The 144,179-nt window shown below is 42.4% G+C and overlaps 1 protein-coding gene across 1 annotated transcript; it reads right to left on the bottom strand.

Moving 5' to 3' along the window:
• Positions 1-10,641: 10,641 nt before the first annotated feature.
• LOC146693381 (uncharacterized) lies at positions 10,642-12,281 on the bottom strand. The gene has a single exon (XM_085478651.1). It carries the CDS (start codon positions 12,193-12,195, stop codon positions 10,642-10,644), a length of 1,554 nt encoding a protein of 517 aa, XP_085334777.1. The 5' UTR covers positions 12,196-12,281.
• Positions 12,282-144,179: the final 131,898 nt, after the last annotated feature.

Below are 144,179 nucleotides of genomic sequence, written 5' to 3'. Positions count from 1 at the left end.
CCCCCCCCCCCCCCCCCCCCATACTTTTCCTGACCTATCTGCTCAGCAGCTGCTGGACCGAACCAAAATACAGAAAGAAGAGGGAGAGCAGGAAGGCATACACATTATCAAAAAATGTATTATTCAATTCATTTCATTAGAAAGTTTAGTAAGTTTGACTTGGCTAGTGTTAATACTTCAGCAATCATCTGCAAAGGTATTGCAGAATGAAACGTGCTAATCACTCCAGTTTCTCTACTGCAACTCTTAGCACAAATGGTGCAAACAAAACAGGAAGTGCCAAAATATGCGTAACTTGGTTAAAAAAAGACCATTAAGGCAAATCAGCTGAGCACAGGAGTTTTACTTTACAAACTCAGCTCGTGTTAAAAGAAAAAACATTTAAAAAAGCAGATGGATCACTTTTTTCTTTTCCGTTAAGAGCGGATTCTCCGTTCCTTATTGCACATTTCTATTCTGAGCTTGTACACACTTGACAGTATTTACCTCCTGTGACCAATCTCTCTGCCGGCATTTTTCTATTTTTGTGTCTCTTGTGGGAAACGCTGAATTCGATGGTTTCTTCTTTATGATTGGTTGGCTGAGGGAAAAGCGCATTGACCTTTCTCTTACGCTTTTCTCGTAAGTCGAACACTTTTGGAAGCACTCCACTCTGCCAAGAAAGCTGCTGGGTCCGGCGTCTTTTAAAGAGCACCTTGCGGCCACTAGCCTTTGCCTCGTGTGTCGAACAAGCAGCAGGAGTGTGAAAAATGCTGCAGCTTGGCGTTAGGATGAATGAAGAGCTGGATGATTCACTGGTGCCTTTTTACGGGTGCTTATTAACCGAAAAAATAACTCAGTTGATGGTATGGTGATTGTTTAAATGAAGTTTTTGTGTAAGTTCAATAAGGAAGATCTGTAATCACCAATGTGCCTGCCTTCCTGGGTGTTAGGCTGCTTTTCTGTTGTCTACATCACTGTCATATTTCCACGCTATCAATCTCAAACTCGTCTTCTTGCCTGCCTTCTTCAGGCAAATCAGTGCGTGGTTTAATTCTGTGCTTTCCATTCTCAATCTTTGCAACCCACCCCCTCCCCAACTCCACCTCAGACACCTTAGTCAGAGCTCCAGCCAAGCTTCAGTCTTCATCTTCACCACCACCACTCTTATCACTGCTGGGATTGCGTTCTGCCATGATGGGTGATTGGAGTCTAATCGCTAAATACATTTATCTCAATCTCAGGAAATCATATTCAGTTCTTCCAAGTGATCTCTCCTTACTGAACTGCTTTAAATTGGACATTTTAAAGGTCTTCGAGATGAAGAGAAATTTTTGTGAATTAAAGCACAACTGGAATGGAGAAGTTATCTCATTGCACGAACACCTGCTTCGATCGTGGGTGAGACCTCTCCATAAATGCCACGTCTCTTGGGTGTATCAGTGATGTGTAGAGAGGCTATTAATTACGCCATTGCTGTTTGGTGTGTGTGCATTTGTGTGTGGTAATCTCCATATGGGTAGGGAGATTGTATGGGACACTTATACACGTATCACCATATCACCCAGGCACCATTCTCCTGTGACCTGGAGAAGAAGCAGTCACGCACATTAACCCGGCTCCCGGCAGATGAAAGGGAACCGCCACACACACACACACCACACACACACACACACACACCACACACACAAACTTTCTTTGTATTCACACACAGCTCATTTCTAAATCAGGAATGCAACGAGTGGCTACCTCCAGGGCAGATTTTGAAAGCTAAAACAACAGTGCCAAACACTGCAGTTCCTCTAGTGGCCATTTGGCTCTGGCTCCAAAAGAGAGTCAGCTACGTTGAAGATTCAGTGTTACAGAAATAAACATGTTTACAGCCTGTTATCATAAACAGCTTTGACTCTATAGCAACTGCATAGGGATGTGCAATTTTATTACCACTTGCTTCTTTAAATTGTATTCTTCAAGTTCGTAGTGTCGGAGTAGAGCCGCCACTTCTAGAGTCAGGTGAGCAGCAGTCAATTTGAAACACTGACTTCCGGAGCATTTTTAATGCAGAATATAACTAATAGGATGTTTTACCGTATAGCACATCAAACAAGACTACAATAATTGTTATTTACTTGTATGTTAGCAGATAGCTGTGTCTGTGAGCTAGCATAAACTGAAACCTGCCCACAATACCAAACCTGAACCTTTGAAAGTATAGACCCATGTGCTGAACATAGTATATAGCATATTTATATTTTAATATTCTTAGTTTTATAAATATGTAAAACTACAAATATATGAAATACTCACTGAAAGCATGATTTGATACACCAACAAATTTGTGCAATGTGCATACAACTGCATAGACACAAAACAAGTGCACTGCTAACACAGCAGGGGGAGGACATTAGTCAGTATGGCTGGGCATCCCTCTACCTGTGTACATGTTAATAAAGAAGAAACACATTAGATATTAAACATTAGTTGTCTGTCTGCTGCAGAGAAGGGCTGTAAATGTGTGAGATTAATTTGATTATGTATATTTGAGTTTGTTTTATGCATAAGTCTTTGTTTTTTAAATTGTATTCCGTTTGAGTCTGTGAGTGTGCCGTATCGAATTATGTGTGAGTCTGCGGGTCTCGATGTGTGTGCATTTGAGCAGGGACACCTGTCTGGGAATAACAGGGAGCAGAGCAGGGATGTGATCAGGAGATGAGTGTTTCCAAACGGCGTTCTGTCAGCGGGCTGGAGGGGCGGCATACAAATGACATGTGTTCTGACTGCAGAGGACAAGGAATCTGGGGGGAAATCATATGTGTATGTGAGAGAGGAGGCGCGTGTGTCCACGACATCCCCTGTGCCAATCTGCAGTCATGATTGTGTTTGTGTACCACAAATCCATGCCAAAGCTCTTTCCGTAGCATATGCATTTGGGCCAATGTATTCCTCGCTTCTACGCAATTGTTCTTCTGCCAGAAAATACCTTTTAGCAGCCTGCTGCTCTGCATATGGAGCTTTTGTACAGCACAAACAATCCAAATAAACTCCGATGTTAATAAGCAAGAGAGAAATAAGGTTAAAGAGCCACAGGTGGCTGAAGAATGAGACATTGCAATGCTACAAAATTGTTGCTTGATGAGAAAACACACTTTGATGACAGCACTTTCGTTGCTCTAAAGAATAATGATAGAGAGAGCGGAAACTGCAATATGATAAGCCTATCAAACAGAGTCCTGTGCTAGTTGAAAGACTAACTACCACAATGTATGACTAAAAATATATCATATGGGACACAATCTGGCGATTTTGATTGCCCATTCACCCTTTCATCAGTCCACGAAGTCTGACCTTGCTTTCATAGAAGATCCATGTTTGGATCTTCTGACCGATTGATTAATGTCCGTCATTTTACGTGACAAATATTCAGTAAGTTTTATATTTTATATTGTGGCAAATTTTAACCCCCTTTGTTGACCCTGTGATCTTGACTACTTCCGATTACCATAAGGTTACAGTTAGGCTTGGTGCTAAATTTGGGGTCATCGCCAGTGATGACTTGCATCACAGCAGAAATACATGTTTCCAACATGGTCAAACAATTGGTTTTGTCCTTATAGCTAATTTAGTCCTTTTTAAAGACGGTGTGGAATGTGAATTTTCACATAGCACATCTGTTTAACAGTAGAACTGCCAATTGCTTGCAATCTGTGTTTGATGACCCAAACTTCCATTTTGCTTTTAACTGTACAAGGATTTTGCAAAAGGTCGAGAAAATGACCTCAACCTGACAGCCTTGCGAAACCTTTAAAATCCATTAAACGAACTGGATTCGGGCTAAAAGGTCGACAGTTTAGAGGATGCAAACTTCTTTCCTGACAGCGACAATTAGCAAAACTGCCCTCCATTTGCATTCACGATGCCCTCCATTAAAGGCGAATAATTCTATGATCCACTCGAGGAGCGTTTATTGCTTCAGCGTGGCAGGTAATCACCTGGTTTCATGTTCTGTTTAATAGAAGTAATAAGAGGCTGGTGGTTGAACAACCTTTTACACGGATTCATCTCCCGTCATCATCATGTGCTGGCAGCTGCTGAGAGATGAGCCTGTGTTTTGGTCCGTGTCTTGACGTGTCACGTGGAGTGGATTTACTGTATGAATGTCCGGGCTCAGTAGATAAGGTTACTGTTAATGATGGCTATTGATTCACACTATATTTAGTTATGCTTGACATGGGATCAGTGTGAGGAATGGCATGTGATAAGCAGCCCCTCTGAAGTCATCAGAGATGCTTGTTGTTCTTGGCTTCATCTCTGAGAAATGAGTTTGCACTGACAGAAGTGTCTTAGCTTGTGTGTACATGTCTTAAAAATCTGACAAACTGACAGTTGGTAGTTTGATAAACTGTTCTGGCCTTCAAAGCCTTGGCTAGTCCATTGGGCTTGATTTTATTTATTGAATTCATATGTAATGTTCCATTTATTTGCTTCAGTTTGTGACATCTAACATATCCTTGATATATTCCAAGAGTCAGTGTTTTCACATCATGCAATAGAGTTAAAACGTTGGGTTACTTAACGTAATCCCTGGTTCTTTGATAACAGAGTGAGGTGTTTCACTATGGGAATCGCCTCGGCGTGACCAACTACGGAAGCTCCAATGACACCACGTCTGTCTATGACAGACCTGTCGAGCTGTGCTCAGGGCTCCGCCCCCTCGTACTAACACGGCCGACCAGCTCCTCCTAACTCATTCCAAGCAGATTTCTTTTTTTTTTTTTTTTTGGCCTGTCCCGTTTGGCTCTTTTGCCATCAGAATTGTTGTCTAAAGGCAAAGAAAGATGCCCAACGGATTTACTTTACCAAACTGACCATCCCAGCCTTGCCGTAATGGTCCATTTGATTCACCTTTTATTGTTTATTTTATTTTCACTTACTGAATACGGGACAGACTTGACTGGGGGAAAGAAGGGGAGAAAGAAAGAGGGAAAGAGAAACAGCTGAGAAGAGGGACGGGGGAGAAGGGCAAAAGACAAAAACCAACAGAACGGGCAGAGAAAAAAAAATGCATATATCAATCACCTGGATCACCTGCTGAGAAAGAAAAAAGAAAGCAAGCAGAAGAGAACAAGAGTAATAGAATAAACAACATCACAATGATATATGGGAATATGACAGTAAATACTAAATGTTAAACATTATTGTGCAGCACATAAGATCAACAGAACACAGTGTGCTTTGAGGTAGGAGCCAAAAAGGGTGTAGTTTGTGGGTGTGATCACCCGTGTGTACACCTGTGAGCATGGACGCGCTTGTTTTTTGTTTTTTAAAAGGTTCCTTCATGTAATAATCTGCTAGAGGGTGTGGGGGGGCCACAGCCCCGTCCTCCAGGGCGTGAAGCAGGTGTGGAGGAGATCAAAACTCCAGACATCCAGAGGCCCCCAGAACACAAGAGACCAAGGAAGACCAACAGAGGGGCAGCTGCGCCACTGTCCCGGAAAGAGCTGAGGAGAGTCCCAGATGAGGGCTCACTCAGCAGCCGCGGAGCAGAAGCCAGGGGGAGTTGCAGTGACGCGCCCGTGAGCTCCGCCGGCAGCCAGCTGCGCCTGAGTGACCGAGCCCCAGGCCGAGAGGCCGGGGGCACCCCACCTCCGAAGTGGCCCGAGCGAGCCCCAGGCTCCAGGCCCCGATAAGCGGCCGCCAAGGAGTGAGCCGGTGTGTACCTGGACGCCCATCCCCGGACACAAAGAACCACCAACGCACCGATGTCTGAGGGGGTCCGCCACTGGCAGGGGAAGTGGTGGTAGGGGGAGATAGGCCTCCAAACCTTGGAGGGCCTGAGATGTCCCCAGAGAGGTGGCGCCTGACACCCAACCTGACATATAGACACAGACATACAGGCACACACAGATACAAACATCCATTCCCACCCTCATGCTCTCATATGCACTTACTCCACACTCAACCAACGTGGAGACAGACATAAAGAGACGTTGTACACACGATCACACTCCCCAAGCGTACTCTACAAACCGGGTCTAGGTGCCCCCGCCCCTGGAGGGGGGAACTGCACCCAGACCCAGGTGGTGTTTCCCTTTTCCCTGCGGTGGGGGGAGGCAGACCGCCCCGACTCCGCAGCAGCAGGAAGGCTCCACACTCCAGACCGCAGTCGGACGGCCAACTCCTCCTCCTAGTCTTAGCCCCCCTGCTCCAGCAGGTCGCAGAGAATGGGGGTGAGAGAAGACTCCAAACCTCCCTCCACCCGCTCATTGTAATGTTGATGCATGTGTGTTCTAAGGTGCATTTAAAACCCAGGAGGGCTTGGAGCTACCTGCCAGAGAGCAGCAGGTAAGCGCATGGTCCCTCCTGCTAGCCCTCAATGTCTACGTGTATTTAAAATTGAGAGGTGGGCAACGATGCCAGGGGTGGGGTGTACACCCTGATGGTACTTTGCACTCCGTGTATCGTGCCCACCCCCAAGATCCTATATGTATGTGTAATGAGAGTGTGAGTAATGTGAATGTCTAAGTTGTGGGATAAAATTGAGGCAGAGGCAGCCAGAAGGGGACAGGGGGGGGGGGGGGGGGGTAGCCTCCTCTGCACCCTGGTGACATACCCCTAGTCCAAGGCCCTGCATGTGTGGGTGGTTGTGGTGGAGCGGGAAGAGGGAGGCAGCTGGAGATGGGGAGGGAAGGGAGGGAGGGGCAAGTGACCCCTCCCTGGGGCCAGCTCCCCCGCTGACCCCAGTAGGCACCCCCATACTCCGCGACCCGCCAGGGAAAGGGGGCCCAGGCCCATCCAGACCGGGCCCAGTGCAGCAGCGCCGCCCGGCCCCACAGAGCCCGGGACAGTCCACCCAACCCCACCACAGAGAAAACTGCACCCACCCCACCATCCACTCATCTTCCAGACTACATAAGACAATAAACACCCAGGCTGAGATCTTCCTCCACCTCTCCTGTATCTCCCCCTCCTGCAGAGGGAGCTCCTGAGGAGAGGAAAGCTCCTGCAAGATGTGACAATCTCCCCCACCAGTTGAAGAGCCCCCCAGGTGGCTCGACGCACCGGCGGCACCCTGCTCCAGGGCTGGGCCCCCATGCAGATTTCTTTCCGTGCCTAAGCAAGGGGGGAAGTGTTGGTGAAACACCTCACTCTGTTATCAAAGAACCAGGGATTACGTTAAGTAACCCAACGTTCTTTTTCTAACTTCGCTCGGTGTTTCACTATGGGAGATATGGCCCACTCCCGGATTGCGCCAGCTCCCGAAGCTACTCTCCAGTGCTACTCCAGGATCTCAGGTCGAACCTGAGGCACCAGAATCCAGCACCGTCTGAGCCAGGGATGACTGTGCAACATCCAGCCGATAAAACCGGACAAACGTGTGCGGCGTAGCCCAGCTTGCTGCCGCACAAATATCCTGGACTGATACACCTCTGAACAACGCCCAGGATGTGGCCACACCCCTAGTGGAGTGTGCTCGGAGTCCCGGGGGGGCCTGCAAGCCCTTACAGCTATAAGCCAGAGCTAAGGCCTCTACAATCCAATGAGCTAGTCTCTGGCGTGATACGGGCCTGCCCTTGTGAGGGGAGGCCCAGGAAACAAACAGCTGATCCGACTTCCTGAATCCAGCTGTTCTGTCAACATAAGTCCCCAAGGCCCGGACAGGGCACAAAGTGTTCAGCCTCTGCTCCCTCTCGGAAGAGAATGGAGGGGGGTGAAAAGCTAGGAGCTCTACTGTAGGGCACCTGTATGATGTTTCCAACACTTTAGGGACAAAGGCTGGGTTAGGCCTCAGGAGTGCTTTAGTGAGTCCCGGGGCCAACTCTAGACAAGAGGGGTGAATAGACAGAGCCTGTAATTCACTAACTCGCTTGGCTGTGGTTAGAGCCAACAGCAGAGTGGTTTTAAGAGAGAGAAACTTCAACCCCACTGCCCCAATAGGCTCAAAGGGGTGGTGGGAGAGGGCGTCTAAAACGACTGACAGATCCCATAAAGGGACCAGTGGTCTAGAAACTGGGAGCGTTCGACGCGCTCCTCTCATGAAGCGACCTACAAGGGGGTGCTGCCCAGCAGGTTTATCACCAAACCCCACGTGGCAGGCTGAAATAGCTGCTAAATAGACCTTTATAGTGGAAAAAGCTTTCCTTTTGTCCAGCAAGTCTTGAAGAAAACACAACAGCTCCACCACTGAACACTGAAAAGGGATAATCTGCTTTTCATGGCACCACTCCTCAAAAACACGCCATTTACTGCTGTAAATGGAACGGGTGGAGGAGGCTCTGGCATTCTGAATGGTTTCAATAACCTTCGGAGGCATGCCTGCTGCCTTCAAATTCCACCTTTCACGGGCCAGGCCCAGAGAGCAACCTGGTCTGGATGGGGATGGTATATCTCCCCCCGCGCCTGAGACAGAAGGTCCCTGCGGATGGGGAGTGGCCATGGCTCGTCCACCAGAAGCTGGATGATTTCTGCTATCCAGTGTTTGGATGGCCACCGTGGAGCTATTAAAATCAGAGATAGCCCCTGATCCCTCACTCTGATCAGTGTTGGGGAGATCAGGCTGAGGGGAGGGAAAGCATACAGCAGAGTTTTTGGCCAAGGATGGGCCAGCGCATCCACGCCCAGTGGCGCGTGTGCGTCTGACAGGGAGAAAAACAGGGGGCACTGTGTGTTTTCTCGCGAGGCGAAGAGATCTACGGCAGCCCGGCCGTATCTCTGCCAAATCTGCTCCACCACCTGTGGGTGAAGCCTCCATTCTCCGAACAGTGGATTTCCTCTGGACAGGAGGTCCGCCCCCCTGTTCAGAATTCCTGGCACGTGAGTTGCCCGAAGGGAGAGGAGCCGAGTGCTGCTCCACATAATTATTTCCCTGGCTAACCTGTGTAGCTGCCGGGAACGGGTGCCGCCCTGGCGGTTGATATAAGCAACTACAGTGGAGTTGTCTGTTTTCACTAAAACATGTTGACCCCGGAGATACGGCAGAAAATGCCGTAAGGCTAGGAGCACCGCGCGGAGCTCCAGCACATTTATGTGATTCAGAGTGAGTCTCTGTGACCAAACGCCATTCACTGCTCTGCCCATCATAGTTGCACCCCAACCTGACAGGGATGCATCTGTGGTCAGCGTCACCCTGGATGATACTGCCCCGAGCGGTACCCCCGCCGCGAGAGCTGTCGGGCTCCTCCAGGGCCGGAGAGCCGCAATACACGGCTGCGTTATTTTTACACCACGACTGAGATGTCGGCGAGGGCACAGCTGCAGAGAAGCGACCCACCGCTGAAAATCTCTCATCATAAGCAGCCCCAAGTGTACCAACAATATCACCGAGGCCATGAGGCCGAGGAGGCGGAGACAGAGTCGGAACCGCACGACTTTCCCCAGCTGAAAACGGGAAAGACAGTGAGTGAAGGATGCGATCCTCCGCTCAGAAAGTGCGATACGATAAGAGATGGAGTCTATTCTGAGCCCCAGATACTCTGTAAACTGTGCGGGTTCCAAGTGGCTCTTTTCCAGGTTGATAGTGAACCCAAGCTCCGTGAGGTGATTCACCACCACCTCGGAGTCTTTGATCGCCTGCTCGCGCGATCGTGAGCATATTAGATAATCGTCTATGTAAGAAAATATTCTGATGCCGCTGTTCCTTAACGGAGACAGCGCTGCCTCCACACATTTGCTGAACACCCTCGGAGCTAAGGATAGCCCGAATGGGATAGTTTGAAACTCGTACGCTACGCTCTGATAAGCGAACCTGAGATATTTCCTGTGTGGAGGATAAATGGCGATGTGAAAATATGCGTCTGATAGGTCGATTGTAACAAACCAATCGCCTGTGTGAATTGAGCGACAAAGCGTCTTGTGTGTGAGCATTCTGAACGTGTACTTTCTCAAATGCTTGTTTAACACACGCAGATCCAGAATAGGACGGAGCGACGTTCCGTCCTTTTTCGGGATGAGGAAATAGCGGGAGTAAAAGCCCTGCTGAGCTTCTTCGCTCGGAACCGCTCCGATCGCCTGTTTGTGTAACAGGGAGGATATTTCCTCCTCCAGCACATTCGCTGAATCGCGACTGGCCACAGAAGCTAACACTCCGCCGAATCTCGGTGGTTTTGCCGCAAACTGTAGTCTGTAACCATGGGAAATGGTTGACAAGACCCAGGGATGAACTGCGCATGCGCGCCACCGCTCCAGCCGCGCTGCGAGCGGGCCTCTGAAGAAGCGGTAGCGTGACGTCACCCCTGTCTCCCGGAAGGAGTTGGGGCTCTCCCCCTCGGGAAGAGCGTGAGCTCCCCCCGCTGGGAACAAAGACAAATTGCAGTGATTTTCTTTTGTTTTTATTTTGAAACTGGGGGGACATTCTGCCCTTGGCAAACTGCCTGGCTGCAGAGATGCACGTTTTATTTCTTTTGTTACCCCCAAACCACAGTGAAGTGTCTGGTGACTCTGGGCAGTGCTTGGTGACACAGACAGTGTTTAGAAGTGTTTGGTGACACTGCGCCATTTGTCCACAAGTCTGTCCTCCCTGAACTGGAGGAGGAGACTGAGAGGGTGCTCCTGGTGAACTGGAAACTTCCGGAGACCCTGAACTTTGGAGTGATTTGGTTACCCCTTCTAACACCTTCCTTCTCTTTGGGGAAGAAAAGAGGGGTGACACAGAATGCTGCAGGTGTGCTAGGCTGACCGCTTCTTTTTCCCCTCTCCGGGGTGTGACGGCTTGTTCTTTGCAGCAACTGCTGCAAAGGAATGCTTGCCCCAAGGTCTTCGGTTCTCTACCTTGGCCTGGTGGGCACCCTGCTGGCCTCCTGCTCCTCTCTGCATTCTGACCCCACTCTGTCTCCCTCTCGCAGCTGCTGCTGTTGCTGCAAAGCCAGCTCTTGGCACCTGCTGGGGCTGAGAGTTAGGTTTTCTGGGTAAGCAGAGATTGAATGCTTCACCCTCCTGCTTTCTGCGGGTGCTTGTTTCTCTCATTCTCTCCAGGGCTGGGCCAAAGAGACCCTTGGTTGGGTCATAGGCTGCATCCATGACCTCAGCCTTCTGAGCATCACCCAGGCCTGACAGGTTTAGCCACAAGGCTCTCTCACCCGAGACTGCAAGGCCCATAACGCGACCACACCCTTGGACTGCTCCCCTGGAGGAGCGAAGAATGAGATCATTAACCACGCAGATTTCATCCCAGAGGGCTGGGTTCGGGGAACCCGAGTCAAGCTGACGGCCCATGTCTTCCAGAATTTCTGCCTGATATGCTGATAGCAGTGTGACTGCATTAAGCGAGCACACTGACTGTGCAGCATATTTGTATGTCCTTTGATAAATAGATGCCGTGAGGCGATCTATCTTGTTGGGCAAAGAAATGCTAGAAGAAGCTGAGATTGCCCTGCGGTTAGGGTGAAGGTGATACGCCACTGAAGGCTCCACTGCTGGGGGTTCAGTCAGCCCCAGTTCACCCATCCCCTGGATCTCAAGCTTAGAGCAGCCCTTGGTCGGAAGCTTGCTTTTAAAAGGGCTTGACCAATAGCGACTCATTTCTTTCATGCAGGCTGGGACTGCTGGCAGAAGCTGCTTTGATGGCGGCAAGGCTGGTGGGAGCCTCTTGCCGTCATACAAGTCACGTTCTGCCCCTTCGGCATCCTGGGCGGCTGGCCATGGGATGCCTAGCTTGGCAGCAGCCCGTTTACAGACCTCGTACAAATTGCTGTCCACCAGGGGTGCAACTTCAGCCCCACTCGGTGGCCTGGACTGCTGGGGAGGAAAGGTAGAGTCATCCTCCTGTTCCTCATCCATGTCCTCCAGGTTGAGGAGGTCGGAGTCGGCATCGCCCTCCGCGTCCTCGCCACCCGGCTTGCCCACGTTTTGATCGAGGAGGTCCTCGAACGATGGGGGCATGAGCGGGGACTCTTCTTCCATCATGTCCGCCCAGCTTGTGGAGGCTCGCGGATGACGGATATCGCTCGTAGCAGTAGCAGCCGACAGGCAGGGGTCCTGACTGTTCGTTACTGCTACTCTCAGCCTCCTTTCCAGGACTTTCTCTGGCATCAAAGCACAGTGTGGGCATCCCTGAGGGTCCGCCAGTGAAGCCTGAGCATGCTTGGCACCCATACAGACGATGCACATTGGATGAGGGTCCCTGCCCGAGATGGTGGCACCGCATGATGCGGGGCACGGGCGGGATGCAGCCTCTTTAGCCTTCGGCTCCGACCTTTTGGCGGGAGTAGGAGCCGTAGACATGGTTAGCGGAAAGGGGTGAGACTAGGCTACACCAGGCTCGTCTCGACACGTTAGCCCGTAAGTAGCTAGGACTAGCAGCGGGTGTTAAATCCGATCTAGTCGCGGCGGGAGTCAGCTCGTCATGACACGTTAGCTGCACTCCGCTAGCCAATATCGTTAGCAACTTAATGCTAACCGAACCCTACGTAGACCAACAAGTTAATGCTAGTGAGACGCTAATGTGGTTCGTGGCCTGCTAACAAGTTAATGCTAGCCGGACACTGAACGAACAGCTCGCCGTAACGCGTTAGCCCGAGTCACACAACGTCGGCTACCTCGCTAACTAAAACCAGGAACCGCTGGGACAGCTCGCCTGACGCGGTTGCTGTTCCACAGTGCAACTCTAAGTACGCTTCTTTCGAAGGACTTACTCAGCACGATCCAAACTGGAACCGGAAAAACTGCGTTCGGCGACGTACTCCTACACGGGACGCCTGAGAACTGTTAAGCAGCTAATCAAGTTAGCCTGGATGCGCTGAGGGAGCTCAAAGTAGTTTCTCACGGGAAGAAAGCGAGAATGAGTTAGGAGGAGCTGGTCGGCCGTGTTAGTACGAGGGGGCGGAGCCCTGAGCACGGCTCGACAGGTCTGTCATAGACAGACGTGGTGTCATTGGAGCTTCCGTAGTTGGTCACGCCGAGGCGATTCCCATAGTGAAACACCGAGCGAAGTTAGAAAAAGAACTCTAACTTTCAGCTCTTTCTATGGACTGCTACGTTCAAAAACAATGCTCTGGAAAAGTGTTAAACTCAGAATTTAAACTACATATCTTTACATTCATGGATGTGTATTCCACATTTGCATGTATGCATATATGAATTCTGCTACTGTAAATCATCTTGTTGTAAGCTACTACTTTGTTTATAAAACTTTTATTCTTCCTGCACCTTTGTCTTTTTGGGTGTGTGTGACAGACATGTAGCTCATGAAAAATTCTATTTTTGCTATATTTTGAATTATATATGGAACGAAGATACTGCTACATATACATATATAATGTTTTTCCTGCTTTCAAAACAACAAACCAAAACTAACAACCAGTTTCATCTGAAAGAAGACAAGCCCTGGATCTAAAAAGTGGTAAGATGGTTTGTTAGAGTGTTTGGAATTACCTGATAATGTGATGTGAGCAACATATAGCCTAACAAAAGGTATAGTAAATACATACAAATGTAACACTAGATGGGTTAAACCTGACGACACCTGAATAATAAATAGATAAATAAAAATAGATGTGTTGTCCTTTGGTGTACCCGTGTTGTACAGTGAAAAGCACTGGCTTGTGCAGTTTTAAACCTTGAACATGTCTTTTACAACGTAACTGTTTGCCTTTGTGAAAAGGAATAACTGCTCTCCTTTAAACTGCAAAATGCAGTTTGGTAGGCGGAGAAGAGACCTGACGTTAAAGATTCTTTAAACGAAAGAAAAAGAAAACAAAACAAGAAAACCGGCACATAGATTCTTCAAATGATCATGAGTTCATCTTTTCTGAATCAAAGTGTAAAACCTAATGGTCTGGTAAAAAAACAAAACAAAACATAGTTTTGTCGCCTTTATAGTAAAAACGTCTCTTAAAAACATGAATTTAAATCCATTAAACATCCGTGACGGAAAAATGATGGATTGCTTCTGTTTGGATTCCCACAGCTGTAAAACATGGTTAAATGTGAATTCTCATACGCTTTAAAGCTGGGATTGGTGTCGACAGTACTTTTTACGCAGCGTTACAAGGAAGTAAAGCCAATGTAAACATAACAAAGGGTAACAATCCCTTTCTGAGATTGGAAACTTGTCCACCTCTGTATATTTACTTGAGTTAATCTACATTTTGCCTCTTGTATCACATCCCCTTGAGTCATATCAAATTTAAAATACACCTTAGCAGATCACTTTTCCCTCCCACTCTATATATGTATCTATTATCGTTGAGGAAAGCTAAGAATAACATTCATGTCTCTGCTTTTTTCCCTCAAGTGTTAAATCAACAAGCCCTTACTGTTAGCACTACTGTATACATCTAGGGGCCTGCTCTGAACATTTGTTAAGGGAAGTCGGTGTGGGGAGAGTGTGTGTGCGTCGTGAATATGTGTCAGCAGGGCAGGAAATACCACACTTCATTGGCAATGAGTGCTGCTGATGGTTTGTTTGCCTGTTGCGAGTGTGCTTTTAAGGTTTGGGTATGTGAATGGTATAAAATTGGCCAGTGTGAATGTGCCTTTTCTAATGCACGTGTGAGTGCACGTCTGCGTTTGTGTGTGTGTGTGTTCTCCTCCAACAGCTGGCTGATCTTGCTTGTCACACACGCTGTTTCCTTGTAAATAAAAGTTTGAAGATGATTGATTATGGCGGCCTATTTCTCATGAATCCAGTTTTGTTTGTGTGTGGTACACAAGGCAGCGAGCAGCACGACGCTCCCATATTCTCTGCCACATATGGTGAAACCCCATGGCACATTACAACTATTCACATCCCATAAAAATCACTGCTGGGTAATTATACTTACATTTAAATCACTGCTCTTGACAAGTTGCTTGCCTAATCACTTTTTCTTTCATTCTTTTTTACATTTCCCGTCACTTGATTAAATTATTAATAATTAAATAATTTAACACCATGCATGTGGAACTTGTTCATTGATACACATGAACCTACCCATGATCTATTTATAATAGGTAACACTGGCAGGCTGTGTATCTGCTTAAAAGTCAACTTAAAGTGTACAAACCATGCTTCATCAACTAAATATGAGATTCAAAACATTTATTTATCCATAGTTTTTCCACATCATTTGTTCAATTTCCCATGAGTTACATTTTACAAAAATAATTACCATACATAACAAAATAGACAATGTTTGCAGGTGAGCAGAGAAAAAAAACTCTCTCAGAGAGGACTGTTTCTGTACATAATAAACAAAAACCTGAACATGTTAATATGCAGCCGCTACATGTTCGCTCAACGTATCCTGCAGCTATTCGAAAAAGATGTAAATAAGCAAAACCCCAAGTTTGTTTTATGGAAGCTCATTTCTGACACACAAAAAACAAAAAAATATTTTTAAAATAATAATAACCAAGCCAAACATTGGGGTTACAATCTCAAACTTTTAACTTTATAACTGGAAACAACAAATTATTTTCTCATCTTTGCGTTTTAAGTTAGCAATCCAAATTCAAAATCATATGACCCCCTATGAGCAAGCACTTTGGTGACAGTGGGAAGGAAAAACTCCCTTGAGACAGAGGTTAATAGCATGTACAATTCAATGCAGAGAGGTCTGTTAATACATAGTTAAGACAGGATAAAAGACATGCCGTGGAAGACATATGAATATAAATGTCCATCGTTGGATTAAATGTGGTAGCTGCTAATCTTTGAAGAGGTGAGCAAGACACCTGTTTGCTGAGCCGAGCCCATTCATGCAGTAGTAGATACAGCTATTTCACCGAGACTTGATATTGAGCTCATGTACGTCAAGATCTTATGGAAAATATTGTTAGTTAAAGGCTGTACAAATTTACATTTACACATCATTAAAAATGTCTCAAGGCTGCAGCTTAGAACTGAACAATTCATCAGATTCCAAAAGATGTTCACATGTTTTCCAAACGTTATCAACCCTAATGCATTTTTATAGCCTACTACAGTATGAGCATACTACTGTGCTACTACCATAGTATGCTTCAATTCAGTGGTAAATTATTACTCCAAACTACTCTGGACTGAGGTTCCACTGCACCAATGTTCTACTATCTCAACCACTACAGTAACTACAAACCATAAAATGCTCTGTAAAATTGGGATTTTCATTTATTGGCATGGCACAAATTTCAGAGGTTTTTTTGAATGACTGACTCCGAGAGTACAGGGTGACAGGTAACTGGCCAACAAAGCCGTCATATGTCGTGATGGTTTTGAGTTGGTGGAAGTGTCTGTGAATTGCACATGCACATACAAATCACTAAATCACTTAAAACTTTTATTATTAAGAGTAACTGCTAATGCTAACAACTAATTTCTCTGTTGTGATCACCACAAGGTGTTAACCTGCTGAAAAACAAACTGTAAATCCATTCAGTGTTGTATCACCTACCCTTTATTTTCCACACTATATTCCTTTATTTAAAGTCAAGTCTCCCCCAATTGCTGTCTTGCCTTTTATGTTTTTTTTCTGCCGGCATCAGAGCCCTCCATCAATCTCTCTTGTCTCCTTTCATCTGCTTCACTCTCCATCTGTGTTTGTCCTTCCATCTCACCGACAGCATCACTCTATAACTTCCTGACTGAACCTTGACCTCTGCCCATTTTGTAGCTGACAGAAGCCAGGCCTTGCTGTCATCGGCATCAGTCAGTATCTGTGCAAACATGCAAGTAATAAGTAGACTCCCATGTACGTCCGCAGCATCTTTGTGTTTTTATCCAATCTGATAAGAAGAAGAATCAACCTTTCCTCTCGTTGTTAACTGACACGTGCATGTTACAGAAAAGAATCAATATGTAATGCAAAATTCTCGGATACTTTCTCACTGATTAAAAATATATTTTTAAACATCATATACACATTTTTTTAAACAAACCTATTCTTTTTTTTCCCTACAACCCCAAAAGTGAGCAAGTTATTCCAGTCAAAGGAAAGCAAATTCATTCCACTTATTTAAAACACACCATGTCTTGTTGAAATATGTAATAGTGTCTTGTCAACACTGGCTTTTCCTCTGAGGTTGTTGAACCTCTGCTGAAAATGGCTCCTCTACAAGGAAGCCTTTATTTCTTGACCCAGAAGCTGACTTTTACTGCAGCAATGATAGATAGCTTAAAAAAAATTACATTGCTTTTAACCTTTGTTGTCTTTAAAAAACATCTAGACAGTGTAATTATCATTGTTTGTGACCAAGCCCACATGAATGAGAAAAATAGCAGCACAGCACAGATATGCCTTTCTGTCCTCACTGCAGTGGGTGGTCCTGCTGAGATCTTCACACTGCTTGGATTCACAGATTAGTGAAGCTTAATAGGAAATCTCCAGCCATGTATCCAAATCCTCTGACTAATTTTCTGAACTGTATTAAGAAATGGTCAGCTTACTTTTATAAGTCAGAGGAACTCTGTGATCATCCTGCATAGATTAGTAAGGGGTTGTCTACTCTGCTCCCTTAGATCTGTGTTGAGTCACAGAGACAACAGATCCTCTGTATACTTCAAAATGCAAAGTAATAACCCTCTCTACAACTGAACAGCAATCATGACAACAAATATTTAACTGTTCATATTTATGTATCTACTTTGTTAAACTTATGAAAAAGATTTAAAATTATGGAGTTAAAATCATGAAAAGTGCTTTGTGTGCCTAAAGTGAATGTGACGTGAATATATGAGTTCATTCATATATCTCTAACAGAAAGATTTAGATGTAACCAGAAATCCCTCCTAACCTCTTGCCACGACCTTCGAAACCATCAGAGTCGTTGTTGTCTGCATGGACCTGAGGTGTAGTTACATTTCTTGGGAGGTGCATGTCACGTTACCTTGAAGGATGGCATAGGCTTAAGAGGGTTTTCCATCTAGGTAGTAAATTACCACATAGATTTCCCCCTGAAGCTGACTGAAAATTATTATGGGTGCAAAGTTCTGCAGTTCCTTCTGTGGCCACATGGGGCTGGTTCCAAAAGTGAATCAATCCCCATAGGCTGATTTTACATTGTGGGCCACATACACCCCATTTTGATCTTAAGTGGACCAGAAAAAACTGCTCTTTCTGTGAGGTTCCCGTCATACCCTGAAAAGAACAAGTTTTATAATATAAGAAAAATATATAATATAAGAAAAAGACATGTAATTTCAATTGTGTTTTTCTACATGATAGCCTATATAGTTTATTAATACACAAGAATAATCAGTAAATGAATGATGTCCAGGGTTGCTGCTTTTCCAGGTGAACCCCAGACAAAAGGGTTTGTTGTTAAAGTAGTTATGTTTGGACAGTGAGCAACCTAACAGCAGCTAAAACTGTAGTGTCTAACTCAGCACCTCGCTGCAAGGATGTAGAAATGTACATCAGGGTGTAACGGTGCTATGTGCTGTTTTTGTGTGTGAGCTCCTACGTAGAGGAATCGACTCAACACTACTTTCCTCCTAGCATCAAGTTACATTTAAACTTTGGGTAAATGGTAAAAAAAAAACCAAAAAAACAACCCTATCGTGTTTGCAGTTTGCAGATCTATAAACATTACTTTACTTTGTTGACCTTTCTGGCATGTTTTCCTACAAGAACATCTGTTTTCAGAAAAATATAGCAGATGTTCTTGTGCAAAAGAAAAACACACAGTCCTGGGTCTGGGTCCTGTATGTAAAATGTATACACACTTTTGTCTAGTAGTATAGGCGATGTCCACTTGTTCCAACAACCCAAATAAGATGCCTAACCTAACAAGAATATGTATTATCTCTGACAAGAAAACAGATCCCAGTTCTTCCAAAAACGTCATCCCGTAAAATACTAAAAGACTCTAAATGTCCTTAGCACGCACTAAGCCTGATTTATTCCTTATGTTAAGGAGGAATACTCACTTTTAGCAGGCTTTCTCTTGTTAAAACTACAGCAAACCTCAGAGGTGCTTAATCTTTGCACCAGTTGTTTGGACAGGCCTCAGCCCCACACTGTGTGCTCCTTTTGTGCCGTCCTACTGGACACCGGAATACATTAAAGCAAGACACGAGAAAACTCAGAGGAAATGTCAAGAATAGGCCACACGATCGGGCTGCAGGAAGCTGGGTATGTGTGTAATTACATACACATTAATGGGCAGGAATGGAAAACCAAAATCTCAAGACAAAGTAAAACAGTTAGTGTGATCAATTGTTAAAGATAGATTGCATCAGGAAATATGCCTCCTAAAATCAAGCCTTCTTGATTGCACTGAGGAAGGACAATCAGACCCAGACAATGTACCCCCCTGTCACAAGCAGCAACACGCATCCTGAAGCACTCGTCACATCCCAGTAAGAGCAGACTGGCAGAGGAAGACCAAGCATGCTCACTTTCCAAGTACAGTCAGATAATAATCTAAATTGGCAGACTGGCGGCATGAAAAATAAGCCAACGTTCTGGAGTCAAGTGTTCCAGCTTGGAGAGACATAAAGTGACTCCTGAGTGCACCACGCTTCTCTGCGCTCTCATTTTCCTTTAACGCTCTCTTTCCCTTTCTAACTCTGAACATGACAAGTATGTGCACGCACAGTTCGGGTCATGCGCAGTGACACATGCAAATAGGAACGTTCTCGAGTCGTGGTTTTCAGCACCTAATGGCAGAAATAGGGAGTGTCTGAAAGGAAACAAGACTGATCTGCTGCCATGTATGTATGAGCGAGACAGGAAACTGCCAAAGGCTCCAATTTGGAGAGACATAAAGTATAAACTTCTCCATAGAAGAATCCCAAATACCCCCCCTTTTCTTCCTCGCTCCATCGCCATCTGCTTCACTAAACAGACGTCCTTGCCCACACACACACAGGGATACAAGCACACAGTTACATAAAAGTAACTGTGTGCTTGTATTTGGGATCATATGAGGACTAAATATGGCTAAAAATGATGCTCTTGCTAATACAGCAATACGCTGTAGAAACACGTGTATGTGTCTGTGCATACGCCTCTTATAGGCTGACATGTATAGCTATAAACCCCGCTTATGCGCTTTAAATAGAGTGTTTTATGTTTCAGCCTGTCAGGGTCAGAGCACACAGAATTACGGGCTGTCGCTACAACATGTCATCTGTATGTGTGTTTGTGCGCACAGACGGATGTGGATTGCATTAAAATTAGCCGTAGCGATGATGCTGTTCATGATGATGGATTGTGGAGATGCACTAAGGGAAAGTCTGGCAGGGAGAGTGAACTGAGAGCGAGAGAGAAATGGAGACAAAGAGAAAGTGAGAAGCTTTCTCTTTGGACTCAGGAACGTCTCCTGTCTGCACCTCACTGTCTGATTGTCCATCTGTCGGTGCTTCGTCCAATCAACAGCCCGGCCCTGCATTCATCCAAAGGGCTGGTCATCAACCCCTTCTGGACATGTAGTTATTACTCTGGGTGTAAAAGAGAAAAAAAAAGACTGGAAAGCCGGGTTGTAATCATATAGGTGTTTTGGGGGTTGGCCTCCACTCACATGGGCTCACAAATACACACAGACACACACACACAGGCTGCTACACACACACTTAACATTAAAGAGTGAGCAAAGCCTGGAAGAGCTGCCTGTGATTGCCCATCAGGAAATAGTGCTGTGGTGGAGTTTTTACATTTCAGACTGAGCTCTTTCTCCTTTGGTTTTCTCTCTCTGCAGCCTATTTAGGGGTTTATGGCAAAATTGCCCCATGTTACTGGGAAGCTTTTGTTGTGGGACACTGCTTTACAGAGTCGTAACAGACGAGCTGAATAGAATTTGTTTCATCTTCATGTCTGTCTTCAAGATTTGAAGGGTTGTTTAATTGATGAAACAATATAGTAAATACTTTATATCCTTGTCATAAATTTTAAAAGTCCTGTTGAAAGGTCTCCCTTTAGCTTTTGGCCAGACTGAAATTGCTGCGCCATGTGGATGGTTTTGAAAGCATTTCTTTCTCTTTGTGTCTTTATGGAACATTTATGTCTCCAACTGGGAGAATATTTTATTTTAAGTGGCTACTATATATCTGAAAAACATTTTTAATTTAGCAATAACTGGGGGTAAAAACTCCAACAAAATTTCATGCTTTAAAAAAAATTATTCTTCAGAAGAGTAAGTTAATTAAACCTGGAACAACTTTCACCTGGCTTAGTAATTACTGTAAGGCAGCTGGGAATGAAAAAATCAGAAGCACACATGAAACAATAACAGGAGTATTTCTTAAATTCTGAAACACAACCACATGGTTAAAGGCAACAACAAAAATCCCCTCGTCAGTTTAGGAATTATTAAAAGTATTTTAGCTACTTACTTACTAAAATGAATGATTTCTGATATTTAGATAAACACGGAATTTACGACTAGCTTTTCAGTGAGTTAACTATAGCTATATTTAGCATTCACTGATATATAATTTAAATAATGTTTTTCTTTTCCCTTATAATTAATTTTAAGTAAAGGTTAGCGTAATTTAATGTCAGATCCCAGTTAAAGAGCTAAAAAAAAGGGTTTACTTTTTATGATATATCACGTTTAGCATAACATACCAGCTGTAAAATATTATTCTCTTGTTTGGTCCATGCAAAGTCTGCGATATAAACAGAAAGGTTAATCCCTGAGTGGCAGCAAATGTTAAATCTGTTAAATCCAGAATTGTATTCAAAATCCTGCTCCTCACATACAAGGTCTTAAATAATCAGGCCCCATCTTATCTTAATGACCTTATAGTAACGTATCACCCCATTAGAGCACTTCGCTCTCGCACTGCAGGCTTACTTGTTGTTCCTAGAGTAATAAAAGTAGAATGGGAGGCAGAGCCTTCAGCTTTCAGGCCCCTCTTCTGTGGAACCAGCTTCCAGTTTGGATTCGGGAGACAGACAAGGTTCAAGGTTCAAGGTTCTCTATTATTTGTCACATGCATAGTTATACAAGTATAACACACAGTGAAATGTAGCCTGACACGCTCCTCGACATGTGCAAAAATGGGGGGGGGGTGTAGAGGAAGAACATTATTTATATATATATATATATATATATATATATATATACACATATAGTATATACACTGGGTGAATGTGCAGTAGTAGCGGCAAGCAGGTGAATTCTGTTCATTAATATGAATAGATATCTGACTATTTTACAGGATAGACAATATAAACATATTTAAAATTAAAGGAATTGAAATGTACATTGTGCCTTGGTTTAGTGTCTGGAAGAGTCCTGTCTCAGTCAATTATAGATGATGTGAGAGGGCGGGTGTGTGTGTTTAGGGCACGGATGGCTTGGGGATAGAAGCTCCTCTTGAGTCTCTCTGTCCTTGCCCGGAAGATGCGGAACCTTCTACCAGATTGCAGAAGTTGGAACAGTTTGTTGCCAGGATGGGACGGGTCCTTCAGTATCTGCGCTGCTCTAGTCCGGCATCTCCTGGTGTAGGTGTCCTGAAGCGGGGGGAGAGCAATCCTGCAGCAGCGTTCTGCTGTACGGATCACTCTCTGGAGAGCTTTTTGGTCCTTCACACTATCCCTACTTTTATGATTAGGCTTAAAACTTCCCTTTTTGCAAAAGCTTATAGTTAGGGCTGGACCAGGTGACCCTGAATCCTCCCTTAGTTATGCTGCAATAGGTGTAGCTGCTGGGGGATTCCCGTCATACCCTAAATATTTCTTTTTCATCGCCTTTCTCACTCAACATGTGTTAATAGACCTCTCTGCATTGAATCATATCTGTTATTAACCTCTGTCTCTCTTCCACAGCATGTCTTTTATCCTGTCTTCCTTCTCTCACCCCAACCGGTCGCAGCAGATGGCCGCCCCTCCTTGAGCCTGGTTCTGCCGGAGGTTTCTTCCTGTTAAAAGGGAGTTTTTCCTTCCCACTGTCGCCAAAGTGCTGATCATAGAGGGTCATATGATTGTTGGGTTTTTTCTCTGTATGTGTTATTGTAGGGTCTACCTTACAATATAAAGCACCTTGAGGCGACTGTTGTATATGTACAAAATATATCACCTTAGTTTTGGCATGGTCTACGTTCCCAGGTACACGTAATCAGGAATTTAATATTTTCAATGTCATTCCTAGTATTTAAGAACCCAAGGAGAATTCTATAAGTCCATAAGTTATCTCTTATCTGTTTTTTACACTCTCGTTGTTCTTACTTCTAATCATAAATACTTGACAAATACTACATGTTTTCCTCAATAGTTGACAGAGAATTAGGAGAAGATATTAGTCTTTATAAGAAAGAGTAAAAAAGCACACCATATTAAGGGTGGCTATTGAGTGACTAAAATTCAAACAATGTAGGCCTGATTGCAATAACAATTAACACTATGGCTCATTTAATTACTGACATACGTCAAATTTGATTATTCACATTTTGAACTAAACTTCTTGCGACACAATTACCGGATCATACTCTTCCATTACTGAGCTGCTCCGCCCATTAAAAGAAAGTTAAAACTCAGTTTAAAATGGAATATAGAAACAAAGTGAGACACAGTTAAAGAAAAAGAAAAACAAACCACTGTAGAGGAAGCATGATGACAGGGTAAACGAGTGGGGAAAAAGAAGGGGAGTGTGATAGATTAATAATGTGGCTGATGGCCCTCAGGCTGAGAGAGCGCGGAGGGGAAAAAAGAGACAAACACGGATGGAGAGAAAACCACCGAAAGAACTGATGAGAAGAGAAAATGAGCAAGGGGAGGAAAACAGAAATAGAAGACACGAATAGTATTTCCATCATTTCCTTCCCATTCACGCTCCAGCGCAGACCTGGGCCTCTGACAGGGTGACTCGACGGCACTGCTGAAAACACCCACTCCCACAATCAGCGGCAAAGGAAAACAGCTCTGCCAATTTGTTACCTGACTCGCCGCGGCAACTCGTAGCCCTGCTTTACTGCATGCTGCAAACTGCTTTTTAACAAGCCCGCAGGGTGATGAAGTGAGAAGTGTGTGTGTGGTGGTTAGTCTGTGTGTTTTGTTGAGGACAGGGGAACGCATCTGGTTTTGCTTGCCATTTTTTATCAGATACAAGTGTAACGCACACACTGTAATAGTGAGTCGCTCATGCATGCGTGTGTGTATGTCTTGTTTCTCTCTAATTGCCCGGGCTTGTCTTAAGGGAATCTGATAGTTGACCCTGTTGGCCATTTAATGTCACTGATCCTTTTACACTTCCTGGAGCTGCCACAATAACCGTTTGAACTCCTTCACGAACACACACATACACACACACATAGGTTCCCACTCATTTAAAAAATAAAGCTCCACAGCACTTGTAAGATCTTTATCTCCACTTTGAATGAAGGATGGTGCAGGAGGGCAATTTGAGGGATGAACAGATAAACGAGGGGTGGAACAAAAACCAAAAGGAGGAGGAGGAGAAGGAGGGTGAAATCTCTATCTTCTGCATTACTCACGAGTGAAATATGCGCGTCGGCTGGCGTGAGAGACCGAGGGAGCTAACGAGGCGAATCGCTGACCAGTGCCAACGCTCGGGCCTTTTAGTTCAGATGAAATTAAATTACTCCCCTGTCTTTTTTTCTTTTGTTGTTTAATACCCTTGTATAGTCAGTGTGTATAAATTTTGTCGGTGACGTGACACACTCGGCCCGTATCTTGTATTTCGATCCGCCTCGCTCCAAGGCCGTAAACCTGAGATGATAGTCTGTTCTCCCTTTCTTCTTTCCTCTTTGTCCTTTTCTGATACAAGTTGTTGCTGCTGGCAGCTCTGATTTGAGTCGTGTCTGCCAAGAAGTAGACAGTGTGTTGAAATCTTTTGAGGACAGCTATGACAGTTTCTTTTTCCATGTACAAAATTAGCACGTCAGCAGTAACTGTGAAGTTTTATGGAATTTTTTGCGAGTTTTTTTTTTACCAGCTATGAAGTGTTTATAATAAGTGAATATATTTTAAAAAAGGGTCAATATTATGGGGAAGAAGTTGGCCTAGGGCAGAAGAAAATGGAGAGCAGAATCAGAAAGGCACCTTTGCCAGAGATGGAGCCTGAAGCAGACATTAACCTTGACTCAAGCATTATCAATGTGTGGTCTTTCTTACAGTTTGCGACCATTGTCAAGTCATATGTTTCAGCAGAATGAATGCGGTGCTACTCAAACAGCTGTTAAAGGTCTAGTCTATTGCTCCAAGAGATTAAATACTACAGTAAATAGCCTAGAGGGTTACAGAAAGAAAAGTAGTATACTACTTTTCTTTCTGTCAATCAGTGGATCACAGACTCCCACTCGAAGGGCTGGGGAATGTGGACCTCCCACATCTAATGAATAGGTTACCAGGTCTGTGTGATAAAACCAGCCTAATATTTTTGGGGGGAGGGGTTTTATTTGTTTTGTTTTTTTTAATTTATACTCATTCTTGTCCATTCGTTTCTTTTTCTTATCCAATTCAGGGTCTCAGGTAGCAGCAATAGCGAGAGGCAGGGTAAACCCCGGACAGGTTGCCAGCGTGTTACAGGGCTAACACAGAGAGACAGAAAACCATTCACACCCACACCTATGGGCAATTAAGAATAATCAGTTAACCTAACCCCACTAACTTCATGTCTTTGGGAGGAAGTGTGAGTGCTACAGAATGGCCTCTGATGGATTCAAACCCAAGACTGTCTTGCAACAGTTCGAGTCGCTGTGCCATCGTGCTGCCCGTCATGTCATCTTCATTCAAAGCCAGGCAGGAGCCTTCAGGTTGAGCACAGACTGCCAAAAGCTGGAGTTTCCTTAATGGCCACTGGATTCAAAATTGATTAAGGCCCCATGAGCTTCCATGTTAATTTTCCCAACTGCATTAAAAAGGATGTGTACAAGCTTTTACATCCTTTTTCTGTTCTATAATGAATTACTCCCTTCATAAAAACTAAAAAGTACGTTTTTTAAAAAAAATAAATAAATAAATAATTGTTTGCAGAGTTTATGAATGCAACAGGCTAACCAAGCTTGGTAGCTAGATGATAAATTAGGACTCCACCCTCTTCTCCAAGTATAGTAACATAGTCTGACATAAAATCGATGGGATTATAATAGGTTAAAACAGTAGGTCATAAATATTTCCAACTATCATTTACCTAATAGATTTATTAATAATAGAATAATAATACATTTTAGCTTCCATCCTGTAACTATGCTACAGCTGGATAGGTTAGCTTATAAACAGGAAGAAACAGTTAGCCAGGCTGTGTTCCAAACTAACAATGCCAGTATATTTGGATAGAGCTAGACTAAGTGGTATATTAAGCTAAACTTTGGATATTTTGTCTTCACAACAGAACAAAGGTATTTCCAAAATAAAGTCAAAGTTAATTTACTGATATTAGTTGGCCGAGGTGGAACTGACAGCTCTGACTGCGCTCTAGTTTCAGAGTCAAACACATGCACAACAATTTACATTCCCACATCCTTCCAAATATATGCAGTATAATTACCATTGTTCCAGCCAGATGCTGATAACCACATGAACTTTATTTCTGGAGAACATTGGGAAACACTTTTGCATCAAGCCTATAGATTCCCTGTAGATTGAACTGCAATTAACGCAATAAAAACAAACAGTTCCCTGTTGAGCACGAGGGCTGTTTTCATTTTTCTGACCACTTCTTTCTTCTTCAGGTTTTTCCTTTTTCACTGAACCCCTATAAAATGTTATATATGTCTCCTCATGTCTGCGTGGTCACATCCTGTTGGCGTAGACATTTTACCAATGGCTGACGGAGAAACTGCTCCGAACCAGCTGAACGAGCGAGGTGAAGGGTCAGCTCTAATAACAGCTGCAGGGGAAAGAAATGAATAAAGCAGCAGGCCTGTGAGGAAAACCAGCAGGCTGTTATTGGGCTTTGTGGTTTTTAGCTGTCCACCATTTTTTTGAGAGGGGACAATTGCTTTTCAAAATGTCGGCTTCAAATTCTCTCAACAATTGGTTGCAAAATCCTGAGAACTCGGCGCTGGCAAGTAGACATCTGCTCGTCGGTGCTGCCAATTCATGTAAACGAGCTAACGTTCTTTTATGTAACATGTCAGGCCTCTGAGAGAATTTTTAGTATCAGCCTCATTTCTAAGTGGATTTGATTGGCAGGGGCTGAGTGAGCAGGCCCTGTGTGCAGGTCCTGGAGCCCTTTTTTTTCTGTTAGCTTGCTTGTGGCTGAGAGTGGCTGGTAAGTAGTGATTACTGGACTTGGCCTGAGCAGCGGCTGTAGTAGAGTGAAATGTGGCAATGTGGCCCTGGAGAGCCCACACTTAATGACATAAGGAAACACCGCCCAGGTTCACCCACAGCGCAGTGTCTGGAGCGTGTGTGGGTGTAACACAGAGAAAGGGAAAGAGAGGAAAGTGGCTGAAAATAGGGTACAAAGAGGCAACCGTGTGTTTACACATGTTATGACTACAACAAATACATTCTAGTCTACGGACACTGCTTATGGTACATGTTGTACATGTTTAGCAGCTGCACAAAGCAGTAGGTGTGTGCTAGAATTTGTTTATTCTAGTTGTATCAGTTTCCTCGCCTACGTAATTGCTTTGGTCTGATGTAACACAGTACAATAATAATACATTCTCTTGTTGCATGGGGAGTAAGTGCATGGGCATGGTTAAAGTCAATATTATCACAGACATACTTGCTAATAAACTTCTTCTGCTGGACCCACAAACATCAAGGTCTTGTGGAAAAAGGTGTTCACTGACATAAATGTAAGAAAAAGGAGTAATGTGAGGTTGTTTTAATTCTTCTAGCACATGAAGCAAGACAAACAGCATCCTCTATTCCAAGTTAGTTATTAACTTGGGTTTGAAAAGTGGAGGGTTATGTGCCTTTAAGTCTGCATAACCCTCTAAGCCTAACCCAGCAGCATTCCTGATAGCCAGCAGGGGGTTACTACAGTGGATGCAGTACAATTTCTGATCTATCAAATGCTATTGTCAAAATTAGCCTCAGTTTCATTGGTCTCGTCACTCAATAAACAATTTTCTGATGAGTTTATGGACACAGTCACCAGTTTGAAGACATTGACTCAGTGACTGCAAAGTGCCTAAAAAAGATCATCAGTCCTTTGCAGTTCTTATGAAGTGTGTTTGACTTTCCCCAACCATGGTGCTGTGAATTATGGACAAACATCTCCACTCATCTGATCAAAGGACATTGTTCCAGAAGTGTAGCCCTTTGTTCAGATCCCATCTAAGCCATGCTGACACATTCCTTTTAGAGAGAAGAGGCTTTTTTTTCTGGCAACCCTTCAAAATAAGGCATACTTCCTTTTGTTTTTTTTATGTACTCTCATGAACTTTAGTATTTGTTAACTGAGGCATGTGGAGTCTGAGATATAGCTATGAAAGCAGTAATGGTCATTTTTCACTAACATTTCTTTGTTTATATAGTTTAATACGTCATTTTTTTATTATTATTATGTCCTGCTACCTCAACTCTTAGTATTTAAAGAGAGTTTACTTTCCCTTTACCATAACTGTACACAACTAACATGCTGTTAACTGTGCTGATAACCACAGCTTTAGTGTGGAGAATAATACAGTTCGCCATACACTCTGAAACCCGTGTGTGTTACAGATGTGGGCTGTGATTGACTTTGCATGTCTGGAGCTGTCGTTCCCTCTTAACCACGTTGTTCCTTTAAGCCTGCCTGGCTTTTTTAATGATCGGAAAGAAGCACTTAAAAAGCAATGTGAGCGAGCAATTAACATTAACAAAATATAATCCTAATGGTTTTTGGCTTCATTAAACTTTGCAGAAAGTTAGCCATGTCACAAGTGTTTTATTGTACTTATTTCTTACCTTTTTTAAAAAAAAAAATATGTATATATAAAATTAAGTCTTTTTTTCCATCCCTGTTCTACATTTTATCCAGTGTCTCCATGCCAGGGTTTTCTTCTGATGGTCCAGAGCAAGAGAATGCCCTTGGGTAAGCATTATCAGTATTGCTGTAAAGCAGATGCACCGACAGCAAAAAAAAAACAAGAGTGAAAGAGAAAAGGAATGAGAGGTACAGAGCATGATTCCACTATCCCCTCCCCAACCTGCTCCCTCTTGCCACCACCTGTCTCCCAGCATGTACGGGAGGCCTCGGGGACTGTTGAGGCAGAGGAGGAGGAGGAGTGTTTTCTTTTCGGGGAAGGAAAGAGGATCGATATCTCTCGTAATCGTCCTCGCCACGTTGACATTTCTCTGCCTCTCCTCAGAGGCCGTTTAAGCGTCAGATGAATAAAGCTGTCACAGCCCATTCCACCCTTTCGTCCTCTAAAACCCCTGCATCCCTGGCAGTCTGCCCTCACCTACCTCCATCAGACAGTTGCGCCATTGGCTTGGGCGGCCACAGACGGTGACTAATGGAGCTTCGCTATTGGTCGAGTCTGACGTGAGGGCTGATAGATTGCATCCGTTGATTGGTCCCTGCTAATTAGAGACCTTTTGAGACAGGGTGATGGATGGGTTAGCGCCGCCCGGTTCCCTCCCTTCCGCCCTCCGTTACGAGCTGCTCAAAGCGATTTGTCTCAGGATGCTTTCTGGTTGTGTTTGCCACTAATTAAAAGTACCTAATCAAATGATCAACATTGACATGTCTATAGGGAGGTAGTTCCACAGTATCTTTGCTTTCCAGGCTCTTCTAAACAGGCGTGCAACATTAATTGGATTTAGCCTGACGCAATGTTTTGCAATGACCGCCATCTGCCCTCTCAGAAGTTCCAGAGGTTGTATCTCACATATCTTCATGTCCAATATAATGTTGTTGAATATGTATCTAGCATAAAAACACAACTATATACCCAACAACACTGAGAAACCTTTGAAGCTTCCCACCATAAAGCTTTTTTTTAAATCCAAAGGTAAGACAGGATTGACCTGGTTTAGCATTTTGTTTCCATAGTTTGAGATGTTGTGTTTGTATTTTTGCCTCTGTACACCACCGCACTGGATTATAATTCAGACAGTCAGTCTATGAAGTGATAGTCCAACATTTTCAGAGGCTCAAAAGTAATGCACTCATTAAATGACCTTAGCGCTGACTGTGCCTGTGTAGACGATAAATTGACTCATGCTCTAGCTGAGCACTCAAGATGCTTTGAACAACATGTGAACATCTCATTTTTCAGCGGCTTTTTTCTTGTCCAGCATATTTTATCAAACACATGCTTTCCAGGCTCTATGCTTTTAGTTTCAAAGTTCCCAATTTAAGACGCCTTAATTGTATCCCCTTTGCACAAAACTGGTAACATTTAAACTCTTTTGCAGCAGGGTAGTTACACCCTATATAGCATTATTAGGGATCTTGCATTTCTTTCTTTTTTTCTTTTGGGACATGTGCCCTCATTTGTCTTCATTTCTGGATTAAGCGTTAGCCCGTCTGACTTTTTAACGTCCACATGCTTCGACTGTTAGTCCTAGTTAGCGTTCCCAGATATGCACCCTATATCTAAGAGTTAAATGGCGTTTGCGGAGCCTTAATTGAAACCAGACTGTTTTTCTTCAATACGATTTGGTTATTAGTGGATCACAGAGCTCAGATGACATAATGTGGTTATCCTGGTCACACTCTGGTTTACCGATCTCTCTCTCTCTTTCTTTTCCTCTCTCCCTGCTCCTCGCGCTTTGGTCGCAGCAGTCAGCGGCCGCATTCCTGAGCCGCCCGTTGCAATAACAGCTCAGCGCTTTAAGCAAACTCTCCTAACCGCAAAGCTCCCTCCTCCTCCCCCTGCTCCTCACCCTCAAAGTGCCTCCTCCTCCTCCTCTTCCTTCATCTCTAATGTTCATTCTATCGTCTCATCTGATCTGAGGGCAGTTTTTTTTTTATTATAGCCCAATCATAAAGCACCAGCGCTGGCTGCAATCCAGAGGCTAATGCCTTGTTTCCGACACACAGATAGGAACGACAGGCAGAAGTTAGGGACTGTAATTCTTTCTTTCTTTCTTACTTTCCATACCAGCCTCAGTCACAAGAGCTCCACCGAAGCTTCCTCATCAGAAAAACAGAATGAAGGAAAAGTGAAGGGGGGTGGGGGGGGCCTTAATGTCTGCACTATAAAGAGAGCCTGTGGAGTGTTACAGAAGGGAAAAAAGGAAGATAGAGGAGCATGGTTCACACACACACACAGACCCATACACACACATGCTTGGTGTACTAGAAATGAGAGGGCCCCCACTGTCTAGCGTGCAGAGTGGTGGAGAGCTGGGTATCTCTTCAAAGACCCCTGCAGCTTTCCCAGAAGACATCATCCGCGTGTCTAACTCCCTCCAGACCCTGCAAATGCTGCTGCTTCTGCAGTGTGTGTCAGTATCAGTGTGCACACACTTCAATACTATGATTAAGCTCCCAAAATTGGGGACAAATTGCTCTCAGGTGCAGATACTTTGGGATAAGAAGATTTTTCTTCGCAGACTCCGCTTCATTCTACCCCCCACTCTCACCCCTCCTCCTCCATCCTGCTCCCTTGCTACCTCTCTCATCCCATCTCCTCTCGCCTAGCTCCCTTTCTCTCCTCGTATCCTTTTACCTCGTGCCCCTCTTTCATTCCATCACACCCTCCATTGCTTCTCTCAAAAGGCCCTCCACTGCAGTCTGGAGTGCGGGGCAGGGAAATGGCTCTGTGTCTTTATATGTATAGAATAGATTACTTCCAACTGAGCTCGGAGGGAACTTCACCAATATCAAAGCCTGTTTTGTAGGGACACAGAGTGGAGGAGCTTTTTCTTCCCTCTCTCTCTGTTTCGCTGGGAGAAGAGCTCCTTTATTCATTGAGTGTGCGAAGCCAGTGTGCGCGCTCTCCTATAAGTTCAAATCTCGAAGTGCTCATAAGGCATTAAAAGCTCATTGTGAGTGCAGGGCAATTATAATCGGAGGAAGACAAAAGGAACATAATGTAGGAAAACTGTAGCATTGTTCAGCTTAAAGCGATGAAAAAAAAAAAACTGCACTTTGAGAACATTAGTATCCATCAATCCTGTAAATGTTACCAGACACAGAGTGAGAGTGATCACTAATTGCTGTTAAGGGAACTATTTGTCATTTCCTAACTGATGTGGTTTCAATTATTGCCCCACCCATTGAGCAATCTTGTAAAAAAAAAAAAAAGTGCTTGTTTTTCTTTCCTTACTGGGGTTGGGCGGGGGGGGGGGGGGGGGGGTTGGGGGACTACAGCAGGCTAAGTTTATCATTCTGTTACTTTGTAGATAAATACACAGAAGGTTCCTTCTCTAAATCCTTGGTGCTTGTACAACCCGTATTTTTAAAATAAAAATGGATATCAGGATCTTGTGATTTTTTTTAAATCACTTACTGAATAGCAGTAGTGGTTAACATTAGCAAGCAGGCTAGGATAACACTTAACCCTAGTTTATACCCTGTTGTCGACTTGGACACAGACAGCTGGAGATCTGGCGGCTGACCAGTTTTATTTCTTCAATGTCCACTTGAAGTCCGCCAGCTTGGGTACATGTGTAGTTGGTGCACTGTGATGTAAATTCTCCATGTAAGGCAGGCATACAGATGTGTACAGGTCTGATCACCCCGTACAGGCGGGCAGATCCACCCAAATATCGATCGCATTGATACCATGCGATATTGGTATCCACTCAATACTAAGGTGAGTGGATTGATACTTTGTTTCTATCTTCTAAGTTCAGTACTTCAAACATGCACACTGATCTCCCCCACATAAGCTGCCTTTACTTCGTTAAAAGTACTGGTATTGGAATCTGCAATACTGGGCCTCGATTTCCTTAGTATCAGCTCAATAACAGAATTGCCATCGTCGCACAGCACTATCAGTCCCTGTGCTAAGCTAACTTGTTCATGACCAGTTTTCCACCTGAAAAGAAGTCAAATAAATCAGAAAATCTACAAATTCAGTTCCAAAAATAATGACCTAGTTGTAGTTTCAGTGAATGTGTTTTGTTGCACTGTATTACATTTGTATTGTACATCCTTTTTCTTTTTCCTCTGACTTGTTCTCTTTTTGTCTTTTTTAGCATAATTTACTCAAAAATAAATTAATAAATGGAGCAGCTCCTCCACCTGATGTCACCATCAGTAAGACTCTGAAAACAGAACACCTCTGTAATTTATATATCAGTCTACAGAAAATCTAGATTGTTCTTAACACATTATTTCATTATTATTTTACATTGCATGTATGTATATGCGTCCAGGTCAGTTGTAAATATTTTTGATGAAAGTTTGTCACTGGCCTTCCTTTGTGAATACAGATGGTACTTTAAACTCTACAGTACAGGTGCAGTAATCTGACCCTTTATGTAAACATATGTTAAATATAAATTCTACAAAGTTAAATAGTAATACAATATTGTACAATATGTGCAAGACACAGCAGATGAAAATATTCCTGGTGTCATAGGGAAGAGTTTTAAAGTTTGATGTCCACAGTAGGAATGATTTCCTGTGGTGTTTGTGGAGGAATAAGACTTTGCTTGCGCTCTCAACATTTCTGCCCGTGCGCGCTCAAGTCTTTCTGTACACCGTTATATTTGTGCCACAAAACCAGCCAATCACAGACTTGGATGCAAAAAAATCTGATTGGCTGTTTTGGTCTCCAATCAGCTCGAAATAACAAAATGCAATATCCCAGAATCCATTTCGTCCAAAACTCAAACGAGGCAGTGGCGGAGGAACACAGAGTGGCGGAGTTTGAAATATTACTCTTTCTGGGTCACAAAATAAACTTTAAAGATATTTTCATGCGAGAATGGTGCTGTGTAAACTTCAAATATCTGCTCGATTTATCAAGACATCACATATTTGCATAAGTGCTCTGAAAAAAACTGAGCGAGAGGGGCTGCTATTGTGTGTGTGTGGATAATAGCAAACACTGAAATACATTTTTTGCACGCAGCAATGAATTTTGTTCACTCAAATTTAGCTTTTCTTCGCTCACAATAAATGTCTCCTCCACATGCAGCACTTGCACCAGCAATTTTTTTTACATGCGCTCAGAATAGTGGCACAAAAATAACGCCATAAAGGACTGGATAGTGTTTTAAGAGGTATTTTGTAGATAGAGACCAAGCAGTGTGATGCAAATACACCAATTTAGTCATTTGTTTGCAAGGTTATATACAACACATTAAACTCATATCACCTTCATTTATAACAGCATTTACCTTATAAGGAGTTGCTTATTTCTGCTTATGCTAGCCCAACTGCACACTAACCTCAGCTATCCCATAGCACCATCTTTCACCTCCACCCCATGCATCTACTCCTGTTGCTTTTTTTGGCTACTGGCTGACCTCTGACCCCTGGAGCTGATTTGCTACAGAGAGGCCTAGGATGGCTATCGACCAACTGAGGTGCGTGCTCTGTTCCCAGGCAGAACTGACTGTCATCTTCAAAGAGACACTCTGTCTCCTTACCTCTAACCCCGCTATCTCTGTACCCGGCATTTATCTGCACTTTTATCGCTATGCGTCTACGGCTCTCCTTCGCTAATAGGAGCTATTGAGGAGATGCAGCAGCGATTTTTGACAACAAACATTTGTGTGAGTGCCCTGTGAGATAGTAAGTATACACATTTCTATACTACATGAGAGGATTTGTGGCTTTAAAGCTTTAAGAACTCAAAGTTTGATGTGTAAACACAACAACCAGCCGTTTTGGTTCGATTTGTTTTTTGCTTTGCCTGTCATTTTTGCTGTGGTTTAACACGGCTGTACTTGATGTACATTAAACAAACATTTTTGATATTGTGGATTTACAGTATAACTGTGGCTGCATTTCTATTTCAGCACATGTACACTTTTGGCTGTGTTCTAAGTAGCACAGTGACTCAGGTGCGTCTGGGAGTCCGTTACCATGGAGGCTTAAAGTTCAAAGGTCGGATACCTTCCCCGAAAAATCTCCACGGGCGAACCTCTTCTAAGTAAGCAAGATAAAGGCCCCATCTGATCCTCAGTGGTCCTCAGCAACTGAACTCTGGCCGAGATGAAAGGAGAAGCAGAAGAGCTCGTTGAAAATGACTTTCTTGTCGCTGCTTCAACTTTTAATTTCCTTAATTGATTTTCCCTTCCCGCAGAGGTAAGGGTTTGCAGACACAAAACTAATTGATTTCAAATTTTAATCCCTCTTACCGCTGAGCAATCGAGGGGCCTCTCTGCCATCGATCTCCAATCCATCCAAACTCAATTAATGTGCTGGAGACCGATGGGAGGAGGAGGAGGAACACCCTCTTTTCTTAGATTTCATTCCGTCTTGTTTTCTCCTCTTCTATCACTCACAGATGATACTCATTCCTCTTCTGCATTTGGTAACATTTTATTATACAGCCATGATGGATGGTGTTTTGCACCCAGCATATTTTCACCAATGATCCTGCTCTGTATCAATCATTTCCCAGCTTTACGTGTTTCATAATACATTTTCCTCTTCTGAAAAATGATGCTGATCCGACAAATCTAGATGCTGCCAGGTATTGTTGCATGGGACACATATTAATTGCATCTGGTTTATAGCTTGAAATTTTAAAAGACTTTTGAAAGATTGTGTTTTAGACCAATGGTTTGCTCATCTATTAGCTAGCTAATGAACTAGCTAATTAGTTGTTATTTCTGTGGCCTACTAGCTAATTAAGTTAACCTTAGCTTAGTAATGTGCTAAATGGTACTTCAAGGAACCCTAAACAGACATCATTGTCATGCCCAAAGACCAACACGTAGCAGCAAAGCCAGCCCTCTATCCTGTATGATTATTAGGAAAGGTTGACCACTATGCCCTTGTATTTATCAGTGGGTACATGCGGATTACGATGTATTCTATGTGTATTCTGTAAAATATTCTAATATTTCATTACTTACCTTAAAATATTTTCACATTTTTTGCATTTGTGACAAAGGCTCCTCCCATCCAATAACTTTTACATTGTTACTTTTTTTTTAAACCTATTTTATGTTATATTTTTTCTAGATGTACATCCCTGAAAAGGTTAAGTGTCTCATATCAAAGCATTAAACAGGGATTTCTCAATTTTCTGTGTGAAATCCTGTCCACATGAGCTGTCTGTCTACATGAAAATGCAAAAAACTGTGGTAAGTCCTCTCAAGTGCATGCAAAAACAACATAACCATAACTATATAGAAATGCTGGTCAATCAGAAACCTAGAAACAGAACAATACAGCAGAGAATCTGGTAATAAAAAGTTCTATTTTTCAAGTTTTATTTATATCGCGCCAATTCACAACAGCAGTTGTCTCAAGATACTTTCTATTGTAAGGTAAAGACCCTGCAATGCTACAGAGAAGACCCCAACAATCAGACACACCCATGTGAGTATGCACTTGGTGACAACGGGAAAGAAAAACTTCTGTTTAACAGGAAGAAATCTTCAGCAGAACCAGGCTCAGCCATCTGCCGTGACTGATTGAGAAATAGTGCAAACTGTTGATGTTGCAAAATAATAGCTTTAGTTTCCTCGTCATGAACACAGAGCAACAAAATTTAAAATTATGCAAATCAAATTTTTATAACAAACAATATTTGTTATATTTTCGTATTTTACTCGGTTTTCACTTTCATCTCTACTGTTTTTTCTCTGCAATATTTCATTATCGTTTTCATTTTAGTCCATTTTTTTCATGTGTGTATAAATAGATATAGATACAACTGTATGTGTGAGTTGAGAATTATCATGAAATTGTATCCAACTATCAGAAATTGTTTTGCAAATTGTATCTTAATTTTGAAATTTCATCTGGTGATGAATCTGATTTTAAGAGAAACAAATAATTTTTATCAGATTACTATCCAGAGATGACGCTTTCTTTTCCTTTACCTTCATGCTCTACTTTTTTGTTTCTGTATTCATCTCAATATACATCCGTCACATGCCTTCCTATATTTCATATCCTGTTCCCTTGACCTTTCATTTTTCAAAGCCAAAGGAGAAAGAGAGAGGGGGTGATTGGATATTGTTTCAAAGCAATTTAAGTGCAATGCATGCCAGAATTTTATATCCCCAAAGTTGAAATTCCCTGCCAGTTTGTCTTTGTCTTGGATCTGTTCTTCATTTCACAAACTGTACCAAGCTTTTTTTTTATCCTCTGAGGCACGGTAAACAGATGAATATATATCCTGCTACAGATTTGATAAATGTTTTGAAATGCTATCCTACAACCTGCCCTTAAACCTTCCTTTTTAACTTCACATGTAGAAAACCCTGATCTCGTTTTCCTTTTTATTGGACACCCCCTTTTTTGTTGTGTTTTTTGCAGTGCTTAATTTTATAGCTGTCTGAATGCTTTTTAAAGTCCTTGTGAACCTTGGAAGCCATTATAGTATAGTGAAATTAAACTAGTGCGCTCTTGGACTTCCACTCAGACTTCAAAGGCTCCAAACTTTGGCACTGCAAAGGCATTGAAATGAATTGTTAAAAATATCCTCCTGCAGTAGTGTGTGATGAACCTTATGTGTGTGTTTGGGGGATAGAGTTAACATCAGAGCCTGGGGGAGAAGATTTATGAGTGTGTGAATTAGGGTGTGATTATGGCCCAGATTTAGTGGTGTGCAAGAGTCGGCAGATCTATGTATGAAAGCTGCGGGTCAATGTGACTTCAGACTCAATTGTTCCTTTATACGGTGTACTCAAAGAACACCCTGGGACTAATGTGATAAACTTGTACTTTAGATTAAAACAATATCAAAAATAGATTTAATAAAGAGTGTTCTGTCGTGTAACTGATTCAGTAAAAGGACTAGATGTTACAATCCCCGATAATGCATTGCTTTAAATGGAGAAAATCTTCTCTTCTTCTTTCTTCTGTTTAGTTTTCTACAGGTTATTTTCTTCTATCTATTCACTGCAACTGAGAAGTAATACTTACCTGTGATGAATCCAAGATTAAAAATTTTCTGCAGCATTAGTCTCTTGGATTATTTGCAGCAGTGATTAGATTTTGAATCACAATTTTTTTTTTTATCAGCATCTGATAACAACTCTGGAGTAGATGTCACTCATAGGGATCGTTTTGCAGAAAGCAGAAAGGCCAGCTGTCAGGGCGATCGCTGTGTGGAAAGAAGGAAGTGGACCCAAACACAGGACCTGCAGACTGATGAAGGATGTGAACGGTGTTTATTATATGGGAAGGATGAACGGAACATGAGAGATTGACTGACTGGCTGACTGAGTAACTGACTGACTGAATCGCTGGCTAACTGAACTGGAAACACATGTGGGATTAACAATGATAAGACAAGGAACTGAGGGAAACTGATAGCTTAAATGCCAGGCTAATGATGATGATAGGAGACCAGTGAGTACACAACTGAACTTAATCTAACTAATCACACACAGGAAGTGGAACAGGACAAAATACACACACACCGAGGCTACCGTAATAAAACAGGAAACGTGAACATGTGTTGATGAAGTTGATGACTAGGGCTGGGTATCGTCACTGATTTCTAGAATCGATTCAATTCCGATTCACAAGGTCCCGAATCGATTCGATCCGATTTGAATCGGGGAAATTTTGCCTCAGACAGTCAGAAATATTATAATTCAGATCATGCATCAGTACATTTCCATATTTTTATATCTATAAAAAGAAAGCTGACACTTGCCAGACTTTATCAAAGGTGTAAGCATCACAGCAGATGCCTTTGTGTCAAAGTAACTGAGGATAACTGAGGATAAAACACAGAAAAACATAAAACATGAACTTTCCTGGCCTGGGATTTTATAAAAAATATTCTGCAGTAGATCAAAAATGAAAGAAAACCATTAATCAGCATATGAACATTACCTGATGCTGCTGAAGCAGAGCAAAGTTACAGAGGTTTTATTAGAGACACAGCTAAGCGTTTTGCAATTTTGCATAATTTTAAAAAGTTTAAATTTGTTCAGTAGCCTATCGAACAGCAGAAATGAGGCTTTCTTTTCAGAAGTAAGTAAAAGGAAAAACACGACAGCGCTGTAAACAATGGTAGACTTGTGCGTAATGAGCAAGCGAATAATGCAGAAAACAGATTTTTAGATGGGAAACTGTTCTTGAAGTACACAGAAAGAGAGAGAGAGAGAGCTGTGTATGAAGTTTGATTTTATCGTGGTGGAAGCAAAACACCGAAAGTAAGAGGAAATTCATGAAAATGTTTATGTGAAGCGAAGTTTGGATCTTCTTTTGCTGTCAATATTTAGCCAATATTGGTTGGGAGAGAGATAAAACCTGCAGCTTCAGAATCCAGCGCAAAAAGGACATAAACACAAAGAACGGACCCGTCGAAACATCAGAATCAGCGAGCTGTCGGCTTTCAGCCCCGACTGTGTTCGTGTCGTCGGGTGAGAAAGGCGACATCTCGCTGATTCCGATCCGTCGGCGTTGCTTTGCTTTTGTGTCTGTGCAGAACCCGTGTACCTGCTCTCATTTACTGTTTAGCTGTTTGGTGGTTGTTGAAATTTTGTGAGGTTTAACCTGAGATTCTGGTGTTTCGGGCAAAATAAATTAATATAAAAAAAAATCGATTCAGGATTTTAATGAATCAATATCATGTTTTCCAAGCTAGAATCGATTTTAATCGATAAATGGATAATCAAAACCCACCCCTATTGATGACCACTGTTTCAACACCTGTTATCTCCAACTAGGATTTTAGGTTTTATTGAGCCAGTTAACACAAAGAAAGCCTGGCTTTCTAGTATACCCCTTTCATTACCTTGGCAACTTTCCCATCTTTTAGCCTGTGGTGGTGGTGTTGTGTGGATTATGATCAATCGGTTGTTTCTTGTAAACCTAGTGGAGTTTTTAGTAAGAGTTAATCATTTATGAAAATGCCACAAGTGAGTTTTTATCTATTAGAATCATTACTAAACCACAATAATTCAAAAAGCAGACATCAGGTTTTAAAAAGTCATGGCAAATGATCAGTTAATCGCTTAATTTTGTCCCTCCAAAATCTAGCTTCTAAGCTTTCGGGAAAACAAGATTCAAATTGATGTTCTGTTATATCCAAAATAGTCTTTTGAGATAATTTTGTGAAATGTCACTCTGACCGTTTACCATTAAAAAAAAATCTCTTAGCACTGCCAAACACTGTGGATTTAGGGCATGTCTGGCACCTTTTTATTATATCAGTTTGACTTGGCAGCAGTTGCATATGTTCACATTAAGCAATTATAAGGTGTTGGTCTGAGGTGTGTAGTCACAGTCTGCATATGTGTTACTGCACAAGCAAATTTCCAATCTTCTGCTGAGATTTCACTTTTCAAATCTAAGTACTCTCTGATGAGCTGTATATAAACAGAGTATAAAATTCTTATGCAGTGTGAGCTCTTTCTTAAAACGTCCTTTGTAATCATTATTTCAACAGGTGCTTGTGCTGGTCTGGGCAGTGAATTGTGCTGCTGTGCTTTTATATTCCAGGAGCATTTTAGATATTTATTAGCTGAAGGATGACAGGAGAATGGCCACACATATGACTGTGTGGCCACTACCAGCTCCACCACCATCATCAAGTTTGCTGACGACACCGTCGTGGTGGGCCTGATCTCTGATAACAACGAGACGGCCTACCTGAAGGAGATTAGGAATCTGGAGAACTGGTGCCAGAGGAACAACCTCCTTCTAAACGTCAGTAAAACAAAGGAGCTGATAGTGGACTTCAGCACTAAGCAGGAGAGGAACTACCAGACCCCCGTCATCAACGAGTGCCCAGTGGAGAGAGTGGACAGCTTCAAATACCTCGGAGTTCACATCACGCAGGACCTGTCATGGTCCTGTCACATCAACACCGTGGTGAAAAAGGCCCGACAGCGTCTCTACCACCTCAGACGCTTGAGAGACTTCCAACTGCCCTCCAAGGTGCTCAGGAACTTTTACTCGTGCACCATAGAGAGCATCCTGGCGGGAAACATCTTAACCTGGTTCGGGAACAGCACCATGCAGGACAGACGAGCTCTACAGAGGGTTGTGCGGTCAGCTGAGCGCACCATCCGCTCCGAGCTCCCTGACCTGCACTCAATCTACAGCAGGCGGTGCTGGACCAAGGCCAGGAAGATCGTGAAGGACCTCAGCCATCCCAACAACAGACTGTTCTCTCTGTTGAGGTCAGGAAAGCGATTCCGCTCCCTGAAGACCAACACAGAGAGACTGAGGAGGAGCTTCTTCCCGCAGGCGATACGGTCTCTCAATCACACCACCACACAGTACTGACCCACACATACAGTTCTTACACACACACTGGACTTTCTGGACTTTGGTTTTGCACAACACTGGTCACTATATTCTTCATTTCCGGTTAATACTTGTACAGCTGCTGTTATTGTGTATATATTTATTTATATTTAGATTTCTTCATACATTCTTATATAGTTCTATATTGTGTATTTTGTTGTACAGTTATTTTATTTTCAACTTTAATTTATATATTTATCTTTATCTTATTCTTCCCAGTTAAATTTACCCTTCATTCTAATTTGTGTTGTACAGTTATTTCATTTTTAACCTTAATTTATATTTTATTCCTTCCTAGTTAAATTTACCCTTTTTAATTTTTCATATTTATTTCCTATCTTATTCATAGCCTTTTCCTTTTTTGTTTTCTTTAGGTCACGAGCAGTTGTCCAAGCATTTCACTACATATCGTACTGTGTATGACTGTGTACGTGACAAATAAAATTTGAATTTGAAATTAGAAGAGGGAACAGGACCCATTGTCACCTGTCAGCTACGGGTCTCATAAAGCATATGCTGTTTTTCCGCCTCAATTTTGTCCTATTTTAAGAATATAATATTCTCTTAAAATAGGACAAAATTGATGTGGCTCAGGAAAGTCCTGTATGAAAACAGGAAGGTGTCATGATCCTGGCCAGGATTTGTACCCAGGTCCAGTTTCCTGTTTGATATTTTCCATTTGACATTCCGTTATATTTTGATTTCCTGTCCTCTTATGTTCCCCATGCCTAGCTTGTGTTTCTGTGATATCTCTCGTGTTTAGTTAGTTTTGTCTTTGTGTTTACTTTGGCGTATCAAGCTCATGTGTCTTAGTCTTTGTCTCTGTGTTAGTTTCCTGATTTATTTTGATAGTCTCTTGTGCGTGTGTTGTGTTCAGTTTTGGCTCGTAAATGATTGTGTTTACCTGAGCCTTGTTTTCCCCAGCAGTGTCTCGTTCCCTGATTACCTTGTGTGTAGTTAATTTCTCAGTTTTCCTTAGCTCTGTGTTGTGTCGTACTGTTTGTCTGTGTTTGCCTTGTGTATTTGCCTGCATGGATTACGTTACTTTTGAGCCCTGCTTCTTTCAGCTGTCTGGATTTGCTGCCTCACATAATAAAGATTTGTTTTTTGTTTATTAAATCCTATCCTGGAGTCTGCATTTTGGTCCAGATTTTCCATAACCACGACAGAGGGACCAAACGTTAAAACAGAAGTAAAATCACATTAAAAAGTTAAAGACAGATGTGGATTTTTTTCACCCACACTTCACCACTGAAAACCAGTCTTTTCGATTTGTTATTCAATGTCTTCATATTCATATTAAATCTGGGGCTACAACAATCGCCTGCTTGTTTGAGTGACTGCACTTTTGTTTCTTTATAATACACAGCTGAGCCTTTATTGGTACAGTTTGTATGGTTACAGCTTAGTTCTTTCACTATTGCCACAATTTAAAAATCCTCTAGGATTCGAGCTTTCCACTCCGGCGCTGTATTACTTTTCATTATGCGTCCAATAGCTCTGTACTTATGGTTTGATTCTTTAGCGTTACACTGTTAAGGACTCTATTTCTGGAAGGGTTTCTGCTCCGTGTGACGTTTTCAAAATTATTCAGTTCGCCTGCCAACTTCATCGCAGCCCTCCCTTCTCAGTTTCTCTTGGTGACGGGAGCAACAGAGCTGGATGGATCGAAGTTGGGATTAGGAACGACGGGACCATTTTAGCTCACCATACAAGCACTGTCTCTAGACCCATCCCTGTCCCGAAGGCTGTTGGCACACCAGTGATACGAGATGAAGAATGACAGTAACAGCAGCGCAGATCGTGCACTCTGTGTGTGGAACTATTGTCTGAAAGTGTACACGAATGCATGTATTCACAGGTTTTCATTATGCATGTGTCTGTGCATGCCAGCGCCTCCAAGCATCTGCTCCAATATGGCAAGATATCAGCCACCGTTCACACACTGATCCTGATTGCAGTTCCCATTATATTATAAGAGGACACCCACTCACATGGAAACCATCAAATGAACAATTGGCTCAAACTAGGAGACTGACGTTGATGGATCTATTACGATCCAAACTTGGGGCGAATTTCGAGAGATTTTTTCTTTATCCCTTTTTTTTTTTTTTCGCCTTGGATTCCAAACTTTAAAAAGGATGTCATTTGTTTTTCCTGGCTGTAGTTTGGAGAGAAGAGTGTAACTCTAGCTCTGGCTGCTGCAGACATAGACGGGCACACAGGGAATGTATGTTCTCTCCAGTTCGGACGCCCTGTTGAAAGAACTCCTGGGAACTTGAAGAACAAGACCGCGGCCGTGCAGGCAGGAGAATAAAAAATGCTTGCCGGAGAATGATGATGGATTCTGAATACATCTCAACTTTCCACTGGTGACGCTGTTGGGTTTTTTACAGAGGACAACACTGCTGCATAAGACTTCTTCACTGATCAAATTTCACATTTTATTTGATGTTCTTGGAAACAGCTATATGCAGAGTTTACATAAATTGCTTGATACTTGGCGTGGCAGCGTTAGTATAAATACGAGTAAATAGATTACATGCTGTGCAATGAACTTACTGTTTGTTTAACTGACATTAGTGCTATTGGCTTAAATTGTGTGTTACACTCTGTTTGCATTCTTCATCAAATCCCATCAAGCAGAATATTTAGAAAATCTCATTCTGCGTATGTTCTTAAAGGTTCATGCACACATAGCAAGAATGCTTAAAAAGAAAAAAGCAAACATTCACCGTCTTGTTTTTGTTATTTCGGCATTTGTTTTATGATTACGACTATTCAAACTATTCATAAAAAAATTATGATCTATTATTATTTAGTACAACCAGAATCTTAGTACATAATCATAGTAAATGTATGTATAGATGTCTGTATGTACCCAATCTCCTCTATAATGGGTAGATCAAAACTTGAACATCCTCCCTCATACAGCGAATATTAACATCTGCAAAAAAAATGCAGGTCTTTTGAGTTTCGTATGCATTTTGTTCTCTTCATGATCCCCCGGAAAATGTAATGCTACGTTCTCCATTTGTGTTTCTTTCATGTCAACGTGCATCGCCTGTACTGAAGTCAACAAAATTTCTGTATGCGATGGAATTCTCTTGGAGTCACCACTACACACACAGAATGAAGAATTTGAAAAAGCACCACAGGCCAGGCATAAACCAAATTGGCACACAAGTTATGCCAAAATGACCATTTACTGCTATGTGCTACACCGTTAAAGGGTAAAATAGTTAAGAATTTTATAATCCAAATAACATTCTTTATGTTAATTTATTTATTATTTATCTTTACCTTTGAATATTTCATTATGAGCCTGATTTAAATGATTTGTAACAGTTTTTTTTTTTAATTTGCATTGCTGTGCTGTGGCAGCTGTATTTCTATCTTCCATATTTTCCCTATAAAATTGATTATTCGTGAGTAAATTCCAGCCTTAAAATATTTGGAGAATACCTTTTTGGGCATCATGTAGTAGGAATTAAATGCTTGAAAAACAGCTCCATCACATCAGAGTGTCCTATGGGCAGGTAACTGCTGTGTGAGGGTGATAGATGAAGTGCTCTGTGAACAGGGTTTGCAGCGCCTTAAAGATAAAATTACCAACTGGTGATGTATATTTTTGGATTATTTTGGAGAGATAAAGAAGTTTTTTTCTACTCTTTTTGTTGTTATAGCTATATTCTTACATTAGTTTTTTCCCCCCAAAGTTTCTTTCGCTCAGTTCTCAAATGACAGGTTAGGTTTTCAAAACACTATTTGAAATCCTCTAAAATCTTCTTCTCAGAGCATTTGTTGTGGTTAGCATTTGCGAAGGATTGAGGAGATTTGGGTGAATAATTAAGTACAATTGTCTACAGTTTGGGAAAAAACAATCTTTGGATGTGTCTGTGAGCAAAGTAGATGATGATCATTGTGTCAGAAATTACATGCAGAATAGTTCATCTAATTGTCAAAATGAGATGAAGCATATTTTAGAGGTTGAGACTGCTCAGATTTTATAAAGGAAACAGCCTGCCTGTGGAGGAGGGAGTGGAGTAAGGATATGTGGCAGTGAAGCAAGGAGACAATTACAAGGAAGATGTAGAAAAGAGATCTGTCACATCTTGCTGCTTGTATAAGCTCTTTTCATCATCTCATCAGCGCTGAAAACTTCAAAAATGTTACAAGAAACTTGCCAAAGCAACTGAGAAGAAACTTAAACATGGCTAAAGGGTTTTTTTGGGTTTTTTTTAATGAGACAGCTTCTGTGTATCTAATCCTGGTGGGCAAAAAGCTATCCTACTAAGTTTCAGGCATCCAGCTCTGGCTGTCAGAGCAGAAGCCCCTCCCACCTTCTGAATAACATTGTGGAGGGGCTTCCAATCAGATAAAGGTTTGGTTAGAGGGACGGGGAAGGGAGCTAAAATAGCTTGTTTCAGAAAGGCAAGTGGATTATGAGTTAAAAAAAAGAGTTAGTTTGAAGATCACCCTTTTTTGTTCATACACCACTCTGCCTTTAATCACGAGTTATTATGATTCATGGGCTTTCTTACACTATTTGTGTTTTGTCATGCCTTCCTTAATTCACCCCCAAACAGTGTCAGCAGAGCCTGGGCCTGATTCTGCTGGAGGTTTCTTCCTGTTAAGAGAGTTTTTCCTTACCGCTGTTCCTAAATACTTGGCAGTCTTTACCTTACAATATAAAGCGCCTTGGTGCAAGTGTTGTAAGTTGGTGCCATACAAATAAAATTGAACTCAATTTAATTAAACTGAGTCTGATAATATAACTTTGGAACTTGAGATTAGTATAATGGCTCCATTTTAAATACCTGACAGATTAACCTTACATATGTCTTTTAAATGATTGACATCATTGCTTGCAATCAGAGCCCATTATATTCATATATATTAAATGGTTGGCGGTAGCACAGTAATAGAGTCCTTTCTATCATCTCATGGTATGTGTCATCATTCATATTGCTAAGCCTTATTCCGAAGCTATCAGTGGTATGGTAAGAATGAAGTGTGTCACCCCTGACTGACCTGAAAATGGCCCGAGATAATGTCAGCAGCATGGTGACAGCACTGTGGTCTAAAAAGGAAAAAAAAATAGTTTGGCTTTGTGCTGTGTCCTTGTGGAAACCACTTTTTTTTTTGCGGATGGGAGGGGGGGCAGATGATGTGTTGTCTGATTTGGACCAGGCGTGGAAATAGGGGACAGGGAGATGTGGGGCAGGGAGGATGAGAGGAGGGAGAGAAAGAAGGGCTGTGGGAAAAAATATATGGGAGCTATCAGCACTCACCTCAGCAGAGAAAACAGAGCTGTGATGAAAGCAAAAAAGTAGAGAGGAGGGGAAAGACTGACAGGCACAGACAGACAGAGAGTGAAGGTTAAAATGACAGAGAGACAAGCAGGCGGGAGCACGGAGAGAATGAGGGGGCGAAAAGTGGACAGCTGCGATGAAACAAGAGCCTGAAAAGAGATGGAAGGAAAGACGGGCAGACAGACTGACATCTCTAGCTATCAAACCCTTGTGGATTCACCCTGGGGAACACCGGCTCACGTGGCTGCAGATAAGAGCGGGAGGAATAAAACAGACATCAGGTATGAACAGAAACAATCCAGACAAGAAGAAAGACAAAGCAAATATGCTGATAGAGGTGGAGTGTGTGTGTGAGAGGCGGGGGCGGCCAGGGCTGCATGTTTCCCAGAGCTGTCAGGCTGGTGGCTCCGCAGTCATCAGTGCTCCACTCTCAAAATGGAGGACCAGACCACAAGGACCACTTCAGCGTCCAAACACAAAGAAGAGCACGAGCACGAACAGCCAACCACACCGTAAAATGAATATGAATACATTATTAGATTATGAAATGATGATACGCACTGAGCACACATGAAAAGCAGTCAAATATCTGTGATATTCAAACCACTTCTTGTCAAAGTCAATCAGATTAAAACACACACGCACAATATGATCCCCATCTTTCCCCAGTTCCTGTCCCTGTTCCTGTTTGTGGAGGATTTTTTTCCCCTGTGGCTGTGATTTCCGATCCCTGGCTTCCACACCTGACATTCGTTATGTGATCATTAGCTACATGATCATGTAGCTACACTGGCTCATCTGTCCGCTGTCTGTTAGGTCCTTCCATCATTTCTACAGGTACACACAATCAAGTTGCTTTAAAGTTGCTGTAGTGCTTGTTTGTGAGCATCAGTGTCAATCCAGCTCTCTTCATGTGCTCCAGGTTCCCTGCATGTACCAGGCGTCCTTCTCACCAGCGCCTGTGACATTTGGGATCTTTGTGGACGAATCTTCTGTTTACAACCTGAAATGAACCTACAGTATTAGGTCAGCGATCCCCAACCTTTTTTACGCCACGAACCGGTTTATTTTCAAGGACTGGCCTTTAAGGTGGACGTGTGCTACTCTTGATGTTTTCTCTGACTCTGTTTTGTCTCTGTTTCCTGTGTATAGCATGAAACAGCAGCATTGTTTCGTCTGCTTTTTTGTCCAGCACAGGGAGTCGGGGTTAGCTAATGTCTTGTCTTTTGGTTCTGTTGTTCTCTTAGGGAGTTAGGCAGATTTCTTGTTGGGAGGATACATTGGTTTTGTTTATTATTGTGGCCTTTGGTTAACACTGAAGTCCAGCCTTGCTGACTGTAAATAATATTCACAGTGTGTTGCAATAAAGTGTTCAGCAGTCTTTTTATTTATTTCTGCTCTTTGCCTCGTGTGCTCTTTTACCCCCACACTAGAGCATTACACTCACTTTTCACTGTAGATGTTGTATATAAAGGTTGACTATTTACTTGTATCCAGAATTTCAGTACGATCAAAAACATGCTTTACATTAATTTTTATTGCAGACATGTAGAGCTTGTGGGTGTACACCACATACATGACCACAGTGGCCCCCTGTTTGTTTGTTTGTTTGTTGTTAGCTTGCATGGTAGCTAGGGGGTTTGTTGGTTAGTTAGCCATCACCAGTTTCTCTACCTGTATCTGGAAGTCCCACAGGATCCTAACTTGGTCGTTCTCAGCCACCTTGGGGGGCCTATCCCATTTTGACCTCTGGACTAACCGATGGTACTCAGTACAAATGTTTCTGTATACTCTGTAAGCCACTTGCCATGTCTGCCCTGCCTGCTAGGATCTTGCAAACCGCTATTATCTGTTGGACTATCTCAGGGGCATCTTTGCACAGCCTGCACTATTAGTTTTTGGGATTAGCATCAAGTAGCCATTAGTTGAACTACAGTTTTCATGAAGCTTGGATTGCATCAATCACACAGACAGACATGAACACTTTTTTGCAACTGTGTGTTCGGTGCTGATCTTTCAAAGATCCAGTGATGGGTGACGGGAAAGAAGTGTGAGACCAAAGGAGAAATCTGGAAAAGCTTTTTGTTAATGTATGTTTGTATTTGTGTTGTGTACTGAGTGCATTCATGTGCATGACCTGTCCCGAAGAGGTGTTTTCACAGGGGAAATATAGGGCAGCTGGTGTGTCTCTATTCATGTGTGTGCGTGTGTGGTCGCCCCTTAATGATTATTATGGTTTAACTCCCATTTCACGGATAGAGTTATTACGTCCCAGATTTTTCCAGTCTCCTGGCAATGGAAAGGAAAATATATTCCCTTCTGTCGCTTATTACTGAGACCTTGTCTTATGCTCTCACACTCAAAATCACACCAAGCCACCCGCCCACATGTGCTCTCGTACACACTGGGGACATGTGACAAGCCAATATTTGGGTTTGCATGGTCCTTCACACGGCCAAGGATTGCAGGGTGAGTCTCTCGTAGGTATGTGACAGCGACTAATCTTAATGAAGGCCACTGACACACTCAAACACACACATGTTCACATAGCTTGCTGTGAGGTACCGCAGACACCAACTACTGGCCTGTAGTTAGAGACAATCAATCAGACTGACAGGCAGCTCCTGGCACCTTGCAGGATATTTGTTGGGTGGGGTCACAAAGAAATATAAGGGATTGAGTGGGTCACTCATGGCATGCCCATAATCACTGTGACCTTTGACTTTGCAGAGGAAGGCTACTTAACAAAACCAGTTAAATGATATTGATCACAGTGTATTGCACAGATCATAAAACGCCTGAAATTGAGCACTGGGGTCAGAGTGCACACTCGGGATGTGTTAAAGCCTGACCCTACCTGAGCTCTCTGTGATGTGAAAGGACTTGGAAGACCAAACAGAGCTTAGATTCCTCGTACAGATGACCCCGGGTTAGAAGTGAAAGGTCAAACACGAGGTGAGATTTACAAAATGTTTGGAGATAGCTTAGAGAGTTGGCTTCTGCACATCTATTTAGGTTTATATTTGCTACTATTGACACTACTGGGAAAAGGCTGCAAAGAAGCTTAAAGTTCCTCATAAGCAAATTTTTTATGTAGAATTTATTTTACCTTAAGCTTGAACTGGACTAACAAACTAACAGAGATACAATACATTCTTATATAACAGCTTCTGAAGCAATAACAAAGAAAAATAAATAATACGAGCAAGATGCTGAATGATGAACTCTGACTGAAATAATAGCGTTGTACAAGCATACTTTATGATGCATACATAGCATAATGTATCTGTTTAATCTTAATTAATCTGTATTTCTTTCAACATCAGTAGCCACCGGTGAAAAGCTGGGATGCTTTTATTGTGAAAATGTTCAAAGAAAACTATGAAGGGGAATGAAATGGCCAATATAAGCAGAGTGTTTTTTGGAGAAGAAGTGCAATGATGGAACTGAAATGTACAAACATTTCTTCATTTATCTGGAAAAGTGGTAAACATGGAGGATGTTTGAACTAAGTGAAAAGTAGGTAATCTTTTTTTCTTTTATTCTAATGTGTCCTTGTAATAAATGGAAGGATGTTTGAAAAGCACCTTTCTACTCAGTTGAGCACTCAAAACACTTTCTAATGCAGGCCTCATTCACCCAATCACTCACACACACACACACACACACACACACACACACACACACACACACACACACACACACTCATGCAGTGCTTTTATGTAACATTTGTACACACACTCGAACTCCATCAGGAGGAACTCGAGGTGCGGTAACCTGCCTGAAGATACTTTGGCATACGGACTGGAGGAGTCAGGGAGCAATCCTCCAACCTTCTGATTAGTTGTTAACCTGCTGTACCACCTGAGCCACAGCCATCCCTGTGATATGAGACTACAGTATTTAATATTTGCATATTATAGAATATGTGAAGGATGGCTCAGTTCTCTTAGTAACTCATCTGTCAGTATAATTTATTGTTCACAAAATGGACTTATGATCCATTAAATGATAAGATGTGTTTCAAATCCTTGAAAACTGAAGCTACATTTGAAGTGCCTTAAACTTCTTTCAAATTCATTCTTTCAAATAGCCAACAGGGGGAGACTGGTTGTGAAACGATTATATAAAAGTTAATAGGAAAATGGCCCTACTTTTTGTAGAATGTAGTCTTGATCATTATTATCAGGTCTACTTCAGAACAGCATGAAATTCACGTTTTGCATTATGCTCCCATTTAAAGTAAAATAAACAGTAAAGGCATGGTTACCTTGTTATTGAGGAGTCTTGTTCGCACATTGTCCCATTAGGTTTCAAAAGAGCAGCACTGATGAAAATAGTTCTGCTAGGCTTTAAAAGGCTACATTCATCTCTTATGTGACTATCGTGGTAGCTTATGAATGTCGATAAAAACACCCATTAGAATTACATGTATATAAACGATCATAAAAGAATTACTCAAAAATCCTTCTACTAAACCCCACGATATGATATAGATCTGGTATGTATGGCATGATGTAAACTGTTCACTCTGCAGTGTGTCAGCTGACAACACTGCAGCTAATTGACTGTCTTGTCTGCTTCCCCCGCCTCTTTTGGCATGATCCAGGGGAAATGGTATTACAGAGCAGAGGTTGTGTTGACAGAGGCCAAGACAGCATCCAGCACAAGGCCAACCTTTCACCTCTCACTCCATTCCCAACCTCCTCCAAACCTGGAAACACAGGAAGAAAGCAAGGTCGCCCAGATGAGTGTGTCTGTCAACGCACTGGGGGAATTGAAAGCAGGTTCAGAGTTGCGTGGAGGGGGGGGGGGGGGGGGGAATCGGGGATCGGGGAGGGAAAAGAAAAAAACAGCAAAAGAAGGAACGGCAAGGGTGCTGACATTTACGCAGAGATACAAAAAACAAAGTGGACATTTTTCAAATGATGCTGTACGCATGCTGTACGAATCAGGCTCGTCAGACCAGTTGGCCTACAGTTTAAACAGCTCCCCTGGTGAATCAGACGAACTGCCCTCGTTTATGTTCGAGATTTAACAGAAGGACAGTCGTAATGGAGACAGCCGGCTGACTTCATTCACACTGATCTTGCCATTACACAGATGACTGCAAAAACGAGGCGGGGAAGGAGAGATCTGAGTTTGATATACTAGCCACCGCTCTCCCGCTCTGCTTCATATCAAAGTCTGAGACGGTAATGGGGAAAGCAACGCTGTCTGTTTTCTTTTGGGTGGTTCTGTCCATCTGTGACTCTGCTACTGGTCCCCTTATTTCTTTCTCCAGTTTTCTCCCAAACTCAGGTCAGACACTTTGATTTCCTTCGAAAAGAAGAAAGCTGGACCCACACATAAATTCATCTGCAGACAGACAAACACTTGACATGCATTTGCCTACACAAACATTCGATGCATCCACTATTTTAAATGAAACATGAGTCGGCAGGCCTCGCTCTGTCTGCCTTTGATGCACTGCTTTATTAAGTATCCAGTCTTTAATCATTTGGCATGCTGCTAAGTCTTACCTCATGCAAACTGGAATTTAGTGCCGAAAGCACTCAGCCTGTATTTTTTCATACATTCTACCTTCATTAACTGTCTTAAACCACATGCTTTTGTATTGCAACCCTTGTATGCTTCACTGCATATGCAAGGTCGTTAGGGTCACAAATGCTCATGGCTTCCCATACTAAGAACCTTGCATGTATTGTGTAGAATATGGGAACATCAAGCGCATCTGTTTCTACTAGGCTGTGTGATGCTGTGCAGACCTCAGTGATCAGGAATGCTTTAGTGTCTTACAGAGGCCAGTCTATAGTGGGCAGTTCCCCTTATCCCCCATACACGGCTCTGCTGTATTTGTACTGTAAGCTTATGTGTGTTTACAATATCAGGGTGTTGCATTACTGCGGTGCAGTGATTAGATTTTCTGTTTATGCTGTGTGTTTTGGGAAGAAAGCACACTGCTTCAATTTCATGCCCCTGATGCTGGGCTGTGCACCAACGGGGTTTAAGAGAAAAAACAAACACTGATGCATGGATGCAGGCACCGGCATGGGCACACACACGCACAGACACACAAATCTGAGTCACTGAAGGGACAATACTGAAAAACGGCCCCATCTGTTAACCTGTAGTTGTTTTAGTTCAGTGACATCCCCCCCTCTTCTGGTGTGATATCATTAGAAATTTATAACCTCATTCGATCGGCACCGGCGAACGCCCTTGCTCGCTAAGGTCTGACCTCCATTTCTCACCTCCTCCCCTTTGTGTCCCATACTTTCTGAGATAATGACGCTTTAATCGTGTAACAGCAGCAGAGTCCGAAGCAATTGTAGGCGTGTCTGTTGGACGTTGCCTCCTTGACCCCACGGGAGGCTGCCTGGGTTTGAGGTACTCAGTTAGAGCTGGAGCTAATTGTCCTGTTTGTCTGCAGCTTCTATGTTTTCCTCCCCGCTCCAGTGAGAAACGACAAACGCCGTGACCCCTAACCCCGCAGAGGTGAGGTCCCAGCGGGGATGAAGGCGGTGCGGAGGGGAGGTCATGCTGCAACATGTGGTTGACTCGTTTGGGGCAAGCCAAACGTTTTTTCTTTAATTGGCCGTGCAATCTGCCACAGCTGGGATGGATTACAGGGGAGAATTCTTCCCTTGAAAGGGAGTGGGGAGACTGGCATAGAATGGGGGGGAGTGATTAGAGAAAGGACGACCAGAAGTAACCAAATCAGCACCAGGGCTTTGCTGCAATCGACTTGTGCTCGCTTGTTTCTTGAATGATGAATGAAAACATAAAAAATGGAAACTCTTACGCCTGCAAGAGCAGCTGGGCAATGAGTTGATGCCTTCCTTCTTGCCAACGTCATGCTTTCAAAGCTGTGTTAAGAGAACATCTTACTTTGGTATATTTCCTGTTAGAAACTGGATATTGGGGAACAATATAACAGGAGGGGTGTTCAGAGCCTCAGCCAGAAAGAGGCAATTTTATTTGATGGGTGAGATATAGAGGCTTGCTTGTTCAGAATCTTGGATGCTTTTATTTGAATTTTTTATATGCAACTTTTAGTGCCAATGAAGTCACCACTTTGGATCTTCAGTTTCCACAAAGAAAACTTAATGAGATTTCTTTGTTTAAAAAAAAAGAAAAAGGAAAAGTGTCTTTTTTACACACACACACACACACACACACACACACACACACACACACACACACACACACACACACACACACACACACACACACACAACTGGCACTTGCCATAGAATGCCAGAATTGGCAGGTTCACTAGTGGCAGCATGTGCTTTTCACAGATGACAGCAGGTTGACCCTGAGCACATGTGACAGACGCAAAAGGGTCTGGAGAAGCCGTGAAGAATAAATGCTGCTTGTAATATGTAGCATGTCCGGTTTGACGGTGAGTCAGTGATGGTCTGGGAAGGCATATCCATGGAGGAATGTACTGGTGCAGTGGGTCCTGGATACTTCGTGGTGCACTACAATGCCCAGCGTCATATGGAGAAAATCTGCAGGCAGTTCCTGGATTATGAAATGATAGCATCGACTGGCTCTCACGTTTGCCTGACCTAAATCCAACAGAATACCTCTGGGACATTGTTTCAGTGCGTCTGATACCACTGGTTGCACCTCAGACTGTCCAGGAGCTCAATGATGCCCTGGTCCACATTTGAGGAGAATGGGGATGCCCCGATTTTGTCAGGCGTGTACCATTTTAAGTTACTGCAGTGAAATTTCAGCCAAATCAAATAACTGCGATCAGTTATTTGACAATTAAAGAAACTGCGATCAGTTTCTTTAATTGTCAGGATGCCTTTAAATAAAGCCCTCTGCACACTGATCATCTTTATTTCCATCTAAAGATGCAGCTTCCTAACACATTTCTCAGTCCATATCAGTAGAGCTATCTACTATATTGTATTTGTTTTAAATGTTATATACCTATGTGGTATGTGACTTTTGTTGCCATGATGCCAGGTCTCTCTTGGAAATGAGATTTTTAATCTCAATGAGATTTTTACCTGGATAAATAAAGGATATAATAAAAAGTATGGTTTTTTTTCCCATTGAGATCTGGCGTGTTTTCGAAGCATTGAATTTTTTTATGCCAACCTTGTATGTACCCTCACCATGCACTTTATTACAAACACTTGTAAGCCTGCATAGCACCACGCTTAAGTGATTGGCGCTTTGGACCATTATCACCCAGATAATGGTCCAAAGCGCCAATCACTTAAGCGTGGTGCTATGCAAAAAAATCCAGCAAATAAAGAATCCATGAAATCATGCTGCCAACTGAAACTCTATAGACGCATAGATTCAGCTAGCAGCATGAGTCCATGGACTCAACCTGCTATGTGTCAACAAACAAGGCAGGGGGTGCAGTCTAATGTTTTAGAGAATGGTTTCCTGGCACACTGCATGCCAGTTAACACTAAACAATCTTTGTGTGAATGCCTTGACCATGATCAAATACGTCTCTTTATGACCACAGTTCAACCTCCTAATGGATGCTTCCAGCATGATAATGCGGCACATCGCACAGCAGACGTTTCCGTCAGCTGTAACACAGTAACTTGTTTATGGGGCTTCACTGTACTCACCAATCAGTCCAGTAGAAGATCTTTGATGTGTGGTGGAGCGGGAGTTCACAAATTGTTGCAGTATTGTCAACATGTCAAAATAATATTTCAAACATATTGTTAAATGTTAAACAGGAAGAAATAAATGAATTAGTAGCTTGTTTTTCCTAATAAAGCACATAACTATATGCTCTAGTAAAGATTCAGAAAAGATAGGCTGAAGCTTTGGCCGTCTGCACTACCAAAATGACAAAAGAACAAGCTATGGCTAGCATTAGCAGCTAATGCTACCTTCAGCTGATTCCAGCTTCTCCTGGGACTGCTTTTAGTGCTATGCATCGACACTGTTATTGAGGTTTTCACTGCTTGAACTGTAAAAGCAACAATTTTGTGAGTGAAAAGATTGGCCAAGCTGTGGATATCATTAGTATCTTCTTGTAGCTCTGCAAGGTCTGGAAGAAGGGCTTTCACTAAAGACATCAGGTACATAACCATAGTAAAACAATAAAGATTAGAAAAAAATCGCCTGCACATCCAAATGGGAGCTGGTGGATAATTCTCCCTCAGCAGTATTACAGAACTCATTCATCTTTTTTTTACCGGATCACTGATCATTGTATCGCATCCATTGCATCAGTTTAATTTTTACAAGACTTTACCAAATGTTGAATGTTGTCCATGTAAAAGTGATCCTAATCCATCACAAAAGAGTCCTCAACCACCCTCTTCCCTGCTTCCTTACCAAACACAGTGAACATTTCCTCCAGGGTTTTCTTGGCTGTGCGTGCACTTGAGATGTTAGTAAATGCAAATGAACTGCTGCAACATCTTGAGGCCATTTGGGCAGGGTCAGAGGGTGAGAACAGAGATGGAAGGATGAAGTGAGGAAAGAAGAGAGAGAAAGATGTTTGTGTAAAGACACAAGGAGAAAAAAAAACTTGGAGACACATGAGTTGGCAAAGTAAGTAGCCACGAAGGCAGATAGACTGAGGGACGGACAGTGGGATTTAGGAAATATATTGAGGAAAGTGGGCAGATGTGGATGAATTTTGAAAGCAGGGTTGGAATGTGCTGAAAAGCCGTGTCTGGGGAACATCTTCATTTGATGCACTGGATGCACATGTATATACGCTTCCATGCGCAGCTGCGTTTTTTCGTGGTAATGCTGATGAGCAGCTGGCTGCTTCCTGGCCCCCCTCCCTCTTTGTCACAACTGGATTAACCACTGCTTTCCTTTGACCGACGTCTTCGAAATGCTATTTTAAAAGAGGTGCGTGTTTACGCAAAGCATAACGCAGCTTATCAAGGTATTCGCCCTCACCGTGTCCTCTCCTTTATTGGATCGCCTGTCGAGTGTTCATGCGTGACATTCCCAGCTGTCTGCCTATATCCCTCTGACAGTGAAATGTGTGTGTGTGTCTTACAGGCGCTGTGCGCGTTATAATTTCCTGTGTGTATTTGCAAATTCATGCGCCACAGTGCTAATCTTTCCTTGATGTGCTTCTTTAGCTGTGCAGGTGTATCGACAGCAATGTGTCAAATCTGTTTACTTCCTTTGCCATTGTGTGTGAGAGCGAGCTCGATGCCTCAATGAATCGGAGGGTGACTGAGAATGAGAGCTGACAGGTCTTTGAGTGTGTGTGCGGAGGGTGGGAGGGGGACAGGCAAGCTCCTCTCTATTACCCAGATTGATTAAGGAAGTGCTCAAGCTCCCACTTAGCCATCACCACTAACGCCGAGGTGACCGTCTCAAAAACGGACGCAGAGAAGTGGAATGAGTGAATGAGAAGACGTGAGAGAGACAAGAGATGGAAAGAAGTGTGCAGCAAGATGGAAGAGGGGGTATCTCAGCTAATCAGTATGTCTAAGAGGACTTCAGTACTTTGTCTAAGAGGCATTTTAGCGAGACATAAGTTTGATAGATGTTTTTTGGTGTGTGTGCGCAAGTGTCTGTCTGCCTACTTTCACATTCTCCACCATCTTATCTTCTTCTCGCTCCTGAATCTCATCAGAAGCCTCATCCCTAAACCTCTTAAGTGAAATTTTTTTTTATCTCCAATTAGGTGATGTAGGGATATAATAGGTTCCTGCTCCTGCCTTCTTTCCCCCAATTCTCCATCTTTTAACTTACTTTATACTTTAAAGGATTTTAACATTATTGATCCTGACAATTTTCATTAAAAATAGGGGGATAATTCACAGATTTCCTATGGAAATTCCAAGGATGTGCTCTTTTTCCCCCCCCTTTCCCAATCATGTTCCTTTATTCCCAACTTCCAGTTTTTCTCATCTGGGAGCTAACGTTTCGCTTGACCCTGCAGGAGCAGTGTCATTTACATAGTTTTCCTTAATCTTTCTTAAATGCCCGGTTTGGGAAGAGAGTTAGAGCCTGACGGGATGCTTCCCAGGGAGTGAAAACGGCAAGCAGAAAGGCACTGGCGGCAAAGAAAATATTTCAATTGGGATACGATTACGCCTGGGCACTTATGGGTGAAAATAAGCAAGGATCCCATTGTGAAACTATCCAAACAAAGAGAGGGGAGCATCAGTGTTTTGAAAGCACACATACAGTGAAGATCCTTGCCTTAGCGCTCTGTGCCTGTGTATATTTTAATGACTCCGCTGCAGCTTTTGGAAGCGCACCGAAGAGGATTGCGGTGAGCCAATTCAAACCTGTTAGTGCAGGAGGTCCTTTGACCTCCATTAGACCGGTCAACAGTGTTACGGTCAAGTTCAGGGGTTAGATATCGTGAATGCCTCAGTCCCGTGAAGATGTGGGGTCACGGTTCATGGTTCTGGAATTGATGGTGTTTCTCACAGAAGCTCCAAGCTAAGTAGAGGTCAAGCCTGAGGATGGGTCCCTAGACACACCAGCATATAGCCAACAAGAGCAGAATATAGTAAGTCCAACATGCATCTTTAAATCCCTAAAAGAAAATCTCACATCTATCATCATTAAATACATCACTATTCAAAGATGTTGACATCTGGTTAAACCTAGCCAAGAACGCGATTTTGTTAGGTTTAGCCACAACAGTTGTTACAATAATAAGCTCAGAAAGTGGATGGTAGTGCAGAGAGAATGAACACTGGACTTTGATGTTTTGTTGACCGGCTTATCTAGCTTCACATCTACTTAACATCTTAAAGTGTTATAAGACAAGAGCAAAGCAAAATCCGATTGTATGTCTCATTTCCGTCTCTGTGGTGCTTAAAGATAGACACTGGTTTAATGAATAAAGGCATTTTTCCCCTACAGTTGGATTACTCTGGTCCAAATCAGTTGATGGGTTTGTAAACTTGTACCTTTTCCCAGTGGTTTGGTGTCTTTTCACACAGAGAAATGTCCAAGTGAACTCCAAGCAATAGAAAATGTGTCACTACAAACCACGTGAGAATGTTTGGTCCCCTGTTGGCAGGAGAAACAAAAGTAAATACAAGAAGAAGGTGCTGTTTTCTGAACTATCGGAGAGCACAAAGAAATTAGGTAAATTTCACAGCTATTTGCTAGCCTGTACATACCTTTATAGTCTATAGTACCTTCCCACATGCCATAATAGAAAGCATAGATGGCTGCAGGAAGTTTATTAGATCAAAGTTACAACATACATCTGGTAGCTGGTTTGGATTGGCGTCGCATCACATTCACACCATAAACAAACCGCTCTGGAGACCACCTCCTCCGAAAAGTCTTGGTGCGTTTGTTTTGGTCCGCACTCAAGTGCGATTATTGTATTAACATTTGCACAAACATACTACACCAAGGGGGGAAATGAGTTTGAATTAAATGGGCTAAACACCCTAAATGTCTAAATATGCAACATTTTGAATTTTAATCATGATCGATGACCTGTCCAAGGCGTTCCCCGCTGGGATCAGCTCCAGCCAAGGTGTGATCCCGACTTGGATAAGTGTAAGAAAATGCATAGATGGCTCAATATGAAAGACGGCATACTGAACTAAATCACAAATCTGATCAGGCAGTTAAAGGCAACTTCAAGTGCTATAAGTTCTTCTGAAACATGTTTGTGTTTCTACACTCAAACAACCGCAAAGTCTAGTTTTGTGGTCCAGCACCGGTTTCTCGATTCTGCCCCACAAATGTACAATGGCATGGAGCAAAATTTGGAGTAGTGGTTCTCCCCAGCTGATGACCCCACCGCAAATGCAAGGGCACTAATGGATGTGTAGCAGCTAGAAAGGCCCAGCATGTACTTCACCCACCTGCACACTAAAATGGTGAGAATGTGGTTAGAGGACAGCAACAGATGGGCGTGTGGCTCCTTGGGAAAAGCCTCTGCACTGTATGCAGAGATCAACCAGCCAAAGTGGAAGAAAAGCCTGGGATATCATTAAATGGTAGAGATGTGTATAAGTACCAAGCGTGTTACCTAGACTTTTTTCTCTATATAATGAACTGACAACATAACTGAAGGGTCCATTTCTTGTTGAAATGAACACTTTCTTTTGCAAAAATTCAATTCCATTCAATTTTAAACATGTAAATAAAACATCTTTGTCTCCTACTCTAGCTCCTTTTTATGCCAGTCTTAAATACCTTTTCTGTATTCACTCCCTTCTTCCTCCACTGCAGATGCATATTTTGGCACATCATTTTAAAACCTGTTTGGCTCAGCTTAATGTCAAGCACATTTGAGATCTGAGGTTCCCCATTCCCAGTCTGATCCTCCTGTCTCCATCTTATTTCAACATCAGTGACCCTCTTTTACTTCTCTGCTTCTGTCACAAGGCTCTCTTATGTCTTTCCAGGAACCCATCTCACCCTTAACTTAGCTCTTGATGTCTTCAGTGTGTTTGACCCTTAATAAGCAAGAATTAAGATACCTGAACTGAGCTAAAGGGACAGAGCACGTCATTTAAAAGCGATGCAAATCATGTGCCATAAAAACGGTTAATGTCTGAGCCATGCAACAGCACACACACATTTCCTAATTAATGACACTCCTCTGTCCTTGACAGGCAGACAGAGGGGTTTTTGGTTTTACACCACATGTTGGTAATTTTGCATCATCATAAAACTCTCATTTTTATCCCTCGCTCTCATTTTTAAACCAATCCCATGCCGTGCTAAAATGTCCAAGGGTGCTCATAAATAATGAAACCATCTGAGGTTTCTGTGTAAACACTCTTCAGTCTGAGCCAAATGCCTGTTTGTGTATGTGGCCACTCTTTCATGCTCGTTAAGCTCCATAATTCAGTCGATTTTCAGTGGATTTTTTTTTTTACATCTTCCTGTCCTTTTTTTTTAATCAAAATTTTTTCCCATATTTTACCTCTGTCGTGATCAAGAGATTTATATTATCCATTTGTTTTTATCCAACACCTGCACAGTAGAAGATTATCAGTTATTACGTATGGACTGGCTTTCTCAGGAAGAGCATCAGTTTGCCAAATCCTTAATTTCCACAGTTTTAGTTTGAGGTTTTCTTTCTGTAACACTGTTTAACTGTGTGCCTGTAACGACCAGCACCAACTTACAGATCAGAGAGTGTAAAAGAGCGGCGTGTGGTGCAGCAGGTCATATACCATTTGTAAAGTTGTTGTATCGATCGCTGACTCCTGCAGTCAGCATGCTGAAACATTCTCGGGCCTGATACTGAATCCTCGGCTGCCCTGATGCATCTGCATGAAAAGTGCTTAGGCATAGATCCATGCACTGAGTGAATGACTTTTAGTAAGAAAGTACTTTGCTCAGCTAAAAGGTGTTATATATAAGTACCAGCCCACTTAACCTTTTTACATTGTGCTCACAGCCATAAGGCTAAGATCTGGATTCATCCCAAATCATCAGAGGCAAAGTAAGCTGAAGATTGAAGGAATTCTCTTCTATTGGCTATTATGAAGAATACAACTACGTTGGCTTCATCTTTTATATACAGTCTATGCTGTAAACATGTTTGTTTCACTCTGTTTAACATTAGAGGAACAGTTTTCAACATATTAGCCTTAGCTTCATTTTTTTAGCCCTTGTGTTAAGTTTACAGCCAGAGTCAGAACCACTGTTCATGGCTGAAAAACTGTTTTCATTGTATAATTGAAGACTTTATGTGGCAATAGAACATTAATAAGAGTTACTCCAAAAGGGGTCTATTTTGTGGCTGCAAGCTTCTGGTTTCAGTTTAGCGCTTGGTAGGGGCAACTGTAATACACAGCAGGTGTTGGAAAAAAAAAGAATACACCTCTTAGCACCTCTTCATGCTCACAGCTATGGTTTGAAAAAGCAAATATGCCCCAGTATTTTAATTAAAGTGACTTTGTTTAACATTTTATGTGGTTTAGCATTACATATTAACAGTTACAGGGATTTTAATAGCAATGGTGCAGCTTTGTTATTTTTCTGTCTACGTGGCATCCTCTTAGAGAAGATCCGAGACACTTCGTTGGTTCTCATTTGTCAGGGCAGAAACACTAAACTCGAACAAAGGCCTGGACTGTAAACAAAGCTCTCTGGGTTTAAAACATGTCATAACTGCAGCATACACATTTGTCATCATCTAGCACCACAGTGTAAATCACATATCATGACTATAAGTGGTGCACGTATCCAAACACAGACATCATACATGTAAGACAAATAGGCGGAGTGGACCGGAGCAGTTTATGGGCTTTGATGGTGTCCCTGTTGGAGCAAACAGGGCGCATCTTTTTCAGCAGAATTGTTTTCCTTTTCCTGGTTTTTAATTTTGCTTTTGAGCTCTGAGCACAGCCTGCCTATCTGTCTTCCTCCTCTTCTTAAGGAGGGCCAAAGAACACAGAAGGGTCACGCAGCATCATACATGCAGCGGATGACCCCCGATGTAAACAAAAGCGGTGCGAGGGGAACCTCTGATATGAAGAATGAAGCAGGCATAAGCGTTGATCCGGTGCTGGGAGTGTGGAAGCGGTTCATAGCGACTGCGCTTTTGTATAAGTTGGTGTTGGCACACTGCTTTAAGAACTAAAGCAAATTTGCCTTGAGATTATATAAAAGCAGATTAAACATAGAGGTTGTGTGAAGCTGATATTTCATATACCTGTGGCGCAAGAGGAAAAAGTCAAACTTTGCTTAGTGTTCTGATTTTATGTTATGATATCTTCTAGCCGGTAAGTCGAACTGACAGAGTTATAGAGCAGCATCTACTAAATCTGGTATTGATCAGTGTCTGAAGCCGGACTCTGTCTAGCTCTACCTGAGCCAACAGTCTCGCTCTAAACAAGCTGCTTTATTGGCTCTCCCAGAAGAAAAGTGCTAGTGCCCACAAAGCTGTCATTTTTTTTAACAAAGCTATATGAAATGAAGCAGCTGCGAATCAATTCTTTACTGTTGGACACAGAAAAGAAGAATCAATTTAAAGAATTGTTCTCTGTTGTGGAGGCGTTGGATGGTGTTTTATTATTTTTTTGAAGTGCAGCGGACTGAAAAGACACCACAGCGGCTCCACCGTCGAAACTGATACTCACTGTGGAGAAAAGGTTTTCATACGCTGCAGTGACGCTCATATCCTTTGACTGCATTTCATGCAATGAGTGATATATAGGGTGTTCCATATAAAACGCAGGCTTGTGGTAATGCCGCTCCCTTTCCCTTTCTTTCTTCTCATCCCTCCCTCTCGTTCTCACGTTCTTCTCCTAACAGCAGGTCGGTGTTCTGCTGACAGAGCCCATTTTGGGCTCCCATCGAGATAATGTTAATAGGAGACAGACTGCTCACCTCGCCTCTTTTCTCCTCTCTCGCCGTCGTCATGGATCCCGCTGGAAAAACTGGAGTAAGGTAACAAAGAACGAGGTGTGATGGACTGTCTCTTTTACCATGGTGAGAGGTGGTCTGTGCACCGTAATGGCAACGTAGGCATGTAAACTCACATCCACACACTTCACTAGTGCGTGCGCAAATGTGTCGCCTTCAGTAGCGCTCCTATATCTAAGTTTAGATGCTTTTAATGTGACTTTATTGTCTTGCAGCTGGTGCTTATGGTAACAAATAGATGCTGGGACAATTTCCTTGGTGGCTTTATTATAGAAACCACAAAGCACAAAGCTAATGGTGTTCAAAAATAGAAAGCAAATCAAGGCTAGTACGCTATAATGCTCACTATTAAAAGGATGCTCAAGGTAATAATACAGATTACATAAAAATGCATATATTTTAATTGGGCCCCACATTAGGATGGGAAGTACAGGTGCTGAAGCTGCATCTGTGTCTGCAGAGCTGAAGTATATGATGCTGCAAAACTTTATTTTTCTGTTGTAGTACACACTAAATTCACTGTTCAAATTTATGGCTAGACACTTTAGCTTCAGTGTACTGTCTGGCAGTATTTTATCTGTAATGATCTGCTGTTCCAAGGATTATGTTTTGTTTTTTTTCCACCAGATTCAGACAGCCTCTCCAAAAGAGTAGTGCTCAAATAAAAAAACACAGCAGCCCTGCACCCTCTGCTGGAATCATGTTCCTGTGGTTGTTTCATAAAACATATTTTGGCAAGTTATTAATCGCAAACAAGTCATGTGTGTGCAATGGTCTCAAAAGCTTTGTACTATAAGTCTTCAGGTTGCAGGGAGTTCCTGCAGCTCCCAAACAAGGTTGTCTTCAGCAAAATGTTTCTAGTCGTGAAGCTATAAATAAGCAAGGAGGGAAAACCGTGTGACTTCTTACAACAACATAGAAGCACTCAGCGTTTGCAGAAACCTTGCTGAAAGTTCCCTTTATTTCCCAAATCTACACATTAATAGTATTAATCTGTAAAATGCATTGTTGGTTTTAGTGCAGTTTTGCTAACAAAACAATTTGTGACAAAACTCACCTGTTTTATCCTCCTCGGTGCATAAGTGTAAGTATAAATATATAATGAAAATAAGTTGATAATGTGGACTGGAAGCTCCTGAGCTAATTTTGGATGCAAAACCCTGCAACTTAAATCAAGTGTCAGGGGTGTCGTGTGGAGGCGAGGAAGAGATGACCAAACGCAGGACTCACGGTGCAGGATGATGATGATTTATTGGAACGAGTGGATAGACAGAGCAGGAACGAAAGGACTGACTGACTGAAAGACGGAATGGCTGACTGAACTGAACACAGGCGAGAATGACAACATAACATCAATGACACGACAAAGACCAGGAAGGAACTGAGGACTTAAATACACTGGCTGAATAATGACTGATAGGAGACAGGTGAGTGAACAACTGAACATAATTGAACTGATGATACATGGAATGAACTGCAACACAATACACAGGTAGACAGGCTGACACAGGAAACAGGAAGTGAATACATGGATGTGGCAAAATAAACTGAACTGATATGCCCCCATATTTTTATCCATCACCCCATTTAAAAAATTCTGGAAACTCTCCTTCAATATCAGGCTTAAAACTTTCTTTGGTAAATGGTAAATGGCCTGCATTTGTATAGCGCTTTTCTAGTCCATAGGACCCCAAAGCGCTTTACACTACATTCAGTCATTCACCCATTCACACACACATTCACACACTGGCGATGGCAAGCTACGTTGTAGCCACAGCTGCCCTGGGGCGCACTGACAGAGGCATGGCACTTTAGCATGTAGCATCATGGCTGGATTACCTTGAATTCTTGAATTCTTGAATTCTCCCCTAGTTATGCTGCAATAAGTCTATGCTGCTGAGGGCTTCTGAAGTGTTTCTTCTTTGTTCACTCTGCATTTAATTATTAGTTATTATTAATCTTTGGCTCTCTTCCACAGCATGTCTTTTGTCCTGTCGTCTTCCCCTTACCCCCAACCCAAGATGGCAGATGGACACCCCTCCCTGAGCCTGGTTCTGCTGGAGGTTTCCTCCTGTTAAAAGGGTTTTTTTCCTTCCCACTGTCCCCAAGTGCTTGCTTATAGCTGACCCTATCAAACCATATCCAAGAGATTTAGTTTCCTAAAGTTAGCCAGATGTTAATCATAGAGGCAAATGGCTTAAGACAGTTTTGGAAGGAATTGGTCTGTCATTATTTTGTAATAGCAACTTGTCAGCCTGCTTTTAGTGGCATTACGTTGTAAAAGTTGTCCTGTTCATACAGGTGAACCAGCTCCTTTGGATAGTCTTCATACATGTTCAAATGGATGACTCAGACGGTCAGGTGGAGCAGTAACCTTGCACTGAGCCCCTGTTGGATAGCAGGTCAGGTAAATCAGTGGATCTCTTAATAAAAGCAAAGCATTTCCAAAAGGCAAACGTCTTTTAAGGGCCACTTTAGTCCTTGTGTTTTATCTATAATCACTCGGCAAAACACGAAGCTGAATTTTTACTTGCACTTTGCTTTAATTCTGTTGCTTTATGTGCTTTTTTCCCGCAGTCACAGACTCTAATTGGTTTGAGAGCAGCATCCAAAAACAGCTAGCTTAAAGGAAAAGAGAAAAAAAATCCTCACACTCACAGACTGTGTCTATATCTTCAAAGGGAAGTTGCTTGTCCCTCCCTCTGATTATAGTCACTGCATCACCACTTCCAGATCCTTCCAAAAACCAATCCACACCAGAGTGGGAAATTCCAGTGAAAACCATACACAGCAGGGAAGGGGCGTTGTGCCTTTTCTGCAGGAAAATGTGTATATGCGTCTATGTCTTAATGTGCAATGAAATATCAAGACAAACTTTAGCAGATCCCATTTTCACAGCCCCCTATTGATAATCCTTTAAAAGCTTTCATAAAAATTAAAGGCAAAGCGCTTTTAAATGACATCCCTAATGAGAAAAACATCACCCAAAGAAAAGTGTGAGCGCTGGGGGGATAAAATGCGATGCTGTCACCACTTGACCGTATCTTATAGCCAGTTGTGTGTGTAAGTGGGCAAGCATGATACAAAAAAAGGTGAAAAAACAAAACAATAACAGTTATTTTCAGGTTCTTCTTTGCTCGCCAGCTCCTTTTAGCAGAGCTTTTGGACCCAAAGTGTTTTATAGCTCAGTGGCTGCCAAGAGTTCTTGGCCTCCTTTACAATGAAACTGAACAGAACCGCACTCAACAGGCGTCCTGGGAGCAGAACAACACATCAGGTCCAATTAAGATCAGTAGATGGAACCTATTGTAACCTGCGACATACTCACACCCCCACAGTACCATGGACAGCAGAAAGAAGGGCTTTGTGAAACACTTGGCCCTGGCGTGTTAAAAGAAAGTGAACCTTGTCACATGAAAATGAGAGGAAAAAGACCTGGTTAAGTCTGCTTAGAATCTGGGGGGGGCATCATAAAATGCGATTGGTTGAGGTAAGGAAAAGGCGGGGGAAGAGAGATCACAAACTGTGTCTATTTTGCTTTGTGGGCCTGCTTTCATGCTTGACCCCTGTGTTAATAATTGACATCTCCAATATTATTAGCTTTACTTTATTCTCCCCAATTTTCACATTTTTCTTCTGATTGTTTGCTGAAAACAGCATTAAAGTGGAATCACATCATGCATTTTTTTCAGGTGTTAAATTGAGGTCTTCTGTCCGTTACTGGGATTTCGTTATATATTTGGGGGGTCTACACACCACTATTAATGCCAGTGCTCACTGGGTTCAGTCCCTTTACATCATGACATGGAAGCTTACACAGCGGACCAACGTTTTAGAAAGCAGCAGTCCTGCAGAGTCCTTGAACCTAGTAAAGGATTGGCTTCCACAAATGCATTCTGGGAGAGGGATAACTGCTGCTCCGATGACACTCACAGGGTTTTGAATGCAGGTGGAAGAGGAGGAGATCAGGGTGGATGGTGGGCACACAAAGCACAGGACTTTGATGCTGGAGAGTCTGCTTTATGTCACCTGTCCTCTGTGTTATTACTCTACATTTGTTGCTTTCTGCTGCTGTCTAGCTTTCTTTGAATTCTGTTGGTTCTGTTTCTGCCACACCTGTGTTCAATCAGATAATCACTCACCAAGTATATAAATACATACCTCCCTCCTCTCTCTGTTCTTCTGCCAAGTTGTCAAGATTTCCACTAATTTCCTCATAGTTTCCTTGTGTTTTCTTGATTACTGGATCATCCCTACCTCTGTGACCATTACACTTGTGATGTCTGACTTGTATAAAAAAAATGAAAACCCCTAAAACACCAGACATGATTTATTTATAGCATGCTGTCCGAATATGTCACTGTGCTAATATTATAACTGTACGGTGCAATTTATATGGAGTTAAAGCACAAATAAATATCACATTTTAAATATTTAATCAAAACTATGATCTTTTTCCTTAACTTTTGCCAAATACTATGACTAAGGTTGTTTGACCTGAGCATTCTAGGTGTCTGCTTCTTCACAGATGGAGAAATGAGCTCCAGTAGATGAATTTCCGAATTGTTTAGGATTAATAGTGAATCCCACTGTAAATCCCAGTTGTGTGGTTTTGGTAAGACTATTAAAAAAAATGGGGGGAAAGAACATGAAATGTTTTGTTTAAATCAAGGATGGAATGGAACTGGTTCCCTGATTGGTTGCAGATGTTTTTTCAGTGATTGCACATTTTGCAGTGATTTGATCAATTGTGTGTGCATGGTAATCTGCGAGAAGTGACTGAATGCAATGTTTCCATTATGATATTTGTGATGATTTGTGATGCAAATGTTTGGAAATGTTTGGAAATCGAAATTATATCAGACATAACCCCAATGATGAAACGTAAGAGCTCTGCGACATGATTCGATTTTGATCATCCTTCAGTAGTTGCCAAGAGCAGATATTGGAGAGAAAACTAATTAAATATGTTGCCAATAAGCAGCTTGCAGATACAGTATATGCAATAATATGTAAATAATACTTTTTTTTAAGTTATCTGGCAGCAGTCCATTTCCTGTGAAACTTATTTGTAAAGACTGAATATGTGGTTTTAAGGAGACTCTGCCTGCATCCAGATGTGCATTTATTCTGCACGCAGACGCTCCCATTCTCATCTGTATTGCCCTCCATGTATTAAAAGAGTGATGTCTTTATCACGGGGAGAGAGGTGGAGCAAATGGAAAGAGAACAGAGAAAATATGACAATGCACACATGAAAGGGAGTCCTTTTAAACTCGGGGGAGACATGAAAGACTTTCTCTCACCCTTTCCTCCTCCTCCTCCCTTCTCTCTCTCTTTCCTTTGCTTCCTTTTTGTTCTCTCTCTCTATCTCCAGTGTTCCCCCTCTTCCCCGTCCTTTCTCTCTGACTCATAATTGTACATTCAGCCTCAAACTGTGAATGGTAACAAGGCTTTTAGCCACACTGAATTAATGCATCCAGTATTTCACTAATGTGCTACCTTTCAAATGTCACCTTTTATGTTGTTGCTGTGAATACATCTTAGCAACCGTGCATTAATTTTTGGGTTGCTCAGCTCAAATTGCCTATGGCTGCTTTTTGCATTGCAAAGTTCACGTAGTGTCAGACGTGGTATACGCAGTCACGTCTGCCGGTAGTGGAGATTTCCAATCTGTTTGTGTATTTGCGTGTTTTATGGCAAAATGTTTCTATAGCAGGAAGTAGCAGAAGGACAGGTTTTACAGAGTTGGTAAGTGTTTGTATAATTTTATTTATATAGCACCAAATCACATCAAAAGTCACCTGATCATGCTTTATATTGTAAGGTAAAGATCCTACAATAATACAGAGAAAAACCCAACAATCATACGACTTCCTTTCAGCAAGCACTTGGCGACAGTGGGAAGGAAGAACCCTCCAGCAGAAGCAGGCTCAGTGAGGGGCAGCCATCCACACAAGACAAAGACATGCTGTGGAAGAGAGGCAGAGATAAATAATTACTAATGATTAAATGTAGAGTGGTGTGTAAACACATAGTGAGTGAAAAAAAAACAGTGCATTATGGGAAGCCACCAGCAGTGTAAGCCTATTGCATCCTAACTAAAGAATGATCACAGATCCTAAATTATGGTTTGGCCTTTTTAGCTTTCATTCTTTTATTTCCTATTTCCTTTTGTACCTAAATGTGTCTTTTCGGTGTTCCCTTTTTGCCCTTGTTTGATTCCAGCCTCCTGCACATCACCTGTGCCTGTGTGTTTGTATTCTGTGTCTTCTCCTCTCTCTTCGTGCTAAATCATCTTTACACACACATTCCAGCGTTCTTTCTCGTACCAGACCAGTCTGCTCAATCTGTTTTCCTGGTTTTTGTCTCTCTCTGCTCTGTCTGCTTTTCTTCTGCTGTCTCAGTTTGATCTTCTGTTTTGCTCACTTTCAATAAAGTCTGACTTAAAAAAAAAGATTTACACATGGACTCCAAAGTGTTAAGGTTTCCATATTGCAATGTGCTATACTGCTAGATGTTTTTAATTTATGTGCAAGATAAAGGAGCCTAATGCAGAAGTGTTAAGCAATGTCTAATAAATATAAAAAACAACACAAAACAATGAAATTTGCATCAGTTTGGGGCTTTTCTGTTGCATTGCATTACATCAGGCTGATTCTGTTTCTGGTCACAGAAGAAACATTGTAAGGTCAGGAAACAAGCAAAGCTTCTGCTACAATTATTTAAAAACTCTCCGGAATGTGTTTGTTTATGTGTGAAGACCAGAAAAGTTTGATATAGGGATTTAAGAACTATTTCTCACATGCGTACACTGTGACTTTTATTGAAAGTTAGCTTCACGTCTAATTAATTTTTCGTTTTGTACATGGGTTTAAATGATACAACAATATCTCCTATTTTCATTCATTTTTGATTCCCCACAGCTTTTAATTTCACTGACGAAAAGATTTGTTAAAACCATCAAAGGCCTACTGCCAAAAAATAATTATCAGCAACTCAACAACTCACATTACACTTACTTACATGTCCAGGAGCTGTCACTCAGAAAATGGTGGTCTTCATAAGCATGAATTGCCTTGACAGAGCTAGGGTAGTCTGTCCACAGGCAGACCAACAGTCACCTGCCAAAGAAAAGTAAACCAGCACCACGTTTGGCCAAAATCACACACACACACAGTAAAATAGCAGTAAACTGGTGTCTTCTCTAATCTGATTCTGTCCTTTCATACAAAGGTTTTGATACATGCAGTCACACAGTCATAGCCACTGTGTTTACCTTCCAGAACAATTGTATGAGACTTACATAAACCATGTCAGTCGGTGCCACTGGAGTCAAAGTATGTGCTGTTCATCTACAATGTTTTACATTTTTTCAGCATGGCTCATTTCCAGAGATGGGCAGTAACGCGTTACTTGTAACGCGCTACTGTAATCTGATTACTTTTTCAGGTAACGAGTAAAGTAAGGGATTACTATTGCAAAAAACGGTAATTAGATTATCGTTACTTTCCCGTAGGAACGCTGCGTTACTGGGTTACTAAAACTGTGATTTTTTTTGCGAGAATGGCTCATGACAGTGACGTAAGCAAGTGCGATGTTGGTGACAACAGCTGTGTGCAGATCAACAATGGATCATATATCGAGTGCGTGAGAGAGTATGAGCGTGCAGCGTTTAAAGCGTGGAAGTACTGACCTTACTTTGAGTTTGATTCCATAAAAAGTGACAAAAACATTAGTGTCCATTGTGCGTGGGAAGAAAACTTCTTTTTACAGCGACAAAAACCCCCTAAACTTCCAAGCAAGCACCGAGTGTGCTACCACGTAATGGGAAATTCACAGAGAAACTCGCGGATTCTTTTTTTTTTTTTTGCCTGTCCCATTTGGTTCTTTAGCCGTCAGAATTGTTGTCTGAAGACCAACAAGGATACCCAATGGATTTATTTTGCCAAATGGATCATCATGGCATTGCCGTATTGGTCCATTTGATCGACCTTTGTTTTTATTATTTATTTTATTTTATTTTCAGTTGTTACAGACGGGACAGACATGAGTGAGGGATAGGAAAGGGAGAAAGAAAGAGGAAGGAAAAGAAAAGCAGAAGGGGAGAGGGACAGTGAGTAAGGGAAAAAAATCTCCTGGATCACCTGTTGGGAGAAAAAGAATAGAAAACAAGCAAAAAAAACAAAGCAACATACTAAACACAACACCATCGCATTAATCTAGCTAAGTGTAAACAGCAGTAAATACTAAATACTGAATGTTGTTGTGCAGCACGCAGGACAGACAGCACACAATGTGCTTTGAAGTAGCAGCCAAGAAAGGTGTGATTTAAGTCTACGAACAGTGAACACCCATGTGCACACCTGTGTGGATCAGCGCACTTGTATTCAAATGGTTTCAAATGGTTTCCCCATGTAATGGTCTGCAACAGGATGTAGAGAGCCATAGCCCGGTCCCCCAGGGCATGAAGCAGGCATGGAGGAGATCCAGGCCCCAGACATCCAGAGGCCCAGAGTGCGAGAGCCCAAGGAGGACCACCAGAGGGGCATCCGTGCCACCCTCATGGGAAGGGCTGAGGATCCCCAGATGAGGGGTCACCCAGTAGCCACCAAGCAGAAGCTAAAGGGGGCTGCACCGGCGTGCCTGCCGGCTCCGCCGGCAGCCAGCTGTGCCAGAGTGAGCCGAGCCGCAGGCCCAGAGGCCAGAGGCCGGAGGGCCCCCCGCGCCCCGGAGGCCGGAGGGCCCCCCACGCCCTGGAAGAGGCCTGACCGAGCAACAGGCGCCAGGCCCCGCCAAGTAGCCACCGGGAATGAGCTGGTACATACCTGAGTGCCCAGCCCCGGACACCAAGAACCACCAATGCACCGACCCCTGAGGGCATCAGTCACCGGCAGGGAGTGTGGTGAGGGGAGATAGGCCTCCACACTTTGGAGGGCCTGGGAGTTCCCAGAGAGGTGGAGTCTAAGACCCGACCTGACATATAGACACAGACAAACAGGCACACACAGACACAAACATGCATTCCCACCCTCATGCACACATATACAAACACTCAGCACTCACCCAACGTAAGGATTGACATAAATGGACATGTACACACAATCACACTCCCCAAACATACTCTATACCCAGGTACCCTCGCCCCCAGAGGGGGAAACGGCACCCAGACCCAAGAGATGTTACCCTTCCCTCCGGGGTGGAGGCAGGCAGACCGTCCCAGGCTCCGCAGCAGCAGGGAGGCCAATCGGACAGCCAACATCTCCTCCCAGCCCCCCCGTCCCGATGGCTAGCAGAGGACGAGGGTGTGTGAAGACCCCATACCTCCCTCCTCCCGCTCATGTGTAGTGTTGCTGCGTGTTGCTCTAAAGTGCATTTAAAACAAGGGAGAGCATGGTGCTGCTGCCAGAGAGCAGCAGATGTTAGCACGGCCCCTCCCGAGAACCCTCAATGTCTACACGGATTTAAAGTTGAGAGGTGGGCACCGGCGCCAGAGGTAGGTTTGAATACACAAACCGTCCACTGGACGCCGTTAACGTGCCCACCCTCAAGGCCCTATATATATGTGTGTGTTATGAGAGTGTAAATAATGTGGATGTCTAAGTTGTGAGATAAAATTGAGGCACAGGTGGCCAGAAGAGGACGGGGGGGGAATGTCTCCCCTGCACCCTGGTGACACACCCGCACCCCAAGGCCCTACCTGTGTGGGTGGGTGTGGTGGAGCAGGAAGTGGGAGGTAACTCGCGGATTCTTCAACTAACCGCTGCGGCACACCTGCACCAGGGCAAACCTCCGCCTACGCCACTCCTGCTTTACAGGTGAAAATAGAGCAACAGGACCGCTAGTCTTTGATTTTATTTTTTTTCTGCTGTGTTTTACTTGCATCTATTTGAAAGACTGAGTGTAAACACAAAAAAAAAATATTTTTATGTGCTGGAATGTGCAGAAAATAAGTTTAAATGTTAAACTAATTTCTTCCAGTCAGAGAATGTTGCATATAATTAAATTTTTGCTTGATGCATAAAGTTAAAAGATTAAAACTAATAAAGCAAGTTTTAAAAAGAGACTTTTCCATTTGATTACATTTTGTATGATGGATTATGCAGAAAAAGTAGAATTGGGCTGAAAGATCTATCGCTTTATCACCTATTCAGGTTGTAAATCGTGTTTTTAAAAAGTAACTAAGTAACTAAGTAATTAATTACTTTTGAAAATAAGTAATCAGTAAAGTAACGGGATTACTTTTTTGGGGAAATAATCTGTAATTAGTTACTGATTACTTTTTTCAAGTAACCTGACCAACACTGCTCATTTCTGGTACCTCCCTGCAGTATAGAGTATGGTGAGTATGCAGCAGCACGACCCCAGCACAGAACAGAGTAGGCATCAATGACAACAGACATGACACTAAGTCAGATTACAGTATCGATGAAGAAGATGGGCTGACAGATGCAAAGCAGCTTCCAATGTGAAATTGCAGCTTGAGCTTTGAGCTAATGTGGGATGACTTTGAGAGCAGCTGATCAGCTGGGGCAGCATCTGAGCTTCACTTTGGGACACTGACTATGCTAAATGTATTTTATGATTCTGCAGTATGCACAGATAGAGTACATCTGTTACCGTGTACCATGTAGTTAATCCACTGTGATGTTTCTAATGCTCCTTGTATTAAATTCAATTCAGTTTTATTAATGTGCTACCAAATCACAGCAACAGCTGCCTCAAGGTGCTTTATATTTTAAAGTAAAGACCCTACAGTATTAGAGATAAACCACAACAATCAAACAACCCCCTTTGATCAAGCACTTGCGATGGTGGGAAGGAAAAACTTCCTTTTAACAGAAAAAAACCCTCAGCAGCACCAGGCTCAGGGAGGGGCATCCATCGGTTAGGGGTGAGGGGCAATCTGCAAGATGAGAGATATTATCTCAGGAATCTGCTGAGGGCACATCTCTAATATCACTTACATTTTTTGTTGGGACGTCTTTTTGACTTAGAAAAAACAAACTGCAGTACCCTCCCCCAAATCTATAGTACCCTTCTTCTTCTTCTTCTTCTTCTTCTTCTTCTTCTTCTTCTTCTTCTTCTTCTTCACCCTCATTAACCATTTTCAAACAAAAATTTCAAGTGAAATGCAACTGAAATATATAAAATCAAATGGTAATTTATTCATATAATTAATCATGAATGTATACCAGTCAAGTAAATTTCACCTGACCAAACTGCCTTAAATTTAACATTTAAAATTGCAATTATGTAACAAAATTACATAGAAAATTACACACGTAATTAAATGAAAGTTAGCTTTTTGGACAAAAGATCTTTTGGTACAGATTTCCTATAAGACACACATACGTGTGAGAGCATGTGCACTGAAAAGCCACACCTGTATGTCACCTGAGTCCATGTCCTGAGGTCAATGCATTTCCGAGGAAACTTTGACCTCTCTGGGCTTCATTTGCTTGTTCCAGGGTCACGCATAACTAACAAGGGAAGGTCATCGGTGTGGAATGTCACCTAAGGAAGGTAGATTTCTGCATCCCAATAATGGTATATGATGGAATTCTACTCTTAACATAGTCAAAGTAGGGATTTAATCTGAAGCTAAAACCAGACGGAGAGAAAATCAGGCAGAGACCGCAACTGTTTCTCGACATTTTTACATCAGGAGGAGGGACGGGAAAAGATGAAGATAAGTTGAAAGAAGCAAAAAAAAGGGCTGTTTTAATCTTTTGATCCTTTCACCTCCTATCAGCTCTGGTATCAAACAAATTACCCAGAACGCACCCCTGCACACATCAGTCTCATTACGCATCTCCCTCTACTCAGAGACACTGGGTAAATAGCACTGTCTGTAGGGAGACGAAGAATCAACAACATAATGAGACTACTGATGATGAGCTCGGTGTTGCGCGGATGCGCGTGTGTGTACATGTGGTTTAAGTGCCTTACTTGGAATTTACTTGCCTTTGAATTTGCCCTGACTCAAAAGAGCTGCTATAGACTTGAGAAACACTGAAAAGAAATGTTACGCGGCGAAAAACCTTTAATTTATTCCGAAGTTGTTTATCAGTTGCAATAAAGCCATGTGCAGAATTGCATAAGAAATCCAGGCAGACTGAGATCTTGGTTTTGATGGAAACCATTATCCCAGCTGCCTAAGCCTGGATTTAACTGGTGGATTCCTGCATTACAGCATCATATTTTTGACAGTGGAAGAGACATGAGTTATGTTTTGGATGTGACAGAGAAGCAAACAGTGCAACATTTTAAAATGCCTCAAAAATGAATAAGGATTAGATGATTTTCGTCAGCCGAAGTGAATCAAATGTTTCCAGATTTCCATAAATTCACCTTTCCGTTGCCCTTGTTCTGTCCCTCTACCTGCAACAACATCTGTCTTTTAAAAGTCAAAACTATTGTGTATTGTTCACTTATACAAGTGAGCCGTTGTTCATGTGACGCAGTAACAAGGGGATGTCGATGTCAGCACCAACAGCATGGCAACCAATCATTATGTCTGGCCAACATGACTGGCCAAAAGTGAAAGGTCAGAGGTTAGGGAACAGTCGCCATTAAAAGAGCCCCCTCTGTCAACACATTTGTATATAGCAGGAAGGGTCAGAGCAGTTCCCATCAGTACTAACATCAGTTTGCCATGTTGTGATGAATTGTGCACATGGTAATCGTATGGAGAGAAATGAAAGGAAATGGAATCATGGTGATGGAAGTGAAACACAGTACACTTTAGATGTTTTAGACCTTACCATTTCCATTTTGCCCAGTGCCGTATACATGTACAAGTAATAATTTGTAACATATTGGGCAATTTTAATTTTTCAGGTTTTTTTTTCCAGATGTACCTGCTCCGTCAGCGTCATTTTGCCCTAAAAGTTGTGCTTGAATGATACTTGTTGTTCAGTTTACTTGCTGCTGCAGAAAGCAAGTGACCATGTCCTACAGTCATCATGAGATTTAGTCAACCTCCCTGATGTGAGCAAATGGGTAAACCAAACCAGGCTTCATTTACCAGTTTCAATAAAACTAAGTGCATATGTGGTACCACATATAGCTAAAAGCCAACTTTTGTCTGTAGTTGCTTGACAGAGGGTTGCAGTGATGTGGTTGTGGTTCATTTAAATCTTTATTGTAGTGCCATCACTTCCACCTCATTTCTGTATTCCCACTACTTGGCACTAATGCCAAAGGGAGCCATGTGTATGTCACCAACATGTCAGTGTTTAGAATCTGGGAAGAAATTAATATAATATTGAGATATAGACCAGGTATACACTGGACCAGTGGAATAGAATGGATGGATATACATTCATCAGGCATAACATTCTGACCACCTGCCTAATATTGGGTTGTTCCCTCTTATGGAGCCAAAACAGCCCTGACCCATCGAAACACTCCTGTGGTATCTGGCACCAAGATGTTAGCAACATATCCTTTAAATTGGGAGATCGGGCCTTTGTGGATTGGATTTGTTCGTCTTGAACATCCCGCAGATGCTTGAATAGGTTAAGCTCTGGGGAATTTGGGGGCCAAGTTAACCCCTCAAACTCCTCAAATCATTCCGGAACAATTATGCTTCATCCTGCTGAAAAAGGCCACAACCACCACGGAATACGCTTTCCATGAAAGGCACCAGTGCTTAGGTAGGTGGTATCTGTCACGTGTAACATCTACATGGATTGCAGGACCCAAGATTTCCCCACAGAACATTGCCCACTGCCTCTGTTGGCTTGCCTTCATTCCCATAGTGCATCCTGGTGCCAGGTATTCCACAGGTAAGTAACACACACGTAATAAAAAGGAAATGTGATTCATCAGAGAAGCTCACCTTCTTCCATTGCTCTGTGGTCCAGTTCTGATGCCCACATGCCCATTTTTGGTGCTCTCAGTGGTGGACAGCGGTCAGCATGGACTGTCTTCTGAGCGTATGCTGTATTCTGACACCTTTTTATCAGAACTAGCATTAACATTTTCATCTACAGTAGCTCATGATCAGTGATTATGATCCTCAATGATCCTTGACTGTCTCTGTCCCTGATTCATCCACCACTCAACCAATCAGTTCCGTCCACCACTTTTAAACAGATACTGGCCACTGCAGACCTGGAAACCCCCACAAGAGCTGCAGTTTTGGAGATCTTACCCATTTGTCTATTCATTACAATTTGGCCCTTTTCTTATTCCTTCAAATACTTACCCTAGCCCATTTTTCTGCTTCTAACATCAACTTTGAAGACAAAAAGTCCACTTGCTACCTGATGTATCCCACCTAATAACAATACTATGATGGAGAGATAATCAGTGCTATTCAGTTAACCTGTCAGTTCTCATGGGACTCTGCTTGGTTATTGTACTTGATATCTGGGACTTTTTCACTTTGTGTTTCAGTTTAGGTGAGTTCATACATGTTGCCAGTTCATACACGGAAACTGTGGGAAAGTAAAATAACCTTCTGCCTAAAGATTAAGAGAATTGACTGAAAGGTAAATAAGTAGTAACTCATACTTATCTGATTAAATATTCATTTTACATCCATATCCATACTTTTAATGCTAATTTGTTTACTTTAGTTTCATCTTGTGCATGTGTGTATTGTGTGTATTTTTTCCTTGCTGATTGCCTTCTTTCTAAAACCACAGGTTACAAGTTGATGCTGTATCTTTCAAAAGACTTCCCATTAGATTTTGGAAGCTACCTGCGGGGATTTGCTCCAGCACAGCTGCCGCAGGTGTTGGAACACAGGTGTCAGAACTGTGTAAAGCATGCTAGGTTCTTCTACGCCAATTTTATTTCTTTATTGATCCATCTTTGTGCCTCTGTGTCTGTTAGCACAAAGCAAGAACCATACATTTATCCTAAATATCTTCATGCTGTGTATTATAACACTTCCCCATAATTGGAATATTGGATCCAATCCAGAGAAAAATGTATTCCAAAAGGGGTGTGAACATATTTTGGACCCTATAATATACTTTGATTGAGCGGCAGCAGCTCTTATATTTCAGGTTTTTTTGTATTGCTTAAGAATATTGTTTCTCACAGACAGCCATATCCATCAAGCCAGCAAATGAAAGTAAGTGATGGCATAAAGCAGACTCCCAGAGTACATGATTGAAATGTGTCTAACAACACTTTGAAGCGAAGGCCAGCTCTCCATGTAGACCGACAGGCAACTGGCGGAGAGCTCAAGTGAGGACAGACCACTGAGAGTCGGGCTGAGGGTGGTAGACAGGGATGGAGGGGAGAGGGGGAAGGAGGGAGCGAAAGTGATAACCTTGTCTCTCGTTCATTGCTGTCTACTCAGTGATTTAATTTGGTCGCGCCGTCACACCTGAGCTAAAGCTCATCCATCACAGGTACTGCAAGATCCCTTCATCGCTCCTCTTCCCTCCATCCATCCTTCTACTTTCTCTTTCTCTCCTGCTTCTCTTTTCTTTCAAGGCTCCATCAATTGCTCACCATCTCTCTCCATGGCTGTCCCAAATATGCTTTTCTCCGTGTCATTCTTTGAGTAACTGCCCTCTTTGTCGCAGCCATCTCTTTGTCTCTGCTTGGAAACTGATGGCTCTCCTGGGGTTTCTTGGTTATGATAATGCAATGCAATGATAAAGGGTTGTTTATAAAATTTGAATATGGCCACTAATGAAATGAAATAAAACTTAAGCTTTTCTTAACAGCACACACGCAAGTTGGTACACTCAGTTAATACATGTGCAATGCACAATTAGTGAAACCACCAAAATTGTAGTGATCCTTGCTGAACAGTGGATACATGCCCCAAATGGTATCTTAAAAATTAAACTGGTCCTAGTTAGTGTGGACATTTAGCTAGTACTGGGTTGTAGCTGCTTTTGCCTTACAGATTCAACAAGGTGCTGGAAATTTTCCTCAAAGATTCTGGTTCATATTGACATGATAGCGTCACACAACTCCTGCAGATTTGTCAACTACAAATCTATGATGCAAATCTCCTGTTCAAACACATCCTAAAGGTGCTCTGTTGAATTGAGATCTGGTGACTGTGGAGGCCGGTAGCCTACTGTGAACTTGCTGCCATGTTCAAGAAACCAGTTTGGGATGATTAAGCTTGAAACAGTCTCACTATTCTTCTGCTGCTCATTGGATGTTTTCTATTTCAAACCATTCTGTATTCAAACTAGAAATGATTTTGTGTGAAATTTCGAGTGGATCAGCAGTTTCTGAAATACTCAGACCAGACCATCTGGTACAACAACCATCACACCTTCAAAGTGTCTTAAAATCGCTTTCTTTTCCTATTTCGGTGCTTTGCATTAATGAGTGGCTGCCATGTGATTGGCAGATTACATGTGTGCTTTAATGAGCAGTTGAACAGGTGTACCCGGTGAGTGTATGTTGAACTAACAACTTAAAATGTCTAGTAGGTACACTATGTGTTTATCATGTAAATATAGGGAGCATTTAAGAGTATTTACTGAGTCGATTAAGCTTCTTTTTTTTTTTTTACTTAATGGCAAAAGCCAGTAAAATTTTAAAAGAGAGACTCTCTGATTTAAATTTATGTGTGGATACAAGCAGTCCAAATGAATCTTGAAATTTTCTGAGGTGCACAGATGGGTAGAGGATCAACTGCTAATGTTTAGTGATGATGTCAAAGCTGTGCTTAAAGCTCTGACACCAAATGACTTTGTTGGCCTTGCCAGCATTTTTGGTTACTATACATTTAAAACTTTTAAGAAAAGAAGTGTATTGTAAATTTCCCTGCAGGTATATGTAAACACCTTTATGTCAAAAGCTGCAAGGTTGGCCAAATTCTTCCCTGCATTTTTGCCAGTGCAGCATATTTACAACAAAACCTTTGCTTTGCTCAAGCAGAGCCCCTCTGGCGTGTCTCCACTGCATGTTGTGCTTACACAGGTTCACCTCGAAGCATTTTGGTACAGTCCACAGAGCACCCAGTGGGTGTTCTGGCTCAGCCTGGGCCAAACTAATCAACGCATCCAACAGGGGACATGGGACCCCTCCCCTGTGCTGATAGACCACAGGAATACCCAGCACACCCGAGTTCGGCCAAGTGGGCACGAGTCACACACTCACGCACGCTGCATGAACATGCTCAAATACTGCTGCTTTACACAAGCACCCAGTGTCAAAGTCACTTTTTGCTGTTTGTAGCTTCTAAAAGGGTTTTACAGCAAGACAGCAGCTAATGAAAGGTCCTCACAGGTAGAGTAAGAGCAGTGTTCATCTGTTTGCTGGTTTACTGTTTCTCACAGAAGTGCCATCAATTTCTCAGTGGACTGGTTACTATGACAATGGCTTGGCCTCACAAAAGTGACTGGAGTGCTGTTGTGTGTGAGGTTGAACACTGAGAGTGCTGCCCTTGGAAAACAGCAGCAAACACAGTTACAGAAATATGGTAAACGCACAGTCAGACTTCCACTGCTTCAGAGGCCATTACACCAACTGCATTCATTTCCAACCTCTTAGCCTAACCTTCAGTGAAGTCTTTGACTGAAAATGAACAGACAAAGCAACTGTGAAAGTGAGCCTCTGCTGTGCATCAGGGGGAAGTGATTCAGCTCACATGTATCTCAGTTCAGCTAAGAGTGCCACGTGTCTCTTAAGTCTTTAGTGATGCAAGCATACCTGCACGTGCACACAATCAGCAAACGCAAACAAACACCACATATTATTGGAAATTATTGGAAAGTGTACAGTGAAAACACTGAAACATTTTTCCTGTGGTTGCAGGTTTATTATGAGAAAGCTGGATATTAAATATGTCTGTTTTGAAGTTATTGTTCGAAATTGTTACAGTGTAATACAGTGCCGAAAAATACCAGGGATATTTTTATTTTCCATATTGATCAGATCTCTCTTTTTTAAAAAAAAAAGTCATGCATCAGACATTTCTTCTAAATCTTTAAAGAGTCTAAAGAGTGTTTTAAAGTTGAATTTAAGTGAAGTCAGTGGGGTGTTTTGAGCTTCATGAAAAAATCAGCATGCTAACATGCAGTGTTAATTTGATGATATTTAGCAGGTGTAATGTTAGCTACACTCAGGGTTTCTGCCAGAAAAGTTGTTAACCCTTACAACTTTGACCAGCACAGGAGGCAATTTAATGTTGCACTCAATTAATGTAGCGCTGTCAGTCCCCTATTTCGCTAATTGTGAGGCACAGATGGGACAGTGGATAAGCATGAAGTACACAAGACAGGGAGAAACCAAGGCATTTATTTCCCATTTCACTTTACTCCAGCACTAACCCACAGTTAGCATTGTTCACATATAGCAACAAATGATCTACCGTACTGTTATTTGCAGTTACCATACATACATAAGGAGAAATTTTAAAGTTGTAAAAGTGGTTCTTTACTCATTGCTTTATTTCAGACTGTTTGCATAATTGCCAAACAGCAACAGTAAGCTAGTAAAAAAATAGTTGTGATTAGAGGTTTACATCCATTCATCATGGGCATGAATGTCACGGTCATTTGGAGATCTTAATGACTTCTTTGAACTGTCGCATGATTGTCCAGCATACATCTTTAGTGACTCCTCTGACAACACAAGTGTGCAAAGGTGTGAATTTATTTTGGAGCCAAGCCCAAAATTACAATGAAATCTCTGCCTTCACGTACATCTGAGTGTATGTAAACTTGTATATGATGCAGGTATTGCATGGAGTTTAAATGATTTGTGCAAAACTAAGACTTATAATTTATGCAAACAGCTACAGTGATCTAATAATGCTCAGGCCAAATGGTGGGGCCAAAGGCGCCACAGAGGTGGCCCAGTGTCCGACTTGGAAAACACCTGACACGCTCTTACTCTGTAATATTACACACTGCCTCTTCTGTTTCAGGAAGGCTTGCTAGCATAGAGAGAGACAGTCTCCAAGGATGTGAACTTGAAAGAACGTAAACATGCAAACATGAACTAAACAAAAAAAAATATGAATGTATTGGGCCACAGTTCTTAAAGTCAAGCAGGTACAAAAGTTTGTGAAAGAATGAAAAAGCGCACTGATTTAGTATTGTTCAGGACGTCAACATTGCAACAAGTCAGTTTGTGTCCCTTCCTCTTTCCTAAAGAATTTAGGAAGCACAGCAGCTCAGGTATGATGTGGCACACCGTGCAAAATTCTAGAGTGCTGAGGCAGTCACCAACTCTCAGTAACTGCAGAGCTCAAACCTCCTCTGACATTAACATCAGCACAAAATATGTGTGTGCCGGGAGCTTCATGACACAGGGTTCCATGGCTGAGCAACTCCTGTAACTTTTAGGTGGCCCAGTTTGTCAGTTTGTCCACATAGCGTATATCTGTAGTACGAAGTGAGATGTGAGATGAGATGCTCTAAGACTGTAGTGAGGTGCTGACATGATGCAGGATGGGGTTAGAAGATATTAGACCAGAGAGAAAAGAAAAAGGAAAACCACAGGAAAAAAGGCAGACGAAGCAGAAATGAGAAAAGTCAGACGCCACACTGTTAGCATGTTTAAAAAGTACCTGCACCAAATTTGATTATGCTCACTGCTGATCTGTGCTGTTCTCAATGCAAAACTTACTTAACTCTCTGTGTATTAATTCCATCATGGCATGTAAAGAGAAGGATTGGTATTGATCGGATGCCTGTAAGCCACTGATCAATTCATTAACAGGTCATCTCTCCGGCCTCAGCACTGGCCTCGACACTAAGTGATTTTTAATTAGCAGATATTTTCCGGGCATGCACAACACAGCACACACCTAAGTAACTCTATGCATGTGCATTTCTGTGTGGCAGGAGCAGCGTGTGTAGGTGAGTGTGTTTGCATAAAAGTGTGTTTAAATAGAGCTGGCAGGTTACACGGTGTGCTGGCTGGCAGGATCGTGACCTGGTGGCCCCGAAGGGGAAAAAAGTTGGCAGAGAAAACTGTCTCCCTTCTCCCTGACTGGCTCATGCTTCCTATAAACAGCTCAATAAACAAAAACACAAAAAGAAAATCTGCACTGCTGTCCATTTGGGGAATTTGTTGTTTAATAAGGAGCATGTTCATTATGAAAAGAAAACACACAAAAAACCCTACTTATCTTGTGTATTCTCCACCAAGCATGACATGACAGCATCGCCAGGGCAAAAGTGTGCAGCAAATTGCAAATAATATGCTTCCTGGCTTAGCTAAAGAGACAGTTTCATCAAGAAGCCCATCCCCCCCCCCCCCCCCCCCCAAACATCTATAAATACAGGGAACAGAGACATCTTCAGTGGAGCATGCTGGTGGGGTCATGCTGGTTTTCTGCCATGCTTCGCCACTCACGTAAGCCGTGGCAATGGGATTTTCGGACCGGAATTAGACTCTTGTTTTCATCCAGAGGGACTGTGGGATATTTTAATAATGAAAGAAATACAGACACGTCTTTGCATTTACTCTGTTTTTTTTTAAAGGTGAAGGTGAAGGGTGAGTTAAAAGAGCTGTTATAGAGAGGGGGTGAAAAAAAATTCTCATCTCAGCCCTTCCCCCTGCTGCTTCTCCCTCTCTTCTTTCCTCATTCTGCCTCTTTTTCCTCCCCTCTCAAGCTCTCTCACCCCCTGCCTTTTCCCCTTAGACGAGAACCCTAGATAACCCCGCATCACCACATCAAAGAAGAGATGAGAGGAAGATGGATAGAGGGGGCGAGAGAGGACGAGGAGGAGCGGGCCAAGCTCGGGGAGGTGGATCAACAAAGTTGGAGGTTAGAGGGAGGGAGCAGAGCAGAATTGGGGAGGGCTGAAAAAAAGTGCTGGAGAAGATGTAAACACCTGAGCAGGATTGAGATATAACCGAGAACTCTATTTATATCACACCATGTCTGTCTGAATCTCTCAGCGTGCCGTTCAGCGTGATCGCTCTTCACTGTCGCACACGCGTGTTAACGCACACGGTTCCCACGTCCACTTCTTTTTTTCTGCCTGAAAACCAAGCGAACAGTTCAATTAGCCAAAGCTGTCAGGGTGCTCCATTTCTGCACTCTCCTCTCGCTTCAGACTCTGGGATGAAGGGAGGAGAATAAAGCAGGGACATCAAAGCTCTTATATTCAGAGAGTGCTGCACTTCACTGGTGTGTGTGTGTGTGTGTGTGTGTGTGTGTGTGTGTGTGTGTGTGTGTGTGTGTGTGTGTGTGTGTGTGTGTGTGTGATGCAAGATCAGTCACCAGCCATCCTGACCCATGTTCCACCAAGCAATAATTAAGCAAAATTCATCTGTGGGGGATTTTTACTCCCAGTGAGCTCATCCACTGGTGTTACACTTGTAAGTATAATTCATCATGTTTAAATCTTCATTCATTTGTTTTTCTCTGGTTAATTGTAATGTTGTGTACCTATGTAAATGTGGCCGGTTATTTTTAGATTTTCACTGTGCAGCCTGTGCTGGGAGCAGGTGTACAGATAACAAGCAGAGGACGGATGAGGAGGGAGAGATCAGAGAGGCAGGGAAGGGAAAAAATATCGGAGATAAGTGGGTTGACAATGATGCCGCCAAGGCTTCTTTCAGAAGAAGACGTGAGGTGGAAGGGTGCTGACCCTGGTAATGTGACCCTCACTGGGAGTGACGTGGAGAGATGAAGGGCAGGCCGAGACAGACACAGACACAGAGAAGAGAAAGTTAAAGCAACAGAGGACAAAATAATAATAGGATCTAATACAATATCCAATATGGGGATGCTGTGTGTCACACATGACTTAAATGTGAAGTAATTGATTTCCCGGCCTCTTCGTGAGAGAGCAACAAGCTCTAATTGATGCTGACCAGGGCTGGAGTGGAGCCAATTTTTAGAGCAGGAGTTTCGTCCTCACGAGGTCAGCCCAATTTCTTCTCATGTTGGAGGAAATTAGATAAATTACGCTACAGTTCAGTTCTTGCTAAGCGGTAATTTTTTTTTGCTGGTCCTTATCAATCACCTGAGTTCACTAACATGCTTGTAGGTAGTTTATTGCACGCTGCTGTTGTCTCACCACTCACTGTCCGTATCCCTTTTATCCCTTCTCCAAAATAGTCCCACATATGTTAACAGAGACATTTCAATAACGAGAGATCATTTGAACTGAACATTATTAGATTGAGTAAAACTACATTTGGTGAGTAGACTCTGATAAAGCTGCATAGCTTTGTGAAATCCAACAGCAGTAGAGGAGCTCTATCTGGATGAAGTGTAGATGTGGAGGAGCTGGGTCATATGAATGAGAGGCTGAAATGCAGAATGACAGAGGCTGATTGGCTCACAGAGAAGAAAATGATTGGGCCAGAGAGAGGACAGCAGATCTAAGTTCGACAGTGTGGGGAAGTGGAAGTAGGCTAGCTAAAGAATAGACTAGCAGCCCACACGGGAAACCAGGCAGATAGATGAGCTTCTTCATAAAGTTAATGTGATGTTGGATTGCACATGTCTGTAAGTGCAACTAATCAAGTGCATTGACTGCTAGTGGTGTGGCATTAAGTGAGATAAAAAAAAGAAAATCATGACTTCCAAAGTTGTATTATGTGTGAAAGGGTATTTTTCTACAAATGGTGCTTTGGAATCTGTTTTGTGCCAATGAAAGAAAAATGAAACAGAAGAATGTCAGGTTGTTCCCACCAATGACACATACTCATCTATTTTTCTTCCACTTTTCCAAGTTAAGGTGTTGGGAGTAGCAAAGATTTGCCAGACCAAAAGGCTACTAAGACAGCCAAGAGTCATGGTAACAGCCCCCTGTCCTCCTGCCCAAAACACCTCACCTGGCTCCTTCTGATCTTGAGGAGCAGCAGCTCTACTCTAAGAATCTTCTTAATGACCAACTCCTCGTCCTGTCTCTGAGGGAGAGCCTGGACACCCTTCAGAGGAACCGCTGTCCTTTTCCTGCTCTTTCAGGTACTAACCACAGCTTTTGGCTGTAGATGAGGGTGGGACTGGAGATCGAGGAGTAAATGGACAGCTTCGCCTTGGGCTCAGACTTTTCTTCACTGCAGCAGGCTGGTGTGTAAATATTTATATAAATAGAGAGAGAGAAAGAGAGTGCAAGAGAGACAGAGAGAACCTGAGTCACAAAATATTTGCCAGAAAACAATCATTGAAAAATGATTGTTTACTGAAGGTGAAGCTCCAAAAGTATGAAGGTTTTTAAAATCAATTACATATTAATTTGAGTTTGTGAGTTTAGATTTCTATCATATTTACTTTACTTTTTTGCATTTTATTGATTAAAAATGTATTTTGCTACTTTTTTCGTTTGTCAGGGGGAATAAAATGAAATTGATGATGCAGAAGTCTCAAAGACTTACAAAACCCCATGCAACAAATATGATACGCTTGGCTTTAAGAGGTAAGAATAAACAGATTCTTGTCCTGTTTTGTACCTTCTTACCCTATTGTGAGGGTAGGCTGCATTACAGGGAACTCCTTTGGGTTCACGTGTCTCTCGTCTAAGTTGTTGTATTTTTGTAATGATTTGGTGCATCTCTAGCACCAAAGATCACAACATCTTTGGCCCGTATACTTAAGGTAATACTGAGGCTTTGTCTTTCTGTGAGTCTCCAAAGGTATTACTGTTTAAAGTTGAATCTTAAATCCTAAAATTGTAACTCAAACCCACTCCAGCCCTGAGAATTTAAAAAAAGCCTTTATTTTGGAGTAGATTTTCTTCTCTTGTCAAAACCACCACAACACACGAGGCTGGAACCAAAAACCCAAGTGCACTGGCAACCGTGTGCGCTCCACCAGTGAGTCCAAGATTTCTCTCTTTACTAAAACATCGAGTTTGTGTAGGATTCAGTCATGGGAAGGACCGCTGCAGCTCTGCCAGGGAAAAAAGAATGTCATATTTGGAGTCCAAGTCATGCACTCGTTTCTTGTCTGTGATCAGAGTCCCAGGAAAAGATTTAGCAGTGTGTGTGTGTGTGTGTATGAAGCACAGAGAAGGTGCTGATGTGGGTGAAACAATGACAGGTTTGTTGCTTTTACACCCTTTCCCCGTGGCCTTGTAGTGGAGAATATGGCTGTGAGTTCTCACAGCTCCTGCATACTTATACACACACGCCCCCCCCCCCCCCCCCACACACACACACACACACACACATGTTGAATATACAAACACGCCATAAACTGTGTAAACTGCCAAGAGGAAGATGTCATTATACTCCCTGAGGAGCTCGCAGGATGTAATTTAAAAAGATAAGAGAACAAATTAACTGCAAATTCATTATGTGTTTATATTCAGTGAGTGGGCATTATGGGAAGGCTTTTGAAAGGACTTCAAAGGACGAACGGCGGCAATGAAAAATGTATTCTATGCAGTGTTTTCTTAGTGGATCATTTCATCTGAATGGCATTTGTTTAACCCGCAGTATCAGCCAAACCCGCTCTCACATTTGTTAACATATTTTGTACATGTACGTATAGTTTCGCTCGTGTCCAGGAGAACTGTTATGATTTCTTGTTTCTAGGAGAGGCAAACAGCAAAAACCTGATCCGCTGTGGAAAATCAACAGCACGGGCGGAAAAGGGTTCAGACACCAAACAGCCCGTGTTTAGATCCATGTTTGCCCACTTCCACTTTGTTTGCTTTCTCTGCTGGGCCTGGGTAGCATAACTGTGGCGGTTGTACTTGGCTGTGGTGATACATGTAGGCATATAGAGAGCTGGGAGGTTGGGGGTAGAGAAGACAGATGTTGGGATTAAATGGGTGGGGTGGATTTTGAGCTGGGAGAGTTAAGCTGTACATGAAGAACAAAGGGTTTATGAAGGGATTTTAGGATGGCGGTTCCACATGTAATGACTCAAAGAAACAGCGTTTCTGCTCTAAAGAAACAAACCTGCAAATTAGAATGAGGGGTACTTGTAATACTTTTGATTTAGAGCAATACAATAAATAGAAAGAACCTAAACTCACATTATTTTCTTCTTTAAAGTAGTTTGGTGACACGCTGTAAAACACAGCCATTTTTAATTTCATATGGCTAATATGCATTCATATGATATGTAAATGTAACATTTACATATCATATGAATGCGTGAGTTGTACTTTTGCCCGCATTTGATATTATCTCTCCTTTAAGATGTTTTTGATTAAATGTATTTAGTGGAAACTTTATTTTGCTAAAAATGGAGACCACTGAGAGCTGTTAAAAGGAATGAAAAGTTTAAGGGTGCAACATTAAAACCCAAATATGTTCAAAGGCATTAATATTAAAGACTGTATATTAAAGATGGATGTAGCCACAAGGTCTATAAAAGGCCACCAGGGGGCAGCCAAAAGAAGAAAAATTTTATAGCAGTCTGTGAGAAAGTGACCTTATATCTAATGAGTAAATGTCTCAGTCTAGACTTATCTAATATAGCATCATGTTCATTTTGTAAATTATTGCCACATTCAGAGTAAACAATAAAGCAGAATAGAGTAAAATAGATGACGATGATACTGATGATAACCTTTTATGTCAGATATATAAAACAAACAAACATATATATACGTGGGCAAACAAAATCAACAAAATCTACATGATATGAAACAAAAACTCAATCACTAAGTCATAAATAGAGTTGTAAAAAGTATATGCATACTTATTTACAACTTTTTTACTTTTCAATCCTTACCCCAGGCTTAACATGCACACAGATTTGCCATGTTTATTGTCACCCCTACTTCACCTCAGCACTTGTAAACAGTCACCCTGTTACGAACTTGTATGTCCATGTGTTTGTTTGTGCAGGTGTTGTGTTTTTTCTATGTTAATTTAGCTGTGCCAGGGCCCTGTTCCGATTGGTGCGTGGATATACTGCCCCGGCGTGATTGGATCCAGCTGGAGGACCCGCCCATTAAAAGGAGGCTGGAGTGCTACAGCGGGGGAGGTCCTCGCGTTTCTCCTCATCACCCAGCAGTAGTCCTGTGGTAGCCGCTGGCTGCAGTATATGCTTGAAAGTTGGGGAAGTGGAGTGGGTAGGGGTGAGCTGCCGTTTCTTTTGATCACCCGTTTTCTCCTGTTTTGAGTTAGTTAAGGAGGTCAGACTCTGTCTTTATTTTTGACTTTGTTTTGGTAAGGTCAGGGGTGCGGGATTTGTGTAGGTTTGTTTTGTTTATTGTTTTGGCCTTGGCTCACCCTGAAGTGTTGACACTCCCGTTTTGGTTCTCTTTATTCACCTTGTAAATAAATCACCTCACATCTAACGGATTTGTTTCGTGTGACTGCTTGGGTCTTGGGGGGGGAAGCGAGTGCCTCGCTCATGTTATGGCCTGGCCCTAGACGGGTCATAACACCCCATACTATAGACATATTCATCTGTCATTAATTTCATATTCTTCCAAAAGTTTTTTAACTGAACAATGTGTACATTTCTTCACTTACTCCACAACTGGAAATACAAAGTACTTAACTGCTGTTTCATCACCATCCTGACACGCCAAAGTCACTTTGAAGACTGAAGCTCCCTATTAGTGGCTGTAAACCCGGTCACCTCAAAGGCAACGAGTCTTTAAGTTCATTGTATGATATACCAATCATTATGGTTATTTTTTTAAAAGAAAAAATATATATGGTAATTTCAAAAATTCCAGCCTTAAAATGATGATCCACTAAACATCAGGGTTTGTCATGCTAGTTTTCTTTCATCTTCTATATACAGTCTGTAGTTTAAGTCTCCAATATAACAAAAGGTACGTCCACTCCGAAATTGTAATAATCTGCAGTTTTATTGGTCCTTTCACATTAAATATACTTATTGAATTGAACATAAAAAATAGTTTTGCAATACAGGGCTGCCTTCATTTTAGACACTAAAATCCTCTGTGGCTTCTTAAAGAAAACAGTGGTTGTGTTTATAGAAAAACTATCCCAGTACCATAAAACAGTCCTGTTATTACTAAAATGTGCCAGAAATATGGCTAAGCTCTTGTTTTATAGCTCCATACTTAAAAATTTCAGTTGGGGATGCCTTTGAAGCTGCAGTCCACTTCATTACACAGTGTGACCATGAAAGTGATCAGCAAATTCAACTGAACTAATTAAATTCTAGCCGGATATCGTGTTGTGATCAAAATAAGCAGCAGAAAAGACAAAAAGAGAAGAAAATAATTCTTAGCTTTCATGTCCAGTGTTGCAACACCAGAAATTCATTTGGACAAAAATCACTTCGTAAAACAGATGCTTGTTAAGATGCTTCAGCCAGTGGTGCAAACCAATAAAGTTGTGTACATCTACAACAAAAAAAAAATCTGCTTTTACTAGTTATAGCAGAAATGAAAGCGTTACAGTTCCTTTTTACATTTTTTTGGATGGGTGTGGGGGGATTTCATAACCCACCTAAACCACTTCATAAAGAGTTGTGTTTTTACTGGGACTGGTTGGGTGTTATTACGTGTGTCTGTGTTTGACTGTTATTGCGTGTGTGTGTGTGTGTGTGTCTGTGTTTCTGCATGATAGACCCGCAAAGATGATGAGGGGAACGTGAAACTGGAATGCTAGGTTTCACTTAATCATCTCCTGATGCTAGTGTAAACACTGAATCTGATTTGAGCTAATTGGGTTTGCAGTCAGGGTAAATAGTGTAAAAGGAAACCGCTCGCACATTCAGCAAGATCGTTCCCGACTCCCAGCCACCTCCCCCGTCTGTTCACTCATTATTCCTGCTTTTTAGCAGGATGACAAAAATGTGGAAACTGGTGCCAGGCAACCCTCGACTTACTACTGATCCTCCGTCATAAAAAAAGGCCTTTCCTCCTTCAAAGTCATGTGTAATTTAAATAATGCTCTTAGGTTGGACTGTTTTTTCTGCTGTGGTATTTGGATAATTTGATTTTTGAGAAAAAAAAAGGACAAAGAAAGGGAAGAAGGGATAATTATATATACATATATATATATAGATATATAAATGTATATATAGATAAAGAACCGCTCAATTGATTTCCTGGCTTTAGGATCTGAGATATTTGTGGTTATGGAGCTCCCCTCCCTCCTCCACCCCTCCACCCTCCTGCTTGGCATTCGCAGCACAGTCTTGAAAAGTTTTTGCCGTCCAACATCTTGTCACTCACATCTCCTCTCTCTGCCTCTCTCATCATACTCGGTAATGTAGTCACACTGATTGCATTCTCCCACTAATCTAATTCTTCCCTCTCTCAGCCCCCCAGAGACTTTGAGCGGATTCACATCGCATCCATTTCAATGACCTCCCGCCCCACCACCACCACCACCTCCACTAGCCTGTCCTCATGACAGCACATACTAAGTTTGGATTGAAAAGACCCATAAGCTTCGCCTGCCTCAGCCGCTCCGATCACATTACCGCCCTCTCAAAAACAAACCCTGCTTCAGCTAACTCCTTAGATCTCATTATACATCCTCAAAAAAACGCTGGACATCAGTGATCCACATCAAATGAAACCTAAAGGGGGAACCGTACCTGCCAATTAAGATAACATTTATTCACATGCAGCAGATTCCCTTTATCGTATCATTAATTTCACTACAGCAAATGTAATTAGTGCAGGCTTCAAAAGCAGTGACTATCACTATGTGACACTAATTTGTTCTAGATTAGCTGTCCCAATCCCACTAGATCCATATGGCCAGATATCAAACCTGCAAGTTAAAGGAACCCTCACAGGCACTCAAATGTGTCTTCACTCAAGGACTTCACATCCCATCGTGCATTGTTGTCACAATGATCAGTGGCTCCCCAGGTCACAGGGGTTAAAGGTTACCAACCGGACTTGTTAGGGATCACTGATCCTTTGAGCTGCAGAGACAGGCGAGACAAAACAACCATCCTCCTATGCCTTTGAAAAAAAAGAAGAAGAAGAAAAAGAAAATGAGGGGGGAAATCAAACTGCATCTCAAAGACATAACAAATCAATCTTTCCCCTTCTAGCAAAAGATCAGAATCGATTATCTGGATGCACAAAGGCCTTTATGTTTTTTCCAAGTCTGAAATGGAAGGATAAACAAAACATAAAACTCAATAGTTTTCAAAAAGTGGAAAAAAGAGCACTTTTCTTCCAAAGAATTGTCAGATGTAGTTACTGTATGTCCTTGTTTACTGCCTCTGCCTTTTAAAAATGCTGAGCGCTCACAGCACAGACCTCGCTGCTGGAATAAACCAGCCCGCTCTTATGCTTGGGGTGTCCAATAACCCACTGTTGTCAAAGCCTGTGGCACATTTATGCACAAGGTGTGCTTCGGAGAAGGAGCTTTATTTTTTAGTGTTATGGTATTAGTAAGCAGGGTCTGCCTCTGCACATGTTAGTCAAAAACATGCTCTTTCCCAAAACCTTAAATCAGTTTTTATTGCCGAAGCCTAACACTGTAGCCGCCTATGCTACCTCACCCATCTCTTCACCTTTTAGGCCTCTAAAACAGGAAACTTATTTCTTGGTATCTCATACTGATGCAAAATGACACTTTCCCTCTGCTTCTGCAGTAAATCACTGCCAACAAATCACTCTCATTCCTTTCACTGAGAGGTGTAAGCACACAGTGCCATTCCTGCTATTCACTCTTTTGCAAATAATTGGGTGTGAATGATTCAAACAATGAGCCTTCCCTCACAGCAGGGGGGTGATCGTGTTTGTGATGGACTGCCAGAGTGCGTAAAGAGTTAACACAAGTATCTGCGTTATCACTTATACCGCTCTGGGTCCTTTTTGCACAGCTACATGCCTTGAGGAGCAGCAAATGAAGCTTTAAGGCTAGACCTGCAATTGCACAGTGGGCAGAGCGCAAGTGGAAGAGTGGCTCGTTAGTTGTGTGGGGTTTTTTGTTTTTAATCGTTGTGTGTGCCAAACAAGCCCATGTTCATCCCAGTGTGAGTTAGCTAAAATGTGCCAGACACACAAATGTGCCAGACACACAAGGCATGTGCGTTCTATTTTATTCAGCTTTACTGTTTGAGTGTTTCGTCAAAGTGAAGTCACAGTGTGCCTGAGAGGAGCCTGCTTAGTTTCCATGCGTGCTACTGCAGCTCACATAGGTCTGCAAGGGAGTGTGTACCGCCGTGTTTGTGTCTGTGCATTCGCTCATAGTTGGGTACGTGCCCACCTCGATGCCACAGGTAGCTGTGTGCTCAGTGGAGTGTGTGTCGCTACACCTGTTCTTCCCTCAGGGAGGCGCTGTCCATGTCCAGCTGGCAGAGCAGATCCGGGACAGAGAATTGGACAGATTGGATAAGCGGTGGGACATCGGGACGAGCAGAAGACATGGTTGAAGGTGAAGGCAAAAATAGAGGGAAAAGGAAAAGTACAGAAGAGAGAACAATAAGAGCTGGGTGGGTGACAGATTTTGCAGGGAGCTCTGTGAAGATGAGAAGGGCATCAGAAGGACAAATTGCTAAAATGAACTATAGCTTACACATCACTTTGCACTTAAATAAGCATGCAAAGTGTTTGGTCAGCATTTTGCAACTGATGTCAACTGAATCTTGAACTCATGTTAAGGTGATAGAAAACATTTTGTACCCGAGTGTCCCGTAACTTGAATCCTTTGTAGCCTCAGTCTGAGCACGATGTATTAAAAGGACTAAATCTCCCACACATCTCTGGTTGTGGACCTTTCATAGCACAGCAACAAGAACAAAACAAACAACAGTACAAATATACATGAACTGGACTGTAAAACACGACTGATGACATAAGGATCTGAGATTTTATCAATAATTATATGTATTGGAAAATGTTCTTATGATACTTGATGCCTGTATTCGAGGTCTATTCATTCAATAAGAATTTTAATGTCCTGTATTTTGGCTTCACAGGCTCTAATGCTCTATTTAAGTGAGTAAACTATCTGAAACTGAATACAATAATCCATTCCAATTTATTTTATTCAGAATAAGAATATGTTCTAGAGTTTTAGGCTCTGAAACACAGGAGGCTAAAATGTAGTCGACACCCTCTGTGTGGTTGTTAAGTGATGATGGATAAACACTGTTTCCAGGTCAAAACTCCTACTGGGTTCATTAAGGCTGTTGGAATTATTTCTATCTTGTTCTATTTAATCTGAATGAACCCTTAAAAATAAACAGTGATCACTGTCAACCTGTGTTTTTATTACCACTATTCATCTGCAGCACGTTTTAAAGCTCAGTTTAAAAAACCTTGCGATTCAACTACAGCCCATCGGCTCACGGTTTGCCACACACTAAATATTTGAACAGGTCTCACGTTAACTTTTATCGAGGGGAAAAAGTTAGCATTGATCCTCCAGCTTCAACGTGCTATTGTGTTTATATTAACCTAACCATAGCGCTGTGTAGCTAGCTACCACCTAGCACACCATTATATACCAGCTAGCCCAACTTCAGAAACCCTACAAATAATGCTGCTGTTTAATTTTCTGTCTTCATTTATGTCCGAAGTGATAGAAGGGCTGTAAGTTTTAGTTTTTCAGAAATTCCTCAGTCAGAACATGTTATAGCATCTATACAGTATATCATGAAACTAGCAAGCTAACTCCCTGCTAACGTCTAAAGCCATTAAAATTCATAAATCCTGTTTTTCATTGATACCTGGGTACTAAAATTTATTGTAATATCTGGGAGAGGAGCCACACTGATCCACACTATTTTATTAAATATGAAATCATTTTGACAGATTTTAACACAAACTGATGCTACTGTGTTTGTTTAAGCTTAGAAACTCAAAGAGGAGTTTGGACCCAGAAATGGCTAATGATGTAAGACTTAAGACTAACGGAATCATGTCTTTAAAATTATTCTAATTATTATTATTATTATATTATTGTTATTATAAAGTCTTCTATATTCAGCAAATAGAACCGTTATTTAATTGTTATAGAATTGTTAATATGAATTACAAGATTCCAAACACTTCTGGAACACCAATATCATTAATAAGACCACCATTTACTGTTACTGAGGAAACTGTAGAAATGCTCAGTTCTTAAATAGAATATGATGTCCTGTTGTGATTTAGTGCTACATAAAAAACTGAACTACAAGTTTATTTTCTTCTTGATATCATCTGGATATTATCATGATATGATGCAAGCTACAGTAAATGCTCTTATGTGTGTGTGCAATAAAGCTGTAAAATGACAGATTTTGCAAAAATCTGTAAATTTGGTATAGTTTGGGGGTTAGGGTTTGTTTGTTTGTTTTTTCAAATATAATATGAATTATAGGATAGAAGACTGAATTATGATTTTTTTCTTGAATGCGGTTATACTGAACATTATTTTTAATGTTCAGTACATTAGGCAGAAAATATGAAACTCCAGACAGAATAGTTTGTTCATCAGAACAACTTACTGTAAAAACACATTTTCTTTTTATACTTGAAAAAATTCTAAACCAGAATTCTTCCTACATGGCTACTTTGTTTTGGGAGAATGTAATATATTTTCTAGATATTTTTGCAAATCGTTTAGGATCCTGTTTATAGAATATACAGTGAATACTGGATTTAGTTCAGCTTACTGGCTTTTTGGGCTTTCAGTTGCATCTCAAAGTCTTTCTCATTCACTACACACATACCTACAGGTCATACTTTTTTTTCAAGAAGAAGAGACTCAGCTGCCACATTCCGCTGTAGGTCTAGTGTGAGATTAGGATTTGTACCTCACAACATGACCCTCTGCCACTCAATAACAAACATCACCTTGTAACTGTGGCGAAGGGACCGCCACTAGGGGAGAGGCTACCTGGGGAGATCAGTCATTTTCAAAATGTCACCTCCCAGTGCCGAGAATTCATCGCTAACACTCAGTGAAACCGAATCAGCAGTATTTTAGCAGAGAGCCTGAAGAACTGTGCCGTAACAGTGGATTGAATTTGTTTAGTATACCACCATGATATCTACCTGTCTTTCCCTATATATGAGCTGTCTTCAACTCCTTCTTTCACTGTCTGTTAGTGTTATTTCACTATCTGTAATTTCATCTCACCCACTTTCAGTCTCTTGGGTCTAGTTAGGGTGTGTGTGCCTCTGTTTTCTCTGTCCTACCTCCAGGCTGAAGTGTCAGACAGTGAAGTGTAATGTCTTTCTTTCCCTCCATGTGCAGCTGTTAGCTAAAATACTGCAACACTACTGCAAACAGCCGTAGGGGCAGTCCGTATAGACACACAGACACACTCTCACATTTTATATATAGAGCGAGAGTGTGAGTGTTCCTCTGTGTCTATATGGAATGCCTCTATGGCTGTTTGTGGTAGTTATACATATATATCTATGAGAGAGAGATATACTGTATGAGTATTACACCCCCACACACACAACCCTCAGAAAGAACACATTCCAGAACTCATTACTTGGCAGCTGCTTCATATCCATCACCATGTTTGAGTTCATTCAGCAGGGAGCATATGTACGACTTGCTGGGCCAAGACGACAAACACATAAATACACACTGTATCACATGGATATGAACCGAGTGTGTTCAGTTGCTCATTCACATGTAATAAGAAAAGAAAAAAAAAACATGGTGATTGTTTATGCAATGCACTCGTCCACTGTTTCATATTTACATGCATGCATAATAACAGACAGACATCAGCTCTATCCTGTGTTCCTCATTAGGAGAGCAGCCTCGGTCCCTTGAGTGTCCTTCCACATCGTCACGGCCTTGAGGGACTCTCATTCTCGCTCCCTTCTTCTCCCTTCTTCCTTTACCTTTTTCTCCCCTTTTCTTCAAACTTACACACACATACCTGAAAACACACACACGAACCCCGCACTTGCTTATCCATAGGCCCCATCCACTGGGAATATAGTGCAACGGAAGGTAAGGTAACAAAACAGAGTGAGAGCTGACAGTGATAGTGGGTGAAAAAGCGATGTAGGCTGAGAGGCAGTGAAAGAGGAGAAGTTTGGGGGGGCAGGGAAATAGGTAAGCAAGAAGAGTTGAGAGAAGGAGACAGTGAAAGTGGTGGGAGGGTGCAGGAATTTGAGTAAGAGAGGCCAAGAGGGTACAGAGCAGAAAAGGCCAGGTCTGAAAGGTATGGGAGTGGGTTTGAAAGAACAAAAAAAGCATGTGCCAAGTATCTCAGAAATGAACTGCTGGGCAAGGAAAAAACACACACACAGACACGTACACACGTAAGTTTCTGAAATTGAGCTGAATTCAGCCCTCCCTTTGAACAGGCAGCTACACCCAATGTAGGCCATTCCCAAGACTTTAGAATTAGGTCCCGCTCTCCTCTCCCCAGAAAAGAGAAGCGTGAAATTTGACCAAGTCAAAGCTGCAGGCTGAGCAAAGCTGATTTCCTGTCATTGTACCAGAGGCAGCATCTATGCAGTGTGATTCTGCTGTTGTGATCTGGGACCGAGTTTATGTTTCACCCTTGAAATTCTTTGTGAGGCTTGTGTTACATATGGGATCGTGAATTTTTAGGATTTAAAAACAAGAGGACATGTGTCAAAAGAAAGCAGCCTGCTTTACCTAAACGAGCGTGTTTCACAAGTTTCAGAACATCACGTATGTGCACACAGGCTTCAGGGTCACGCATTACAATTTTGACTTGCAGATTAATTATGAATGTTAATTCTAGCAACAAATCAGTGAGAAAGAGATATTTCATCGCATATTTCACCCCTTTACGGCTGAATGTATCCTACTCCTACTGCTGTTTTATTACTTGCCTTGCCTCAGTATCCCAAAATTTATTCAATATCACACAAATAAACTGAAATCTTTGTCGAGACTATCTGCCTGTCCAAACCACTGGGTATCAGAGTAATGCATGCTAAAATTGGCTAAATGTGACCAGTTTAATTGCTGCCTGCTCAACTCTGTGTGTAGAGGGGGGCACAAGCATGTATACAAGCTGGCAGTTTTATTAGCTCTCTGTTTTAGGACCTGCATTCACATTAATACATTCTCAAGCCTCGTACCCTTAGGTTTAACCATCACAAGTCCAGCTTGATCCCCAGGACCAAGGAACTATTAGTCACTTCCACCACTGATGAGCTGTTTTGGATTTTTGGCCAGAGAAGATGGTTTCATATATGGTTCCTTTGTGCATTACAGAACGTTTCCCTGTATTTGTTGATGGCATGGTGAACTGTGTTCACAGACACCTGTTTCTGGGGGCGTTCCTGAGCCCATGTGCTGATTTCCTTGCCAGAGTCATGGCTGTTTTTAATGCAGTGCTTTTGCACAGTGATCAGCATAAAAGCTTGAGAAATCTCTATGCGTAATAGCCTAGGCATCCAATACAGATTTTTAGCTTTGTCCAGTGCGCACAGAGATTTCTCCAGCTTTTTGCAAATTCTTGAATCTTTGCCCATCTTTAATTCCCAGTCATGTTAGTGACTTGTTACTAATTTAACTAAGTAGCTGCAAAATGTTCCTCCAGATGTTTCTTTTTAGCACCACTTGCAGCGCAGACGTGTTGCTGCCATCATAAATTTAAACAGCTATATAATATGATTTTTTGTGAATTAATAAAACTTCTCATTTTAAAAATCTGTTATGTTTTCTAAAATAATTAAAATATAGGTTTATGAGGTTAAGGAAAAGCTGTTTTCTGTTTTTATTTACATTTTTACACAGTGCCCCAAAGGTTTTGCAACAGGGGTTGTAAAGCCTTTGAGGCACTGTACATTCAGTGAGCGTAGCTTCCCTCTATTCCAAACAGTAACTTTGTGATTCCTGAATGTGACACATTTAGGGGACATCTGTAAATTGTAGGCAGGAAAAATGACCAGGATTACACTCTCTCCAAACAGGGTCTGCTTTAGTTCTAATAATTCTGTCAATCTACCTTTTAGACCTGCTATTGCACAGCCTTCTTCCTCTCCATCAGAACCTTATCCTCCTGGGAGACCTAATAGCGTGAACCAAAGTGTCCATCATTCATCCAAGTAATGCAACAAATCATTCTTGCAGGTGCATGCCCTCAAATCATATTTTAGTTAACTGACAACAGTTTTCTGCAGTCAGACTGTGAGCATACATCATTCTGTGCAGTAAAGCTCAATCATCTAAGGGAGACTAAAATTCAACAATCAAATGACTTGAATTTTTAAAATAGGTTTTGTAACTTGTCTATCTTTCAAGTCCTCTCACTACATGCTCTATATGCTGCTTCCAATCCACACCAGCTCCCAAGAGCGTGGATACCGTGTTTGACTGTGAATAAATTTAACACACCTGCGTCATCTCATATGATATTTAGCTCTTAAACACCAGGATTCTTTTCATTGCTACTTTTCGCCATCCAGTCTTGTTCTGCGTTTGCTTACGACGTGATGAAAGGTAACTCAAAACAGCTTTACCTATAGTGCAGCAGGAGCAGATTCTGTGAAATGTGGCAGAGTGCTTTGGACCCACGGGAAAGCTGAATGGATGACAACCAAAGCCAGACATGCTCACGAGAGAAAGCAGAACAAACTGGGGAGGGGATCTTGCATCTGCTCTCTTTTACTTCTGCTGCATTCAGACCCGCTGCTCTGGCACAGCACGCACACACTCACACAAACACATGTGCTCTGACTTCCTCACCCAAGTATCTCTATGCTGCGTATGGTTTGCATTGGTTCTGCTGCTGGCTTTTGTAAACACAGCTAACTGGTTGTGTATGTGAGAGTCTGAATGAAAGGCTGCATCTATCTCCGTGCCCCCTTCTACGCCTGCCCCTGTGTATCGCCTGTCTTGCTTTCCTGCCCTTTGACCCGCTTTACTGTATGGGCTGCCAGAACCGCGTGCTCTTGTGTTTAGGTAAATGTCAGACTTGCAGGCCAAAGGTTATGCACTTGCCCAATGATGTTGATTTTATATGTGCTGAGCACAAAGAATGTCTGTGTGTGTTCCCATCACGTCTGACCTTGCTCATTTCTGCCAGCATTCAAAAGCATCTCTTTATTTAAAATATAACTAAAAGCAAAAGTGTATTACTTTATGGAAATAAATGAAGTTTGTGATTCCAGTTGAAAAAAGGAAAACAAGTAGAAAGAGTTTTCTTTATCCATTAACTAGCAATACCTGATACCTGTGCAATACCTGTGCAATATTCACTCTTTGAGGTCTACTTCTGGTCCTTACCAATTGTGTGAATCTTCATCTGTTAAATGACTGTTGAGTTCACTGCTGTTCACTGAATTTACCTCTTGTGTGGTGCTAAGCAGGTATTGCACTATATGTTTCTCATCCAAATCTGAGACAATCTTAAAAGATGACCATGTTGCTGGCTACCAGAATAGCAGAGTTAAGGTCCGGAAAGCTAGCTTAAAGCTTTTCTGTATAGCTACTGAATTTGTGATTTATTGTCTTGTGTTTTTGTCTGCATAGGTGTTTGCCTGCACAGAAACAGGGATTTGGGACTGTGTGTAATGTGTATGATAGAATGGTGATTGTACAGTGGCCTTGAAAGATCAACTTAAAAAAGTCATAAAACAGAAAAAATTGCTGCAAAACACAAAGGTAGTAGAAAAAAAATAAAATGTGTGAGACAGAAACCAGAACTTGTGAAGGACTGCACAGAAAAGAAGCAGGGGACTCTTCAGTGTGGTGAGAAAGTGCTTTGTTTGCATTATTCATAAAATACTATAGATACATTTTCTAATAGCCGTTTACTATTAGCTTGCGCATCTGTTGTGTTGTGTAATTGTCCTCCCAAAAACATTTATGTTGTGTTTTGGTTATTTGTGTTTTTTCTGTGACCCTTTTTTTTTTATTATTTCTGTTGTATTTTATTCAGCTTCTGTTGTGTTTCATATGTTTTTTGCAGAAGTTTTCTATTTGGTGGCGTTTACAGTGTGATTGATGTCTCATCGCGCTTTCATATGATTGGCTGAAAAGCTGGCTAAAATAACTGAGGCATGATCCACAGAGGACTGAGAAAGAACAAATGGAAAGCATCTCTGATTAAATGGCGCAATGGATGTGGTGAAGAGTTGTTGCTGGTTTTACGTCACAACAAAGAAGTTCTCTGTCTGTTGTGACGTCTATGGTTTCTGCAGCAGGGCTTAAGCTAAATAAAGGCCAAAGGCACAAAGATGAGCCCATAGTACAACCTGCTGTTTTTAACAGTAGTGACCTACAACATGTAGATCCGAATTGTACAAGCATGGCAGGACCTTAGAGCCGAGGAAGCTGCAGATTCAAGTCAGTCTGACTGTTTTAGCTTGAGCTTGCCATTTTGAGCAGCTCGTTTAAATTTTCGCATTATCTTCAGATTTTGATATGAGCCATAACTCTAACTGCAGTTTATTTACCGGAACCATGAAATTTCCCTAAACTACGCCCTAGCAGCCTGGTAACCATGTGCAGATAAAAGAGTTCATTTCACAAACATTTGAACAACAAAAAAGCTTTAGCAATGAACATAATCTGGGCTTTTGAAGAATGAATCAATATCAGCATTCTTGTGCGGTGATAGAGTTGTGATAGATCATTTTCATTTTAGTTTGCAAAGCTTTATATTTGTGCGGCAGCTCGATTTAACTCGTTAGCTTGGTAGAAGAGCTAAAATCTCAAACGGAAAACAATTCCTGTGTTCAATAAAAGGAGAATGCAGTTATGACTAAATGCTAAATGCATTTAATAAGAGAGCTTGTGAGTAAAATGTCAGAAGATATTAGGATTAAATCCAAGTTTACAAATACTGGAACTTCCTGTAACTCAGAGAAAATAAGATTCACATTTTATGTTCTTTTTCCTAAACAATCACTAAGCAAATCCAGACTGACTATTATTGCTCCATGTGTGGTTTGAGGTGGGAGGGGAGGCAGATTTTTAACTTAAAGGCGGGGGGGTGTTCCACTTTGTTTTCTCTCTGTAATTTCAGCGTTCTTTCCTCTTTTTTCACCCTTATAAATTTTGATAAATCTAACTCATAAATGTCTCATAAATTTACCTCATAGGGACAATAAAGATGGAATGACTTTAATATGAAGTGACTACGCAAAATGAAAACAAAAAAAAGATGAAGAAAGGAGGAAAACAGATCCATAAAAATCTGACATGTTGCTCCAAAATACTGAAATCAATCAAGTTTCAAAAGCTGCAAAAAGACATACAGATGCACAAACACACACACACACATCTTGTCCACATTAAGACAGTAACCCCTCATCCCCGTTTGCAGGAAGTGAGGTCAACACATAAACAGTGAGTGTGTGTTTTGATGTATGTCCCCCCCCTCCCCCTCCTCGGTGTCTCGTTTCTCTGGGAGATTAGGTTTCAGCCATCACTGAGGCCTGCTAATTAATGTCACAACCTGCTCGCCGTGTCAGCACCAATTTACTACACATACACTCTCTATCTAAAGACTATATACACCTTTGCACACACACACAAACACACACACACAAGGTGGCTCACAAACACAAGAACAGCAGACACACACACATATGCACACGCACTTCCTCTCCTTACCTGTCACAATTAATGTCATACTTTCGCTGCTGACATTTGGGGTTTTTTCTCCTCTTCCTCTCTCCGTGTCACTCTATCCACACAGTTCTCTCCCTCACCTCCAGCATCTCATCATCTTTCTGGCTGCGCTTTCTCCGGTCCTGTCCTTTTTCACCTCGCTGTCATGACCAATTCTCCACCTCTTTCTTTCCCTCCCCAGTCCCAGGTCCCTTCCCCTCTTATCTCACCTTGTCAGCACCCTTCCTCTCTTTGGTCCCGTTAGACCTCTCCTTTCTTCGCGCGTCTTTCTTTGCATCCTGCTGAAAATAATGGGCTCCGTCTCTCTAATGTTTGTCTTTTCTTCATCATCACATCTGTTTACTTACATTGTGTCATCACCATCTCTTGTTGAGCAACTCTTGAGAGGGATACAGTAGCTTACACCAGATCTGGGACCTAAAAGGGAGTCCTGCAGACTTGATTCATCAGGTTTTTCTTGTCGCTTAATTTACAACAACTGTCATAATATCTTTGACATTTCCGGAGAAGCTTTGTGAACTTGGCTCTAGCCTGAAGTTTGAAACGTCAGTGTGTTTACCAGTCAGTGAGGATCTAATGAAAGCCCCTGTCTGGTTGCACTGTGGGAAAAGTTGGACCTTTTGTAAATGATTGAGCAAGGGACAACTTTTAAGACTGAGAAATTAAGCCAAGACAGTGCCAAAAGACTGCAGTTCCGAAAATGGCCACTGGAGGCAGAGTCCAAAAAGAGCAAAAATAAACATGTTTAAAACTTGGTATTCAAAAGTTTTTTACTTTCCACTTACTAAGGTCCCTTCCCATGACAGGTATGCATGTGGTGTTTTTTTTTTTACAATGTAATTCAAAATAAATTCAAGTATATTTAAGTTACAGTATGTAAACTCTCACCACTAGATGTCAGTAAATTGCAGTCAGATGAATTTTGTTTTCCTACCACTTCCAATTCAAGTGCATAATCCTAGCTAACGGTCCGCTGCTGTAAGACAAACAACTCTGTTTTATCTGTAGTTAATTTAGACTATCAATATTCATCCTTGTCTGTTTACTCAAGAGGAGGCTGTAAAACTTTGGGAATGAGTAGATGGGTCAGTGACACTTCTGTCTAATTACAGCTATTCTGAGAGGAGTTGCTGAGGGTATTCTGAAATTTTCTGTCAGTAAGTTTTTGCTGCTGTGAAACTTTCTTTGAAGTGGATCTCACATCGTTGGACTCTGTAGACACTATAAATAATTATCTTATATCATCTGAGAATCTAATGAAACAGTTTATCAGAGAAAGTCTAACGTTATCTGGCATAATGAATCTGCTAATAATTGTGAAAAGCAAAGGTAACTGTGATAATATTGAGAATAAATAAGCATGTTTTTGCATGTTTTGTGTGCCAGACCCTTGACTTCAGTTCTGGAGGCTTGAGGAAGAGGTTGGCATTTTATCCAGATGCCGGTCAAGGTGTCCCATTTCTTCACATTTCCTCTTCTTTGGTAAAAGCGACCACCTTTGAGGTGAGAAAACATAGGCATGATCTTTTATCTATTGAGTGTGCAAGTACAAACATAAACATTTGCGTTCTGTAGGCAAACGCATACGAGTTTTCTTCCCCTCTGCTGTACTACATATGTGGCCGGTCTCTAGCCACATACATAAAACATAAAACATTAGGCAGAAGAGCAATTTACATCTCAGCCGCTGTATTCAAGATGGCAGGGCATCATGGCGACATTTGTAAACCTGTTTGTATGATTTTTAATGAATTATTTCAAAGTTTATGTGAATGCATCACTTTCTTGGAAGACTTAATTACACAATTAGCTTCTAGCTTGCTTACTTGCCACAAGTGCACTGTGCCACCTACCAATAGAAAGGAAAAAATAATGTGCATATTTCCACGAGAGAAATCCCACGCCGTCATTGACCGCTGCCATGATTCTAGCCTACGTCACAGCGTCATGTGCGCTTTTTACATCCAACACAAAAACTGCAGTCGTGGTGCTTTCGATTGTACTCAGAACTCGGAAATTCTGCCTTCTGAAAAGGAAGATGTAGGTAACACCAGACTGCAGATGAGCTGCATACAGGGCTGGACTGGGACAAAAAATTGGCCCGGGCATTTTGACTAGAGACCGGCCCACCATTATAGGAAAAATCATAAAGCCTTTGAATGAAAACAAACACTGTTGTGACAGTGATGTTCACTGTTTTGATGGTATATATGTATCAATCTATCAATAGTTTGTTGTAAGATTCAGATAATTATTTGTTAAAAGCTAGACATTTTAAATGAGAATAAGGAAGAAAAGTATTTCTTTGTGCCCCCCTTTCCCTGTTAATGCCCTACCTGGCCCCCTGGCAAAACTTTGCTAGACCCGCCCCTGCACAGTTACCAGCGGTCAGCTACAATAAAAAGGATCCTTGTGTTATTTGTTGCTCAGAAACAGTTCATAACTTCCCTTCAATTCATTCATGTCACCTAAAAGGTAAACCTGTTTCTCCATCACCTGTTCAGCTCTGATGATTCAGTAAGGACATCTCCTGGTTTCATCTTCATGTTTCCCTCTCACCACATATCCAAACCGACATCATGACCAGCAGGTTTTTTGCAGCTGTGGCTCCAGCAAACATCAGCTGATACTAGAAATTAATATTAAATAAATTCTAACAACAGCTGATCAAGCTTAAACGTGCTGCTGTTGTTTACCGCGACATCCGCTGGTTTCCTCTTTCTGGCGCAAAGTGGGCGATAAACAAACAAGAGAGAAAAGCCGATCAGCTGATCATTGATCAGTTTCATGATTAAAGTAGCAACAGGAGAGGGAGGGGGAGAATGAGAGAAGAAGAGGCAGCTGTGCAGCTCCAGCTTTGTGTCTTTTTCATTGTAGCTGAAGTCCGGGACAAACTGTGTTCCTTTCACCTCAATACGAAACGCGTAATATTTTCTCTGAATACGAGACGATTCAGTTTTTTACGGGACGGTTGGCAACTCTACCCAGATAGACTGCAGGTCATAACTTCTTACCTGAAGTTCAGTTCACACTCGGACCGGCGGCCGCCTCGGGTCTCTCCTGCTCCTGCCTCCCCTTTCCCTCATCCACCTGCTGGCTTCCACCACTTGCTAATGTTACTGAGTCTGTGGAAGCTCCGCGATAGCCACCACACGAAGTAACAAGTAACGACTCTATCTAAATCCCAGTAACGACTAACACGTTCCTGATTTTGGCATAATAACTAGTTACCGTGCTCGTCACCACAATAATAACGTAGTTACTGTAACGCGTTACTTAATAACGCGTTAGTCCCAACACTGATAATGAGTGAATAGGGGTTCCTTTTATCAGAGTTAGGTGTAATTAAAAAGAAACTTGTTAGCTGTTTTATTTCACCACACCACAATGTGTTTTTTAAGTGCCTAAACTAAGCTACAACTGCAGTCAGATGAGACTTTCAAAGGTCTACCCTTCGTCCACATGCTCATACAAAATGACAAGATGGTGACAAAGAAGTGATATTCCCAAATGAGTGACCCACCGCACATGCTTGACCCTTACAAAGAACATTAGTCGAGTCTTCATCCAAAAATGTTTCACATTTGAACAAAGTATTCATTTAAAACCAAAGAGGAAAATGAAAGCACGTTACATCCACTACAGGTGTGCAAGTAACAGAAGTTGGTTGCATCGAGATGGTGCTGGTTTTCTACTTAGAGTCCATTAAACCTAGCGTGAGAAGAAAGTGCAATGAGGCAGTTATTAACACTTTCATCCTAGAGATTGGAGTGCTGGGACCAATCTTCTGCCATTATTTCGAAGCTTGCTGAGCATGGAACTTGTGGTGCAACAGATAAATAGCTAGATAGGCTTGCCTGTGTGCTGTGTTCTCCCTGTGCCTGTGTTGGTGCTGTGAAATGGTTCTCTGGCTTCTTCCCACAGTCCAAAAACACGCATGTTAGATTAATTGAAGATTGTAAATTAGCTGTAGGTGTGGATGTCAGTGTGAAAGGTTGTCTGCCACTCTGTGTTAGCCTTATGATAGAGTAGCAGGGTGTACCCCGCCTCTCACCCTGTGGTAGCTGGGACAGGCTCCAGCCCCCCCAGCTGTCACCTGATAAGGGGTTAGGAAAATGAATCCATGTATGGATGGGCAGCTAAACAAGACATAATATATACATATGCAAAACGCAATATTGTATTTTCAGCACAGCCGTGTAATGAAAATGTGAAACAATAAGAATGAGTCAAAATGCATCTCCAAATAATAAAATAAATTGTAAGTGTGCATGTATTTGCAGACAGTGTCTTTTTATTTAACTTTTTTGTAAACGTCATGATACTGAATTCACAGAACATTTAAATTTAAGTGTGTTTACTTCATTTTAGACAGAAACTGTACATATTTCTAGGATGAAGAGCGTGCAGCTTTCCAACATGGTCCTATTTCGATGCGACCTTGTGTTTAACCACACCATTCCCTCCTTCTTCTAGCGATCAATAACTCTTCATTCGTCCAGCCACTCAGAAAACCTCGCTCAACCTCTGATTTTCCTGCAGCTTTCTTTTTTTCCCCAGTCAGTCAGTATGTAAGTATGTTAATGTGTGTATGCGTCAGTGTGTGCACCTCTGTCATTAACCCTAATGATTGACAATGTCCTCCCCACTTCCTCCTCCTCTTCCTTCCTTTATTGACCCTCCTGTCAGCGACCTGTCACTGGGACTTCCTCTTGTCATCAATAGCAAGACTTTATCTAGATGGACAGTCACTCCCCCCTCTCATGTACCTTATGGCTTATCTGGGATACTGTAGCTGGCAGGGAGGTGAAGCGTATGTGTGTTTGTATATTTCTCTCTTTAAAAGGGCAAAGCATCCTCGTAGGGTAGAAAGGTGAGAAAGATTAGTTTTGCTCCTCACTTCAAGGGCTTACATTCCCAACAGCGTTTGACTTTAGGCTTTAGAGAAAGGTTTCCAACACCATAAAAATTCACTTCTCATAGTCATACATCAAAGTGCAATAACGAAAATGTATCACCAAAGGTTTGACCGTTTCTAACCACCTGTTTGTGTTGAATGGCACATTAATGAAAGTCAAAACCAATTCAAATACTGCACATGGAAAAGAGATCTATTCAATAAAAAGAATTTACAATTTTAATGCAGCTGTTTTGTTTGTATATGCTATCATATGTCCTCTTTTATTTGGATTAATTTTTTTAAATGCGAAGCTCATCAGGTGGGATCACTACCAACAAATCTTGCAGAGCGCATTTATATAGCTGAAAGCAGCAGCTGATGCAATATTACATCATTACCTGCTTCACAGTCTTATAATGCAATCTATAAGAAATATTGCCATACACGTAGGGTATTTAGATGAGGATTTCAGCAGCTGATGCACTGGAGTAAGTGTCAATACTTCAAATGGCATAGAGCTCAAGATGCTTCGACACATATAGTCCATGTCAATCAATTTACCTTCAAATATTTATCCTTTTTGTTAGATTTGCCACCTAAAAACTGGATCTACTTCAGGCACCTTAAATTCCTTTAAATTACACCATCTATGAAGGAAAAATCACTGACAGCTAATGTTTGGAGGAAGCCATGACCTGAAATTAGGGGCTGGCACTAGGCATTGCATACTTTAAAGGTACCACAAGGCAAAGGGGTCATTGAGGTCTGGGAATTAATGGGAAATAACAAATAAAGTGTTGTACACCTTTAACCTGCAGTAACGCTAAATGAGCAGTGCCATTAAATTAATGGGCCCATTTAAGATGTTTATTGGCTTAAAAAGTAAATCTCGCTTCTTCAGGTGTCATCTCATTTCCTTTCATAGTACATTACTACAAATATATCGTTTTAATTACTTTAAAACAGTAAGATCTGGAATATGGCTGTGATTGGATGTGAGTCAAGAATGGAAGGTCATGTGAGCTGGAAAACCTTTAACGACAAATTAAACATAATTTTCTCATAAAATTACTTCACACTCATTAAAAAAATCAGTATGAAGTACTTTTTTTCATTAGAAAAAAAAGGATAATTTAACAAAGACAGTTATAGTCCAAGCCCACATTAGGTTATTCTGGCTTTTGTGTTTGCTAGTTTTTCCTTCTTTCTTTATTTCCTTTGCTTTGACATCAAGAGACTGTAATGTGTTTTTTGTTTCACTGTGAACTGATCTTCCTTCTCACTGTATTTGAAACTTGTTCGGGTATTTATGCCCAAGATCCTGACTTTAAGTAATTTGATTATATGAAAGTTTTCTCCTCCTGGCTGCCAAGACTGGCAATAGGGACATGGAATGTCACCTCTCTGATGGGGAAGGAGCCTGAGTTAGTGCGTGAGGTTGAGAGGTACCGGCTAGATACAGTCGGGCTCACCTCTACGCATGGCTTGGGCTCTGGAACCAGTCTCCTGGAGAGGGGCTGGACTCAGTCTGTAGTTGCCCCTGGTGAGAGGCGGCGGGCTGGGGTGGGTATTCTAATATCCCCTCGGCTTGCTGCCGGTACGTTGGGGTTTTTCCCAGTGGACGAGAGGGTTTGTTCCCTGCGCCTTAGGGTCGGGGAATGGGTCCTGACTGTCATCTGCGCTTATGCACCGAGTGGCAGTTCGGAGTACCCAGCCTTCTTAGAGTGGAAGGTGCTCCACCTGGAGACTCTGTTGTCCTGCTGGGAGACTTCAATGCTCACGTGGGTAACGACAGCGAGACCTGGAGGGGCGTGATTGGGAGGAACGGCCTCCCTGATCTGAACCCGAGTGGTGCTTTGTTATTGGACTTCTGTGCTAATCACAGTTTGGCCATAATGAACACCTTGTTCGAACATAAGAGTGTCCATAAGTGCACGTGGCACCAGGACGCTCTAGGCCGTAGGTCGATGATCAATTTTGTAATCGTATCACCAGACGACCATATGTTCTGGACACTCGGGTAAAGAGAGGGGCTGAGCTGTCAACTGATCACCACCTGGTGATGCTGGACAGACCTGGTGCACCTAAACGCGTAGTGAGGGTGTGCTGGGAACGTCTAGCAGAGGCCCCAGTCCGCGAGATCTTCAACGCACACCTCCGGCAGAGCTTCAACAGCATTCCGAGGGAGACTGGGGACATTGAGTCCAAATGGACCATGTTCAGTGTCTCCATTGCCGAAGCTGCTGCATTGAGCTGCGGCCGCAAGGTGGTTGGTGCCTGACGTGGTGGTAATCCCCGAACCAAATGGTGGACACCAGAGGTGAAGGGAGCCACCAGGCTGAAGAAGGAGTCCTATCGGGCTTGGTTAGCCTGTGGGACTCCGAAGGCAGCCGACAGGTATCGACAGGCCAAGCGGAATGTGGCTCGGGCAGTGGCTGAAGCAAAAACTCGGGTGTGGGAGGAGTTCGGAGAGGCCATGGAAAAAGACTTTCGGACTGCCTCGAAGAGATTCTGGCAAACCGTCAGGCGTCTCAGGAGGGGAAAGCGGTGCTCTACCTGCACTGCGTATAGTGCTGGAGGAGCGCTGCTGACGTCGACTGAGAAAATTGTCAGGTGGTGGAAGGAATACTTCGACGACCTCCTTAATCCCACTGACACGTCTTCCGAGGAGGAAGCAGAGTCTGGGGATGAGGGGAATGACCCGCCAATTTCCGGGGGCGAGGTCACTGAGGCAGTTAAACAACTCCTTGGTGGCAGAGCCCCTGGTGTTGATGAGGTCCGCCCCGAGTTCCTGAAAGCTCTGAACGATGTAGGGCTGTCCTGGTTGACACGCCTCTGCAATGTTGCGTGGAGATCAGGGGCAGTACCCGTGGACTGGCAGACCGGGGTGGTGGTCCCCATCTTTAAGAAGGGGGACCGGAGGGTGTGTTCCAACTACAGGAGGATCACACTCCTCAGCCTCCCTAGGAAAGTCTATGCCAGGGTGCTGGAAAGGAGAGTTCGTCCGCTAGTCGAACCTCGGATACAGGAGGAACAATGCGGTTTTCGTCCTGGTCGCGGAACACTGGACCAGCTCTTTATCCTCTCGAGGATACTTGAGGGTGCATGGGAGTTTGCCCAACCAGTCTACATGTATTTTGTGGACTTGGAGAAGGCATTCGACCGTGTCCCTCGGGGTGTCTGGGTGTCTGGCCCATTGCTACGGGCCATTCGATCCCTATACAACCGTTGCAAGAGCTTGGTTCGCATTGCTGGCAATAAGTCGGACTCGTTCCCGGTGGGTGATGGGCTCCGCCAGGGCTGCCCTTTGTCTCCGGTTCTGTTCATAATTTTTATGGACAGGATTTCTAGGCGCAGCCAAGTGGCGGAGGGCTTTCGCTTTGGTGGCCTCAGAATCTCATCTCTGATTTTTGCGGATGATGTGGTTCTGTTGGCTTCATCGGGTGAGGGCCTCCAGCTCGCACTGGAACGGTTCGCAGCCGAGTGTGAAGTTCAAGTATCTCGGGGTCTTGTTCGCAAGTGATGGGAGAAGGGAGCCGGAGATTGACAGACGGATTGGGGCTGCAGCTGCAGTAATGCAGACGCTGCACCGGTCCGTCGTGGTGAAGAGGGAGCTGAGTGTAAAAGCGAAGCTCTCAATTTACCGGTCGATCTACGTCCCTACCCTCACCTATGGCCACGAACTGTGGGTAGTGACCGAAAGAACGAGATCGCGGATACAAGCGGCAGAAATGAGGTTCCTCCGAAGGGTGGCTGGCCTCTCCCTTAGAGATAGGGTGAGAAGTTTGGCCATCCGAGAGGGGCTCAGAGTAGAGCCGCTGCTGCTCCACATCGAAAGGAGCCAGCTGAGGTGGTTCAGGCATCTGACAAGGATGCCCCCTGGGCGCCTCCTGGGTGAGGTGTTCCAGGCATGTCCCACCGGGAGGAGGCCCCGGGCCAGACCCAGGACATGCTGGAGAGATTATATCTCTCGGCTGGCCTGGGAACGCCTTGGTGTTCCCCCGGATAAGCTGGAGGAGGTGGCTGGGGAGAGGGAGGTCTGGGCCTCTTTGCTTAGGCTGCTGCCCCCGCGACCCGGCCTCGGATAAAGCGGATAAAGATGGATGGATGGATGGAAAGTTTTCCATTTTATTCAGTTACATATACACAGTGTAAAATGTTCAGTTTATCGAAATCTGATCAGATGAAATTCACTTAATTGTCACATTCAGTTTATACCCAGCATATTTTCCTTAATTATTAATTTATTTAAATAAATGGTTTATTTTACTTAAATAAATGAACCATTGATATAATATGTTTCCATTGCATTTTACCTAAAATTTTTCTCAAATATAAGCAACACATTTTTTAGGTTTAAAAGGGAGTTTTTCCTTCACACTGCTGCCAAATGCTTGCTCATAGGGGGTTGTCTGATTGTTCGGGTTTTCTTTGTATTATTGTAGCGTCTTTAACTTACAATATAAAGCAGAGGCGACAGTTGTTGTGATTTGTGTGATATGGTGCTATATAAATAAAATGCAACAAAATTTCATTTTAATTTAATTTGGTCCATAGCTTGAACTTGGTTGGATTTATGGACCAAAATCTCTGAGGAATGTTTCCAGGACCAAACTGAATCGAGCCAGTTCTGAAGGCAAAAAGTGGGCCCAATCTGGTAAAATTATCTGGTGACTATATAAAAATACAATTAATAGTTTCTAATGTGCTATAAATTAAGATGTAATCAGATTTGGTGTTGCATGTATCTCGCATGTGCAACTCACTTTGCAACCCACTTCCCCCTCCCCCTCTGCTGTTCCTGGATAAACAAAAACATATCCGTTGTCACTGATGCCCACTGTCCTCTTAGCTGTGTTATGTGAAGCTGTAAAGCTGACTATAGCAGTCCTCGCTAAAATGTTTTTATTGTGCTTTTAAACATTAAATGTATTAAAGAGGAAAATGGGCATTTTTCAGTGTTGTGCACCTTTTAAAGACAAAGATATGTGAATGTCCTCTCGTTTTAATTACAATTATCCAAGACAAAGATGGAATGGAGTCATACCCAGTCCATTACAACCTTTCCATTAGTCATTAGTGATGGTTCTTTTGAGTCTGCAGTTCATGGCAAATGCAAGAGGTGTCATACTGCTTTTCCAAGCAGCGAGCCAACATGACAGAGACAAAGATATACAGAAAATCAGGTTTCATCATCAAAAATATCACTAAAAGAAGCCTTGCTGTGCTGGCCACCCTTTAATGACAGCTTATGACATGCAGCACAAAACACCACGACTGAAATCAAAAGCGGGATTATAGTGCTATAAGCCACAGCACACTTAGTTCCCAGTCAGTCCCCTTCCACACAAGAGTATTCCCAGTGCGTATGCATGAGAGCGTCTGTGCGTCTGATGTCGAGAGTGTCAGATTTTGGGCTTTTTTCCGACAGTAGTTCTAAATCTCAGTGTTTGACACGAGCTCCGAGACTCTCTATCGCTCCCTCCTTCCTCCCACTCTCCCCAGCGTCTCTTTCATCTGGGGTTTGGATCCTTGCTTCAGTGATACGAGAGCGAGAAAAGAGAAGATGACGGAGAAAAGGGAAAGGACGGAGAAAAGCAAAGAAGAACGTGAGAAAAGGTTAAGAGGTATTACAAGGAGAATGGAGAGTGAAGGAGAGAGGGAGAGAATGACAGATGGGCCCAAAGAAGAGAGGGCTGCTGGGTTCAGCACTGCGGCAGAGCTGAGCATATGACAGCTTTACAGTGAGCTCTCGGTGTGTGTGCATGTCTGCGTGCGTCCTGGCTTTTGTTCAAGTGTGTGAGTGTTTGTGTGTGTGCGTTTGTGCACGTGCTCAGGTTCGTGCGTTGGCATGATGCCATTGTTTACCTAGGGCTGTTTCTGTGTGTTGAAAGTAGCTGGAGGGACACTTCTTCCACCTGTTAGCCTTCCATTCTTCCACCTTTCCTCCCCAGCTCCTGTCATCTACCTCTATATTGACTTAACCAGTGATAAATCTGGGCTGCTGTGTGTGTGTTTGCGTTAGAGTTGTATGTTTGTTTTAGCTGCAGCACATGTTGGCTTAGCACTCAGGGAGGATTTCTCACCCATCTTAAATGCGCTGAAATTTGTTTACATGTGTTGCTGCACTCATTTCCTCGTCACCCCTCCCCAGTGAGGGTTTGCAGAAATTTGACAAACATTACAGAGCAAAATACAGAGTGAGCATGTGGATGTAGTTTACACACCATTTTTCTTCTTTATGCTTTTTTTTCCTGCTCCAATGAAACCCCCACCTTCCCAGCGTGCAGTCACTTCAGCTCCTTCTGATCGTCTTCCTCCTCCTGCCAGTCGTAACTTCTGCACTTCCTGTTTCCCCGGCTTTGGCTGTGATGTCTGGAGCTGAGGTGAGAGGTCGCGGGGACCAGGTGCGCTGGAGCTGGCGTCGACCAGTCCGCCTGCTCCGTTACCTTTGTCTCTCCCGCTGTTAATCTGGCGCGGTGTAAGCACATTTTGTTCTATTGTTCTCCCCATGAATAAGGTGTTATGCTAAGCTGCTTTGTCCGCCTGCCACGATTTTATGAAATGATTTGAACCAGGCTCTGTTGCCAATTTGTAGAGCTGTGTGTATCACAGACAGCACAGACTGTGCAGAAGTGGTTTCTTGGTGACGATAACAGTTCATAAACTCTTAATGTGTTATTGATCAGTTCTAATCCTCTAATAAGGCCAACATCTTCTTTTCAAGGGCGTGAAACGTTACCTTGACATTAAGATTTTTGTAAATATTATTTTTTCTGCTGGTAGAAATTCAAGCAAATATGCTACTTTGCTTTTAGTTTTATTACACAAAAGAATAAAAGTGTGATGGTAAAGTGGAAATCATCCTGAACAGAAACAACTGCATTACAATACTAACAGAACTTCAGCTCATTGCAAGCACCTGCACAGACAGCATGCTAATACAAAGCAAACCAAGAACCCAGAGTGATGTTAAAGTTGAGTGAATGCCAACAGCCACACCCTGAACTTTAACAGGAAACGGGATTTTTACCATCTACTTAATGATCAAAGAACTGATCACAGCCCAGTGTTAGTCAGTAGTGCTACTTTCAGTCATTATGCAAAGGTTCTGTCTGTGAGGCTGTGGAAACCTGCAGTTAGCTGTGACTGAAGAAGTCACTTGGATGAGTGACAAAAAGTTTCTCCCACTGAAAACATTACTTCCAGATGAACAGAATCAACCTTTTGGGGAGGATTTCTACCTCCCCAAAAGGTTGGTTAATGTTAATGTTTCTAAATTAGAATCACTCTGTTTAAAGTTTCTTTGTGCTGGTTTTCAACTTTGTTTTGAGTTTTCGACTTCATAATTAAACAGTAGAAGAAAGATTGTGTCCTCATTAGAATGGGGATTTGTGTGAGTGTGCGGGACTGTAGCCTATAGGTTTATGTTGTTAACCGCTAATTATAAGACAATGTGTTTCAGGTCATTTCACATAGTTAAAAGTAATGTAAAGCGTAGTGAAACAAATTTCTTCCTCCAGCAAGTGATTAAGTAACGTCAGAAGTAATGTGTACTAAATTACTCTTTCTGAGTAATGATCCCAACGCTGGTGAGTTCAGACGCTGCAGGTAGTTGATTTGGGATCTGGGGGGTCTGAAGGCTGTAATAAAGCCTCTGAATTTTTGTTGTGTTTGTCATTTTCTTTACAAGCAGTTTTTCCTGCATGGTGGACATATTATCCTTTGGGCACAAGCTGCAGCTCATAGGAAGTGCCTTTGGGGGTGCGGGGAGAGGTTCATGGTCTGCAACAATGTTTAGGTGGGTGATACATGTCAAAGGAGCATGCACAATAATGACATTTACTAAGATTTCCCAGAAGAGACTTGCACTCTAATAAAATAATCAGTGGCAGGGATTTTAATGTTGTGTCTGATGAACTAATGCCGCTGATGATCTAACAGCTGACATGTTTGCAATATTCAGTACTAACAACTCCTAGAGCTTCTTTCTATTATCTCTGTGCCAATGTCCTGCTGACTTTCTGTTCTTGGGACTGATAGCATGTAAAAAGAAAAGGAAGGAAAGACAGAACCATATTTATACCACAAGTTCTGCCAAGAATTGCACGAGCAGTTTGTACTCTCAATCACTTCTTTGCTGCACATCTCCTGTGATAACAGCATTGCTCTATTTTCAATCAATAGTTGTAAACTTGGTGTGCCCACTGTCAAACTTTATGAAAGTAAAACAAACAATTTCTTCATAATAAGGTTTCTATACTGTGTGCTGTGGCTGTTTAATGTCAGAAGCCTGTGTTAGACCTTTTATGACTGTTTCCTGCTTGAGTAAAGAGTTATCATCTGTGGTCATTCACTGCATAAAAGAATAGGGAACATTTTAAGACTCATGGTGAGAAATAACTTCGTTCTTCACTACAACCTTTTGTACCTGAACCTTACTGCATAAAATTTCCAGCGACAAGTCATGGGCTCGGTGTAACAGATGTCAGCGATGATTTCTGTTTGTGTGAGGTCAGAAGTTTGAGATGAGTCAAGGAGGAGAGACAGAGACAAGCAGTCTGCCGAAAAATGAAATATGCTGAAATCGTGACTGTCACACATCATTTAAGGGGAGTCAAGGGTGACGTTTACTTTCAAAAGCATGCGCCACACAGTAGGGGCTGGCTCAAAGGCATGCAGGACACACACATCTATAAACACACTGCATCACATCGTATGCCTGCAGCCGTGTTTCCGGGGCAATAAGCTAAGCATGCAGCATTGATCTACAGCTGGTTTGGCTATGGACAAAAAAAAAAAAGCAGAGGGTTTAGGGTTTCTGTCTTGTCTTTAAACTGCTGAGGTGGATCACAATAGGGCACAGAGTGTTGACAGGCCAAGCAGAAAGGCCTCATAAAAGCCTGGGGATTTAACTAGGGCTAAGGGAACACTGGGGACAGACTGCATCAGTGTCGGAGGGAAGATGATTTAACTTTGCATGACATCTGGAGATGTGTTGTTGACGTATGAAAGATTTTACAGGGTTTAGGAGGCGTCAGGGAACAAGGTGGAAGAAGCTCGTGAAGGAAAGAGGAAGAGGCAAAAAGAAAAGCACAAGCAGAGAGAGCTGACATAAAGATAAGAGCAATATGAAGAGACACAGAGGGAATCTATGTGAGACATTTGCAAAGGCAAGATTGCATGTGCAAACTTGTGGCCTGTGACATACCATTCATCTTAAGTCAAGACTTAGAGTGGGAAGCACTGGAAACCACAGAACGATCGCTTTTCTCCTCCATTCACTCTGGGTCGTCATTCCGTCGGTAACCTCTGGTGTCTGCTTAGACCTTGTTTGGGCTTCAGCAGATGTGTATGACGTGCCTGTACCTACAGTAGCATGCTTGAAACTGGGTGTGTATTTCTGTACCTGGTACTGTGCCTCAGAGTACATGCTGAACAGTATGTAAATGCCAGGCCATGCTGAGCCTCGGGGCAAACAGGCCACATAGGGTTTAGAAATGTTTTCTCTGCACGCCATTTCAGAACACACTACCCTCTGCTGCTTTCTCGCCTGACTCTCTAGGTACAACCAATTGCTCACACATGCACACACACAAACACACATCATGTGACAAGCATCTGACATTTTAAAGTGACAAATCTGCAAATAGGCCCTCCCTTCAAAGCATTTCTAACAGTGACTGAATTCTAGTAACCTGCATTTAAAGGAAAAGTCTGGTAATAATATCTATGTTTTATCTTTTTCATCAAAACATTGAAAAAACACAACACATCAAAGTAACCTGCACATAAGTGTTGTGTGTACAAGCTGCAACCCCTGGGGCTGCACTAAAAGTGCAGCTCCTGGGGTGGCCTCTTGAGACCAACCTGTACACCTAAATACTCAACTCCACATTGCCTGATAACTAAGCTCGTTAATATTAGCTGATAATTTAAAGCATGTCAGGTAGGTTATGTCCTAATTTATTTATACTCTGTAGTATCGAAAGCCTGATACAACCTACTCCTGTGTACTATAGAGCTAAACTGTTGTCCAGGAGTCATTGGAAATGCCTGACTATTCATGAATCCATCCACTTTCCTCTGCTTACCCAATTCAGGGTCACCATTCACACTCGCGTTCACACCTATGGGCAGTTTAGAATCACCAGTTAACTTAACCCAAGTAACTAAAAGTGGGAGGAACCCAGAGTACCAGAGGGAATCCACACAGACATTGGAACAACATGACTTGATGTTTATGGTCACCACTCAGGAGATGCAAAAGCTTTCAGACTGGGACTTCCAGAAAGTTTTTCAAAAAAGACTGCCAAGCCTGAATCACTGCTGGAGAGGAGAGCAGTAACATTTAAGTTGGGTATGGTTTAAATTTTTATGTGCTGATATGTGGAACACTATGATCACATCTTGTACAGCACCCTGGTGCAAAGTGAAAAGCATCCACAGGTACTCAGCTCTGAGGAACCGATAAGACCTGATCCAGTACCAGGTGCCTTTGGGATACTGGCATCAGATATTGCAGGGCCTCCATTTAGTGGCACACATCTCTAGTCTACATGCCAATTAATTAAAAACCCAAGTACATCCGAGCACAAAGTAGCACTGATAATTCTCCTCTTAACATACAGCATGCCTTTACATTCACCTTTAGCATTTTTGCAGTTATACACCAGTTCTTTTGCTTGTTAACTCATCGCTATGCATCATCACGCTGCTGGTCTGTGCAGGTCGAGCTGCATTTTAAGGTTAATTATATTTAGATAAGGTTGGCTGAGATTAGGTCCCTTTAGGCAAACAGTCTAATCGTCGATTTTGAAACCTTTTTCGATCCATGAAGACCTCGAGCAGCTGTGTTTTTGTTTTTATTTTACTTGTCTTAACAACTCCAGAGCCCAGCTGCATCAGACAGTGAGAGTTTTCTTCTACATGAGTTTCGTTTTGGGTTTTTTTGCATGGAAATATGATATCAGCGGGCATTTATGCAAACAATTATATTATCTGTGCCACACAAAACATTATAGCATTGAATTTAAATGGAATACATAATGTAAGCAAACTTTTTCTCGTCCTAGAAGCCTTTCAAGGACCCCATTTGAGAACTGCTGAAACATCTCATTCCCCCTTCATACCCTTTCCTGTATCAGCACCATCCTCTAACTCTGCAGTTGTCAGCTCCCCATAATGTTTCACTCTCCTGTTCCACTTAACCTGTCTCAATTAATCCAGGAAGTCCCACTGAGATAAAGGATCTGCCCCATCTCGGCATTCAATTGTCACTCTCCTGACGAATCCACTCACCTGGTTGGCTAGATTGCAATCAGCGGGGGTTGATTGAAAGGCAAGGACACAAAAGGACAAAGACAGAATCACTTAGGCAGCCTATTAGGCCCGGAATGGGTTGCCCATTCGCAACAATACAGTAGGCACTGATAATCTGCTGCTGATAAGGAGGAGGAGAAAAGTTTGCTGGCCTCAGGGGGGCTGTCAAGAGGTGCGTGTGTGTGTGTGTGTGTGCAGAAGTGTAGTGCTGCTCCACAGATAATAAGCATCCACGTGGAAGCAAATTATGGCCAAAGTGATTTGAATCTTCGCCACTAAATATCTTATTATGAAACTGAGTCGCAACTGACTTCTTAGTGCTAATTTATTTGTTCCATTTGTGCGCTTTGAAATATTTACCAGTCAATTACAGGCTGTGTCTGCATTTTCAGGGCGTTTTTTCAGACATTAACGCAGAGTCACAAAGCTATACTCGAACTGCTTTAATCCAAAAAGTGGTCTTTCAATTAAATCGCAGATATAAAATTCAGACTTAATTGGTGATAGTTAGTATCAGGACTTTTCAGGTCTGACATTTTTCTGGATTTGACTAAAGCTGCTGGCATATGTTCTAGTCATTACACAAAGCTTTGCAGACCCTGGTATTGCAGCTGTAACCAACAAAAGAGGTCAGTTTGTGCCTATATGCATGTGTAGAAACACTGTATTATCCTGACTAATGTAACAGTTTCCTATAATAGCTAAAGCAGTGTAGAGCTGTTATTTTACTTTGCCCGATATATCTATAATGTTCATATGCTCATTGTCAGGATATGTGAGCCCTCTTTGTGTGGATGTGTGTGTGTCTGCACAGTATGCCCACACTTCCCTGCTCTAATTATGTCCTTGGCCCTTGTTTCAGAATCAGTATGGCACTTGGATTACCAGTAATACCACCAGATTCCCACAACCATACAATACGGCCAGTTTAGCCAAAACCTTAGCAGCTTAAAGCCCAGAGAGCCCAAGTAGAAGTCATGGATTACGCTCTGGCCACAAAGTCCCTTATTTTATAAGAGAGGTCAGGAATGTTCTTCATCACTAACACCCCCGTAATCCTACATGTACTGTATGTGAGCATTTGTGCATGTTCGAGGGAGACAGGGGGCGAAAGTCGCTTGCTTGAGAATCTCCAAGCTTGTGTATGGATCAACAGTCAGGTGGAGGTCAACTGGCTCTGTTAACAGATGGATTGACAGAGGGATTGGGTCACTGTGTTTGTGTGCATGGAGGAGGGGAAGGATGTGTGAAGTGTGTGTGAAAAGGGGGAGGTCCCAGCTTCAACAGATGGTTTGTGACTGATTCCTAGGTGAAGGTTAAGAAAATATTCAATATTGTTTTCCAGCAGCTTTCCAGACACACCCGCAAAGTAATTTGTTACCTTGCTGTGACAGTTACATTTGAGCACATTCCCCAAATCCTCCACGAGTATTGCCGATGTTTCAGGGTGACAGTAGGAGACAGTATGCACATAGTGCACTGAGACATCTTTTCCATTAGCAAATGTACCATAGTGTGTGGCATTCACGTCTGCAGGGATTGGTTCGAGTTTTGTGGATATGCCTTTTGTGAGAGGTTAAATCCACCGCTGTCTAATGATGCTTTCATGTTGTCTGTCTCTTCATCTCCCTCCCTATCTCTGCCTTCGTCCCTCTCTACTCTAATAAAGAGAATGGCGCTATATGCATCAGACATCAAACGACATCAAAGCCCACATACTGTTTACCTCCGATGCTTTCTCTCCTTCGTGCTCCTTTTTAGAGCTTTTTTTTGTTTTCTTGCACACACATTACCTGTCTGCAGACGCCGTTTGATGTGGAGCTTCGGCAAACAGTGAGTGTGTGCCTTAGCATCAATACATTGTGGCATTGTCCATGTCTAACAGGCAAATCAGTCTACAAGTCACCATTGCAAGTGCATTTTCCACACTTGCAGTACACCTGTATAAGGGTGTCTCTGTAATGCAATTAAGGCAGAAAGAGAAAGAGAGACAGAGGAAACCTGGTGTTCTCAGCCTGAAACTCAAACCATCTCGATTTATGTTTCAGGCTGATTTTTATGTTATATTATTTCTGTCTGCCAACATCAGTATTACCACCAAACAGAGGTAGTGCATTTCCCCTCTGGATTCGTCCACCTGCAGGCAGGCTACATGAAATTTAAAAGATGAGGATGTCTAATGCTGTTTGATCATGCATTAGACTGGGCAGCCAGCTCCAGGTGTGTGTGCAGGTGTGTGTGTGCATGTGTGTGTGTGTGTGGCAAACAGGGTTATAAATTTATCACCTGTGACAAATCCGTCTTTCTACTCCTTGCCAATTTTGCTGTGGGACATTCTGAATTTTTAAAATAGCACACAGAGATAAACTCGGTGCATTGTGCTTAAATTGTGTCAGGCAGCCAAACAATTAAAAACTGCCTCCAGGTGCCCTTTGGAAATATCTGAATTAGAGGGTAAACACTGATACAAACATAGCAACAGCAAGAATGCTCCATGTCACTGTACTGGATCGAAATGAAAAGTGTGTGTATGTGCCGACTGTTGAATGTGCCCCTGATTTTATGAGGTATTGAAACTCTGTTCAGGCAAGATATACAGTTCAGGAGGTACAGTTGATCATCCGCTGTTCAGACATTCCATTGTTTCCATCCACAGCTCATCCGCACTCCATGCAAAAGTGCCCTGAGACAATATACTGAACCCAAAAAGCCCTGTGATACCCTGAACCTCTAATGCATCATATGGTAAATGTTATTGTGAAACCCCTATGTGACTATGTAACTGTGGCTTTGAGTGAGCTAAACAAAAAGACAAAATGTTTTTGAATTTGAACAGAAACACTAAGTGCAGCTGAGACAAAGTCTTTTGTTTTGAAGATTTTTATTCATTAAGAAAAGTACTGGACAAAGCAAAATTATGCACCGAACATGGTTATGTATGAACAATTAAGGGATCATGAAAGTTCATCGTGAATTAATTTTTCACACAAAGTAAACTGTCAGGAGGTGGGGCCGTTAATGTTTGTACAAATTTCCTGAAAATACATTCATAGATTAGTAAGATTACAAGTATAATCATGTTTATTCTGCTGTTCTAAGCTTAGCTTAGAGAAACACTGTCAATAACCTCTGCACCTCTTTACCACAAGTGAAGGAAATCAGTGATGAATTTAGATAATGATGGTTGTTGAGCAAACCTAGATGGAACTTGGGGACTGGCTGCTGGATAAGGTGATGATAAAAGCAATCAGGTGGCTAGACAGTGACAGAAACTTGACTATGTTTGATGAACAGCTTTAGCTGATCGACTGAATTGAGAAATGTGGCATAATTACCTGCAGTCAGTACTTACAAGCTGCATTTGCGGAAATATGGCAGTTTTGACGAACCAGTTGTTGGTTCTGGAAAGTACGTTTTAATATCAGAGGTTACTCAAGGTAGTAAGGTGATAGTTAGCACCGTCACCTCACCGCATAATCAGTTAAACTAACAGTTAAACTCCTTGTTAGTTTAACTGATTATTCTAAATTAGATTCAGGTGTGAATGGCTGTCTTCCTACTGTGTTAACCCTTCGACAGAATGACGACCAATCCAGGGTGTACGCCACCTCATATACAGTGACAGCTGGGATAAACTTTACAGAGTTACAGAGAAAACCACGACAATCACATGACGCCCTATGAATAAGCACTTGGTGACAGTGGAAACAAAAAACTGCCTTTTACCAGGAAAAAACTTCCAGCAGAACCAGGCTCAGGGAGGGGCAGCTATCTGCCGTGACCTGTTGGGGGTGATGGGAGCTAATACCTAACGGTTTAATGCAGAGTGGTATATAAACACTCTAATGGGTGAAAAAGGTGAAGAACAATCACTCAGTGGATCATGGGAACCCAGGTAACCTGATCCAGGCATAACTATATGCTTTACTAATGAGAAAGGTTTTAAGACACAAATCCTAACATGGAGCTGGTTCCATTGAAGAGGAGCCTGAAAACTGAAGGCTCTCTCTCCTGGGAACCACAAGTAAGCCTGCAGTCTGAGAATGAAGCGCTGGGGATGGGATTCAACAGGGAGTCAGTATGGGAGAAATATGCTCTCTCTTTCTAGTCCCCGTCAAGAAAATGGATGGGTGGATGGCAATTCAATTGAAGCATATGGACCACTCGTAGAATTAAAGATCTGTATGGTTGGGTAGAGTCATCAGGTAAGTTCAGATAGCTTGTATATTTTTACAGACATATGTGACGGTTGTCAGACAAACAAGAATACACTGGTTCGCTCAGGCCAACTATTGTATTATTCATTTAAATCTTAAGGAACTCTAGCTTTCCTGCACTCACCATGTATTGCACTCTCAGATATTCAAGTATCTTATTGCACAAACCTAATTCTGAAAAAGTCTGGCTGTCAAACTGTGGAAGTGCAACAGCTTGTCATCGGAGCACTACACTCTAAAGTGCTGCCGTGTAACCTTGACAAGTGCTTGATAACCTTGAACCTCTGGTGACAGTTTTATAACTTAAAAAATTCAACTTAAACTATTTAACAACAAGGATTGCAAAGTACATGAAACTGGTGGGTTGCAACCATTTACACTACTCCATAGAGGGCATAGATCATAGTTTTGCTTGTTGATGTCATAAACATGTTGAACTAAAAATTTTGGCATACGGAGGGTGATTTGAAGAGAAACACATGTGCGTTGGTAACCTTTATAGTTCAAATCGGAGATGAGTGGCAGCCAGTTTTGCTGCGTTAACCACACCTTTATTTCATTTCTTATGGGCAGCATATACAGCGCACAACATCTGGACAACAGTTATACTAAAGCTCACGCATATTTAGACACTCTAGGTTTGATTACAGTAACTAATCAATGTCAGATTGCACAACAGTGGCTGCAGCTACTTCGCAAAATTCCAGCATCAAGGAACACCAGGTCCTTGGAGGAAAAGGCTCAAGAGTATCACTCCACCTCAAATTTCAGGCCCTCATCAGTAAACCACAGCCACAGCACTTGTAGCTATGTGGATAAGCAAATGCTCATTTTGTTTCCATTGATGTTTCCAAGCATCGACTTTCAGACGGCAGCCCTGATGTGCTGCTTAGAAGCATACAGCCTTAGCAGTAAGCAAAAAGGCGTTGATGATGCCTCAGTGTTTTGACAAGGAGGCTATTGAGGGGTTACACCGGGGTCAGTCACTGAATAGAAATGTATGAGCGCGGATGTCTCTGGCTGACTGATGACGGATTTTGAAGGTGTGTGGGATCAAAGAGCGTCAAGGATGTTGTCAGGAGTTCAGCATCGACAAAGACGTGTGCGTGCGTGTGTGTGATTGTGATGAAGTGAGGTGTCCCGCCCTCCTCCAAGGGCCTGTAACTGAGGGTTTTCATCAATCACCCCCTGTCCTCTCACTCCTTTAATTCTCTCTCACCCTGTTGCTGACACATTCCTCAGCCAAACTAGCGCTCGTCTTTTTTTTCTCCTATGCCCTCTAAGACTCCTCATAAACTTCTTCATGTTTCTGTCTGTCCTCCTCTTCCTTTTATCTCTTTATTCTCTCTTTCTAACTCACCCTTCCTGTCACTCCCTTCGCACTTGTCCCCGTCACCTTATGCTTTAGCTCAGGTGAGTCCCATTGTGGTGGTATAGTGTGTACAGCGTGCTGCCAAGGCGTCCCCCTGCAGTCATGATTTATGACTGCTTTTACAGCAGGTATGTTTGCCTAACAATCACCTATCAAGGAGAAGTCCCTCCTCCCAGCTCTTCATTTCCTTATGGACTCTTTATACACCCCAGCTGTCATCTCCAATGACCCTCTTTTTAAAAGAAGAGTCCAAATAACAGCTTGCAATCCAGTGCTCATATGTGTACCTTAAACTGTGTGCCAAATATCTTACATACTCATTTATATGACTGATTCAGGACACTTGGAGGGTGTGTGTATGCGCTGGCCTGTTTGAAAAAAACTCCTGTTAACCTTTAAAGTTCTTATGTTTGTTCACTGGGGGTGCCCTCTTGTGAACATATGCTGTGGGATATTTGAGTAATAACGAGACACAGGCGCCTGATTTCATATGTACAGCCTAGAGAATGATTGCCTGTTCTTTGTTATTGTTCTCTGATGCTGATACAAGGGGCCAAATTAGGATTTTTGTGCATCTGTGCAAATAGATGCCGAATCAAAATCAGTCTCTCTCTGTAGATTCTTGTTTATCTTTGCATTTCGACCTCTGTTTGAACTGCTCGCGAGCGCAAAGGCCCGCTGCACATAGCGAAACGCAAATTAGTTTTCCCTAAACCCTCAGCATGAGCTAACTACTGAGCATTAGTAAGAAAAGTTGTCCTGCTGAGTTGCCTTGCTAGCCTGGAACAAAATGCCGGCAGGGGAGGTTGAAAGAACTTCAGTGTAACGTTAGAACCGGCAACGGGCCTAGAACTGTTTTTCATTTGCATCACTGAGTGAAGTACGAGGCGACGGGAAAGGAAAGGGAAGAAGGGAAGGATAAAGATGAAGAGATGTTTTGAAGGATGTTGTTTGGGTGTTTGGAGGGAGGGAGATGTGAGGATATGGCGATATCCTCCAGAGGGGTGTTTGCTAGCTTGTAGCCATCCTTGGCTCTTGAAGCACCGATAGACATGTGCTTCATAGTGCATTTAGTAGCATGTTGAAGTAAGTCCAACAGCACTCACAGACTGCTAAACAGGTGGGGAGAGGCGAGCGAGGTGCCGTCTGTGTAGAACTGTAAGATTTTCTTAAGTCAAAAAGTTTCCAGACTGCGTCTGATTTGCTATCTACATTGGCAAATGTGTGTTATGTCTTGGTGCAGTCTGTCAGGGAATCCTTCCCATGTGTTTTCAAATGTGTACCGAAGCCGTGTTCACGCAACAGGCCTTCATGTTTGCTTCCACATGCTGCTCATATCAGGTTCTGATAGATGCTTATATCCATTTGCTCATAACTCCTATCCTATTACAGCGCAAACTGGCAGAGCAAAAAAGACACGCTCGAGGAGAAGTAACAAAAGACGTCACATCTGTTCTCAAACACTAACTTCTTTGTGTTTGCAACACAATTCAAATGTGTAACTGAGCTAATTCTTAGGGGTGCAACGATACTCGTATCAATATTGAACCGTTCGATACAGTGCTTTCGGTTCAGTACGCATATGTATCGAACAATACAAAATGTTTAATTTATTTTATCAACTTTTCTTCTGACGATGCTGTCTGTGTTGAGAGCTCAGTGGATCTGCGTTCGACTACTCCGCCTAGGCTGCACTGTCGAGCGCAGATCCACTGCGCATGCTAGCACGACAGAAGTTAAGCTCCTTGCAACATGGCAAATTGAACCTCTCCCACCCTCATTCAGATCTGGCCTTTGGAACTATTTTGGTTTTCATGTGAGTATGACCCTGAAGGTAAGCGCGTCATGGACAAAAGTAAAACAGTATGTCGGATGTGCCACGCAATGCTCAGTTACATGGGTGGGAACTAGTGTGTTAGCGCAGTTAGCTCGTTAACGTGTTGACGCTGTCCAGCCCCACGCACGGGGCGATCCGCGGTAACTCGTTAATGGAGATTTGCCGTGTTGTGGGGTTAACGTCATTTCAGATTAATGCTGACAGCACTAGTGGGAACAAAATGAATATGACTGCACATTTACGCCGACATCATCCTAGTGCAAAGACAAGTGGAAGCTGACAAAAACAACAAGCACGCATGCTACAAACTTTACCCGAGTCATTTAGACAGCCGTTAGCACATGATTCTCCTTATGGGGATCTGATATGTTTAATATGCTGCTGAGAGTATAGCCCAGAAGAAGCGTATAGTATAGCTTTTATTTTGGAATGAGACATTTCTCTGTAATAAACTCTCTTTTCCAAAGATGAGTGATTTCTCGATCAGATAGATTTATTTTTTTTATTACTTTGTTGTTTCAGCAACATTAAATTTAAAACTGTACGTTTGAGTTAAAATATATATTTATATTTTATAACTTTATATTCCATTTTTTTCAGCTGCTCATATTATAAATACAGTCCTTAACAAATTTATAATTAACAAAATCACTGTTTTAGGTTTCTGTAATGGTTAATATGCAAGCTCTTAAAATCAAAATGATATTTTTTATGCTAAAATATAATTATCTTTGTTATTCATGAATTTTCACATTTTGTGTTTTACAAAAAAGCAGAAAAATATTAAAGCACATAATTATTTTTTGATTAAGATGCCAACTTACGGGTATTTACTTGCATTCCTGAACAGAAAAATGGGCTTTAGTGGTTGAATGTTATGCTTGATTCATTTCTGACTGAAGTCCAGCGTGTCGGGTCTAATTTTAGTATATAAATATGAATTCAGTTTGTTATATTGCATTAAATAATAATCTAATTTTTAGTTTTAAATAAAACTAAAAACCTCCTCACACATATATTCCTAAGATTATTTGATTATTATAAGAGTTACAGTTCAACAGTCAGTCTACTATCACCTCAGCAGAACAAAGCCTGCTTGTCAGCATGTGGAGTGTGTGGGACGGGGTGTGTGCGTGCATGCATGAGGACGCTGGAGTGTGTGAACATTTGCGACCCGTCATGTGTGGTCAGTATGTGAATGGCTTATGTCATGGATGGAATTTCCACCACTTCACTGTGTCACCTGAGCTGCTCCTGTTCCTGGCCACTCACCCTGAGGCATCAGGTGCAGGAGCCTATCATTACCTGCCAATCACCTTGTCAATAGCAGCGGGTCGCCTCCCCTGCTGCCCCTTGAGTATCTCCACTGTTGCTCTCCCCTCTCTCCCTTTTAAACAGGCCCCCTTTTAATGTTCTCTGATTACTGTTGTTTTTCAATTTCATGCCCATTTCTCCTCCATAATCAATTTGCACAACATGCCCATCACTTATTGCTGTTTGCCTCAGTTGCAATTGTCTTGGAATTCAATAATCATTTCTGTTCTTTTCTGCTTGGTAATTGAGGCAGTGGAGTGTGTGAGTGTGCTTTTCTTTTCACTCTAGTCAACTCCATCAGCCTGTCTCTCCGTCCTTTTTTGCATTGTGTGAGCATTGTGCGGCCACGATGGTGAAACAGCGCACAGCTTGAGCATTAGGAACCAATAGAGCACGCCACATTATTTACACTTAGATAAAAACACGGCAAAGAGCGTCCACACTCATGTACGGGGAAGGAAACCCACACAAGGACACGCCGTCTCTGTCTCTCCCTTTTCAGCATTTTAATTAAAAGCCAGAGCTCCCAAATGTCATGAAAGTGAAACACACACACACAGGCAGCCTCAGTATTTACAATCCAATGAATTATATTTTCATGCTGAAAACACAACACTAATAAATCACACTTTTCACATTTAATGCAGGATCCGGTGACAAAATATGACAAAGTTTTATGCTGGGTTTTCATTTCCTAATGGTTCGGGCCTCGCCTCTCACATTCATTCCTTTTTTCCCTTCCTTGTCAGCTTCCATCACTGTCCTCATCTATCGTGTTCTGCTTCCTCCTGCCTGCACCCCCTGAATTTCCTGCCAACGTTACTTCTACCTCCTTTTCCCTCCTCCTTTGTCTTCTGTTTTCTTCGTTCTTTCTTTCTTTCTTTCTTCTGCGCCACCACACACTTCCCTTTCCCCCCTCATTGGGAATGCGAGGTAATTTAGAGCGATGTAGGTTAATGACAGTGGAGACTTGCGTCGGCCACAGTGGCCTGGTGTCTGGGAACACGCCTGGAATCCAGACTAGGACATCTGACATCCTCTTCCTCTCGCTATATGTGCTGATGAGCCACCTTTTATTATCTTGTTTTAAGTCGGATGAATCTGGAACAGATGCCTCTAAAAGCCCTATTTTCCTGGTAAAACTGAAATTGTTGAGGCTAACAAGGCTTCATAAAGTTTGTGCAAGTTCACATACCTTTCACTGTTACCCAACTGACACCAAAATAGAGTGCAGTGCGCTCTCAAGCCTGAAATATTCATACATTTTCTATAGGTGACTTCTGCACAGATCCCTCTCAGCAGGCTCCTTAAGACTACCCACCCCATCCATCAGTACAGTATACAAGAAGGCATAAATCAGACAGCTCTTGACCATAACAGACCCCCTATACATCTCCCCAAACACCCCTCAATTCTCACACAGTTGTTTGTCAATGTCCAGCACTCTCTGCAGTGACAACACAAAACCCCTCTTTGTCTAATTGGCTCTTTAAGACACCCCGGCGATTAAAAATCTCCCCGGTGGCGGTGGAGGAGGCAGCGGCTATAGCATCTCCTGCTGAGCTGTGACAGGCTACTGTTTACCAAAACTCTCCCTCTGTTCTCCACTCTCTGTCATCTTTGCTTTCTTTCCCTCTGATTCTCCCACACAAAGGGAGGCTGCTCAGAGCAGGGAGGGGGAAGCCCTAAGGCAAACAGAGGCCCAGGCAGGAGGACAGAGGGCCATTGATGGCCAACGTATTGACAGGGATGCTGAAAGACACCTCCAATAGACGGGTAGAAAAAGAACAGAAACAAATGGTGGGGAAATGGATGAGCTGCGTGAGGAATCAATTCACTAAATCCTATGTTAAAGCAAGGCGCCTGAGGTTACCGTTTTAATGCCACCAGAATGTCCAAACATATGTTTCTGGGTTTAACGTGACAATCAGGTTTGAGAAGGCAGAAACGCCATATCAAGACTCACAAACCCAGCCTAAATCTCACAGTCTCTCTTTTCTCCACAAAATATTAGACTCAAAAAGGTGCATTTATTTAGAATGAATGAGCCATACAAGTAATCATCAAGGCTTTTCTCCCCCTTAATTTATACAGACAGCTTCTACAAAGCTTGTTTTACCTGGGCATAAAAGACTCTGAGGCCTACCCTCAGAGTCTTTTGGTTTTGGGGTGTTGACTTGTCGCTAATATAAACCACATATAAACTGTCTATCCTTAAAAGATGTTGGCTCTTTACTGTTAGTAGGTTCACACACCAAAAGTGGAGCACAGAGTTCATGAATAAATGTGTACAGTTTTGTTAGAACAAGTTTGTAGAGCACCAACACCACAAACATAGATGCATATTGCATATTGCATATTGCATATTGCATATTGCATATTGCATATTGTCTCAAATTAGCAAAGGTGAGCCCTAGCAGACAGCTAGTTGGCACTCATTTATTGTGGTCATATATCCACCTCTCCTTTATCTCCCACTTATCCAAAGTTGGGCTGCAATCTCAGCTGGCTAAGAAGATTATTCCAGACATTTTTCTCCCAAGGAACCATTTCCAAGGCAGTCCCAGGACAAAAATGCAGGTTCCGGTTTACCCGGGATCTCCTCCCAGTTGGGCATGTCTGGAAAACCTCTAAAGGGAAAGTTGAGGATGCATTATGATCAGATTCCTAAACACCTCAACTGGCTTCTTTTGTCACAGAGAAGCAGCAATGCGATTCTAAAGGCTTATTAGGAAGACGAAAACTAAACAGTGGTTTATTATATACAGTGATACAGCTAATCAGAATGAAATTGGGAGTGATGAATAATTATAATGGAAGACTGAAAGCAATTTATGAGAAACAGTCACGTGTGAGCGCTGGTACCATTTGTGAGAAGGGACTACTTTAGTGAAATTTACAACTGGATTGTAGCAAATTTTGTGTATTTCTGTGGAGAAATAAAGAGGTAAAGTGTTTTTGTTCTTTAAAAAAAGGACTCAAAATGTGGGTTTCACATATTTGATTGCACCCACAAGTCTTTTCCAGCCAGTGTCAGATTAGGTTGTAGCATAGGAAAAGCTAAATTAGCCTATATTTGTCTTTTGGGGAATTCACTTAAACAAAAGTCTCATTTTCAGACAGCGCTGATGTCACACAATGATGGTGATGTAAGAAATTTTTAACCTTGAACCAAAACTGAACAAGATCTATTTCAGTCAGAATTAATGTCGAAAGGGTTCATGTTGACATCATAAAAAAGAAGGCTTGCTCATTGTTTTCCCTGTAAAGGTCGTGAAAACTTACCTGCCTTAAGCAAACGGATACTGAGATTTTCCAGGGCACAATCAGTAGAACAGAAATTGTGAATTACCCAAAGGTTTCCTCATGTGAATGATTCAATGAAATGCTTGAAGCGAATGAAACTGTAGAGGTTTTCACACATGAATTCCAGACAGTGCTGGAAAAATCAGGTCTGGACGTCGTCTGAAGTTGGCTTTTCTCAAAGGACAGAAAAAGGAGTACGAAATGTTCACACACTCCGTACGAAAACGAGTACAGTAAAAACCAGCTAATAAGTGATTTTACCCTTACCACTGGTAGGGCTTACCTTGAATGGTCAAGTAAGACTAGACTAGCACAAATACAAAATAAATTCATGATTACAAATACTGTTTTTTAAATGTCTGTTTTTGTACCATTACAGAAAATTCTCAGACGAGGTTCAAGACTGGTCCTGAAGTACAAACCACAAGCCTGGTACTTTCAAGGGTACAATGGCAGTACCTAGGAGGGTTATGCCTCATTGATAAGCCATTAAAGGTACAATAAGGCACTTATTTTCTGGGACTGTAAGGAAAGTGTGCACGAGGAAGGAAGCAATGACGTCCACTCACTGGGAATGCACAGGAAAATTAGCCGTGCTGTTCTTACATGGACATAATCTGACATCACACAGACTTTGTCCTAGGAAGCAGGCAGTTTAAAGATCATATAATGTCTGACCAAACTGTGCTGGACATTGGTTTCCTCACATGCTTGTAATGGAGTCATGGTGGCTCCACTGAACTGGGTGGCTGGAAGGCAGAGGGGTAATCTATAGCGAGTATCAGGCCACGTTTTTTTTCCCTGCGGTTTGTTCATTTTCAGCGAGTGCGTATCTGCTACGGTATTTCACTGTTTTCGCCCGGGGCAAATTTGAGCCTTATTATCTGTTCAGCAATTAGCAGGCAATCTGCTCATTATCAAGCCAATTATCCTGCACTAATAGCATGCTTAATCAATCTCATTTTATCAATTATTACCATTTAAGGAGGTGCGTGCCAGAAGTCAGAAAGAGTTGGAGCGATAAGAACTAAGTTGTTTAGACTGGGAAGTTGGTTTGATCGAGTGCATATGTGAGCGTTTGGGGAATTTTTTTCTGTTGCAGTGGAGCGTTGGGTTGTGCATTGTCACTGAGTGTGTGTGTGCGTGCGGTTTTCGGTGATTGTAAAAATCTGCGTGCATGCGCTTGTGTGCGTCTGTGTATCTGCATGTCTGTGTGAAGTTGAGCGTGCAGAGAGATGAATGGGAAGCCGTGAAGCGGCAGGAGTGTGTGAGCTAGTGTGTGTTGTGCTGGTGGCGGCAGCTGCTCTGAGTGCAACATCGTCCTCTGGAGATAAGAAGACGGGGCCACGGTCACAACTGTAGGACTTATCAAAAGGGACCACGCACCATTACACTGCTATTCTGACAGCCTAAAACCCACCATCACACACACATACACACACAGGCGCGCACACCACACAAGCATATAGACTCACACCACCCATATGGACTCACATGCTTCAATAGATTTGCTCAGAATATACACAGGCATATTCTATATGCATACACAACCCATGTGGACGCACGCATGAACGAGCACGGATGCCCACGCTGGCACGCTCAAGTGCATGCGCACACTTTCGCAAAAGCACACTCAGTAATAGCAGACACTGTGTTCTCCTTTCCAAACCACAGTCATTTCTAAAATAACCCCCTCATGCAAGTAATCTTTGTGTTTCTCTCTCTCGCAAAAAATAGCCCACAACACAATTTGCGCTCACAAAGAAGCACACACAAATACGCACACATACAATTTCCTTGCCATTGCCCATGGATGCCCAGGTAGGATGCCCTAAAGGGGGCACAGAGGACAGGCTATCATTTTCACAGGAGACCCACTGGGCCGTGCAGCCCTCGCCCCACAGGGCACGGTATCTGTGTGTCTGTGTGTGTCAGGATGAGGAGGGTAGGGTGGGGCTGAGGGGTGGGGGGTGGGGGGGGGGGGGCAATAATTACCTGTGTGCTTCTCCTGCTGAGGGAGGCACAAAGGTTGCCCCCGCCGAGGGGCTAATTATTAGGAAAAAAGCTTTTTAATTTACCGTTGTCTGCTGCCATTCCAGGGAGGAAGAGAACCATGTCATTCAGCGCTGCTGCATGTGCGTGTCTCCGTCGGGGCTGAGCGCTAACAGCACTGCACAGGTGGCCCTCTGTGTGACCCCTTGACCTCTGAGGACACGGACAGTGTATCTGAAGCCTTATTGTTTCCCACAATACCCACATTCGTCAATCATCTGAGGTGGAGGGGATTGAGTAATAGAGGTCTGCTCTCAGGTCAGATGATGTAATCTATGGGAAAAAGGAAATGTTGAAAAGACAAACAAAGACCTCTGGCCACATTGTACACTGCGTGCACTTGTCAGCTGCAACATTAAAACCACTGACAGGTGAAGTCAGAGGTTTTAATCTTGTGGCTGTTCAACTTGGACAGGAACACTGGCTCCTATCCAGTTTGGATTGTTTTGAACATTACTTTTTTTCCCCCTCCTTTTGCTTTCATGTGTGGTTTCCACATTTGCCTAACCCTGGAGGAGACACAAATCCCTTGAGGTTTGAGTCAGGAAGAGCATCTGGCATAAAAATCCACCAAATCAAAAATGTGGAGCTACCCGCTGTGGCGACCTCTTGTGAATAAGGGACCAGCTGAAAATAAGTTTCACATGTTGGTTCGGTTTAGCCACTAAGACGTGCTTGTTTGGGAGTAGGCATTAACGGGCATGTGGTTACGTTTATACACTAAAGATCACTTGGTTAGTTTTAGGAAAAGGTCATGGTTAGGCTTAAAATAGATCCCTTGACAACCCTGCTCACTGGGGGGGAAAAGAAAAGTTCAGAGTGCTCAGAGCCAATTACCTAAACTAGTGTGTCACCAGCCAGCACCAAAGAGAACGTAGAGACAGCTCTGGTGCGAACTGCTCTACTTGATGTTACTGGATTGAGAATAGCCTGAGCAGACAGTGTTAGGTGCCATCCTAGCCTAACATGTAACTCATTCCAGAGGTGAGGGGCCACAGCTACAAAGGCATGATTTCCCCTTGGGCTTCAGCCTTGATCTTGGTATAAGCAGAAGCAAGTGTGAAACAGACCCGAGTAAACTGTAAAAGGTCAGACAGATAAAGTTATAAGCACACACACTGTGTTTTAGACAGATTACAGACAGGCACAGGGGAAATAAAAATGAACTTTTCATAATAGTTGATATTAAGATTACATTTAAATTGCAAATGAATTTGCGAGTTCCCTTTATTTATTCATCGTTTTTAGCTTTTCTTTAAAATGTGCCCTGGACTGTTAAGTTGGCATTAGCTGGCTGTAGCACATTACTTTGTCGTTACACCAACAAAAATCCCTATGTTAACACGCATGGTCTTTCTTTTGCTGGTTTTGTATAAACACAAAGCTTGACAGCACAAGCCAAAGATGAAACCCAGCCCAGAGAGGCTACAAAGCGATCGCCACAGTGACTCTACTTTAGAAACATGCACAGGTAAAAATGGAAGCTCGCTGCTCATCACTGCTTTTGTTACCTTCTGAAGTTGAGGCCGTGGCTGCTGGGCTGGGGTCACTCTAGGTACTTGGCTAGCTTAGTGTTAGCATGCTGTCTGCGCAGGTGCTTGCAAAAAGCCGAAGTTGTCTTCGTAGCCTAATGCAGTTATTTCTGTCCTGGATGTAGTTCACCATCGCACTCTTTATTCTTTTGTGCAATAACATTAAAAAGACTGCCCATATCCCTGCTGACTGCTCCACTTTTTTCGTCCTTCACACAAACTAGAATTAGCTGGCAGTAGCGGGAGTGCGCAGGAAGAAAAAAAACATGTTTGCCGAACCATTTCTCTTTGTATCCACCTGACATGCAGATAACTGAAGGACCTTTGTAACACCAGTAATTACTGAATTTGCACTAAAACGTTACATTACTGCAGCGGTCCCCAACCCCCGGTCCATGGACCGGTACCAGTCCATTAGTTGTTTGGTACCGGGCCGGAAGAGTTGAGGCTCGGGTGGGAGATTTATGGTTTTCAGGGTTTTTATCATTAACTCTGTTTCCCTGGGTCTTTTCCTGTGTTGTAGTTGTGTGTCTTATTTTGAAAGAAATATTTACACGTTACCATAGCGACCAGCGAGCATTAAGCGGCAGAGAGGAGGATATTACTCTCAACATTGTTGGTGCATTTCAGGAGGATGCTGCTAATAAAGTTACACAATTACACAGTGAATTCACGTTTATTATTATATTTACAAAATACTACAGTTTTGGTCTTGGTCGTATCATTTTATTTATTTCCATGGTGCAAAAAAGGTTTGGGACCGCTACTTTACTGCATTGCTAAAAAATATAATATGATTACAGTGTTACACCCAACACTGCACATGATTCATGCCCTTTTGGGGCAGTGGGAACTGTGAGCTTAGATAACATGCTGGGGCTGAGTTGGCTAATGCAGAAGTCTCCCAGTACCTAATGAGCTGAGTAATTTACAGGCGCTCGTGCACTGGCAGAAGTGTTGGGCGTGTGAAGCTTTAAGTGTCATTCTCTGGGAAAAACATTCATTTAGATGTTAAGGATTTATTACATAAATCCAGCACTGTCACTAGCAGTATGACTCATTTTACAAAAATTAGAGATTTTGATTTTTTGGTTAAATAACTCTGGTTTAGGATTTTCAGCCAATAATAGCCAAAGTCATAACTCATTTTTCACATCTTAAACTTATGCGGTGACTGACACTGATAATAAAACTATTATCACCAAGGAAAGTGCTGATAATATTGCTATGGGCTGCTTAGGCCTCTACCATCCAACACTGGTGCTCAGGCAGCAGACACACACATGCACACACACAGACGTTCACATTCGTCTCACATTCTCTTTGACACCTAAACTCACCCCCATCCAAAACCCCAATTCTTTGCCAGTCTTTTAACATGCGACACCACCGCTGCACCCGCGCAGCAGGAGGGAGGGGGGTCTGTAGATTTTTCAATCAGCACCAGCTCTACGAGCTTCTCCTCTGTTTGAGATATTCTGTCAGGTTGCTCCCTCCCAGCCCTGCCTTCCCGCCGTCTGTCAGATCCTGCTTCGTCAGTCTTCGCCGCTCCGCCTGCAAATGAGTGAATCCAACTGCTCGCTCGCATCCCCCAAAACCTCAATGCACCCCTGGCACGAAAACCAGCATGGGGTCCCAGTTTCCTGACACACAATGATCTCTCAATTTAAGGGGAAGTAATCCATTTAGCTTGTGCACGCGGCCTCCATTTTGGTGTTTTAACCCCCACCCCCCCCACGCCCGTCCTTAGCGCCTGCCCTCCTTGCTGCGTCTCATGATGCTGCAGCCATGGATTTCAGAAGCATTGGGGCTGAACTGATCGGCGCATGGCTGGCTTCGTCTTTTCAGTCAGACTCGTGAATAAGCCAGGTCAGATTCTGTTCCACTCTCCAACATCTGCTACATTGGACGGCTGTTCTTGGACTGAGAATAATCCACTCCAAATATGCTATTCAAATTAGGGACTGTTGTTCCCATTTATAGATTAAAAAAAATGTACCAAACAGCATGATAGTCATTGGTCATTATCTTTCAAAAGTGTGTTTTCTCCATCATTTCAACATCCACCCTCCAAAAGCTGTACTCATATCTTATATCACTGTTATTCTGGTTTTCTTCAGTTTTGGTTAAGATGCAAAGTACTCGGTCAAGGTTAGAAAAACATTACAGAAAAGCTCTTAAAGTACACCTACTGTGTTCACTTCCACCTGTGTATTTTCTTTCTTGGACTCTTCTAGAGCAGTTTTGGACCAGTTCAAAATATTTATTTCTCCAATATCATGCTTTGTTTTTTTCTGATTGGCTGCTCCTTGCAAGCTGATGGGTTTGCCCATATGAAGGATATCTACTGTCAGTGTCAGAGCCATGAGTAGAAAACCTTGTCATTTAGAGGAACATGAAGCCTGACCTTACTTGCACAAACACTAAGCAGTGTCCTACCAGTGCATTCCTCGTGACAAGCCTGGAAATCGAATATAAACCTCAAAGTTGAACATTAAAATTAACATGCTTTCACTTAATGGTAAAATGCAAAGCTCAAGTTTGCTACTATAGAATGAGCAGGTGAAGTGACGGTGCATGTAATGCGGTGTAAACAGCTAACTGGTAGGCATGGTTTCTTGTACTAGTGATGGAGTTTCCTGAGCAAATCAGCTCAGACTGTGACAGACTGTGTCACATTGTCAAACAATCGTGTATATGGACTGGTTCTTATATAGCACTTCTCTACTCTATACAACACGTTGCACTTTTTTTGTGCTTAAGTATTTCTATCTACCATTTACACTCTGATGGATGCATTGGAGAGGAACTTGGGGTCAGTATCTTGCACAAGGACATAAACCACCAACCTTCTGTTTAGTAGATGACCTGCTCTCAATCCTTAACTATAGCCACCCCAAGCTTGCAGCACCTGATATTCACAGACGGGCTCCCATCCAAGTACCAACCAGGCCTAACTTTCCAAAGCTTCCAAGTGCAGATGAGATTGGGGTGCAGAGGCAAATCTGAAACCTCACATCAAATCAAAGTATCTGGCCAGTCCTGGGAAATATCTAAGGGGGAGAGATTTATGTGTGGAATTGATCATAACAGGAAGTCACCACAGGTAAAACTTCCTATAAAAGTAAAAAACACTTGTAAATTGACCCACCATCAGTGAGCCTGCTTTGCGATTGCACACTGTTTAAATGTACTTCAGCTGGTGTGTGATTTATTAGAGTATGTGGTGCAGATTTGGGCAAAATGGGAAGTTTACAGCAGGCCAAAATAATGTAAGAAATGGATGTGAATTTGAATTGTTAACTGAACATGAGCATTCAGTGCATACACTGTGCACAGTAACTGCTGTTCACACATAAAGATTCAAGGTTTAATAAACCTTAACCAGCTGAAACGCTCAGCTCTTTTCCTGTGACAGAAACCTGCCAGCGACACCTTCATCCTTTTGCTTTGTTTGGGGAAAAAAGTGAGCAGCAGTGAGAGCAGTGGGTACTCTGACTGCAGTCTAAGTATTTCAGAGGCGACCTCAGAGTCAACGGAGGAGAAGTAATATTTAATGTCGGGGAAGAGAGCAGTAGCAAGATCTCCTCTAAAAACGAGAGCGACTGGCCGGCCCCGGCCTCTGCGGCGAAACTAACCGGCTAAAGGTGTCGAGCTAAGAGGTCATGACTCACATACACATACAATAAGTCGGCGCACACACGACCCAAAGATGGGCCACTGTTGCCATGGGAACAACCTGACAAATCCTGTGAGTGAGATGTATTTAAATGGAAATCTATCCTCACCCCCACCCTTTCCCCCTTCCTCCTCCCTTGCACAAATCCAGATTCATTTCAGACGCCCCCGTTAGTCTCTCCTCGCCCCCTTCTCCTTGTCTCCATGCATTTGGCCATGGCTGATCGCGCTGCATAGACAGCACAGCCCAGAGGTTTTTAAGCAGATTATTGAACTCAGAGAGAAGACGGTGGGGGCTGGTGTGTGTGTGTGTGTGTGTGTGTGTGTGTGTGTGTGTGTGTGTGTGTGTGTGTGTGTGTGTGCAGAAACTCCTAAATAGAGAGAGAAAATATGTTTTGGGGGAAAAGGAGTCAGAATGGGAGGAGGCTCAGCGATGATTTAATTCAAATTGTCATGTTCCCGCTTGAAATGGAAACAAACTAATTCTAGCTTTAATATGAATTTATAAATTGATGCTGAGCCATTTGGGGGGAATGCAGGGAGTGGACTCTGGTGCAACGCAAAAAGAAGGCCGAGGCTCAAGGATTTGGCCGAGGGTGTGTTACATGGGCTAAGTGGCAAATTAAGGTTGAAGTTTTTTCCCCTCAGTTTCTTGCCTTAAAGCCAGTGTGTGAAACAGATGCGGCGTTTGATGTTGAGGGAAAAAAGAAAGAAGAAAAGTGAACAGGACAGTATAAACCAAAGGAACAGAAGATTATTTTCTCCTCCAGTATGTCACTCCTGGCTGAAAATAAAGGTACCTTTAAACTAACTAACTAAAACTTTTGAGCTATGCTGTTAGTCTGACAGAGTATGTAATAGCTTTAATATGAATTTCTTTTTAAGTCTTTTATGATTACCAACAAAAAAGCAGACAATTTGCTTTGAGTTTCACTGATTCACTGTGTCTATATTAATTTATGGTAATCAGAGTAACTGCATAGATGTTTATTAACATGCATTAACAGTATATAACAGATGGAACTTACTGCCATGTTAACCAGTGTTAGTGAAGTCCCATCTAAAAATCAGAGCATTGGGCACATGTGGAATTCTCAGATCTCAGGTTTGATCCTGGGAGGAGATCCAAACGCCTTTGGGACCTAACCTCTATGTTAAATAGCCGAAGAGTAGCTTATTTACAAAATAAACATTATGTTGCATTCAATTAGATCTACAACTAGTGACATCACATATGATGTTGAGATCTCATCACAGATCAAGGAAGTCAGAGAGTCGCCCTGTGCTGCTCTACTTCCACATTGGGGTCACATCTCAGATCTGGAGACTACAACAGTCTTTTATGTACAGTCTATAACAACATGCAAAAGTAATACAGTAATACACAATAAACAGAAACAATATGAAAATTGGATAAAATGCTATTTTATGTCATTCTCTTTCTATAAAAATTACCCTGAACTGAACCGCTGGAAAATGTAAGCATTTCTTCACGTAACTATCTGACATTGGCTCTGGAAAATAAGCAACTATGCCACTGTTACACAATTCAGATGTTTCCAAATTATGATTACTGAATGTAAGTCGTTAACTTTGTTGAAACCAGCCCGACCCACTTCAAACCAGCGAGAAGAGCTTCAGTAGGCAGTTTTGGTAATGAAGCAACTGAAATGGTTTGAGCTGTGGCAGAAAATCATGTGTTCATGCTGGACCAAATTACTCAGGGTATGCGGCTGATTGGAAAAACAGGTTTTCTCAGCCTTTATGGCAAATCCTGCATCATTATTCCCCAAACCTGACATTCTGTCTTATACAGGGATTCAAAAAGCAAATAAAATAAAATTTATTTCACCATCATATTATGATCCATCCCTGAATATGTTTGAAGTCTAATTTCACCACCAAACATGTACATTCAATTGTGAGTACGTTTGCAGTGTCAGCTTAGGGTCAGCTAAATAATGGAGAAAGAAGAAGTCAAGGGAGAATTTTTCCTCCCTTCCCGAATCATTCCTTGATTTTCACCATTCTCCTGTAGAATCAGAAGTCTACAAACAGCCCGTGCTAAATGATCACAGATCTTGCAGTTCCCACATGCAATCCTCTTCAGTGTTATAACCTTGATATGTAGTTACATTTTTTATGAGGCATATGTCAGATGCTTGCCTTAGGTACCAGGTTAGCACTAAGCTCTAAGATATGCCTCTAACTTTAGTTGTGCGGTCAGATAGTAGGAGAAAAGATCAGGGGTGAAGGTCGGTGGAGCCCACTTCACAATGTTGCCCTAAGGTACTAACACTGGATTAATCCAGCACCTGCACCTGGTTTTGTTCCAGTTGTAAATCAAATTCCAAGACTTGCTACATAGGTAGAAGTAAAAGTGGGCTGGAACGATCCGGTTTAGCAGTACCTTCAATTAATGAGTAATTAAATCTTATAGGCTGGTCAATGCAGGTTACTATTGAATGAGTTAACAGTTTTCATGATGCAGCCTGGCTTTGGTTATAGTGTGGAGATACTTGCTTAATATTAGAATAATGACATCCTATTACTCGCTTACATCTTTTATGTGTTCATGCTATAGATGTGCTTTAGCACTTTAGAGTTTTTCAATCAGATAGTGGATCTACACAAACCAGGCACTTAGGGCCCAATACATAGGCATAGGCATATATTTATCCCAATGCATGCCTATGTATTGGGATAAAAGTTGTTTACAGCAACACACTACGTTACACTGGTTACATCGGAGGAAGCATAACTAAATTTCTATTTGAAGTGATGATCAGAATCATTCACTGAATTCTACAACTCAAACTCGCTTTGTGGTGTCTAGAAATCAGCCATATAGCATCTGCTTGTATCTCGTTAAAAGCTGACTGCGGCTAAATCCACAAGGATCAGTGAATATCATGGTAGCCGTACAGGTCAGCTCATCATAGTCCTTACACAAAGAAAAATCTATAGTGACTTTTTGCTACAGCCTCTTAAGGACCTGCCAAATCCCGCTTTAACCCCAGTGCACATGTGTGGCTATTGTCTCTTAACAGTTTCGGCAGTAGCAGTGTTAGTCTCGAGTAGACACTGATAACTTGACCCATTAAGGTTAGCCACCGTTCCTCGAGGAATACACAGTATAGGCGATGATTCTTCTTGTTCTACCAGCGCTGCCGCCCACATTCTCGCTCTTTAGTGTTTACCTATATATTTTACTCTGACGGAAGGAACAAATTAATCAGCATGCGCTTTCTGTAGCATCGCACAAATGTGCTGCTTGTGACTAATGATAGTTTGAGGTTAATTTGTACACCTCCAAATGTGTCTCCTGTGGAATGGGGATGTGGGTGTGTATGTGTTAATGCCGCTTAGTGTGCATACACACACTTGCTTATGTTATTTTACTGCTCTCCCCTGGGCTAAGAAAGTGCTGTTACTAATGAATCACTTAGCTAGCAGTTACAGCTGCTTTAGCCCATATAAATAGATATTCCAGCCTGTTTTACATTTTAATACACATCATTTACCCCGTTTTTTTTACCTACCATATGAAAGCACATAAGGGCCCTTATCCTCCAGCATTAAATGTGAAGTGTTACCAATCAAGCACCATTTAGCTCCATTGCTCAGCATGTGCTGGATGTTTTTGGAAAAAACCAGTTGCCAGTAAAGAAAGCAGAAAAAGAAAGAATAAAAACTACAAAACATGAAAACGGTCCAAAGTCTATTTACATATAAATGTAAATGTGCATATTTGCAGAGACAAGATATTTTTGGCTACCACACCTACTCTGTTACCAGAAAGACAGAATAAACTGATTAGCTTAGCATGTGGAAACAAGCATGTTATTTGTCTAGAAATAACAACAAGAAGCTCATGAACATATTATACACTCACTGGACACAATACATCAGTGAGTATGAAGCATTGGACCCTCTTTTTCCTTCAGAGCTGCCTTAGTTCTTAGTTCTTTGCAGCACAGATTAACCAAGGTGCTGGAAATAGTCCTCAGAGATTTTGGTCCATATTGATATCACACAGTTGCTGCACATGCTTGATGTGAATCTCTAGAGATGGCTGTACTGGAAAATCCCAGTAGATCAGCAGTTTCTAAAATACTCAGTCCAGCCCATCTGGCACCAACAACCGTGATACATTCAAAGCTATTAATTCATCTTTCTTTTCCGTTCTGATGCTCGGTTTGAACTTTGGTTTGAAATTCACCATGACGATGTATACATGCCTAAATGCACTGAGTTGCTGCTGTGTGATTGGCTGACAAATATTTGTGTGTTGTGTCCGGTTCTTTAATTGGCTCTAACTCCAAATTATAAAGATGTGTTTTTCTACGGTTACACAGAAAGCCTGTGCGACTTTTTGGATTCACTGTACCGTCCACAGATTTAATAATATGCTAACACTATTTTTCCACCTGTTTCCCTTTTCAATAGACGGCAAATAAACAATGAACCTTGAGTTTAGCATTCTGGCCATGTATGAAATGAGACTTCAAAAACGAAGAGTAGATTTTTACAAAGGACATTGCATGCTAATGTGGTTGGTGCACTAAATTCTATCTTACTTTATACTTTATTTTAAACTCTAATTTTGGTCATATTACATTACAAACTGGAGATCCTTATTAAAGAGTACTTGTTAAGTCATGGTTGAGACTCTAACCTAATTAGTAGTTATGAGGTAAGAAATTGAGTGAGAAGTGGGGTCATTTTCTCACTGATTTCTCTATAAGCTGACTTCTTTTGGCAACTACAGGAGTCCCCCACTGTTGACCATTAGAAAGAAAATGCCTGCACTGATTTCCCTTTTCACACCCAGAAGTCTAATCTATCTTTTATACACAGTCTGTACTGTCTGCGAGAAAGTGATGAAAACTTTTTAAAAATACCTCTGAAACTGCATCCTGATGCGCAGTTTGCATTACATCACCTCTCATGAAGGCAGTGTCACATTGCGCTTTATCATTAAAGACCAGCGCTAGATTTATGATGGCAGATACTGACACACAGCATGACACACTGCTGAGCTCATTATTTAGGCGAAGCCCCATTTAATAAGCATAAATCTGCATACGAATTAAAGGAAACTTAAACTTGCATGATCTCATCACTTTTCCAGGAGCATCTGACTGGGTTTTAGTCAGCTGAATGACATTATGTGTGCCTCTGTGATTGTCAGTTAAATACAACCGGTCATCATTATGTCACTTGATCTTGAATGCCGGAGTGGGATGGTGTTAGAAGTCTGTAGGCGTTTTATTGCAGCCCGGTGACATAGCGCTACCGTACCCAAAAGTCACGCTGAGTGCATCTGTCGCAGAGTTTAAGTGGACTGAGGGAGCTGGCGGAGGAAAAGGCACAAGTAAACATCTAAACCGCTTATTTTCACAGAAGAAGCAAAGACATGAAGGAATGATTCTTTATGAATGATCTGATTTTCCCCATGAGCAATTCCAACTCGGATTGCTGAAAATAACCAGAAGAAAATAAAGTGGCTATGCGGTTGTCTCGGTAACATTTCCCACAGCTTTGTTGTGTTTCCAGACATTTTCCCCACCAAACTGATTTTCCTCCATTATAAAGCACCCCTGGGTTCTGCTGTGGATTCAGTATATAAGATGTTTTCATGTGTCCCCTGCCAATCGCTCGCTCTCCGCTGAGCATGTTAACGACCACCCCAGATGGACTGCATCATTTCCAATGAGAGCGGCCTGTGACTGCTCAAAGTGAGACAGAACGACAGGGAGAGAGCGCAGCGCTCACCAGGGGAACAAGGAAGAACAGATTACTGGATAAATTTCTATTTCACGTCACAAACTTGCAAGATTTTGACGAGCACTAACATGAAGGAGACGACCACGTTCACAGCACCCTAAAAAAGTACACTCCATTCGTATCAATGACCAACTGTACAAACTAGCAACAAGTAATATATTTAAACTAAACCCATAAAGTAATTTAAATGTTGTAATTAATTGGATGTTAAGGTTTAATTATTACCTACTCGACTCGGTTTTTAGGGTTTTCCATTAGGTGGCAGTACCAGGTGTCTTTTAGTACCTGCTCATCCGGGAGTCCAACCAAATTGACATGAGCCAAAAACGTGAGGACAGACTGCATGCCACGTCATAAGAGCGACTCCTTTCACAAGAATTAAACCCAACATTTTTGAAACCCAGCATGGCATAGCTACACACAAACTGTACACACAAACTGACACCGTAATCCAACGACAAGTTCTTACATTTACCATGAGTTTAGCAGCTGGTATGCCATCACCATGATGTCCTCCATTGTTACATTTTTCTCAGACGTCATGGGACTTTTGGGCCGCCTTGCAGTAACGAACCCACCCACACTGAGGTGGTACTCAACTGTAATGTAAAATGACACAAACCAAGTAGAGTGAGTCAAGCCAATAAGGTGCGAGTGGAAAACAGGCAGTATACCACAATGCTGTTTTTCAGAGTGTATAACCTCAATTATAACCTTAATTATAACCTTAATTTTTGTAACATTTTAGTCCTACGCAAAGAAAACATTAAGCTAGTCACGGTTTCCTC

The sequence above is a fragment of the Copadichromis virginalis genome, linkage group LG14, assembly GCF_057382275.1.
Source record: "Copadichromis virginalis isolate Kocher_CV1m ecotype Utaka linkage group LG14, C_Virginalis_male_GT1.1, whole genome shotgun sequence".
In the NCBI taxonomy this organism is placed as follows: Eukaryota; Metazoa; Chordata; class Actinopteri; order Cichliformes; family Cichlidae; genus Copadichromis; species Copadichromis virginalis.
The sequence above is the reverse complement of the archived record's forward strand: the minus strand, read 5'-3'. Positions and strand labels throughout refer to the sequence as shown.

What these genes read in the sequence shown, in the direction of transcription:
- LOC146693381 (XM_085478651.1), bottom strand. Translation starts at nt 12,195, where the DNA reads ATGTCTACGGCTCCTACTCCCGCCAAAAGGTCGGAGCCGAAGGCTAAA.